The sequence below is a fragment of the Oncorhynchus gorbuscha genome, linkage group LG21, assembly GCF_021184085.1.
Source record: "Oncorhynchus gorbuscha isolate QuinsamMale2020 ecotype Even-year linkage group LG21, OgorEven_v1.0, whole genome shotgun sequence".
NCBI lineage: Eukaryota > Metazoa > Chordata > Actinopteri > Salmoniformes > Salmonidae > Oncorhynchus > Oncorhynchus gorbuscha.
In genome coordinates this window covers 59,408,758-59,552,936 of record NC_060193.1, presented here as the reverse complement: position 1 = coordinate 59,552,936, position 144,179 = coordinate 59,408,758, and the positions used below count along the sequence as shown (strand labels likewise).

At 43.1% G+C, this 144,179-nt stretch overlaps 3 protein-coding genes and 1 long non-coding RNA gene across 7 annotated transcripts; all 4 read right to left on the bottom strand.

The window, feature by feature from the left end:
- Window positions 1-27,658: 27,658 nt before the first annotated feature.
- Window positions 27,659-44,145, bottom strand: LOC124008699 (adhesion G-protein coupled receptor G7-like). Of its 2 annotated transcripts, XM_046320206.1 has the most exons (15): window positions 44,079-44,145; window positions 36,129-36,227; window positions 35,903-36,012; window positions 33,577-33,720; window positions 33,372-33,457; window positions 33,133-33,266; window positions 32,806-32,919; window positions 32,191-32,360; window positions 31,506-31,658; window positions 31,249-31,361; window positions 30,421-30,752; window positions 30,118-30,199; window positions 29,543-29,701; window positions 28,338-28,497; window positions 27,659-28,092 (listed from the first exon to the last, which is right to left on the bottom strand). In XM_046320206.1, the coding sequence occupies exons 1-15, from the start codon at window positions 44,113-44,115 to the stop codon at window positions 27,880-27,882; spliced, it is 2,106 nt and encodes a 701-aa protein (XP_046176162.1). In that variant the 5' UTR covers window positions 44,116-44,145; the 3' UTR covers window positions 27,659-27,879. The 2 variants fall into 2 exon arrangements, with proteins under 2 accessions (XP_046176162.1, XP_046176161.1); XM_046320205.1 differs by lacking the exon at window positions 44,079-44,145 and having other exon boundaries at window positions 36,129-36,539.
- Window positions 44,146-52,584: 8,439 nt separating this feature from the next.
- On the bottom strand, window positions 52,585-59,208 carry LOC124008707. The gene is made up of 7 exons (XR_006834138.1): window positions 59,196-59,208; window positions 58,090-58,194; window positions 57,864-57,973; window positions 57,246-57,389; window positions 57,041-57,126; window positions 56,350-56,508; window positions 52,585-52,643 (listed from the first exon to the last, which is right to left on the bottom strand). It is a non-coding gene; the product is annotated as an uncharacterized LOC124008707 (long non-coding RNA).
- Window positions 59,209-73,107: 13,899 nt separating this feature from the next.
- On the bottom strand, window positions 73,108-97,883 carry LOC124008696 (adhesion G-protein coupled receptor G7-like). Of its 3 annotated transcripts, XM_046320202.1 has the most exons (17): window positions 97,344-97,873; window positions 95,428-95,541; window positions 92,546-92,842; window positions 88,604-88,708; window positions 87,941-88,050; window positions 87,311-87,454; window positions 87,106-87,191; window positions 86,895-87,028; window positions 86,595-86,708; window positions 85,760-85,929; window positions 84,654-84,806; window positions 81,330-81,442; window positions 80,615-80,946; window positions 76,688-76,769; window positions 75,847-76,005; window positions 75,422-75,581; window positions 73,108-75,194 (listed from the first exon to the last, which is right to left on the bottom strand). In XM_046320202.1, exons 2-17 carry the CDS (start codon window positions 95,462-95,464, stop codon window positions 74,985-74,987), a joined length of 2,406 nt encoding a protein of 801 aa, XP_046176158.1. In that variant the 5' UTR covers window positions 95,465-95,541; window positions 97,344-97,873; the 3' UTR covers window positions 73,108-74,984. The 3 variants fall into 3 exon arrangements, 2 of the variants coding, with proteins under 2 accessions (XP_046176158.1, XP_046176159.1); XM_046320203.1 differs by lacking the exon at window positions 97,344-97,873 and having other exon boundaries at window positions 92,546-92,658; XR_006834137.1 differs by lacking the exons at window positions 73,108-75,194; window positions 75,422-75,581 and adding an exon at window positions 76,318-76,430 and having other exon boundaries at window positions 75,882-76,005; window positions 97,344-97,883.
- A 14,643-nt stretch (window positions 97,884-112,526) lies between these two features.
- LOC124008700 (adhesion G-protein coupled receptor G7-like) lies at window positions 112,527-135,606 on the bottom strand. Its single transcript, XM_046320207.1, has 15 exons — window positions 135,481-135,606; window positions 134,381-134,485; window positions 134,157-134,266; window positions 132,084-132,227; window positions 131,879-131,964; window positions 131,403-131,536; window positions 130,966-131,079; window positions 130,582-130,751; window positions 130,106-130,258; window positions 115,105-115,217; window positions 114,585-114,916; window positions 114,254-114,335; window positions 113,619-113,777; window positions 113,176-113,335; window positions 112,527-112,929 (listed from the first exon to the last, which is right to left on the bottom strand). The coding sequence occupies exons 3-15, from the start codon at window positions 134,214-134,216 to the stop codon at window positions 112,741-112,743; spliced, it is 1,896 nt and encodes a 631-aa protein (XP_046176163.1). The 5' UTR covers window positions 134,217-134,266; window positions 134,381-134,485; window positions 135,481-135,606; the 3' UTR covers window positions 112,527-112,740.
- Window positions 135,607-144,179: the final 8,573 nt, after the last annotated feature.

The following is a 144,179-nucleotide window of genomic DNA, read 5'->3' as shown; positions in this document are numbered from 1 at the left end:
AGTCGAATGAGAACAGAATGTTTTCATATGTCCGTCTTCATCTGAATGGAAGAATTGTCTCTGAAATGGGGAAGCTAAGAATTATACTGTATGACATATTTCCATCACATCTTGGCTTAAATGAGAATGTACTCAGTACAGTACAAGAACTTGTAATTGCTCAAATGTTCCACATAGGGGCCAATATAATAATGGTAACCAGTGACGTTCACCCATGGCAAAGCTCAAAAGCTTTTTGCAGGTTTTTTTTAATGTCATCATCAAAGAGAAGCAGGGGGACACAATGGTGACATAACGAGATCCCCCGTTCATCTAGCATTATAAAAACACAACATCAAATGTCAGTCAATTCTAAACCATATCAATAGCTGGCACCAGGGACTTACTAATAACAGACTCAAGTCATACTTTACCAGACAAAAGGCAACAAAAGTCTCCCAGTCAAACTATGTCCGTTTACAGTCCATACAACAGGCCCACAAAGTTTTAAATGCAGAGTACAATTAGTCACGCATCGTCTGCTCTGGCACAGAAACCATACCGTAGAAACAGACTGTAAACAACATCACATTTCACAGCACTTGTGGTTAAGGTTATGATCTGAAGACTCCGATACAGCTTGCCAGTTACAGCTACACTGTGGCTGCAGCTGACCTTAAGGTCAGGCCTACTGTACGCTCCACGTGTGACAGACACGTCCTGCTTCCAGCTGACATGACACATTTGGCTGGCGGTGGCGACGTTGTGTCATTGTCACTCAGGAAACCTCTGGCTGGGCTCAAATGACCTCGTCCACCTAATAAAATACATCTGTAAGTGCCGACATCATGTCAAGACTGGAGCAAAAATAAATGGCGAAATCAAGAGTGAAATATCACTGGAGTCAGCATGAGCTTTTTAAATCATCCCATGATTAGCAGCTGAAGACAGGCGGACAGTCTCTAACGGGTTAAGTTAATGTGTATGTAGGGTTGTGTTGGCTTCCACAAAAGCTACCTGTCACTATGGCCGGATTTATGTTCAGTGCACCTAAGTTACGCAATGCATGATTTAAACAAAAGTTCTTAGTTACAATATGCGCAGATCTGAAGTTTGGACGCTAATGGAATTATGATCATCTTTTGTAACGCAACCTGCTTTATCCACCTCCTAGTGGAAAGGTGTAGGAGTACCAATATCACATGGCAGACCTCGCCAGACCAATCCTCGCCAAAGATCAGTTTAGAGATCACGATCAATAAATCTCACCGCAGCCTAGAGCTGCAGGGCCAAACACCAGGGGGATCGATGTCTTCTGAACCTCTCCATTAGGAAATACTTGGATCTCTCTCCCTCTAAAATCAGTCATTCTCAGTCATGGATCTGGGTCAGTTTCCTTCACCCCGTGGATAGCATCTCCATTTCACCACCTCCTCTCTGTTTACCTGGCTGTTCATAACTGCTCTTACATAACCTGCACTTTAAGGTTATGAAAACATAACAGCTAAAAGAAGGCAGCGAAGTGCGTCATACTGTAAGTTCCACGTTTATAGACCCGTCATCACACTAGGGGCTCTGGACCGGGAAGTGCCGCCTGCGCGGAGGAGAGCTGGGGTGTTTTTCCACCTGAGGGGGATTGGGGTCTATTTTAAAAACACTAGTTTCCCCACACGGCTCTGTAAATGAAAGGTCATGTTCTGACCATAGTTCTTTTGTGTTTTCTTTGTTTTAGTGTTGGTCAGGACGTGAGCTGAGTGGGTATTCTATGTTAGTCAGGTGTTAGTCGTTGTCTCGGATTGGGAACCATATTTAGGTAGCCTGTTTTGTGTTGGGTTTTGTGGGTGGTTGTCTTTGTGTCTATGCACCAGATAGGACTGTTTTGGTTTTTCACTTTTTTGTTTTGGTACTTTGTATTGTTCACGTTTATGGTCTTTATTAAACATGTTGAACACTAACCACACTGCGCTTTGGTCCGATCCTTCGTCCACAGAAGAAAACTGTTACACCTTCTGGAAACAGAAGATACTCTACAGGAATGACGGAGTCCATCCAAATCATCTTGGCGCCTGGACTCTGTCCACACATTTCAAGGCTGCGTTGAAACAATGACTGGTAAATTCATCAAGACTAGCTCAGTTATTCCTTACCATTGTGACAATGAGTCGTCTTAATGCTGCATCAAATGTACATGATCTTAGGGGCATTGGCAAACACAATGTAAGTCATTTAATATATGTACCCCTAATTGCACCAAATACATCTGTTTATCCTACAGCTATTGTAAGCAGTAATCATGAGCTTATAAACCAGAGTTACACTGTTAGCACTGAGGCGGTGTGCAATAGTAGGAAGACAACGTGCAGGTCGCCTTGCACTACCAGCTCCAATGTAAATAACATCAGTACGTCTACCTCTGATAAGCTTCCCAGTAAAGCATTAAAAACAACTGCTATTGCTAACTACTTTAATTACTTTTTCATTGGCAAGATAAGCAAACTTAGAGATGACATGCCAGCAACAAACGCTGACACTACACATCAAAGTATATTGGACCAAATTATGAAAGACAAGAATTGTACATTTGAATTCCGAAAGTTAGTGTGGAAGAGGTGAAGAAATTATTGTTGCCTATCAACAATGACAAGCCACCGGGGTCCGGCAATCTGGATGGAAAATTACTGAGGATAATATCAGACAATATTTCCACATCTTCAATTTAAGCCTACTAGAGAGTGTGTGCCATCAGGCATAGAGGGAAGCTAAAGTCATTCTTCTACCCAAGAATAGTAAAGCCCCCTTTACTGACTCAAATAGCCAACCAATCAGCCTGTTACCAACCCTTAGTAAATTTCTGGAAAAAATTGTGTTTGACCACATACAATGCTATTTCACAGTAAACAAATTGACAACAGAATTTCAGCATGCTTATAGGGAAGGACACTCAACAAGCACTTACACAAATAACTGATGATAGGCTGAGAGAAAGTGATGATACAATTATTGTGGATTATAATGAATGGACATTTTTGTAGGGGTTGATATATTGTTGTAACAGAAAAAAAAGAAAAAAAAACAGGCATGAAATTTCAACGTGGAAATTACAAAATGTCAGAAACCTTTTTAAACCTCAAATAAACGACAAGTTCTCCGCCGAAAGCGTGATCAAATTAAGATCCTACATCTGTATAAAACAGTAGGCCCCAGACTACAGGTTGATGCCGGCTGCTGTAACCGTTGTGGACACACTTTGGTGAAATCACTGTTCCCAAACGATTTCAGTAGGACCAAACAGAGGGCAGAGAGAACTTTGCTGAGAATAGAAAAGGTCTGGCTTCTATCAGTCAACAAGTGAAAATACTTTATCGCTCAATTAACATCTCCTGGTTTATTCATTCACTCACTGAGCCAGGAACAGAATAGGCCTAAACAGCATCAAAGTAGTCACAACCTCCCTCTAATCTGATAGCCATTGATCAACATGAGGGGATTGTTACCCTTAGAAAAACCTTCACTGACCATCTGGCCCCTGATATTTTTCCTCAGAAAAGACCCAAGTCCTTCACCTGTCATCTGAAAGGCTCTGCATAGAGGGTGGTACATCTGTTCCAGAACCTTGACAGGATGCTCCATCATCTTGACTTGAAGTTCAGCATGTAAAGTAGTTACATGTACAGTGGGACATAAGAGAGACCGTACCAAGGTCTGCTTCTAGTTAAAGCTGAAATTTGTAACTTTTGGGGCTACCTGACCAAATTCACATAGAAATGTGAGTTATATATCTGTTATTCTCATTGAAAGCAAGTCTAAGAAGTGGTAGATCTGCTCTATGTGCGTTATTTATATTCTTCCCATTCTTAAGTTTAGTTTTTGCACTTTACTTTCAGCTGAAAATACTGAATATATTTTTGGTTATGGAAAATATATTTCACAGCAGTTTAGATAATCATTGTACCTACACTATACTTGCTTGTTTTGTCACATAAACTGAAGTTAGGCAAACTAATAGAATTTTATCAAACTGTAATTGGCAGAAAGAGATTTCTGCATAGTGCATCTTTAACATTTCAGAATATGGATTAATGATGAAAATAACTGATTGAATCAACGTTGTCATTTCAACCAAAAAAATGAAATGTGATGACGTTGACTCAACGTGGAAAATGATTGGATTTGAAAAAAGTAATTTCATATTTTTTTTCACCCAACTTTTAAATGACATGGTTAAATGTTTTGTTGATTTCACATTGAATTCACATTAGTTGACAACTCAACCAAATGTAAATCAAAATTAGACGTTGAACTGACGTTTGTGCCTAGTAGGAAAGGTTGCAATCATAAGTGAAAACATTTATTTGAAAGTACACACTGGTACGACATAATTTATTTAAATACCAGATAAAACTGTAAATAAAGTGTGGTAGCCCTAGCCATAATATAACCATTGTCTCATAACTGTCTGAAGATGACAACACACCAAGACAAATTCCCGCCCTCCCAGGAGTTCCTTGGCTAGGACAGTCCCTCCTCCGGGGTTAGGAGAGACAGACTCAGTCCTGGTGCCAAACCACAGGTTGCCGGCACACAGTCTTGCCAGAGAGCATGGTGATTGATCCTGGAAGGGATGAGCTAGCATTCTAATTGGTGGATAGTACCGCGCCAGGCCAGACAGCAGCAACGATGGGGGACGGACACACATGAAGTATTTAGGACCACACGGTGACAAACAGACTGGAAAGTAATAATGGTAGCAGCACAACACCTCGGTCTGCACTGGGCTGCATCTCCGTGGAAAGATGACTTCAGAGGGCTGAGTTCCACTAAGCCAGTCAGCACAGGAAACACAGCTAAGTACTTCTATATGAGGATAGCTCTCCCTGAAAAGTCATCAGGATTAAACCTCCAACTGGGTGTCATTGGCATAGTCTCTGCTACAGTTCTGCTCTCTCATCCTTAAGAAAATACTCTAGATCAGGCCTGGGCAATTATTAGAATATGTTTTGTGCCATCGCAGGACAGAATCATATTACAGGATTATACATCATGTGTATGACTGTGTTGACAGATATATCTTCTGTAAATCACATCCAGATATGCTACTTATTTTACTGTTTTAACATGCACAGAAATAAACCACGTCCATGTTCTCCTTTTGGTAGGTATTTTCATTATTTAACATGCAATGAACTACAGGGAGGGAAAAGTACACTGTGCAGTCAGCACCACGGACAGAACTCAACGGGTATGCACAAAAACACAAGAAAAGGGAGAGAGCTCAACATTACATTTAAATGACTCAAATCAGTGTGAGGAGTGAAGTCTCTGAGGGGCATTGACTAGAGCAGTGAAGCCAGGTGTCATGCAGGTGAAAGAGGACCCAAAAGCGACTTGGCGAAAACAGAGTCTTTAATCCAGTAAAGTGAATACAAACAAAAAAACACAACTTTCACTCGAAATGACGAGGACAAACTGGAGACTCGATCTTGAACAGCAGGTGAACAGCAGGTTCGGGAAGGCACTCGAACCAGACAGACTCAGACACCTGCTCACCACGCAGCATCTGAGGAAAACACGACACGACAGGGCGATACACAATCACAGCACGGTGAATTCTAAACAAGGAAGGACAGGAACGGAACACAAAGGAAGAAATAGGGACTCTAATCAGGGGAAAGGATCGGGAACAGGTGTGGGAAGACTAAATGATTGGGGAATAGGAACAGCTGGGAGCAGGAACGGAACGATAGAGAGAAGAGAGAGCGAGAGAGTGAGAGAGGGAGGGGGAGAGAGAGGGATAGAAAGAGGGAAAGAACCTAATAAGACCAGCAGAGGGAAACGAATAGAATGGGAAGCACAGGGACAAGACAAGATAATAAATGACAAAACATGACACCAGGTATAGTTTCTGACGTCGGTATATGCAGGATTGCTGAGAGGTGAGAGTCAGTAAGAGATGATCTGTGCCTTGACTTGTTATATTTCATCACTGAAAATGTCTGTTCACATACATAGGTTGACCCAAACAGGACAAGCATCTTCTGAACATGACTCCTAATCTTTGGAAAGTTTTGTTCATCGAGAGATGCATAGAACCTGGTCAGTGACATTGTTTTGAATGGTTCTCTAATCACTGCATCAGACTGAAGATGGATAAGCTCAAGTTGCAGGTCAGTGGGAGCGTTTTCCACATTGAAGGTGAAAGGAGAGGAAACCGAACAGCATGTCATTTTCCAACACTTTGAAATCCTCAAAACGATGAGAAAACTCACTGTTCAAAGCACGCAGCAGCAGCGATGTATACTTCTCCAGCTGGTCATCTGATAAGGAACAGACTAGTAGTGTCAGAAGGTGGGTCAGATTGTTGGCTTCTACTTGGTGGTTCAGGAAGAGTCATTTTCCCTTGAAGGCTTTGACAAGGCTGTACATCTGACGTGCAACAAGGCTCTTCCCTTGTAGTTTGGAATTCAGTTCATTCATGAGGGCCATGATGTCCACGTTGAAGGCACAAACAGCCAACAATTCTTTATCTTGCAGTTGAGGGAAATCCACATATTTTGCTTTAATTTGTAAAAACTCTCCAACTCCAGGTCCCACACCTTTTTAAGCACCTTCCCCAAACTCAGCCATCTCACGTTTGTGTGGTAGGGGAGATCTGCATGACCTGAATGTCTCTTCCAACAGTGAGACAAACTGGTTTAAAGATTTTGCTCTTATGAAGTGTACCACTTTAGTGACTGTATCCACAACATGGCTCATTTTCAGAACACATTGACAGAGTACCTCCTGATGAATAATGCAATGCAGGAAAATTATTTTCTGATCTGGGTTCAGCTCAGCTACTTGATCTAGTCTCCTTTTCAAAAGGGGGGCACCCGTCAGCAGTCGCACTGGATAACTTTCAAAACTCAGTCCCAGCTTTGCCACACACTTATTAACCTCCTCCAATAAATCTTTCCCTGTGGTTGTGCTCTTCACATGCATCACTGCTCTCATCCAGGGCCAAGGAGAAATAGGTGAAATCCTGTACCTTGTCTTTCAACTGTTGTTCCATATTTTCTGCGATGTCCTCAACATGGCGTGTCACTCTTCGTCTTGACAGGGAAACATTTTCAAACAGCTCTTTCTTGTCGGGGCAAAGTATTGCTGCAGTGTCAATTAAAAATTATTTAATGAATTCACCCTCAGCGTATGGGGTGAGTACATAGCAATTTAGCAATTTTGGGACAGTAAATAGCTAGCTCTTGCAATCTCGTCATTTGCTGAATGCAGTTTTGTGAAAAGTCCTTGCTGCTTTTGCAACTAAGAAAGCAACTCTTTCTCTGCCCAGAAGACATATTCCTATATTTCTCTGCATGCTTCATCTAGAGTGTCGGGACAAGTTGTAGTCTTTCAAGACAACAATGCTCTCTTTGCACACTAAGCACACAGCTTTCCCTGATACCTCAATAAAGACATATTTCAATGTCCACTCTCGCTGGAACACCCTACATTCATTGTCTACTTTCTTTTTCTTTGAAATCTTTGAAGAACTCATTTTTGCGCAATTTCTAGCTAGCTACTATTTGTAACTGTGACGTGTGTGTCCATCACTGTCTGTCCTCGTGCAGTTGTTATTTATACGTGCCTTCAAAATAAATGTCCCCCAAGTGGTGGGAGTTAAATCGTTACACAAAGGCGAGTATTCATTGGGCTTTTAATTTGTGTAACAAATACTTAAAAAAAAACTTTACTATCACAAAATCTTTATGTGATCTGAGCATGATTCTGCTGGCCGTATTGAATCAGGTCGAGGGCTCTTTGCTCAGGCCTGCTGTATATCATTACCGATTTCCACTCTGTCGCCAACGAGACTTAAATGCATTACAACAACACTGCATGGCAAACACTGCAGAAGTACCAGAGATAGCCCAAAATAGAAATGACAGAAAAAAATGACAGAAATATTCCTGTCATTGATAGGGTTGATAATTCTGCCTCAGACTGTAAACAAACCATTTGGACAACTCAACAGTATCTTCATTTGTGGGAAAAGGGACATTTGGTGTATTCTCTTCCCCTGTATGGTGAGTTCACCCATTTCACCGTCAGTAAGGGCTAACTGCCTCTACCACAAGGATGTCTGGCTTACCACAACAACCCATCTTTGGTATAACTGTAGCATAACATTGATGGGCCTCACCACTTCAATGTGTCTTTGGGATAACTGTAGCATAACATTGATGGGCCTCACCACATCAATGTGTCTTTGGGATAACTGTAGCATAACATTGATGGGCCTCACCACATCAATGTGTCTTTGGGATAACTGTAGCATAACATTGATGGGCCTCACCACATCAATGTGTATTTGGGATAACTGTAGCATAACATTGATGGGCCTCACTACATCAATGTGTCTTTGGGATAACTGTAGCATAACATTGATGGGCCTCACCACATCAATGTGTCTTTGGGATAACTGTAGCATAACATTGATGGGCCTCACCACATCAATGTGTCTTTGGGATAACTGTAGCATAACATTGATGGGCCTCACCACATCAATGTGTCTTTGGGATAACTGTAGCATAACATTGATGGGCCTCACCACATCAATGTGTCTTTGGGATAACTGTAGCATAACATTGATGGGCCTCACCACATCAATGTGTCTTTGGGATAACTGTAGCATAACATTGATGGGCCTCACCACATCAATGTGTCTTTGAGTGTATCAAACTCCAGTAGCAGAGCAGCTGAGGATCAACAAGATGAAAGACGGTACCACAGAATCACCACTGGAACATCCTAAAATGGCTCTGTGTCTGACAGAGACTACTGTGGCTGTGTTTGGGTTCGTGGTTGAGATGGGCGATGATCTAATGTTGTGAGCTCAGAGAGAGAGAGACTGGCATGAACTTACTGCTGTCTCAGCCTCCCTCCTCTGCTCTCTCCTCTGTCTCCTCTCAGTCACCTATTTCCTCTCCTCCCCTTGCAGTCTTCTCTGTCTTCTCTCCTCTCCGCTGTCCTTTCTCCTCTCCCTCCCTCCTTTCCTTTCCTCTCCCCTCTCTTCTCAGTCACCCTCAGTCTTCTCGCTCCTCTGTCTCCTCCTCTTCTCTTCTCCTCTCCGTCTCTTCTCCTGTCCTGTCCTCTGCTTTGCTCTCTTTACTTCTCCTCCTCTCCTCCCCTCAGTCGGCCTCTATAAAATTCCCTGCAGCCTCCCGTGAGGCCTACTCAAAGTCATCGGGAGAAGTTTGACAACCAGACCACGCTTTACAACCCAGCAGACAAAGGGAGGATGATGCTCCTGTTGCAATTGAGAAGTGAAATACCACCCTCTACAGCGAACGTCCTGATAAACGATCTGTCGACACACTGGGATCCTGGAAGCGTGCGGTGGACTGCTTGCCCGGGGGACTATTCCTAAAAACAAACGCATCCTTCCAGATCCCTCCACCGCCCTCGTAAAATAGGTCTCCTTCTTTCAGACACTCATTGATGGAGAGGTAACTAGGCCTGTTGCCAGGTAACAGGAAGCCAGTTGCCAGGTAACAGGAAGCCAGTTGCCAGGTAACAGGAAGCCAGTTTCCTGGTAAAGAGTACAAGTGTAACCCAAGAGCCATTGGGACCCCTGGCATAAAAATAAGATACTATACTATACTATAATGGAACCCGCTCGTAAATCTCCTGAACAGCCTGGAAAATGGCGCAGAACCTCACAGAGAAAGACCTGGAGCAGCGGGGGGAGAGAGTGGTTGAATCAATCCAAACCACCTGTAAACAAGTTCTCCAACCCTCGAGTCACAACAATGGACCGATCCGCTGCCAAACCAGATCTTAAATGAGCCACACAAAAACAAGAGTTATTAGCAAGAGCCTTGGGGAGGTAGAAACAGTGATTCCAAACAGTACTTAAATCATTAAGACTACTCTTGTTCCAAAAGGGTTCATTGGCTGACCCCATAGAAGAACCATTTTTGGTTCCAGGTAGAACTCTTTACACAGAGGGTTCTAGATGGAACCCAAAAGTGTTCTACCTGGAACCAAAAAGGGTTCTTCAAAGGGCTCTCTATGGGGACAGCCGAATAATACTTTTCCCCCTAAGAGTGTATATTAAACCTCTGAGACATGGTAGGGTCTGTAGTCCAAGTTCTGTAGTCCCAGGTCTGTAGACCTAGGTCTGTAGTCCAAGTTCTGTAGTCCCAGGTCTGTAGTCCCAGGTCTGTAGTCCAAGAGAGGAATACATACAGTACATTCCAGGAATTCTACTTATACAGTATATCTTAAAGGTTGAGTATATCCTGTGAATATTCCTCAAAGACCCTAAAGATCGATAAAGCTCAAGCTGTAAAACTTTAGAGACTCAATAGCTACTCTGCTCTGAGACTCCAATAAAAATGAATTTTGACATGACTGTCTTACACACTGATAAGAATATATATATATATATATAATTGTGAGTTGAAGCAATTCCTTGTGAGAGCATAACTTGGCTGGGGTTGAGGCCCCCGGAGGGCGCCAGGAAATTGAACACCATCACTTGTCAGAATGTTTCCTATTTCTTCAAGGAGAAGGAATCTTTTTCCACAGTCATGTGTGCTCAAGAGGGCTTAACTTCTTTGATATAGGGGGCTCTCTTTTAATTTATGGATTAAAAAAACGTTCCCGTTTTAAACCAGATATTTTGTCATGAAAAGATGCTTGACTATGCATATAATTGACAGCTTTGGATAGAAAACACTGACGTTTCCAAAACTGCAAAGATATTATCTGTGAGTGCCACAGAACTGATGCTACAGGCGAAACCAAGATGAAATTTCAAACAGGAAATGCCCCAGATTTTGAAAGCGCTGTGTTCCAATGTCTCCTTATATGGCTGTGAATGCGCAAGGAATGAGCTTACACTTTGTCGTTTCCCCAATGTGTCTGCAGCATTGTGACGTATTTGTAGGCATATCATTGGAAGATTGACCATAAGAGACTACATTTACCAGGTGCTCGCTTGGTGTCCTCCGTTGCAATTATTGCGTAATCTCCAGCTGCGTGTTTTTTTCCATTTGCATCAGAGGAGAAACCCAACTGCCACGAATGACTTATCATCGAATAGTTATGTGAAAAACACCTTGAGGATTGATTCTAAACAACGTTTGCCATGTTTCTGTCGATATTATGGAGTTAATTTGGAAAAAAGTTTGGCGTTGTAATGACTGAATTTTCGTTTTTTTTTCTTAGCCAAACGTGATGAACAAAACGGAGCGATTTCTCCTACACAAATAATATTTTTGAAAAACTGAACATTTGCTATCTAACTGAGAGTCTCATTGAAAACATCCGAAGTTCTTCAAAAGGTAAATTATTTTATTTGAATGCTTTTATTGTTTTTGTGAAAATGTTGCCTGCTGAATGCTAGGCTTAATGCTATGCTAGCTATCAATACTCTTACACAAATGCTTGTGTAGCTATGGTTGAAAAGCATATTTTGAAAATCTGAGATGACAGTGTTGTTAACAAAAGGCTAAGCTTGTGAGCCAATATATTTATTTCATTTCATTTGCGATTTTCATGAATAGTTAACTTTGAGTTATGGTAATGAGCTTGAGGCTATGATTACGCTCCCGGATACGGGATTGCTCGACGCAAGAAGTTAAGCTCAATGTGATGGACAATCATGGGAATGGCGCATTTCAGGAAACAAACCCACTCAAAGGTTTAATTCACCCAGAGTGAGTAGCAATAGTAAATTACTTAGCAGACACAGGAAGTCACCTAAGTGGAGCATCTGAACAAAAAAAAGTTAACTTAATTACTGCACACTAAGTGCAAGGATCGTAGCAAATTCTTAAATCCATATTTTTTTTAATGTTTGTTCAACTTCAATGGCAGTGATAGAGAGTATAATTGAGTGCAACACCTTTCAGTCTATCTGCTGTTTGTTCGAAAAATGAAAGTGTGGAAAACCCTTATCCCCTGTCAGCTAGATTGTTCCTTCCGAGCCGGATATCATACAAATAACAGCCTTGTTCAAATTTGATCATTGAGACACTCTGGACCCCTCATGTGTCTCGTCTGAACACAAGACCTAAACCAGTTCAGACAGAAAACCAAAGAGCAGAGCAGTAAATACAGAAACCAGACATAATCCAACCTGTGGTATAATTACAATGATTCTCTGAACACATCAGAGAGAGACGTCTGTCTGCCGTCATCATGTCACGATGCAGTAACCCCTCAACTATTTCAACCATCGCAGCTGTGAGCAATTATGAAAATTATATTTGATGTTTAGATTATTTCTACAGACAGAGCACTGCTAATCCTCTCCTGACTGTTCCAAGATCTGCTGCTCCAGTGGTCCGTCACAACCAAAACATGTTTGCTCCGAGAAAAGTCCCTCGACCTCTCGACTCCCACGCTAAACGGGTGTATAAACGAACCTCTGCGGACGGAGTAGCCTCCTGTTCAACCCAGCGGGGGAAGCACAGGCTGGTGCTGACCGCAGCTCCAAGAGGAAAAAGTGAAGAAAAGATACGGTGGGTCTTAGGTTGATAGAGTAGTAAATGAACAACTTGATTCCCACTGTCAACGAAGACCACCATCTGACATTTACAAGGCATCTGAAAGTCTTTACATGGTCTGAAAACAGAATTAGCAGCAGTAATTGCAGTGTTACAGTACCTCAAAACTAGTGTAATATCATTTTGCAGTTACCCCGATGTAACGGCTTTCTTCTGTGGACGAAGGAGAGGACCAAAGCGCAGCATGGTTAGTGTTCATCATGTTTAATATCGACGATAACCGTGAACACTACAAAATAGCAAATGTGGAAAAACCGAAACAGTTCTGTCTGGTGCAGACGCACGAAGACAGAAGACAACCACCCACAAAAACCCAACACAAAACAGGCTACCTAAATTTGGTTCCCAATTAGAGACAATGACTAACACCTGCCTCTGATTGAGAACCATATCAGGCCAAACATAGAAACGGGAAAACTAGACTCACAACATAGTATGCCCACTCAGCTCACATCCTGACCAACACTAAAACAAAGAAAACACAAAAGAACTATGGTCAGAACGTGACACCCGGAATAATGTCTATGTAATATGGTTGCATATCTATATGGTTGCATACGGTTCTATGTAATATGGTTGCATACCTTTGAACCCCAGTATCTCTACTTGCACATTCATCTTCTGCACATCTATCACTCCAGTGTTTAATTGCTATATTGTCATAATTTCACCACTACGGCCTATTTATTGCCGTACCTCCCTTATCTTACCTCATTTGCACTCACTGTATATAGATTTTACCTATTGTGTTATTGACTGTATGTTTGTTTATTCCATGTGTAACTCAGTGTTGTTGTTTGTGTGGAACTGCTTTGCTTTATCTTGGCCAGATCGCAAATTGTAAATGAGAACTTGTTCTCAACTGGCCTACCTGGTTAAATAAAGGTGAAATAAAAAATAGCATTAAAATAAATCTATGAGCGCTTGGCGTCTACATCACAACTATTATAGAGATCCTCTAAGACCAGATCAGCAGTATAATGGCTATAAAACAAGTCTCAATACCAGGCACCATAAACATGGTTATTGGAACCACCAGTGAAGTGTGGCAGAGACCTTACATATGGCTCATGGCTATTAAATGCATTATGCTCTTGATCATGAGTTTAAGGCATTAGACACACAGAGGATAAATAACTAGCAAAAAATGCCATAAAGAGTAATTCCACCTGTTGTCTGTCTTTTGGATGGTGGCCATCGACAGACGTTGTGCTTTCAGTGTACATGATCTAAAGCAACAGTTCTCAATGCCAGTCCTGAAGCGTCTGCAGGTTTTGTTGAAGAAATGCGTTCAAATCTGTAGTGCAACAACAATGCTTGTGACTTTGATGGCATCACCAGTAAACCTGGTTACTGTGCAACTGCATAGGCTTCCAGGCTGGATGGGTATTGTGTCAAGAAGCAGTGTGGCTTGGTTGGGCCTCTCCCGAGTCCGTACGGGAGTTGCAGCGATGAGACAAGACTGTAACTACCAATTGGATACCACGAAATTGGGTAGAAAAAATGGGGTAAACAAACATATTTAAAAAATCTGTATAGGACCCTAAAAAGTTGTCAACAGTGTATGTTTGTGATGACTCGCACCCCTAAAGGCCTTATCAATGTGTGTGTTTGTGATGATGTCATAGAAATATAGAATTCTGAGAATCAAAGGCATGGATAGTCAGTTCACACTCCCCTAATCACACATGATCACTGCCTTTTCATTCCTCTTCTCACAGTGAAACACTCTAGAGACTCGACACATCACCTGACATTCAGCTGTATTTAAGGAGAACAACGCTGAGGGAACCTCCCTCCCCACTCTAAACAAACACCATATGTGTCTGTGGTGCTCACTGCTTTATCCAGCTCTGTAGCATAATGCAGTACCACCACCTCTAACTCACTCACTCACTCACTCACTCACTCACTCACTCACTCACTCACTCACTCACTCACTCACTCACTCACTCACTCACTCACTCACTCACACAACCAGGCCTCTTAAAGAAAAAGTGTTTCATTTTCCAGAACAGGAAAACACATGTTTTGACATCAACACTGTGGTGTAGGGCTATGGTGTATTTTGGAGTGATATTTTGGTGACAACTTAATTATGAGGAATCAATCATCAATGTTCTCCTTAAAATCACACACACAACATTCTGTAAATGTAATCACTATTCCAGCTGTCTCACTTCAGAGATGATTTCTCTACTCTATTGAGGTGGCTGAAAAAGCTGTCGTGTGTCTGCCCCATGTTTGACTGACAGAAATCCTATACCAGGGGAGCATTCTCATAAAATCCTTTGAATACTAGAGTCCTATGAAACTTGATTACCTTAGACTCTGGAAAGAGAAACACTTCTATTTCAGTTTTATCAGAATGGAGAACTCACCTGTCCACTCAAGCTGTTCCAGCTCCACCACATTCACTAGCTAACTCAAGATATCCTCACTATAGCCCATGCCTTGCTGTAGGAGTGGTTATGTTGTTAGATCACGCACATACTGTATAGTTCAGACCATATCACAGGTCCACCAGTTGAGTGTTTATATGGCTCTGAGGTCAGCATGGGAGAGATGGTTGTAGCTGAAAAGGAAAGTCATTCAAGCACAAACCAGTTGTAGAGACCAGAAGTGGTTAACTAACTGAAATGAAGTGTGTCGACGAAACACAAAGATACTGTGTATAGTTTAATGCCGTAGTTCCCAGCCAGCTGATACAGAATGTATAGATCACAGGTGGCTGCTGAGGGGAGAACGGCTCATAATAATGACCGGAACAGAGCAAATGGAATGACATCAAACACATGGAAACCATGGAAACCATGTGTTTGATGTATTTGATACCATTCCACCATTCCACCCACAAGCCCATTCTCCCAATTAAGGTGCCCCACCATTATTATTCAAGCCCATTCTCCCAGTCATGCCGCATTGAGACTATATTGCCACCAACCTCCTGTAGGTTTATACTTTTGTGTTAGATTATACGGATTTGCTATGTGACAATTTAGCCTCAGATTGTTTACTCCGTAGAATGTATGATCTACTAAAATCGCTAAATGGCACTGCTATGTGACACACTGCTTGCCAACCTCCCGAATCAAAGGGAAGTCTTTTGCATTGCTGCTTTTGTTGACACATGCCTGAAGTGAAAACACAGGCAAGGAAAAATCAGACTGGCCAGGCAGTCATCCATCTTTGTGATTTAACGCTAGCTGCTTGTTCGCCAAATACCCAGGAATTCCTCTCTTTAAAAGACACAGAGAAGAGAGGAGACCAAATTCACGGGGAGAGAGCTAATTTACGAGTTGAGTCATCATCCGCACAATATCAATCACTTCACAAGGGCTTTTTCTTAAAGCCCAGTCAGCTCAGCTCAGCTCAGCTCAGCTCAGCTCAGCTCAGCTCAGCTCAGCTCAGCTCAGCATGAGTCCAGCATGAGTCCTGCAGGACAATAAAAGGGAGGAATCTTTTCAATTAGCCTCTTCACAGGTAGTTGATGTTGACAGAGTGGTGACCTGACACCACAGAGGGTGTGGATGAGAAGAGAACACCTTCCAGAAAGGTACTGCAGCAGAGTCAAATATCATTTCAGTCATTCAGCATATGCTCTTCTCCAGAGCAACATACAGTAGTGAGTGCATACATTTTCATACTTTTCTGTGTACTGGTCCCCTATGGGAATCGAACCCACAACCCTGGCACTGAAAGCACCACGCTCTACCAAGTGAGCTACACAGGAGGGCAGAGTGAGACGCAGTGAGACGCAGACCCTCACTGAGTGTTCCGATTCTTTACAAAGAGCCAGTGATGGGAGAGGAGGGGAGGTGGAGGAGGCATGTTTATGAGCTTCAGTTCCTCTGTGAGATTCCACAGGTCTGACTGCTGTTTCCGGGTCTCTCTCTCTCCCCTCAGCAGCATAGCGTGGTCGGGTAACAGGACAGGAGACAGCTTCAATATAGCAGTAAGGATCAGGGGCACATCATGGTCCTATTAGCCTGTGTCTGTGGTGAGCCCCGCACCACTTCCAACACAGCAGGGTCTTCATAGGGGAGAAATCTTATAGCACTCAGATGTATTAAAATGACTATGACCACTTTGATGGTAAACCCCAGTTCAGACTGAAAACAGGACATGCCTCCATATGGTCCATAACACCACAGGAATATTCTATCAGCCATTCCGCTGTTCTTTCACATGCTAACTAACACTCAAGTTCTTCCATGTTCACAAAGAACACACCAGACCAGACTATTCATGTGTCCTCTCCCTTCCCTTTTATTGCAAACTGGTGATGTTGTATGTTAATAAATGGTTGGAAATGGCTGTACACTTAAAAGTGTGCACAGGTGCTTGATGAAATATCAATGTATCTCTTGGTACAAACGAGATTTCCAAACCACAACAACAGCAATTAATAATGGCTTAGCTAACACTTAGAATTTTATTTCTTAGCATTTCTTCTTTATTTCTTCAATTTCATGAAACCATGTGTGATGTCATTTCTACTGCTCCTTTCCCAGTCCTTGGCATCTTCAGGTATGAACTGGGAAATGATTACTAATGCAGCACCCATCAATCCTCCTCAATGGCTCACAATTAAACCCCACAATGGCTTTAAATAAAAGCTGACATATGAAAACAGACAGAGGCCGGGATCCTCATCATCAGAAGCATTATTCTCTAATGTTTCCACCCTGGGCTGGTTTTAAATCATCACAGACCATTTTGTAATGGAGATGATTCTCTATATTGAGAAGGGCAAGAGCAGAACCCCTGTGGCTCTGTTCAGAGGAGTCACCTTTTCCATTAGAGAAAGAGATAGACGTTGCTGATGGGCAGTGGGTCTGGAGCTCAGTGAGATAGGAGGAGAGAGAAAGTGAGACAGGGAGAGAGACAGAGAGAGAAGCTACAAGCTCAGAACTACAATAAGAAACAAGTTGGCATGGTAGATATCACTAATCACATGATCTCTCTTTCTCTACCTTTAAAGCCAGTCATATTCTTCCACAGATGCTATCCGTCACTGGTCTTGGGATATGTCCAATAGGAACAAATTGACAAAGGCCTGCAACCTGGACTGAGGGGGAGATATAACATAGTAAATGAAAATCCTGGACACTCAAATTAGTATGATATGTTATGTTTGGTATGATATGTATTCATTTGTGGATGTCCATCATCCATTTTGTATGATATGTTACAAATTACAATTTTTATGCTGTTACAAATTGCAATTGGTTGTGATTAACGTTAGCTAGGTGGGGTTAGAATTAGGGGTTATATAATAGGGTTAAGGTTAAGAGTTAGGTTAAGAGTTAGGTTAAAGGTTTAAGGTTAGAGGAAGGGTTAGCTAACAAGCTATATAGCTGCAAAGTAGCTAAAAAGTAATAATTAGTTGCAAAGTCGCAAATTAGCTAAAATAAAGTTGTCTGTGATGAGATTCATACAGGTTTTTGCCATCCAGTCTTATGTAAACATACCAAACATAACATATATTTCTCATTTCTAATTTTTAGTCTAGTCTATGAAAACAGCCTGGACAACGGCATCCTCAGAACACAGGAGGGCATGTCCATCGAATCAGCCCTTAGGGAGTCCAATCTATCTATCTACCATTAGACAAAATGTTGTTGTTCATGGTACTGCTGTTGATGTGTTCTTAGTAGATGCCTGTGTGAATGTGAAATACAAACTGTGATATAGAAAGCTACGTGACACAAGTTCAAGCCTGTTCATTACTCATTGCCAATATAATGTAGGATGTGCACATTGGCACGGAGTGATTCTGCTGTCAGGTAAAAATGTTGTTTGAGATATAAGATATCTACACTAATGTTACACACTACACTAGATCACTCCACACATCCTGTTTCTCAGAGGAAGAGCAGACTGCAACCATCAGGAAGAGCCTTGGTCACTCCTTTCCTCCATGCTCACAACACCCCTCTCACCGAATGACACTGAACAGATACTATGGAGGGAGAAGAAGCATGAAGGAGCAAGAGTTGTCAGAATGCCGGCATGGCCGGGGAATCACTCTCTAATTTCCCTCCCGCCTTTTTTTGTGCTCGGGGGTATCCCGTGAAACAGTAGGGGGTGTGGATCCCAAAACCTTCGCCACACATGCCTTAGATCGGCAGGCCCACGTGAGGTCACAGCCCCCGGCATGTGGCGAGGTTCCTAGGCACAAACTAGCTTTGGGAAGATTCAGAGCTTGGATCAGGATAGGGGCTGGAGAATCTCGACATCCCCTGTCCACAAACTCTCACCCCCTTGTTGATGACCCTGGTTCCAGTCAGCTTCCAGCTGAGCCATTGCTGTGGTAACAGACTGTTGTGTTTTGAAGGCCTTGCGTTTTCCTACATCCAGAGTATGTATTTTTTATGATTGTGATTGTGTTCTCCCGCATGCCTCCCCTGTTGTTTCTGTTTAAATCAGATGGAGGGGGGCAGAGGGAGGCATCTGTCTGGCTTGAATGTGTTGTCATGTATACATGAATCTATAGAACAAGTCACATGTGAAAACATGATTTTCATGTGAAAACAAGTGTTTGTGGAACACTTCACATGTGAAATGAATGTGTTTGATTCAACGTTCCACATTTCAATTAACTTAAAACATAGAATGGTTTCTAGTTTCTAAACGACTCATGCTAAATAGAAGCATTCAGTCTGTCGCTATTTGCAGTCCAGCCAAGGTGCAGGTTCCTAATGAAGGCTCAAAGTCTGAACTGTTTTAAATAATTATAGTGGACAAAATGTATAGCAGTTCTCTAAGAATGTACCCCTAAATTAGCTTTATGAAACGAATGAACCTTGAATTACTAAAATTAGACATAAATAAGGGAAAGTGAATATGCTAAAAGGCTTTTCATAAACATCTCTATTTATCTGTACATTAATGAGGAAGTTTAGATGGACTGTTCCACTGCCATAATAAATCCCCCTTCAGAGTAAGTTTGGCGCCACCGCATGGCAGTTGAAGGTAGACACAGAGGCTCCATCAAAACAAAAATATAATTGCATTTGTCACATGCTTCGTAAACAACAGGTGTAGACTAACAGTGAAATGCTTACTTATCAGTATTGGTACGTGGGTAAAATCACTGGTGAAGCCAAGCCCCCCCCCCCAGCAAAAGAATGCCATATTTCAACATGTGTTGTGATAATTGCTAGTTTGCTCTATAACCTGTTAATTCATTGTCCTTGCGACCGTGATATATAAGCATAAGGCCGAGACAATAAGACAAAGTGGCAGAATAAATTCAACCACACCTTTGTTTTATCACAAAACCGTATAGCTCTGTCCAATGAAGTCCATAAAGCATATTGCGTGTACCACTAGAGATTCTGGGGTTCGAGTCCAGGCTCTGTTGCAGCTGGCTGTGGCGGAGCACAATTTGGCCGGCAGGGATGTCCTTGTGTGGCTGGCCGGGCGCAGTGCACGCTGACACGGTCGCCATATGTATAGTGTATCCTCCGACACATTGGTGTGGCTGGCTTCCGGGTTAAATGGGCATTGTGTCAAGAAGCAGTGTGGCTTGGCTGGGTTGTGTTTCGGAGGAGGCACCGGTCTCGACCTACGAGATAAGACTGTGACTACCACGTAATTGGGGCAAAAAAGGTCTAAAAATGTCAAACAGGAGCTGCCTCCACTATTCCAGCAAAACTTCAACATTTGAACATCATCAAATCACCTCTGCGGAGTCTAATACAGTGTCAACTAAAATATACCAAAACAACTTAATCCAATCAATGTAAACTAAATATGTTGTGGCTGCCAATGATTCTAATTTCTGTGTGAGTAGAAGTAGACAAACATGTCCACTCACCCTAATGGTTACTTGTAGAGAAATGCCAATTCCATCCTCCTCTCTTTCATGTTGAGAAAACTATCTATCACTCTGTCATACAGTACATGCTTTAATTTTATGTTGTCCTAGGCTACCTGGTTTCCATTCGTGGGCAACATTAGCGAGTTAAAACATTAGCCTTCTATGGCTAATTTAGGAAAGGGCATTTTTTTGTTAGCTAGCCACCGGGGGACAACAACACAACGAGAAGCAACAATTCAAGTTTTTCGTCAATGATGTATGCTCTCAATGGGACTTGATAGGAGTGAACCAAAATCCAATCTGGCCTTGCTTGACACTTTTTTTTGGTGGGCCAGGACCACTCATAGTTGAGCTCGCTTAGCTCAACGCTAATTGTTTTATACTTTTTTTGTCAAGGGAGGCCAGCGTGCTTCACTTGCCTTCAATGCTACGGGCAGCAACAATGTCGTACTCCTTTGGACCAGACAGAATGAGATAGATGGGCCTACACGTAGAGAGACAGAGGGCGCTCTTTTGCTAGCTAGGATGCTTTCTCCTTTGAGATAAATTATTTTTATTGTGGGGGAAGCCTGGCTTCTCTTGGCATCCATGAATACAAAATAGTGATAGAAGGAATACATTCATAGTGTCATGCATACTTAAATGATTTGAGACTTACTAATGGTGTGAATGTGCTACATCCCGGGGTACCAGTAAGGAGATATCCTAACTGTCATATATAGTGACAATATCATCCATTGCCTGTTGACAATATCATTAAATCCGGCCCAGATGCAAACCTTCGCAATGACCTATTCCAAAACAGACTATGGGAGGCGCACATTACTACATAGAGTCATGACTACACGGAATTCTATTCCACATCAGGTAACTGATTCAAGCAATAGAATAAGAAAACCAGATAAAAATAAACCTTATGGAACAGCTGGGACTGTACAGAGACACACACACACACAGGTACAGACAAATGGACACACACACACAAACTCTAACTCACGCACTCTACACACACGTACATTGTAATCTTGTTGTACGGTGGTATTATACATTTTGCATTGTAGATATGTAGTGGTGCAATAATGTTATATGATGTACTGTTTTATATTTTGTTTTATGTGTAATGTAAGTGTCTTAATGTGTTAGGATCTCAGGAAGAGGATAATGGGGATCCTTAATAAATACAAAATATATTTATTTTTATCTTCTGGAGAAAAAAAACGACATGGAAATGACTCAAACCAAATCTAAACTGTGTTGAAATGATAATGGACCTACATTTATAGTCTCTTCACTCGGTCCAGCTTGATAAAAGTCAAACAAGAGCTAGACAGTCAGGGAGCCTGGAATATTCAAAAAGCACTGGACAGAGGACTATTTCTAGCAAATGTTGACTACGAGGAAGTATAATATCTAAAATACAATGTGTGTCATCGCTGTCAGCTCACCTGACAGGTACTTTCCACCCTGAGTCTTCCGTGAGCCGGATGGTACCGCAATCGCTACTCCTTCAAGGGACTCAGAATCACCTTTATTCACCAAATACTTGGAATTTGACTGAGTGACATGGTGTTAATAAAACGAACAGAATATACAGACGGACAATAAACAAACATAATACATACGGACAATTTATATACAGTCTTGAAGGAGTTCCCTGTCACAACGTGGCCCTTTGGGGTGTATATCGTGGCTCCCCTCCCCTCTCACTCTCATCACAAACTTCATGTCTTTACAACAGGTCATCAATTCCTGTCAGAGAATCTCTCCCCCTATGGAAAAAATAGCTTCTCTTTGTTCAGCTTCTAATCCCCAAAATTGGACAACTAAACATTATTTCGATTTTTGAGAATGTGGGAATGGTCCGTGGGTATTTAAAGAAAAATCCTGTCACGATCGTCGTATTGAGGAGACCAAAGCGCAGCGTGGTGTGAATGCATACTTTAATGAATGGACGAAAAACACAAAGTACACTCAAACAAACAAACAAATAAACAAACAAACAAACAAACAAACAAACAAACAAACAAACAAACAAACAAACAAACAAACAAACAAACAAACAAACAAACAAACAAACAAACAGTGACTGCTAAAGAAACACTGTGCTAACAAGCAACATAACATAGACAATAACCCACGAACCACAATACAAAACAGGCTACCTAAATATGGTTCCCAATCAGAGACAACAACAAACACCTGCCACTGATTGAGAACCATATCAGGCCAAAACACATAGAAACAGACTAACTAGACACACAACATATAATGCCCACTCATATCACACCCCGACCAAGCAAAACATAGAAACAAACAACTCAAATAATGGTCAGTGTATCACAACATCAGGAAGTACAGTAGCACAGAATAAAGGTGGCTTTGGAAGTGTACATTTCTCAGTCTACCTGAATATTGTGTAAAATATATGATTGAATATGGAACTATTTGTGAGAAGATGTAATGTCATGTTGGCCTCCTAAACGAGATACTTGTTTAGTTATAAAGTTTTAACTAGTCAGTCAGTGGCCACACCCCTGTGAGCCCAGACATTACGTAGGCATCATAGAACCACCCCTTCTTCCACAGAGTATAAAACCAACTTCCTGCAAAATATACATTAAGTCAAAGAATGCCGGGACATAGTCCACGGAGACCATACAGCTGTAGTTTTGGCTACACGGCTGGAAATGGTTAAACTCTGAGACTATCAAATAAGAATTTGAATAATACAGAATAAGAACAAATCTTCTAGTCTGCGGCTAGAAATTCTGTAAGTCTAGTACGAGAATACAGACAACAACCGAAACATCTATTCTAAGAAAAAGCCTGACATATCCATTACAACAGACACTATCCAGAGATACAGAGAAAGCTACAACCACAAAGGACATTGTGACTTCTGGGGAAGTTAACCAGAGACTCTCTGATGAACTGACTCACCAGCAGACAGACAAGCGATTCCAACAGAGAAGACAACAATGACATACGGGCATTAATATATACATTGCAATTATTCTCGAATGAGCGGCCATTCATGTGCAAAGGATTAGCATTTCAATGAATATAATTATCAACTGTGTGTAGTGAATCCATTTAGTCTTTCCCGCTCTTTCTCAGTCCCCACCCCTTCTCTTTGTCTTTGAATCCGTCATATCGGCTTTGTCCACTAGGGACATGTTCTTTGTATAATGTGGTAACCCAAGTATCTACTGTTTGTTTGTTATGTAATTCGGTGTGATTATTTAGTTAGTTAGTGAATAAATAATTAAGCCAATTTGTATATCGCTGATTCATGATTTAGGCTAGAGTTTGTTCAGATATCCAAGCGTTTGCGACGTTCAGTAATGAGAACTGAGGAGGAAATAATAATTAATTGATAGACTGGAATTGATTAGATATTAAAATATCTGAAGAGTTGTATTCAGAAAATTACGACTGTAAATCTCAACATTTTCCGTGGTGCCCCGACTTCCTAGTTAATTAATGTTTACATTATTAGTTTAATCACGTAATAAATCAAATCAAATCAAATGTTATTTGTCACATACACATGGTTAGCAGATGTTAATGCTAGTGTAGCGAAATGCTTGTGCTTCTAGTTCCGACAATGCAGTAATAAACCAACTAAAAATCTAACCTAACAATTTCACAACAACTACCTTATACACACAAGTGTAAATGGATGAAGAATATGTACATAAAAATATATGAATGAGTGTGGTACAGAACGGCATAGGCAAGATGCAGTAGATGGTATCGAGTACAGTATATACATATGAGATGAGTAATGTAGGGTATGTAAACATTATATTAAGTGGCATTGTTTAAAGTGGCTAGTGATACATTTTTACATCAATTTTTCCATTATCAAAGTGGCTGGAGTTGAGTCAGTGTGTTGGCAGCAGCCACTCAATGTTGGTGGTGGCTGTTAAACAGTCTGATGGCCTTGCGATATAAGTTTTTCAGTCTCTCTGTCTCTGCTTTGATGCACCTGAACTGACCTCACCTTCTGGATGATAGTGGGGTGAACAGGCAGTGGCTCGGGTGGTTGTTGTCCTTGATGATCTTTATGGCCTTCCTGTGACATCGGGTGGTGTAGGTGTCCTGGAGGGCAGGTAGTTTGCCCCCGGTGATGCATTGTGCAGACCTCATTACCCTCTGGAGAGCCTTATGGTTGTGGGTGGAGCAGTTGCCGTATCAGGCGGTGATACAGGGTTTCTAGCTTGATGACGAGTTTGGAGGGTACTATGGTGTTAAATGCTGAGCTATCGTCGATGAACAGCATTCTCACATAGGTATTCCTCTTGTCCAGATGGGTTAGGGCAGTGTGCAGTGTGGTTGCGATTGCGTTGTCTGTGAACCTATTGGGGCGGTAAGCAAATTGGAGTGGGTCTAGGGTGTCAGGTAGGGTGGAGGTGATATGGTCCTTGAATAGTCTCTTAAAGCACTTCATGATGACGGAAGTGAGTTATACGGGGAGGTAGTCGTTTAGCTCAGTTACCTTAGCTTTCTTGGGAACAGGAACAATGGTGTCCCTCTTGAAGCATGTACTGACAGCAGACTGGGATAAGGATTGATTGAATATGTCCGTAAACACAACAGCCAGCTGGTCTGCGCATGCTCTGAGGACGCGGCTGGGGATGCTGTCTGGGCCTGCAGCCTTGCGAGGGTTAACACGTTTAAATGTTTTACTCACGTCGGCTGTAGTGAAGGAGAGTCCGCAGGTTTTGGTAGTGGGCCGTGTCAGTGGCACTGTATTGTCCTCAAAGCGAGCAAAGAAGTTGTTTAGTCTGTCTGGGATCAAGCCATCCTGGTCCGCGACGGGGCTGGTTTTCTTTTTGTAATCCATGATTGACTGACGACCCTGCAACATACCTCTTGTGTCTGAGTCATTGAATTGTGACTCTACTTTGTCTCTATACTTACACTTAGCTTGTTTGATTGCCTTGCGGAGGGAATAGCTACACAGTTTGTATTCGGTCATGTTTCAAGTCACCTTGCCCTGGTTAATTAAACCTAGAGAACTGATTTGATATAAATAATAGTCCAGACACGACATCCCACATATGCTGAGCACTTGTCGGTTGCTTTTCCTTCACTCTGCGGTCCAACTCATCCCAAATCATCTCAATCGGGTTGAGGTCGGGAGGCCAGATCATCTAATGCAGCACTCCATCACTCTCCTTAGTCAAATAGCCCTTACAAAGGCTGGAGGTGTGTTGCGTCATTGCCCTGTTGAAAAACAAATGATAATCCCACTAAGTGGGAATCAGATGGGATGATGGATAACTGTCTGATAGGTGAGAATTGTCTGTTAATTGAATGATTAGAATATTCCACCCTGAAACATTTAATTGTATGGAATTAATTAGAATGTATAAAATCATAATCAATAAATGTGTAGTCTGAGTCAGAATTAGGGTAAAACAATATGCCTTTATGGTATTTTAAACACAGACTGTCTGAGCTTGGTGCCGACCTGACTGGAGATTTGGGAGAGAACGTCTTGGGGAGTACGTCTTAAGGACAAAGTCACTATCTCTGTCGGCTGGGAAGTGAGACAGACAGTGTGTGCGTAGCAGGACATGTGTGTGCGTATGTTTGTGTGTGTGTGCGTATGTTTGTGTGTATGTGTGGGCGTGAGAAGTCAGTATAAAATGAATTGATTTCTATTCTTGACTTCAGAACTTTTTGACCATTTAGCTGGGCCCCCGTCTGTTTCATTCGACCAGGATCTTACAAATTCTGGTTTGCAGACTGAGAGTAAAATAATTAAATTGGGTGATGTACCTGGCGAACATAATTCTCTTATGAATTGAATTATAAGCAAATCACAGACAGTGTCACCAGAAAAGTACGCAAACACCATCACACCGTTCCCCCAACATGTACAGCATGTCCCCCAGCATGTCCCCCAGCATGTCCAGCATGTCCCCCAGCATGTCCAGCATGTCCAGCATGTCCCCCAGCATGTCCAGCATGTCCAGCATGTCCCCCAGCATGTCCAGCATGTCCCCCAGCATGTCCAGCATGTCCCCCAGCATGTCCAGCATGTCCAGCATGTCCCCCAGCATGTCCAGCATGTCCAGCTTGTCCCCCAGCATGTCCAGCATGTCCAGCTTGTCACCCAGCATGTCCAGCATGTCCCCCAGCATGTCCAGCATGTCCATCATGTCCCCCAGCATGTCCAGCATGTCCAGCTTGTCCCCCAGCATGTCCAGCATGTCCCCCAGTATGTCCAACATGTCCAGCATGTCCCCCAGCATGTCCAGCATGTCCCCCAGCATGTCCCCCAGCATGTCCAGAATGTCCCTCAGCATGTCCAGCATGTCCAGCATGTCCCCCAGCATGTCCAGCATGTCCCCCAGCATGTCCCCCAGCATGTCCAGCATGTCCCCGAGCATGTCCAGCATGTCCAGCATGTCCCCCAGCATGTCCAGAATGTCCCCCAGCATGTCCAGCATATCCCCCAGCATGTCCAGCATGTCCCCGAGCATGTCCAGCATGTCCCCCAACATGTCCCCCAGCATGTCCCCCAGCATGTCCAGCATGTCCCCCAGCATGTCCAGCATGTCCAGCATGTCCAGCATGTCCCCCAGCATGTCCAGCTGCTGTCAACCTTTCATTTTTGACAAGCCTGCTTTCTTCCTCGACCTCCCTCTGACATGCCTGCTTTCTTCCTCAACCTTTCATATCTCCCTCTGACAAGCCTGCTTTCTTCCTCAACCTTTCATACCTCCCTCTGACAAGCCTGCTTTCTTCCTCAGTCTTTCAGACCTTCCTCTGACATGCCTGCTTTCTTCCTCAGTGTTTCATACCTCCCTGTTTTCTTCCTCAGTGTTTCATACCTCCCTGTTTTCTTCCTCAGTATTTCATATCTCCCTCTGCACCACATCACTCCTTTGGATCTGCTTTCTTCCAGCTTGACCAGGTTGTGCATCCCAGAACCAGTCTATATTGGTTTGCTGTTCCTCCGCCTCCCTGAGTGCTCCGCTGGTTTATCACTTGCGACCACCGACCACAATCTCTGCCTGTCGAACCCTCTCATCCTTTCTGTCCCGCAGCATCATAGGCTGACATGCTTTTGTTGCCTTCTAGTCCTCTACCACAGATGTAACTGCCAGCTGCAGCTTGCTTCCTGTGCTGTACAGTCCCATCTGACCTCGGTAATGACCAAATGTGGCCTGAGGGGAACATTTGTTTGACACCCCTGGGCTACACTGTCTAAATCTATTTTCAGAGATATTGTGTAAAATTGTGTTTTTTCTCACTATGAATAACTACAAACATCCGCTTAAAAGAGAATGATTAAAGATTTAATTAAAACAGTAACATTTTATAAAGAACAAATGTTCAGGATATACGGTATTTATGCAAAAAATCATTGGACAACACAACTTCTGAGGGAATTCGCAGTGAATATACGTTGATACAAAATGTTGTGTGTATTATACTGTATATTATAGGAAAATAGTGGAGGTATATGAGATATTTTACAACAGAGGTTAAACTTACTGCCCATCAGCTAGATGTCTGTGTGGACCAAGGTGGAAATGACAGATCAGTGCCCTGCTGTGTGTATGATTCTACTTTATCACTGTGCTCGCCTCGCCATAGACTGAACTTCCTAGTGTGAAGAGGGATCCCAGCGCTTGAGACAGATTTCAAAGCACTTGACATCTTTTTCTTGAAAATTGCTGTTCTCGCTGTGAACAAAATGAAAATCTGCAAGCCCTGTGGAGACAAAGCAAAAACACAAAGATGTTATCAAGTAATTTCAGGAACACACAAGGGCAAACAAAAGGTAGCGTTTCCATAAAGACCAGCTCAATTTATTTATGTTTAGTAGGTGTCTAATTGTAATTCATGCCTGGATTCTGTGGTACAATAGACACTAGTATTTCTAGTTTACATTTGAGTCATTTAGGAGACGCTCTTATCCAGAGTGACTTACAGTAGTGAGTGCATACGTTTACTACCTGAGTGGTGGTGAGAACACAGAAGGAGATGTTGAGTATGGTGTACATGGTCTGGTTCTGTGGAATGAGCAACAGATAGCCCAGGATCCAGGAGAGACCGAGCACCACAGCCAGAGAGAAGCTACTGAGGAACTTCTTCTTCATCGATGTGTGTCTTGTACTGGGAAACATAACCAACATACTTAGATTGCTGTAATAGACTGTTGTAATAGACTGCTGAAATAGACTGCTGTAATAGACTGCTGAAATAGACTGTTGTAATAGACTGCTGAAATAGACTGTTGTAATAGACTGCTGAAATAGACTGTTGTAATAGACTGCTGAAATAGACTGTTGTAATAGATTGCTGAAATAGACTGCTGTAATAGACTGTTGTAATAGACTGCTGAAATAGACTGTTGTAATAGACTGCTGAAATAGACTGTTGTAATAGACTGCTGAAATAGACTGCTGTAATAGACTGCTGAAATAGATTGTTGTAATGTTGTGAAATAGACTGCTGAAATAGAAATAGACTGTAATAGACTGTTGTAATAGACTGCTGAAATAGACTGCTGAAATAGACTGTTGTAATAGACTGTTGTAATAGATTGCTGAAATAGACTGCTGTAATAGACTGCTGAAATAGATTGTTGTAATAGATTGCTGAAATAGACTGCTGAAATAGACTGTTGTAATAGATTGCTGTAATAGACTGTTGTAATAGATTGCTGAAATAGACTGCTGAAATAGACTGTTGTAATAGATTGCTGTAATAGACTGCTGAAATAGATTGTTGTAATAGATTGCTGAAATAGACTGCTGAAATAGACTGTTGTAATAGATTGCTGTAATAGACTGTTGTAATAGATTGCTGTAATAGACTGTTGTAATAGATTGCTGTAATAGACTGTTGTAATAGACTGCTGAAATAGACTGTTGTAATAGATTGCTGTAATAGACTGTTGTAATAGACTGCTGTAATAGACTGTTGTAATAGACTGCTGAAATAGACTGCTGAAATAGATTGCTGTAATGCTGTGGTAGAAGAACATGTGACTTCCAGTGTGTGAGAGCACAGTGCTAATTCAATTTGATGATTTGTTTACTATTGACTGAATTAATAATAGTAAAATACATTGGATTTATAACAAGCTTTTCATTAAAAGACAATTAACAATTAAGCTCATTAGTAAGCATTTAAAATCAAGACTGATTAATGTTACCTAGTTAAATGTGGGTTGGTCTTGCACGTTGTAACTGCAAAATATACCAACATCACTGTGTTGAACATAAGCATGAACGCCACAGGTATCAGGAACCCCCAAAACATTGGCAGCTTGAAGTCAAAGTTCCCCTTTGGATCGAGGGCAGCAAGCCAGCAACTGAGAGGTCAAATTAATGAGTTATTTGCAGAACGTGGTTTTAATCAAACCTGGTGGGTAGCATAAGTAAACAAGAAACTATGAAGAAAAATGATCATTCATAATATACTCTATCTATATTTTTTACTTTTAATATTGCCAATTATTCACATGCATAATAAACATGTATACAAAAACTGACAGGGATAATCAATTACCCCACTTTAATTCAAAATGAACCTATTATGTAATAACCACAGATAAAGAAATTTGCTGTACAGCACAAAGCAGTACTCAGGTATAGTTGTGATAGTATAGTACAGTACAGTGAAGTAATACAGAAGTAGTATAGTATAGTACAGTTCAGTATAGTATAATACAGTATAGGATGGTACAATCCAGTACAGAGAAGTAGTACAGTAGTAGTATTGACTCACAATTCCTCCTGCCTGTAACCCAGTGGATCATCCACTCTGTAACTAATTCCTAAGGTGAGGGCCACCACAACTGCAGGCAGTCCTAAAAGACAGAGAATGATGTTGTTTTTCCTGGTAGATTTGCATGCAGAAATATACACTACACATACATCCTCTATACAAGTTGTTTTTAAGTTCTATTTCAGGCTAACTAGAGCCTGAAAATATCACCTAGCATTAGTTTTGGTTCAAGGAGCCCAGGTATAATGTCAGCCAAAGCTTCTGAAACAACAAAATCATGTATTTTTCTCCATGCTGTCCTACCCCATCCGATGGCCATGGTATAGGCTGTGAAGTGTGATGGGCTGGTGGCCAGGCTGTTTCTGATCATCAGGAAGATATGTGTGGCGAACAGCGTGTTCCAGGTGAACGTCCCCAACAGGAAGTACTGCAGCAGGACTGCCACTGCAGTACAGGGCCCTCTGTCCTGCTCCGTGTGTGTGTCGGACGGGGGGAGAACGTTGTCCTCGAGTATTTCAGGTTTGTCCAGCTGTTTATGAAGGTTGTCCACTCCCAACATGAAGAGGAGGGTGAAGATCAGGAGACACACGCAGACGCTCACTAAGAGGACTGTTGGGTTGGTTTTGCGTGATTTCCTGGGGACAGGAGGCAGACAACACTATGTTAGGGAAGTTATATGTGTAGCTATGGGTGTGTTGGTTCATTGATAGTGGGTTTTATAATGGTTTCACCTATCAAGTCCTGTTGGATCAGACAAAGGGCTTCTTTACACTGTTGAGAAGCACCCAATATTTTGAATTGGTTCTGGAACCCTGTAGGATCTTATCGGGTCACGATCTGGAATGTTACTGTATATTTTGAATTGGTTCTGGAACCCTCTAGGATCTTACCTGGTCACCATCTGGAATGTTACTGTATATTTTGAATTGGTTCTGGAACCCTGTAGGATCTTACCTGGTCACCATCTGGAATGTTACTGTATATTTTGAATTGGTTCTGGAACCCTGTAGGATCTTACCTGGTCACCATCTGGAATGTTATTGTATATTTTGAATCTAGGATCTTACCTGGTCACCATCTGGAATGTTACTGTATATTTTGAATTGGTTCTGAAACCCTCTAGGATCTTACCTGGTGACCATCTGGAATGTTATTGTTAAACTCAACCCTATGATGGACATGGAGCATCCCAATATGGTGATCCAGTTTAGCGCTTCAGCGTATTTAAAATCCCTCCTGAACGACTGTAGAAAGAACATAAAAAAATATGTTTCTGTCACAGTCATATAGAAAGTCATTGCCCTCATGTGTCTGGATCCTGCTAATGATGTATAAGATATGTCAGAGTGTGGTTCGTAAAAGGGAGATGAAGGCAGCTAGCTACTCACCATCAGCACAGCAAAGTTAGTGGTGTGATTACAGAAACAACGCAGGCCGTCTTCTGAGTGGTTGACTTTGGAGCAGCCAAAGGTGCTCCAGTCTTTCAACGTGTAGTTCCATGACACACAGGCAAAGTCATGGAGGGAGGTGTTGGGAACAGCCTGAGAAGTGAGAACAGAAACAAACTCACTGTAAAGCCTTCAGAAAAACATATGCATTCACAGTATTCTTAATTTAAAAATAATAATCATAAAGGAAATTGTGAAGTATAACAGGTTATTAAGCACATGTGAGATTAAAAAAGATATTTTATTCATCATATTATATACAATACAACATGTGCTTCCTTGTTCACTGGCCAAAATATGCTTCCTTGTTCCTTATGGCTGATAAGCATCAATGGATATCTTAGATCAAGGGTAGGCAACCCTGGTCCTGGAGGGCCACAGGCACATCCTGTTTTGATTTAAACGACCTGGAAGACCAGGTGTGCTGACTTTAGGCAATCACTGAACTGAACAAATAGCTCAGTTGGTCAGATGAAGTGCCTAGTTGGAACAACATCCTGTAATACCTGCGGCACTCCAGGAACTGTGCTGCCTAACCCCTGACTTAGATAATGGATAACCTCCCATTATGTGTCCCAGAGAATTTGGACCACTATGTGTTTACTGATTCCAAGATAAATCTTACTGTGGGCTTGAAGAGCATCTCAACATGTAACCCAGACACTTGTCCCAGGTTAGCAGAGATGACCCTTCTGCTGGTGCCTGAAGAAGCTCTGAAAGCCTTGGACCTGAAGAACTGGTCGTTTTGGTAGAGCACAAAACCAATGGAGTAGTTTGTGTTTTTACTACGTAAAACTGAGTGGAGAGAGAGAGAGACATCGTTAAAACACTACATAACCATAATATTACATTTGAAATGTCTCTATTCCATTGAAACTTTTGTGAATGTAATGTTTACAGTTCATTTTTTCACCTTTGTTTATTATCTATTTCACTAGCTTTGGCAATGTGAATATATGTTTCCCATGCCAATAACACCCTTTGAATTTAATTGAGCGTGTTTGAGAGAGAGAGAATGTTTTTCACAGGACTTTATATACATGAGTAGCTTGACCTTACCTTGTAGGCTTATCGTGAAAGCCAAATTACTGATCATTAGTTTACTTATCCATATCTCATCTGACACTGCTTACCTGATTTCCACAACCACAAAGAGCAGTTAAGTTCTCTCAGTGAAACCTAAACAAGGAAATTGAAGCTTGAGTTTATACACTATGTTTGTATACCAACATTGGCTCACCTGGAGGGAATTTGATAACAATCTGGACATCGGTAGAACCTCCTTTGTCAGCTATCAGTTCAGAGGTATTGATGTTGAGATGAATTCTTTTGGCCACAAAATTGCCAGAACTTCCTGGAGAAGGAGATCTATTTGATTTAGCAATTTAAAGCAGAGCAATATATAGTGTTACTTCTGTATTTGTCTGTGATCCATACCAAACCTTACTGACCAACAGAGGAGAAACATTTGAATTGTTTTTTTGTTTGAACCAGTGTGGTATTTTAACACAGATACAAATTATCACTTTAAATTACAGTGTGCAGGTTCACTAGCAGTCTCACTCACCAGTCAGAGCAGTAAACTGGATCCCTACTGAGTCACTTGGTACTTGGACAGACTGGACTGCCAGGTTGGGCTGAACCACCAAGGACACATTATTGTGCTGGTCCAGGGAGAAAATCTCCAGGGTCTCTGTGAGGCTGGGAGAGAAACATAAAAACATTTGTTTACATGCACATGCAGACACGCAGAGGCAGACATACACACATAAAATCAAACGTATGCAGTAACACAAACACACATACCTCTGGACAGCGTCTCTCTCCTGTGTACTCTCCTCACTGGCATTCAGCAGCTGACTGATGGTAGTTATAGCTGCCACTGCGATGTCCTGCAACATGATCAAAACCAGGGGATGAACCTCAAGTGTTCAAATCACTGCAGTAGCAACCTCACGTTTCTCACCAGAACATGTCATAGTTCACGACTTGATTTCAAAACATGTTATACCTCTGTGATTTTTGCAGACTGAAGCAGTGTGTTAGCAATCTGAGCTGCTGTGGTGATGTTGTCAGCTGACAACTGATGTTTTTGGTAGGTCAGGATCTGAGTACTGAAGGCTAACTGTAGTAAATCACCTGAACTGCTAGAGATCTGAATAGGAACAGAGAAGGATTTTTATTCATTTGATTTTACTAGAGCAAGGCACTTTGCAATGCCAGGGTTGTGGGTTCAATTCCAAACGGGGGACAGTACAAAAAAGTACAAAAATATATGCAAATGCATGCAAATTCAATGTAATGTAAAACACAAGAAATAAAACAATTATGTTCATCAACAACTGTTAAGCAGAGTAAAAGAACAGAATACATGAGTTGAAGGTGAAAGCCAGGTGTTCAAACTGTAAGATGGACTCCTCATGATAATAACTGTAAATCAAATTTGATTTGTCACAGGGGCCAAATACAGCAGATGTAGACTTTACTGTGAAATGCTCACTTACAACCCAATAATGCAGAGGTAAAAAGTATCAAAATTAGCACCTGAGGAAAGAGTAACACAATAAAATAACAACAACGAAGCTGTATACAGGGAGTACGAGTATCGAGTCAATCCCTATCCCAGTCTGTTGTTCCCACATGCTTCAAGAGGGCCACCATTGTTCTTGTTCCCAAGAAAGTTAAGGTAACTGAGCTAAACGACTACCGCCCCGTAGCACTCACTTCCGTCATCATGAAGTGCTTTGAGAGACTAGTCAAGGACCATATCACCTCCACCCTACCTGACACCCTAGACCCACTCCAATTTGCTTACCGCCCAAATAGGTCCACAGACGATGCAATCTCAACCACACTGCACACTGTGCAACTGGGTACTGGACTTCCTGACGGGCCGCCCCCAGGTGGTGAGGGTAGGCAACAACATCTCCACCCTGCTGATCCTCAACACTGGGGTCCCACAAGGGTGCGTTCTGAGCCCTCTCCTGTAATCCCTGTTCACCCACGAATGCGTGGCCACGCACGCCTCCAACTCAATCATCAAGTTTGCGGACGACACAACAGTGGTAGGCTTGATTACCAACAACGACGAGACGGCCTACAGGGAGGACGTGAGGGCCCTCGGAGTGTGGTGTCAGGAAAATAACCTCACACTCAACGTCAACAAAACTAAGGAGATGATTGTGGACTTCAGGAAACAGCAGAGGGAACACCCCCCTATCCACATCGATGGAACAGTAGTGGAGAGGGTAGTAAGTTTTAAGTTCCTCGGCGTACACATCACAGACAAACTGAATTGGTCCACCCACACAGACAGCATCGTGAAGAAGGCGCAGCAGCGCCTCTTCAACCTCAAGAGGCTGAAGAAATTTGGCTTGTCACCAAAAGCACTCACAAACTTCTACAGATGCACAATCGAGAGCATCCTGTCGGGCTGTATCACCGCCTGGTACGGCAACTGCTCTCCAGAGGGTAGTGAGGTCTGCACAACGCATCACCGGGGGCAAACTACCTGCCCTCCAGGACACCTACACCACCCGATGTCACAGGAAGGCCATAAAGATCATAAAGGACAACAACCCCCCGAGCCACTGCCTGTTCACCCCGCTATCATCCAGAAAGCGAGGTCAGTACAGGTGCATCAAAGCTGGGACAGAGAGCCTGAAAAACAGCTTCTATCTCAAGGCCATCAGACTGTTAAACAGCCACCAATAACATTGAGTGGCTGCTGCCAACACACTGACTCAACTCCAGCCACTTTAATAATGGGAATTGATGGGAAATGATGTAAAATATATCACTAGCCACTTTAAACAATGCTACCTAATATAATGTTTACATACCCTACATTATTCATCTCATATGTATACGTATATACTGTACTCTATATCATCTACTGCATCCTTATGTAATACATGTATCACTAGCCACTTTAACTATGCCACTTTGTTTACATACTCATCTCATATGTATATACTGCACTCAATACCATCTACTGTATCTTGCCTATGCCGCTCTGTACCATCACTCATTCATATATCTTTATGTGCATATTCTTTATCCCCTTACACTTGTGTCTATAAGGTAGTAGTTTTGGAATTGTTAGCTAGATTACTTGTTGGTTATTACTGCATTGTCGGAACTAGAAGCACAAGCATTTCGCTACACTCGCACTAACATCTGCTAACCATGTGTATGTGACAAATAAAATTTGATTTGATTTGCATTGAGGTATGAGGTAGTTGAGTTGGTTTTAGGTAATTGACCCAAAGACAGAAGAACACTAAATCAAGACGGGTCATAAATCAGGATCATAAAAAATATGCCTATTGACTTACATTTCCTTGAATGTCACTGAGGGTTATTTCACACTGCAGAATGTGAAGAGGACCAAACATTGGAGAGCCGGTGTCATTCAAACATCTTGCTGAGGCTTTTGGTAAACCAGCTGGAGGAAACAAGACAAAAAGAGGGTCAAGGTTTTGTTTTACCTAATACAAGATTAATTAGGATTGTAACAAGATAATCAAATGGTTTCATTTTAGGTGAATAAAAGTAACATACTTGTCTTCTTATCACAAAACACGTTTGAATAAGCAAACCAGCCAACCGGTGTTCTTGGGAAGGAGAATCCACCCTTGATGATTGAATTGCAGAAATTCCCTATCGAATTAAAATAAATTTCAACATGCAAACATGAAATATACATTCTGAATGTGAGATCCAGGGTTAGGTATAGTAGTGTAGTGGTGTGTACTGTGAATGTACCATCTGAACAGGTCTCTCCAGTCCACTCATCAGGACAGATACAAACTTGACTCTGTAGCTTACCACCGTTGATACAGACCAGAGGAGGGGTGGTGGTCGAGGTGGTGGTGGGAGAGGTGGTGGGAGAGATGGTGGTGGGAGAGGTGATGGTGGTGGGAGAGGTGGTGGTGGGGACTGTAGGAGAGGTGGTGGTGGGGATTGTGGGAAATGTTGTGGTGGGAGAGGTGGTGGATGGGATTGTGGGAGAGGTGGTGGTAGGAGAGATGATGTTGAGGGTGGTGGTAGAGATGGTGGGAGAGTTGGTGGTAGGAATTGTGGGAGAGGTGGTGGTGGGAGAGGTGGTGGTGGAGGTGGTGGTAGAGGTGGTGGGAGAGTGTGTGGTAGAGGTGGTGGTGGGAGAGATGGTGGTGGGGGTGGTGGGAGAGATGGTGGTGGGAGAGGGTCTGGTGGGAGAGGTGATGGTGGGGGTGGTGGTAGAGGTTGTGGTGGGGGTGGGGGTGGTGGTAGAAGTTGTGGGAGATTTGGTGGTGGGAAAGCTGGTGGTGGGAGAGGTGATGGGGGGAGTGGTAATTGGTCCACACCAAGTATGTTCAGTAGTTAAAATGTTGGTAGTTGGAATGTCAGTTGTTGGCGTCTCGGTTGTTGGCATGTCAGTTGTTGGCGTGTCAGATATCGGTGTGCCGGTTGATAGCGTGCCGGTATTTGGAGTGTCGGTAGTTGTGAAGTCGGTTTTTGGACAGTCAGTAGTTGGACAGCCAGTAGTTGGAGTGTCAGTAGTTGGAGCGTCAGTAGTTGGAATGTCCGTTGCTGGAGTGTTGGTTGCTGGAGTGTTGGTAGCTATAGTGTCAGATGTTGACGTGTCGGTTGCTGGCGTGCCGGTTGATAGTGTGCCTGTTGTTGGAGTGTCGGTAATTGGAGAGTCGGTAATTGGAGTGTCAGTAGGTGGACAGCCAGTAGTTGGAGTGTCAGTAGTTGGAGCGTCGGTAGTTGGAATGTCCGTTGCTGGAGTGTTGGTTGCTGGAGTGTTGGTAGCTGTAGTGTTGGTAGCTGTGGTGTCAGATGTTGACGTGTCGTTTGTTGGTGTGCTGGCTGATAGTGTATCGGTTGTTGGAGTGTCGGTTGTTGGAGAGTCGGTAGTTGGAGAGTCGGTAGTTGGAGTATCGATAGTTGGAGTGTTGGTAGTTGGAAAGTCGGTAATTGGAGTGTCAGTAGTTGGACATTCGGTAGTTGGAGTGTTGGCAGTTGGCGTTTCGGTAGTTGGAGTGTCGGTTGCTTGTGTGTCGGTTGCTGGAGTGTCAGTTGTTGGAAAGTCGGTAGTTGGACAATCGGTAGTTGGACAGTTGGTAGTTATAGTGACTGTAGCTGGAGTGTCGGTAGTTGCAGAGTCGGTAATTGGAATGTCAGTAGGTGGACATTCAGTAGTTGGAGTGTCAGTTGTTGGCGTCTCGGTTGTTGGCATGTCGGTTGTTGGCGTGTCAGATGTCGGTGTGCCGGTTGATAGCGTGCCGGTATTTGGAGTGTCGGTAGTTGTGAAGTCGGTAGTTAGACAGTCAGTAGTTGGACAGCCAGTAGTTGGAGTGTCAGTAGTTGGAGAGTTGGTAGTTGGAATGTCCTTTGCTGGAGTGTTGGTTGCTGGAGTGTTGGTAGCTGTAGTGTCAGATGTTGACGTGTCGGTTGTTGGCGTGCCGGTTGATAGCGTGCCTGTTGTTGGAGTGTCGGTAATTGGAGTGTCGGTAGTTGGAGTGTCGGTATTTGGAGAGTTGATAGTTTTAGTGACTGTAGTTGGAGTATCAGTAGTTGGAGTGTGTGTTGCTGGAGTGTTGGTTGCTGGAGTGTTGGTAACTGTGGTGTCAGATGTTGACATGTCGTTTGTAGGCGTGCTGGTTGATGGTGCGTGTTCGTGTCGTTTGTTGGCATGCTGGTTGATAGCGTGTCGGTTGTTGGAGTGTCGGTTGTTGGAGAGTCGGTAGTTGGAGTGTTGGTAGTTGGAAAGTCGGTAATTGGAGTGTCAGTAGATGGACATTCGGTAGTTGGAGTGTTGGCAGTTGGCGTTTCGGTAGTTGGAGTGTCGGTTGCTTGTGTGTCGGTTGCTGGAGTGTCAGTTGTTGGAAAGTTGGTAGTTGGACAATCGGTAGTTGGACAGTTGGTAGTTTTAGTGACTGTAGCTGGAGTGTTGGTAGTTGGAGAGTCGGTAATTGGAGTGTCAGTAGGTGGACATTCAGTAGTTGGAGTGTCGATAGTTGGCGTTTCGGTAGTTGAAATGTTGGTAGTTGGAATGTCAGTTGTTGGCGTCTCGGTTGTTGGCATGTCGGTTGTTGGCGTGTCAGATGTCGGTGTGCAGGTTGATAGCGTGTCGGTATTTGGAGTGTCGGTAGATGGAGCGTCAGTAGTTGGAATGTCCGTTGCTGGAGTGTTGGTTGCTGGAGTGTTGGTAGCTATAGTGTCAGATGTTGACGTGTCGGTTGTTGGCGTGCCGGTTGATAGCGTGCCTGTTGTTGGAGTGTCGGTAATTGGAGTGTCGGTAGTTGGACAGCCAGTAGTTGGAGAGTTGATAGTTTTAGTGACTGTAGTTGGAGTGTCAGTAGTTGGAGTGTGTGTTGCTGGAGTGTTGGTTGCTGGAGTGTTGGTAGCTGTGGTGTCAGATGTTGACGTGTCGTTTGTTGGTGTGCTGGTTGATAGCATGTCGGTTGTTGGAGTGTCGGTTGTTGGAGAGTCAGTAGTTGGACAGTCAGTAGTTGGACAGCCAGTAGTTGGAGCGTCGGTAGTTGGAATGTCCGTTGCTGGAGTGTTGGTTGCTGGAGTGTTGGTAGCTATAGTGTCAGATGTTGACGTGTCGGTTGCTGGCATGCCGGTTGATAGCGTGCCTGTTGTTGGAGTGTCGGTAATTGGAGTGTCGGTAGTTGGACAGTCGGTAGCTGGAGAGTTGATAGTTTTAGTGACTGTAGTTGGAGTGTCAGTAGTTGGAGAGTGTGTTGCTGGAGTGTTGGTTGCTGGAGTGTTGGTAGCTGTGGTGTCAGATGTTGACGTGTCGTTTGTTGGCGTGCTGGTTGATAGCGTGTCGGTTGTTGGAGTGTTTGTTGTTGGAGCGTCGGTAGTTGGAGAGTGTGTTGCTGGAGTGTTGGTTGCTGGAGTGTTGGTAGCTGTGGTGTCAGATGTTGACGTGTCGTTTGTTGGCATGCTGGTTGATAGCGTGTCGGTTGTTGGAATGTCGGTTGTTGGAGAGTCGGTAGTTGGAGTGTTGGTAGTTGGAAAGTCGGTAATTGGAGTGTCAGTAGATGGACATTCGGTAGTTGGAGTGTTGGCAGTTGGTGTTTCGGTATTTGGAGTGTCGGATGCTTGTGTGTCGGTTGCTGGAGTGTCAGTTGTTGGAAAGTTGGTAGTTGGACAATCGGTAGCTGGACAGTTGGTAGTTTTAGTGACTGTAGCTGGAGTGTCGGTAGTTGGAGAGTCGGTAATTGGAGTGTCAGTAGGTGGACATTCAGTAGTTGGAGTGTCGATAGTTGGCGTTTCGGTAGTTGAAATGTTGGTAGTTGGAATGTCAGTTGTTGGCGTCTCGGTTGTTGGCATGTCGGTTGTTGGCGTGTCAGATGTCGGTGTGCCGGATGATAGCGTGCCGGTATTTGGAGTGTCGGTAGTTGGAGCGTCAGTAGTTGGAATGTCCGTTGCTGGAGTGTTGGTTGCTGGAGTGTTGGTAGCTATAGTGTCAGATGTTGACGTGTCAGTTGTTGGCTTGCCGGTTGATAGCGTGCCTGTTGTTGGAGTGTCGGTAATTGGAGTGTCGGTAGTTGGACAGCCAGTAGTTGGAGAGTTGATAGTTTTAGTGACTGTAGTTGGAGTGTCAGTAGTTGGAGTGTGTGTTGCTGGAGTGTTGGTTGCTGGAGTGTTGGTAGCTGTGGTGTCAGATGTTGACGTGTCGTTTGTTGGCGTGCTGGTTGATAGCGTGTCGGTTGTTGGAGTGTCGGTTGTTGGAGAGTCGGTAGTTGGAGTATCGATAGTTGGAGTGTTGGTAGTTGGAAAGTCGGTATTTGGAGTGTCGGTAGTTGTGAAGTCGGTAGTTGGACAGTCAGTAGTTGGACAGCCAGTAGTTGGAGCGTCGGTAGTTGGAATGTCCGTTGCTGGAATGTTGGTAGCTGTAGTGTCAGATGTTGACGTGTCGTTTGTTGGCGTGCCGGTTGATAGCGTGCCTGTTGTTGGAGTGTCGGTAATTGGAGTGTCGGTAGTTGGACAGCCAGTAGTTGGAGTGTCAGTAGGTGGACATTCAGTAGTTGGAGTGTCAATAGTTGGCGTTTCGGTAGTTGAGATGTTGGTAGTTGGAATGTCAGTTGTTGGCGTCTCGGTTGTTGGCATGACGGTTGTTGGCGTGTTGGTAGTCAGATGTCGGTGTGCCGGTTGATAGCGTGCCGGTATTTGGACTGTCGGTAGTTGGAAAGTCGGTAATTGGAGTGTCAGTAGGTGGACATTCAGTAGTTGGAGTGTCGATAGTTGGAATGTCCGTTGCTGGAATGTTGGTTGCTGGAGTGTTGGTAGCTATAGTGTCAGATGTTGACGTGTCGGTTGCTGGCGTGCCGGTTGATAGCGTGCCTGTTGTTGGAGTGTCGGTAATTGGAGTGTCGGTAGTTGGACAGTCGGTAGTTGGAGAGTTGATAGTTTTAGTGACTGTAGTTGGAGTGTCAGTAGTTGGAGAGTGTGTTGCTGGAGTGTTGGTTGCTGGAGTGTTGGTAGCTGTGGTGTCAGATGTTGACGTGTCGTTTGTTGGCGTGCTGGTTGATAGCGTGTCAGTTGTTGGAGTGTTTGTTGTTGGAGAGTCGGTAGTTGGAGAGTCGGTAGTTGGAGTATCGATAGTCGGAGTGTTGGTAGTTGGAAAGTTGGTAATTGGAGTGTCAGTAGTTGGACATTTGGTAGTTGGAGTGTTGGCAGTTGGCGTTTCGGTAGTTGGAGTGTCGGTTGCTTGTGTGTCGGTTTCTGGAGTGTCAGTTGTTGGAAAGTTAATAGTTGGGCAATCAGTAGTTGGACAGTTGGTAGTTTTAGTGACTGTAGCTGGAGTGTCGGTAGTTGGAGAGTCGGTAATTGGAGTGTCAGTAGGTGGACATTCAGTAGTTGGAGTGTCGATATTTGGCGTTTCGGTAGTTGAAATGTTGGTAGTTGGAATGTCAGTTGTTGGCGTCTCGGTTGTTGGCATGTCGGTTGTTGGCTTGTCAGATGTCGGTGTGCCGGTTGATAGCGTGCCGGTATTTGGAGTGTCAGTAGTGGTGAAGTCGGTAGTTGGACAGTCAGTAGTTGGACAGCCAGTAGTTGGAGTGTCAGTAGTTGGAATGTCCGTTGCTGGAGTGTTGGTTGCTGGAGTGTTGGTTGCTGTAGTGTCAGATGTTGACGTGCCGGTTGATAGCGTGCCTGTTGTTGGAGTGTCGGTAATTGGATTGTCGGTAGTTGGACAGTCCGTAGTTGGAGAGTTGATAGTTTTAGTGACTATAGTTGGAGGATCAGTAGTTTTAGTGTCGGTTGCTGGAGTTTCAGTAGCTGTAGTGTCAGATGTTGATGTGTAGGTTGTTGGACAGTTAGTAGTTGAACAGTCGGTAGTTGGACAGTTGGTAGTTGGACAGTCGGTAGTTTTAGTGACTGTAGCTTGAGTGTCGGTAGTTGGCATGCCGGTAGTTGGTGTGTCGGTTGTTGGAGAGTCGTTAGTTGGAGTATCGATAGTTGGAGTGTCGGTAGTTGGAAAGTCGGTAGTTGGAGTATCAGTAGTTGGACATTCGGTAGTTGAAGAGTCAGTAGTTGGAGGATCAGTAGTTGGATTCTCACTATTTGGAGGGTATGTAATTGGAGTGCCGGTTGCTGGACTGTCGGTTGCTGAATTGTCGGCTCCTGGAGTGTCGGTTGGAGAGTCAGTAGTTGGAGGGTCAGGTGTTAAAGGGGCAGCAGTAGTTGGAGTGTAAGTAGTTGGCGGGTCGGTAGTTGGAGTGTAGGTAGTTCGTGGGGGACTAGCTGGAGTGTCAGGGTTTAAAAGGACATCAGTAGTTGGGGTGTTGGTAGTTGGAAAGTTGGTAATTGGAGTGTCAGTAGTTGGACGTTCGGTAGTTGGAGTGTTGGCAGTTGGCATTTCGATAGTTGGAATGTCGGTTGCTTGTGTGTCGGTTGCTGGAGTGTCAGTTGTTGGAAAGTTGATAGTTGTACAATCGGTAGTTGGACAGTTGGTAGTTTTAGTGACTGTAGCTGGAGTGTCGGTAGTTGGAGAGTCGGTAATTGGAGTGTCAGTAGGTGGACATTCAGGAGTTGGAGTGTCGATAGTTGGCGTTTCGGCAGTTGGAGTGTCGGTTACTAGAGTGTTGATTGCTGGAGTGTCGGCTGCTGGAGTGTTGGTAGCTGTAGTATCGGAAGTTGGAAAGTCTGTTACTGGAAGGTCGTTTGCTTGTAGGTCTTTTGCTGGAGTGTCGGTTTCTGGAGTGTCCGTTGTCGGAAAGTCGGTAGTTGGATAGTGGGTAGTTGGTAAATTGGTATTTGGAGAGTACTTTAATGATATTTCGGAAGCTGGAGGGTCGGTAGCGAGAAGGTCAGTAGTTGGAGGGTTGGTAGTTGGAGGATCAGTAGTTTTAGAGTCGGTTGCTGGAGTTTCAGTAGCTGTAGTGTCAGATGTTGATGTGTAGGTTGTTGGACAGTTAGTAGTTGAACAGTCAGTAGTTGGACAGTTGGTAGTTGGACAGTCGGTAGTTTTAGTGACTGTAGCTTGAGTGTCGGTAGTTGGCATGCCGGTAGTTGGTGTGTCGGTTGTTGGAGAGTCGGTAGTTGGAAAGTCGGTAGTTGGAGTATCAGTAGTTGGACATTCGGTAGTTGAAGAGTCGGTAGTTGGAGGATCAGTAGTTGGATTCTCGCTATTTGGAGGGTATGTAATTGGAGTGCCGGTTGCTGGACTGTCGGTTGCTGAATTGTCGGCTCCTGGAGTGTCGGTTGGAGAGTCAGTAGTTGGAGGGTCAGGTGTTAAAGGGGCAGCAGTAGTTGGAGTGTAAGTAGTTGGCGTGTCGGTAGTTGGAGTGTAGGTAGTTTGTGGGGGACTAGCTGGAGTGTCAGGGTTTAAAAGGACATCAGTAGTTGGGGTAGTTATGTCAATGGTGGTTGGAATGACAGATGATATGGTGAGATTCCCCTGTGATAAAGAGACTTTAAAAAAGAGAATTAACTCAGTAAACCACATAAACAAGGGAACATAGTGTCAGTTCCTATAATCAGAGCAGATGATCCATGCTGTTCCAGTTTCATTGTGCCTTCAGCAGTGTAGAAATGATTCCTACTGTACTTTATGAGAGAAAGAAGTCATTATCACTGCCAATAAACGGTAGACAGTTGATAGCAAAGGCTACTCTGTTATCAACTGTATCTGAGACCTGACAGTAGTCTATCCACAGTCTGTAAACAATGGCGTAGCGATACATCTAAATAGTGTTTGGATAAAAATAAAGTCTGAAACAATGTCTTTATTGATGATATTGTATCCCTAGCAGCAAACAGACAAAACATCAATCAATCATTGATTATAAAACAAACTTTAACATTCATTAACCACAACGTTAAAACAGTAAGGTCATATATTGGTAGTATTCCATTGACAAGTTAAATGAATCATACATTTTTGAACATCTGGACAGTGACAGCAATTTTGTTACGCAATTCTCAATCATACAACAAACTTAACAGCATCATACATCTGAACATCTTAAATCACCCTGAATAAATCAAATATAGAGCAAGTCGTACCTGTAGCAAAGACAACCATAACCCATAGCTCCTTCATCTCTGCTGTTTCCAGTCATCCAGTGTCAGCAGACTGCACATTATTAGGACGTATGTTGGTCTTATGCTGCGCTCCACCTATTACAGAGTCCGCATTGACGTACAGGTACCAGTTAATTATTTAGTGTTGAAATTAAGGGGAAAGTACTGTACATTGGCTCCAACACAATCAATGTTGTCAACAGGATCAGTAAAGACAATGACACAAATTCTTTGAAAATAGATCAGACATGACTGGATAAATAAATGAGATAGACATGGATGGATACTGTGAGGACCAGTCAACCAATAGCATTACCCTTCTCTATGCAAAACATTCTTGGTTGCAGCTGGGAGGTAAAGTAAACATAACTTTTTTCCATTAGAGCAGGTGTAATTCGATCTCCTAATTAGAGTTGAAGAATAAAACAAAGTAATGGAAGTGTCTTGGAGGTCTGGATTATAATGTGAGGACATTAGAAGTTATACTTCTTTAGAACAGGGTTTCCCAAACTCAGTCCTGCCCCTCAGTTCTGGCTGGCTCCTCTCATTAGGCCACATCATGCCCTGACCTAGTCATGGGTATGTCCCAAAAATATCTCCTTCATCCTGAAGTGTACACTCGTTCACAATTTAATCCACAAATCTAAAATCATTGGATTCGCAGAGGCATTGTCCAACTCAGAGATGGGCAACTGCTGGCCCAGTGTAGACATTTAAAAAAGGAAAGAAAAAAATGTGGGTTTCAACTTACTTTTGAGAGTTAGAATAGTAGAAAACACAAAGTGCAATTTCAATATTTGGTTGTGCATCAGCAGTTTTTCTCTTGTTTATGTTAGTCTCTGATAGTCACTCAATTAGCCCATGTCAGCTAACACTTGTTTAGATTGGTAAGATAGTCTAGCCAGCGATCTAAACTTGTAGTAATCGTGGTCGCCACTCTCACTCAGATATCATTTTAAAAAACTGCAAACATTTCTCTCCATCCAATAGTAAAGCGTAAAATGTCAGGAAATTAGCTGGAAAACTGTACATTTCTCTCCGCCCCATGTCAAAATGTGTAGAACATCAGGGACACACACACAAAATTCCACTTAGGGCCCCAAAAGGCTAGGGCCGGCTCTGACTGCATGTGTGGGTATGGATGAGGTTACGTAGACCCGCGAGGCACTGCAGCCCCCTCTTGATGAGTTCAGATGTTTTGTGGTCCCCACCCCATCAATGCTGCATGTCCCTGGTCTAGTGGGACTTTCTACCATATTTATTATTCCAGTCATTTCCTTTCAAATCAGTGAACAAGTGTGTTCAGTAATTTTGTAATCAATGTTCATAAATTCCAATGATCTTTATCTGATACCCAGAGGTTGTAAAGTTCTTAGTAACGTGGCGGTACAGCTGCTGGACCACCGGGAACATCTCCATGCCCCCGTAGATGAGCGGTGCTATGCAGAAGAGGCCAACACTGATCATGGAGATCACCAGGTAGCTGATGTTGTTTTTGGGCAGGGCCATGAAGCTGAAGAGGGAGGGGATGATACTGAGCAGGTAGGGGTACTCCCACTGGTAGGGAGCAGCCACCACACTGTGGGACACTAGATTCAGCTGGTTCACCGTCACCTGGGCAGCTAAGAGGAGCCAGATCATGGGCACATAGAAAATGGCCGATGCGCCATGCCACTGTTACCAGTCAGTGTACATCCTAAGAACCCTCCGCTAATGCCAAACATGAGGGATGGTTTGCACACAGCAGCTCACTGAGATGTGATGACTTACTCTGACTCTAACCGACATGCAAAATAGAAGTATACAGTCTGTTGCTGTTTGCATTCCAACCAACTGTGCATGGCCCTAATGGAGGCTCAAAGGCTGAACTCATTGTTTTTAATAATAAAGAAACACTTTTTATTGAACTGTCACATTTGTCCCTAAAATAGTGGTCAAAATGTATAGTAGTTCTTATAGCAGTTCTACCTCTGGGTAGAATGTACCCCTAAATGAACCTTGTGAAACAAATGAACCTTGAATTATTGAAATGAGACATACATAAGTGACAGTGAATATGCTCAAATTGTTTTCATAAACATCTCTATTTATCTGCAAAATAATGAGAAGACTGGTGAACAGTTTGGATGGAACGTTCCACAGCCATTATAAATCCCCCTTTAGAAGAAGAGTTTGGCGCCACCACATGGCAGTTGAAGGTAGAAACAGAGTTGTTGGTGTCAAAATAAAATATAATGTTCAATTACCACATGCTTTGTAAACAACAGGTGTAGACTAACAGTGAAATGCTTACTTATGGGTCCTTCTCCAACAATGCAGAGTTAAAGACCAATAATATAAATAACGACAGATTGAATAAATACACAGTGACATGCATACTTCAATGCATTGAGACTTACTAACGGTGTGAATGTGCTACACCACTGGGTACCTAAGGAGTAGGGATGCAAAATTCTGGGAACTTTCAATAAATTCCCTGTTTTTCCAGATATCCTGGTTTGAGGATTCTGGATTTCCTGCTTATTCCTTCCTCATTCCTCCAACCAGGATTTCGAGAAAACAATGTAATTTATTGAAAGTTCCTGGGATTTTGCAACGCTACCAAGGAGATATCCTAACTGTCATATATAGTGACAATATCAGTGCCTGTTGAGGTAGAGAAAAACCAAATCATATATAAATAAGAATTACTGTAAACTGTACATCAGACTTTGTTGGAGGAGCACAACACAGATATACAGTACAGTTCGAGCATCATAATTCCTGGTGACATCAACATCACCCCTTTAGGTCACAGCTACATTACCATCAGCATCAACTCTCCATTATATAATACCACAGTCATCCTTTATGCAAAATATATTGAAATACATCTATTGTAATCTTATTTTTCCCTTGTCTAGTTTAGGCCAATATCGATTGGATACATCACGACCCAGTGAGCCCATTCAATCTGGCCCAGATACTCCACAATGCCACCAAAGGTCTCTTCATAATCACCTATTCCAAAACAGTCTATGGGAGGGATGCGCACAGTACTACATAGAGCCACGACTATGGAACTCGATTCCACAACAGGTAACTGATTGCCAGCTGTAGGGACCGACGCTGGAGGCGAGAAGCAGGAACGGGAGTTGACATTTAATTATGAACAGACAAAGAGCAAGACAAAAATACATTTAAAAAATCATCAGCACACGGATACACAATGACAAATAACAATCAATGCAGCAGTGGGGAACATAGATAGGGAACTGACAAAAATAGGGGAGGTAATAAACAGGTGATCGAGTCACGGTGAGTCCAATAATACGCTGATGTGCATGTCAGGGAAAGGCAGATGTGCGTACTGATGGTGGCAGGAGTGGGTATTGCTGGGGAGCCTGGTGCCTTCGAGCGCCAGTGAAGGGGAGTGGGAGCAGGCGTGACAGCAAGCAATAGAATAAGATTGAAAAAAACACATACAAATAAACCTTATGGAACAGCTGGGACTGTGCAGAGACACACACACAGGTACAGGCAAACGGGCACACACAAACTCTAGCTCACACACTCTACACACACAAGTATATTGTAATATTGTTGAATGGTGGTATTATACATTTTGCATTGTAGATATGTAGTGGTATAATAATGTTATATGATGTACTGTTTTATATGTTGTTTTATGTGTAATGTAAGTGTCTTAATGTGTTAGGATCTCAGGAAGAGGCTAATGGGGATCCTTAATAAATACAAAATAAATTTATTTTTATCTTCTGGAGAAAAACAACAACATTGAAATGACTCAAACCAAATCTAAACTGTGTTGAAATGATAATGGACCTACATTTATAGTCTCTTCACTTGGTCCAGCTTGATAAAAGTCAAACAAGAGCTAGACATTGAAAATTCCAAAAGTGCTGAACAGAAGGCCATTTTTAGCAAATGTTGACTGCAAGGAAGTATAATATCTAAAATACAATGGGGGTCATCACTGTCGGCTCACCTGACAGGTACTTTCCACCCTGAGTCTTCTGTGAGCCGGATGGCTGCGCAATCGCCACTCCTTCTTCCTCCTTCAAGGAACTCAGAATCATGTCAGGAACCTCAGAGTTGAAACGTATTTGGCTAAGGTGTATGTAAACTTCCGACCTCAACTGTATACAGACAATATATTTTAATCCTAGTAAAAATGCCATGTCTTAGGTCAGTTAGGATCACCACTTAATTTTAAGAATGTGAAATTTCAGAATAATATTAGAGCAAATGTTTTATTTCAGCTTTTATTTATTTCATCACCTTCCCAGTGTGCATACACTCAATAAGTATTTGGTAGCATTGCCTTTAAATTGTTTAACGTGGGTCAAACATTTCTGGTATCCTTCCACAAGGTTCTCACAATAAATTGGGTGAACTTTGGTCCATTCCTCCTGACAGAGCTGGTGTAACTGAGTCAGGTTTGTAGGCCTCCTTGCTTGCACACGCTTTTTCAGTTCTGCCCACAAATGTTCTATAGGATTGAGGTCAGGGCTTTGTGATGGCCACTCAAATACGTTGACTTTGTTGTCCTTAAGCCATTTTGCCACAAATTTGGAAGTATACTTGGGGTCATTGTCCTTTTGGAAGACCCATTTGTGACCATGCTTTAACTTCCTGAATGATGTCTTGAGATGTTGCTTCAATATATCCAAATAATTTTCCTGCCTCATTATGCCATTCATTTTGTGAAGTGCACCAGTCCTTCCTGCAGTAAAGCACCCCCACAACATGATGCTGCCACCCCCGTGCTTCACGGTTGGAATGGTGTTCTTTGGCTTGCAAGCCTCCCCCTTTTTCCTCTAAACATAACGATGGACATTATGGCCAAACAGTTCTATTTTTGTTTCATCAGACCAGAGGACATTTCTCCAAAAAGTACAATATTTGTCCCCATGTGCAGTTGCAAACCGTAGTCTGGCTTTTTAATGTAAGTTTTGGAGCAGTGAATTCTTCCTTGCTGAGAGGCCTTTCAGGTTATGTCGTTATAGGACTCGTTTTACTGTAGATAAAGATACTTTTGTACCGGTTTCCTCCAGCATCTTCACAAGGTCCTTTGCTGTTGTTCTGGGATTGATTTGCCCCTTTCGCACCAAAGTACGTTCATCTCTTGGAGACAGAATGCTTCTCCTTCCTGAGGGGATGTTTGTTTGTAGTTTGTAGTTTGTACAGATGAGCGTGGTACCTTCAGGCATTTGGAAATTGCTCCCAAGGATGAACCAGACTTGTGGAGGTCTCCATTTTTTTTCTCTGAGGTCTTCCTATTTCTTTTGATTTTCCCATAATGTCAAGCAAAGAGGTACTGAGTTTGAAGGTAGGCCTTGAATTGCATCCACAGGTACATCTCAAATAGACTAAAATTATGTCAATTAGCCTATCATAAGCTTCTGAAGTTGTGACATATTTTCTGGAATTTTCCAACTGTTTAAAGGCACAATCAACTTAGTGTATGTAAAATATGTGAAATATGAGTGAAATAATCTGTCTGAAAACAATTGTTGGAAAAATTACTTGTGTCAAGCACAAAGTAGATGTCCTAACAGACTTGCCAAAACTATAGTTTGTTAAAACTTCTTAAGGATAGGGGGCAGTATTTTGACGTCCGGATGAAAAGCGTGCCCAAAGTAAACTGCCTGTTACTTAGGCCCAGAAGCTAAGATATGCATATAATTAGTTGATTTCAATAGAAAACACTCTAAAGTTTGTTGGGGAATAATCAGAATTAGTTGGTAACATAGGTAAGATGTTTTATATTCATCATATGTTTGTAAGTTACTTCTCATCAGAATGTTTATACTGTGGCCGGGGTTGCAGTTATCTGTTCTATGTCAAGACTAAGTTACTTGGGCCGGAGAGAGGGGAGAGGTCAAGCGTGTATCTCTTGGCTCCACAATGTCTGTGTGCCATGTGTCTCTGTGATCTTGTCAAGATAGGATGGATTTGATATATGCCTGTTGATATGGAGGATTGGTTTATGCTTCTGAGTTTGAGAAAAGAACACAGTTTAGGAGACAAAGCTGAACAATAAATTATGCCGATGCTGTCTGGCTATTTGTGTCTTTGCTATAAAGGATCTCAGTTGCAATGTGTAAGGGACTCTCAGAGAATTAATTTATAGACACTGAATTGATCTGAAAGTCACAGGGTTGTGATGGAGCTCATATAATTAAAGATGGACTTTGTGATAACTAACTCTGACTTGTGTGTGGTTTGCTCTCATGATTTGGTAAATACAGGAAATTTCCATGACAAGTTTCTAAAACTGTTAAAATAAGTAGAATAAGTATAACACAACTGATTTGGCAGGTGAAACCCAGAGGACAAACCATCCAGGGGAAAAAAATTAGGTCATAGGATTTTCCAATGGATTTCTATGGGAAACCCTATTTATGGGAAACCCTATTTATTAGTAACCTGGTTGCAGTTCATATGGCTTCCACTAGATGTCAACAGACTTTAGAAATTGGTAGATGTTTTTCTTTTGAGAAATTAAGAAGTAGTGCTGTTCTTTGTACGTGTCACTCTGAAGGTCCCTAGTCTTTTGTTGCGCATGAACAGGAGCGCACTCCGTGTTATTTTTCTTTGGTATTGGAAACAGATTATCCCGTCTTAAATTTGATCAATTATTTAAATTTAGGATACCTGGGGTTGGATTAGGAAAGTTGTTTGAAATGTTTGGACCAAGTTTACAGGTAACTTATTAGATACTTTGTAGTCATGTTGGGCCAGTTGGAACCGGTGTATTTCTGAATCAAACCCGCCAAATAAATTGACATTTTGGGGATATAAAGACGGAATTTATCGAACAAAACGATCATTCATTGTGTCACTGAGACATTTGGGATTGCGAAAAATAGAAGATCTTCAAAGGTAAGGCATTTATTATATTGTTATTTCTGACCTTTGTGTCGCACCTGCCTGGTTGTTTGTATGCGGGGTGCTGTCCTCAGATAATCGTATGGTGTGCTTTCGCCGTAAAGCCTTTTTGAAATCTGACACAGTGGCTGGATTAACAAGAAGTTAAGCTTTGTTTTGATGTATTACACCTATATTTTCGTGAATGTTGAATATTGATATTTCTGTAGTTTCAATTTGGAGCTCTGCAATTTCATCGGATGTTGTCAAATCTATGCCGTTAACGGGATTGGCGCGTTAAGGAATCACTAAGAGTTTATTAACAAGAAATTTGTGGAGTGTTTGAAAAATGAGTTTTAATGACTCCAACCTAAGTGTATGTAAACTTCTGATTTCAACTGTATATACAGTACTCATTAAGTATTGTAACGTAACTCCTGATTTGAAATATAGTATATACAGCATCAGTGAAAAGTTTTCTACATTGTAGAATAATTGTGAAGACATCAGAATTATGAAACATATATTGGATCATGTAGTAACCAAAAAAAGTGTTAAACAAATATAAAATATATTTTAGATTTTAGATTCTTCAAAGTAGCCACCCTTTGCCTTGTTGACAGCTTTGCACACTCTTGGTCTTCTCTCAACCAGCTTCACCTGGAGTGCTTTTCCAACAGTCTTGAAGGAGTTCCCTGTCACAACGTGGCCCTTTGGGGTGTATATCGTGGCTCTCCCCCTCTCATCACAAATTGTATGACTTTACAACCGGCCATACATTCCTGGCAGAGTCGCTCTCCCCCTGGTCACGCAGAAATAGATGGGAAATAAACCTATGGAACAAAGAGCTTCTCCCAAAATTGGATTATTAAACAATATTTCTATATTTGAGAATGTGGGAATGGTCTATGGGTATTTAAAGAACATTCCTGTCAAAGTTGTTTTATTTTGTGACATCAGGAAGGACGGTAGCACAGAATAACAGTAGCTTTGGAAGTGTACATTTTTCAGTTATATGTTTTCTATCTGAACGTTGTATAAAATGTTTGATTGAATATGAAACTATTTGTGATAAGATGTAACATCATGTTGTCCTTCTAAACGAGATACTTGCTTAGTTATAACTGTTTAACTAGTCAGTAACCACACCCAAGTGAGCCCAGACATTACGTAGGCGTCAACAAATCAAATCAAATCAAATTTATGTATATAGCCCTTCGTACATCAGCTGATATCTCAAAGTGCTGTACAGAAACCCAGCCTAAAACCCCAAACAGCAAGCAATGCAGGTGTAGAAGCATGGTGGCTAGGAAAAACTCCCTAGAAAGGCCAAAACCTAGGAAGAAACCTGGAGAGGAACCAGGCTATGTGGGGTGGCCAGTCCTCTTCTGGCTGTGCCGGGTGGAGATTATAACAGAACATGCCCAAGATGTTGAAATGCTCATAAATGTCCAGCATGGTCGTATAATAATAAGGCAGAACAGTTGAAACTGGAGCAGCAGCACGGTCAGGTGGACTGGGGACAGCAAGGAGTCATCATGTCAGGTAGTCCTGGGGCATGGTCCTAGGGCTCAGGTCAGTTGAAACTGGAGCAGCAGCACGGCCAGGTGGACTGGGGACAGCAAGGAGTCATCATGTCAGGTAGTCCTGGGGCATGGTCCTAGGGCTCAGGTCCTCCGAGAGAGACAAAGAAAGAGAGGAGAGAATTAGAGAACACACACTTAGATTCACACAGGACACCGAATAGGACAGGAGAAGTACTCCAAATATAACAAACTGACCCTAGCCCCCCGACACATAAACTACTGCAGCATAAATACTGGAGTCTGAGACAGGAGGGGTCAGGAGACACTGTGGCCCCATCCGAGGACAACCCCGGACAGGGCCAAACAGGAAGGATATAACCCCACCCACTTTGCCAAAGCACAGCCCCCACACCACCCCACACCACCATCATAGAACCGCATCTTCTTCCACAGACTATAAATCCCACTTCCTACAAAATATACATTAAGTCAGAGAACGCCGGGACATAGTCCCCACGTTGGAATTGCTACAGTTCTATAGGCAATGGGGCCATACAGCTGTAGTTTTGGCTACACGGCTGGAAATGGTTAAACTCTGAAACTATTGATCACTACAGAATAAGAGCAAATCATAGACGTATAATTACTAGTCCGTAGCTAGAAATTCTGTAAATCTAGTTCGAGAATACCGACAACAACCGAAACATCTATTCTAAGAACAAGCCTGACACATCCATTACAACAGACACTATCCAGAGATACAGAGAAAGATACAACCACAAAGGACATTGTGACTTCTGGGGAAGTTAACCAGAGACTCTCTAATGAACTGACTCACCAGCAGACAGACAAGTGATTCCAACAGAGAAGACAACAACGACATACGGGCATTAAAATATACATTGCAATTATTCTCAAATGAGCGGCCATTCATGTGCAAAGGATTAGCATTTCAATGAATATAATTATCAACTGTGTGTAGTGAATTCATTTTGTCTTTCCTGCTCTCTCAGTCCCCACCCCTTTCCTTTGTCTTTGAAGCCGTCATATTGGCTTCGTCCACTAGGGACATGTTCTTTGTATCATATAATAACCCAAATATCTACTGGTTGTTATGTAATTCTGTGATTTTTTTAGTTAGTTAAAAAATGATTTAGGCTAGGGTTCATGCAGATATTCAAGGGTTTGCGACGTTCAGTAATGAGAACTGATGAGGTAATAATAATTATTTAACTTCTTAAGGTATAGGGGGCAGCATTTTCACTTTTGGATAAATAGCGTGCCCAATTTCAACTTCCTGTTACTCATGCCAAGAATATAAGATATGCATATTAGTAGTATATTTGAATAGAAAACACTCTGAAGTTTCTAAAACTGTTTGAATCATGTCTGTGAGTGTATCAGAACTTATGTAGCAGGCAAAACCCCGAGACTAACATTTCAGATTTCTTTTCTTTTTTTAGGTCTCTGTCTGTTCAGTGTGTTCTCATTGGGAAACAATATTTCTTAGGAACTTGTTTTCAGTTCCTTCCGCTTCCACTGGATGTCACCAGTCTTTGGAATTTTGTTGAGGTTATTAATTTGTGTAATGAAGAAGTACGGCCATCTAGGAACTGCATAACACTGTTGAGAGTTGCGCAAGACGTGAAATGTACCTTGGTTTGTTGTGTTCCTGTACTGAACACAGATAGACCCGTCTTCAATTTGATAAATTATTAACGTTTAAAAATACCTAAAGTTGTATTACAAAAGTAGTTTGAAATATTTTGGCAAAGTTTATAGGCAACTTTTGCAATATTTTGTAGTGACGTTGCGCATTCTGAAAGCTGTTTTGTTTTCTGGATCAAATGCGCCAAACAAAAGAAGCTTGTCAAAGGTAAGGCATGTTTTATATTTTATTTCTGCGTTTTGTGTAGCGCCTGCAGGGTTGAAATATGCTACACTCTTTGTTTACTGTTGTGCTATCATCAGATAATAGCTTCTTATGCTTTCGCCGAAAAATCCTTGACAAAATCTGACATGTTGGCTGGACGAGTGTAGCTTTAATTGAGTATCTTACATGTGTGATTTAATAAAAGTTAGATTTTTATATAATTTTTTGGAATTTGCCGCATTGCATTTACCCTGTTTTTTGCCCAAGAGGGACGCAACCGTCTCCTATACCATAAGAAGTTAAGAAGCCCTCCTGTTCTCCACTCATTACCTGTATTAACTGCACCTGTTTGAACTCGTTACCTGTATAAAAGACACCTGTCCACACACTCAATCAAACAGACTCCAACCTCTCCACAATGGCCAAGACCAGAGAACTATGTAAGGACATCAGGGATAAAATTGTAGACCTTTGCAAGGCTGGGATGGGCTACAGGACAATAGGCAAGCAGCTTGGTGAGAAGGCAACAACTGTTGGCGCAATTATTAGATAATGGAAGAAGTTCAAGATGACGGTCAATCACCCTTGGTCTGGGGCTCCATGCAAGATCTCACCTCGTGGGGCATCAATGATCATGAGGAAGGTGAGTGATCAGCCCAGAACTACACGGCAGGACCTGGTCAATGACCTGAAGAGAGCTGGAACCACAGTCTCAAAGAAAACCATTAGTAACACATTACACCGTCATGGATTAAAATCCTGCAGCGCGCACACTAGGTCCCCCTGCTCAAGCCAGCGCATGTCCAGGCCCGTTTTAAGTTTGCCAATGACCATCTGGATGATCCAGAGGAGGAATAGGAGAAGGTCATGTGGTCTGATGAGACAAAAATAGAGCTTTTTGGTCTAAACTCCACTTGCCGTGTTTGGAGAAAGAAGAAGGATGAGTACAACCCCAAGAACACCATCCCAACCGTGAAGCATGGAGGTGGAAACATCATTCTTTGGGGATGCTTTTCTGCAAAGGGGACAGGACGACTGCACCGTATTGAGGGGAGGATGGATGGGGCCATGTATCGCGAGATCTTGGCCAACAACCTCCTTCCCTCAGTAAGAGCATTGAAGATGGGTCGTGGCTGGGTCTTCCAGCATGACAACGACCCGAAACACACAGCCAGGGCAACTAAGGAGTGGCTCCGTAAGAAGCATCTCAAGGTCCTGGAGTGGCCTAGCCAGACTCCAGACCTAAACCCAATAGAAAATCTTTAGAGGGAGTTGAAAGTCCGTATTGCCAAGCGACAGCCCCGAAACCTGAAGGATCTGGAGAAGGTCTGTATGGAGGAGTAGGCCAAAATCCCTGCTGCAGTGTGTGCAAACCTGGTCAAGAACTACAGGAAACGTATGATCTCTGTAATTGCAAACAAAGGTTTCTGTACCAAATATTAAGTTCTGTTTTTCTGATGTATCAAATACTTATGTCATGCAATAAAATGCAAATTAATTACTTTAAAATCATACAATGTGATTTTCTGGATTTTTGTTTTACATTCCGTCTCTCACAGTTGAAGTGTACCTATGATAAAATGAAAGACCTCTACATGCTTTGTAAGTAGGAAAACCTGCAAAATTGGCAGTGTATGAAATACTTGTTCTCCACACTGTACAATACAACATGTGCTTCCTTGTTCACTGGACAAATATGCCAGCTTGTTCCCTATGGCTGATAAGAGTCAATGAATAACTTTGATCAGGGTCAGTCAACCCTGGTCATGGAGGGCCACAGGCACATCATGTTTTTGATTTAACCGACCAGGAAGTGACCTATTAGCAGATGAAGTGCCTAGTTGGAACAAAATCCTATAATACCTGCGGCACTCCAGGAACTGTGCTGCCTACCCCCTAACTAGATAATGGATAACCTCACATTGTGTTTCCCAGAGAATTTGGACCACTATGTGATTACTGATTCCAAGATAAATCTTACTGTGGGCTTGAAGAGCATCTCAACATGTAACCCAGACACTTGTCCCAGGTTAGCAGAGATGACCCTTCTGCTGGTCCCTGAAGAAGCTCTGAAAGCCCTGGACCTGAAGAACCCGTCGTTTTGGTAGAGCACAAAACCAAGTGTTTTTACTACGTAAAACTGAGTGTAGTGAAAGAGAAAGAGAGAAAGGAGAGGAAGAGAGAGAGACACATCGTTATAACACTGTACATAGCCATAATATGACATATGAAATGCCTCTATTCCTTTGAAACTTTGTGGGTGTAATGTTTACTGTTCATTTTTGGACAATCAATCCATTTTTGTCACTGCTGACCACGGAGACCACAAACAGCAGTTACGTTCTCTCAGTGAAAGCAGAACAGGGGATTTGAAGCTTGAGTTTATACACTATGTTTGCATACCAACATTGACTCACCTGGAGGGAATTTCATGACAATCTGGACATCGGTAGAACCTCCTTTGTCAGCTATCAGTTCAGAGGTACTGGTGTTGAGATTAATTCTGTTTGCCACAAAATTACCAGAAGGAGATTCATTTGATTTAGCAATATAAAGCAGAGCAGTGAGGCTGGGAGAGAAACAGATTTGCTTACATTCACCCATGAAAACATGCACAAAGATGCAATTACACACATAAACTCAAACGTATGCAGAAACACAAACACGCACACCTCGGGACAGCATCTCTCTCCTGTGTACTCTCCTCACTGGCATTCAGCAGCTGACTGATGGTAGTTATAGCTGCCACTGCGATGTCCTGCAACATAATCAAAACCAGGGGACGAACCTCAAGTGTTCAAATCACTGCAGTAGCAACCTCACGTTTCTCTCCAGAACATGTCATAGTTCACGACTTGATTTCAAAACATGTTGTACCTCTGTGATATTTGCAGACTGAAGCAGTGTGTTAGCGATCTGAGCTGCTATGGTGATGTTGTCAGCTGACAGCCGCTCTGGTTGGGAGGTCAGGATCTGAGTACTGAAGGCTAACTGTAGAAAATCACCTGAAATGCTGGAGATCTGAACAGGGAGAGACAAGGATTTTTATTTATTATATTTTAGTAATGTTTTTCAACAGAACATTGTATAAGTTGCAGCAACATGCTGAACTGGGAGTACATTTGGATATTAAATTGCCAGTATTAACTCAGTGGCTCAGTTGGTAGAGAACGGCACTTGCAACATCAGGGTTGTGGGTTTGATTCCCACAGGGCAACAGTATGAAAAGGTATGCACTCACTGTGGATAAGAGCATCTGCTGAATGACTCAATAAAAAGTCATGTAAAACACAAATAAAAAAAGAATGTTCCTCATCAACTGTTAATCAGAATAAAGGAACAGAATACATATGATCTGAAGGTAAAAGCCAGTTGTTACTGATCTTCAAACTGTAAGATCCACTCCTCATAATGATGACCTATGTAACTGACCTGAATAACACTAAATCAAGACGGGTCATAATCAGGATCATAAAAATATGCCTATTGACTTACATTTCCTTGAATGTCACTGAGGGTTATTTCACACTGCAGAATGTGAAGAGGACCAAACATTGGAGAGCCGGTGTCATTCAAACATCTTGCTGAGGCTTTTGGTAAACCGGCTGGAGGAAACAAGACAAAAAGAGAGTCAAGGTTTTGTTTTACCTAATACAACATTAATTAGGATTGTAACAGATGAATAAAATGGTTTCATTTTAGGTGAATAAAAGTAACATACCACTGGTTGTCTTCTCATCACATAACTCTTCTGAATAAGCAGACCAGCCAACCGTTGTTCTTGGGAAGGAGAATCGATCCTTGCTGGTGGAATTGCAGAAATTCCCTATTGACATAAAATGCATCTCAACATGCAAACATGAACTATACATTCTGAATGTGAGATCCAGGGTTAGGTATAGTAGTGTAGTGGTGTGTACTGTGAATGTGAGATCCAGGGTTAGGTATAGTAGTGTAGTGGTGTGTACTGTGAATGTGAGATCCAGGGTTAGGTATAGTATTGTAGTGGTGTGTACTGTGAATGTGAGATCCAGGGTTAGGTATAGTAGTGTAGTGGTGTGTACTGTGAATGTGAGATCCAGGGTTAGGTATAGTAGTGTAGTGGTGTGTACTGTGAATGTGAGATCCAGGGTTAGGTATAGTAGTGTAGTGGTGTGTACTGTGAATGTGAGATCCAGGGTTAGGTATAGTAGTGTAGTGGTGTGTACTGTGAATGTGAGATCCGGGGTTAGGTATAGTAGTGTAGTGGTGTGTACTGTGAATGTGAGATCCAGGGTTAGGTATAGTAGTGTAGTGGTGTGTACTGTGAATGTGAGATCAGGGTTAGGTATAGTAGTGTAGTGGTGTGTACTGTGAATGTGAGATGCAGGGTTAGGCATAGTAGTGTAGTGGTGTGTACTGTGAATGTGAGATCCAGGGTTAGGTATAGTAGTGTAGTGGTGTGTACTGTGAATGTAAGATCCAGGGTTAGGTATAGTATTGTAGTGGTGTGTACTGTGAATGTGAGATCCAGGGTTAGGTATAGTAGTGTAGTGGTGTGTATTGTGAGATGCAGGGTTAGGTATAGTAGTGTAGTGGTGTGTACTGTGAATGTGAGATCCAGGGTTATGTATAGTAGTGTAGTGGTGTGTACTGTGAGATCCAGGGTTAGTATAGTAGTGTAGAGGTGTGTACTGTGAATGTGAGATCCAGGGTTAGGTATAGTAGTGTAGTGGTGTGTACTGTGAATGTGAAATCCAGGGTTAGGTATAGTATTGTAGTGAAGTGTACTGTTAATGTGAGATCCAGGGTTAGTTATAGTGTAGATGGCGTGTGGTAGTTGGAAACCATTTGAACAGGTAGTTCCAGTCCACTCATGTTGGTAGTTGGACAGATAGAGACTGTTGGTCTTCAGCTCACCACCATTGATACAGACCAGAGAAGGGGTTGTGGTGGGAGAGGTGGTGGTGGAGGTGGTGGGAGTGGTAGAGGTGGTGGCAGAGGTGGTGGAAAAGGTGGTTGAAGGGTTGATGGTGGAAGTGATGGTGGGGAGAGGCAATAGTGTGGGTGGTGGGGAGTCTGGTACTGGTTCCACCCACTCTTGTGCTTGGAAGTGAAGGATGTGCAGGCAGTTGGAGTGTCAGTGGTTGGAGTGCAGGCAGTTGGAGTGCCGGTAATGGGAAAGTCGATAGATGGAGTGTTGGTAGTTGGAAAGTCGATAGATGGAGTGTTGGTAGTTGGAAAGTCGATAGATGGAGTGTTGGTAGTTGGAAAGTCGATAGATGGAGTGTTGGTAGTTGGAAAGTCGATAGATGGAGTGTTGGTAGTTGGAAAGTCGATAGATGGAGTGTTGGTAGTTGGAAAGTCGATAGATGGAGTGTTGGTAGTTGGAAAGTCGATAGATGGAGTGTTGGTAGTTGGAAAGTCGATAGATGGAGTGTTGGTAGTTGGAAAGTCGATAATTGGAAAGTCAATAATTGGAGGGTCGGTAGTTGGAGGGTTGGTAGTTGGAGTGCCGGTAGCTGGAGTGTCTGTTATTGGAGTGTCGATTGTTTGAGGGTCGATTGTTTGAGGGTCGGTAGTTATGTCAATGGTGATAAGAATGGCAGATGATGTGGTGAGATCCCCCTGTGATAAAGAGACTTTAAAAAGAGAATTAACTCAGTTAACCACATAAACAAGGGTACAGTTCCTATAAACATAGATGATCCATGCTGTTTCAGTTTCATTGTGTCTTCACCAGTGTAGACATGTTTTCTACTGTACTTTATGGGAGAAATAAGTCACTGCCGATAAACGGTTGATAGCAAAGGCTACTCTGTTATCAACTTTATCCGAGACCTGACAGTAGTCTATTCACAGCTTGTAAACCGCAGATTAACAAAAAATCTAAGTGTTTGGATAAAAAATAAAGTCTGAAACAATGTCTTCATTGATGCTATTTTATCCCTTGCAGAAAACAGACAAAACATCAATCAATCATTGAATATAAACTAAACTTTAAAACACATAAACCACACTGTAAAAACAGTACGGTTATATATGGGTAATAATTAATTAATAAGCATCATTCATTTTTGAACATCTGGAGAGTGACAGCAATTCTCTTTTTAAATGTAATGTTTACTTAACTAGGCAAGTCAGTTAAGAACAACATCTTATTTACAATGACGGCCTACCGGGGAACAGTAGGTTAACTGCCTTGCTCAGGGGCAGAACGACAGATTTTTACCTTGTTAGCTCTGGGATTCAATACAGCAACCTTTCAGTTACTGGCCCAATGCTCTAACCACTAGGCTAACTGCTGCCCCAATTCTTATGCAATTCTCAATCATAAAACAAACTTAACAGCATCATACATCTGAACATCTTAAATCACCCTGAATAAATCAAATATAGAGCAAGTCGTACCTGTAGCAAAGACAGCCATAACCCATAGCTCCTTCATCTCTGCTGTTTCCAGTCATCCAGTGTAAGCAGACTGCACATTATTGGAGGATTGGTAGTTCTAATGATGTGCTCTACCTATTACAGAGTCTGCATTGACGTGCAAGTATCAGTTAATGATTTACTATTGAAATTAGGGGAAGGTACTGTACATTGGCTCCTACACAGCCCACAAAAAGACACGAGCAACGAACCGCCCTTGCTGTTTCTGCCTGGCCGGTTCCCCTCCCTCTACTGGGATTCTCTGCCTCAAACCCTATTACAGGGGCTGAGTTACTGGCTGACTGGTGGTCTTTCATGCTGTCCGTAGGAGAGGTGCGTCTTGAGTGGGTTGAGTCACTGACGTGATCTTCCTGTCCGGGTTGGCACCCCCCCTTGAGTTCGTGCCGTGGGGGAAATCTTTGTGGGATATACTCGGCCTTGTCTCAGGAATGTCATTTGGTGGTTGAAGATATCCTTCTAGTGGTGTGGGGGCTGTGCTTTGGCAAAGTGGGTGGGGTTATATCCTGCCTGTTTGACACTGTCCGGGGGTATCGTCGGACGGGGTCAGAGAACGATATGTGGTCTAAAGCTTGTGCTGGCTATCTCTGGGAATCTGAGCTGCTTCTTGAGGTCTGCCTGCATCTCCCAGTCCCCTGCTGTGGTAAAGATCCCTTTGCTCCCTGTTCTCTTCACTCTCTCCTGACCTGAGGAAGTGGATGAAACAGGAGCCCTGGGTGAGATGTTTCAGCTTTCTCCTTGCATGCTCCAGTCCCGTGGCTAATTGAGTCAGTATTTGGCCATGCTACCACTTGAACAACTCTACACACCTGAAGAGGCTGCTGCGTTTATTGACTCTCTTGGGTAAATAACTTTAAGCTGCACCTCCACAGCATTGGATAACTGTTTATTTTTTTATTTGAATCTGATCATGAAACAGTGGTGAGTTCTCACGTACTCCGGTTCAGTAATATTCGTATCTTTATTATTTTTCTTGCTAAAGGAACTGCCGCTATAGCTCAGGCTGAAATATGTGTGAATCCATATTGGTGCCCAGGCTTGGTTTTAGGTGGAAGAGCCTCAATCTTCTTCTATTGATTTTCATTTCCATATATATAAAGGACGAGGCTATTGAGTGGCAATGCTGACTTAAGAGTCTACATTGGAAAGTTGAAATCCCCTGCATGTTAGCTTGGGAAAACCCCCTTTTGGATCTTTACATGTTTAATTTTGGGGTTTACATTTTACATTTACATTTAAGTCATTTAGCAGACGCTCTTATCCAGAGCGACTTACAAATTGGTGCATTCACCCTATGACATCCAGTGGAACAGTCACTTTACAATAGTGCATCTAAAACTTAAGGGGGGGGTGAGAGGGATTACTTATCCTATCCTAGGTATTCCTTAAAGAGGTGGGGTTTCAGGTGTCTCCGGAAGGTGGTGATTGACTCCGCTGTCCTGGCGTCGTGAGGAGTTTGTTCCACCATTGGGGGCCAGGGCAGCGAACAGTTTTGACTGGGCTGAGCGGGAGCTGTACTTCCTCAGTGGTAGGGAGGCGAGCAGGCCAGAGGTGGATGAACGCAGTGCCCTTGTTTGGGTGTAGGGCCTGATCAGAGCCTGGAGGTACTGAGGTGCCGTTCCCCTCACAGCTCCGTAGGCAAGCACCATGGTCTTGTAGCGGATGCGAGCTTCAACTGGAAGCCAGTGGAGAGAACGGAGGAGCGGGGTGACGTGAGAGAACTTGGGAAGGTTGAACACCAGACGGGCTGCGGCGTTCTGGATGAGTTGAAGGGTTTAATGGCACAGGCAGGAGCCCAGCCAACAGCGAGTTGCAGTAATCCAGACGGGAGATGACAAGTGCCTGGATTAGGACCTGCGCCGCTTCCTGTGTGAGGCAGGGTCGTACTCTGCGGATGTTGTAGAGCATGAACCTACAGGAACGGGCCACCGCCTTGATGTTGGTTGAGAACGACAGGGTGTTGTCCAGGATCACGCCAAGGTTCTTGGCGCTCTGGGAGGAGGACACAATGGAGTTGTCAACCGTGATGGCGAGATCATGGAACGGGCAGTCCTTCCCCGGGAGGAAGAGCAGCTCCGTCTTGCCGAGGTTCAGCTTGAGGTGGTGATCCGTCATCCACACTGATATGTCTGCCAGACATGCAGAGATGCGATTCGCCACCTGGTCATCAGAAGGGGAAAGGAGAAGATTAATTGTGTGTCGTCTGCATAGCAATGATAAGAGAGACCATGTGAGGTTATGACAGAGCCAAGTGACTTGGTGTATAGCGAGAATAGGAGAGGGCCAAGAACAGAGCCCTGGGGGACACCAGTGGTGAGAGCGCGTGGTGAGGAGACAGATTCTCGCCACGCCACCTGGTAGGAGCGACCTGTCAGGTAGGACGCAATCAAGCGTGGGCCGCGCCGGGAGAATGGTTCACAGTATCGAAGGCAGCCGATAGATCTAGAAGGATGAGAGCAGAGGAGAGAGAGTTAGCTTTAGCAGTGCGGAGCGCCTCCGTGATACAGAGGAGAGCAGTCTCAGTTGAATGACTGGTCTTGAAACCTGACTGATTTGGATCAAGAAGGTCATTCAGAGAGAGATAGCGGGAGAGCTGGCCAAGGACGGCACGTTCAAGAGTTTTGGAGAGAAAAGAAAGAAGGGATACTGGTCTGTAATTGTTGACATCGGAGGGATCGAGTGTAGGTTTTTTCAGAAGGGGTGCAACTCTCGCTCTCTTGAAGACGGAAGGGACCGGTCAGGGATGAGTTGATGAGCGAGTGAGGTGGGAGGAGAAGGTCTCCGGAAATGGTCTGGAGAAGAGAGGAGGGGATAGGGTCAAGCGGCAGGTTGTTGGGCGGCCGGCCGTCACAAGATGATTTCATCTGGAGAGAGAGGGGAGAAAGAGGTCAGAGCACAGGGTAGGGCAGTGTGAGCAGAACCAGCGGTGTCGTTTGACTTAGCAAACGAGGATCGGCTCGACCTTCTTTTCAAAATGGTTGACGAAGTCATCTGCAGAGAGGGAGGAGGGGGGAGGGGGAGGAGGATTCAGGAGGGAGGAGAAGGTGGCAAAGAGCTTCCTAGGGTTAGAGGCAGATGCTTGGAATTTAGCATGGTAGAAAGTAGCTTTAGCAGCAGAGACAGAGGAGGAAAATGTAGAGAGGAGGGAGTGAAAGGATGCCAGGTCCGCAGGGAGGCGAGTTTTCCTCCATTTCCACTCGGCTGCCCGGAGCCCTGTTCTGTGAGCTCGCAATGAGTCATCGAGCCACGGAGCGGGAGGGGAGGACCGAGCCGGCCTGGAGGATAGGGGACATAGAGAGTCAAGGGATGCAGAGAGGGAGGAGAGGAGGGTTGAGGAGGCAGAATCAGGAGATAGGTGGGAGAAGGTTTGAGCGGAAGAGATGATAGGATGGAAGAGGAGAGAGTAGCGGGGGATGGGACGGCGCGATACCATCCTAGGGGCATGTGTTGGATGAGAGCGAGAGGGAAAAGGATACAAGGTAGTGGTCGGAGACTTGGAGGGGAGTTGCAATGAGGTTAGTGGAAGAACAGCATCTAGTAAAGATGAGGTCGAGCGTATTGCCTGCCTTGTGAGTAGGGGGAAGGTGAGAGGGTGAGGTCAAAAGAGGAGAGGAGTGGAAAGAAGGAGGCAGAGAGGAATGAGTCAAAGGTAGACGTGGGGAGGTTTCGCCCAGAACTGTGAGAGAGGTGAGCCGTCCTCAGGAAAGGAGCTTATCAAGGCATCAAGCTCATTGATGAACTCTCCGAGGGAACCTGGAGGGCGATAAATGATAAGGATGTTAAGCTTGAAAGGGCTAGTAACTGTGACAGCATGGAATTCAAAGGAGGCGATAGACAGATGGGTAAGGGGAGAAAGAGAGAATGACCACTTGGGAGAGATGAGGATCCCGGTGCCACCACCCCGCTGACCAGACGCTCTCGGTGTGTGCGAGAACACGTGGGCGGACGAAGAGAGAGCAGTAGGAGTAGCAGTGTTGTCTGTGGTGATCCATGTTTCCGTCAGTGCCAAGAAGTCGAGGGACTGGAGGGAGGCATAGGCTGAGATGAACTCTGCCTTGTTGACTGCAGATTGGCAGTTCCAGAGGCTACCGGAGACCTGGAACTCCAGCGCTGGGACCACCATGGACGCGGCCACGCGGTGTGAGCGTTTGTATGGTCTGTGCAGAGAGGAGAGAACAGGGATAAACAGACACATAGTTGACAGGGAGAGGCTACGCTAATGCAAAGGAGATTGAATGACAAGTGGACTACACGTCTCGAATGTTCAGAAAGTTAAGCTACGTAGCAAGAATCTTATTGACTAAAATGATTAAAATGATACAGTACTGCTGAAGTAGGCCAGCTGGCAGTGGGTGCGTTGTTGACACTACACTAATCAAGTCGTTCCGTTGAGTGTAATACAGTGTTGCTATTCGGGGCTAGCTGGCATTACGTTACGTTGCGTTAAAAGAATCTGTAGCTGGCTAGCGAACCTAGAAAAGCTCTAGACTACACAATTATCTTTGAGGCTATGTAGCTAGCTATGTAGCTAGCTACGATCAAGCAAATCAAACCGTTGTACTGTAATGAAATGAAGTGAAAATGTGATACTACCTGTGAATGCGACCGGGTTGTGAGTCAATTTAGACGTTGGCTAGCTGTTGGCTAGCAGCAGAGTCTCCTACGTTAAGGACGACAAATAGCTGGCTAGCTAAACCTCGGTAAATTAAGATAATCACTCTAAGACTACACACTCTAAACCTAAACAACACAATTATCTTGGATACGATTACGAAGACAGCAAAGACAGCTATGTAGCTAGCTAACACTACACTAATCAATTCGTTCAGTTGAGTGTAATAGTTTCTCCTGCAGCTAATCAGTGGACGTTAGCTAGCTGGGTAGTGAAGACTACGTTAGGACGGCACTAATTACGCAATTATCTTTGATACAAAGACGGCTATGTAGTAGCTGAGAAGAAATTGCTAAGGGGTCTGAAATATAATGAAAAAGTTATACTACCTGCGGGAGCGAAGTGCAGATGCGACCACTCGCTCCAACCGGAACCGGAACCGGTTCGAGTTCAGGGTTCATATCGTTTGTTTATGCTGGGTGGTACCACCCCACTTTTACAGTAGGATTCAGTCTGATTACAACAGGGGGGGTTTGGTCAAGTGTTTTTCTCATAATTTACATCCAGAAGGAGAGGTGTAGCAATTCTTGTGTAAAATAACTTACCACTTAAGGACTTGAATTGTGTGAAAGATAAATTTGGTCGCTTTGTTATAATTAATGGTACTTTACAAGGGCAGAACATTTCCATTATGCATATTTACTTCCCCCCCTGCCCACCCCCCTGATTTCCTCACTAAGGTATTTCTAGACTTTTCTCAGAATAAAAATCAGACACTGTAGTGGATGGAGGAGATTTTAATTGTTTGTTGAACCCCCTTATTGATATGTTTCCCAGCGGTATAGCTTCACTCTCACTTAAAGCTATTTGTGATGATCTGGGGTATGCTGATGTTTGGAGAACTTTTCATCCCTCCAACAGAGAGTTCACTTTTTTCTCCGCACCTCATGGATGTCAGACTATAATAGATTACTTTTTTATGCCCAGGACATCTTTGCAGTCTGTTTTATCCGCTAGGATAGGAAGCATAGTCATATCTGATCATGCGGAGGTGATCCTGGACATAAAACTCAACGGGGCATTCAATCTGTCAAGACATTGGAGGTTGAACACAGCCATTCTTAAAGACCATACATTCACATCATATTTTATTACAGAGTTTAAAGCATTTTTCTCTATTAACTCTCAATCAACAGATAACCCCTCGCTCCTTTGGGAAACCTGTAAAGCGTATGTCAGGGGTCTGATTATGTCCTACACAGCCACTAAGAGACCTGTAAAGCGTATGTCAGGGGTCTGATTATGTCCTACACAGCCACTAAGAGACCTGTAAAGCGTATGTCAGGGGTCTGATTATGTCCTACACAGCCACTAAGAGACCTGTAAAGCGTATGTCAGGGGTCTGATTATGTCATACACAGCCACTAAGAGACCTGTAAAGCGTACGCCAGGGGTCTGATTATGTCATACACAGCCACTAAGAGACCTGTAAAGCGTATGTCATGGGTCTGATTATGTCCTACACAGCCACTAAGAGACCTGTAAAGCGTATGTCAGGGGTCTGATTATGTCCTACACAGCCACTAAGAGACCTGTAAAGCGTATGTCAGGGGTCTAATTATGTCCTACACAGCCACTAAGAGACCTGTAAAGCGTATGTCAGGGGTCTAATTATGTCCTACACAGCCACTAAGAGACCTGTAAAGCGTATGTCAGGGGTCTAATTATGTCCTACACAGCCACTAAGAGACCTGTAAAACGTATGTCAGGGGTCTAATTATGTCCTACACAGCCACTAAGAGACCTGTAAAACGTATGTCAGGGGTCTAATTATGTCCTACACAGCCACTAAGAGACCTGTAAAACGTATGTCAGGGGTCTAATTATGTCATACACAGCCACTAAGAGACCTGTAAAACGTATGTCAGGGGTCTAATTATGTCCTACACAGCCACTAAGAGACCTGTAAAGCGTATGTCAGGGGTCTAATTATGTCCTACACAGCCACTAAGAGACCTGTAAAACGTATGTCAGGGGTCTAATTATGTCATACACAGCCACTAAGAGACGGAAAAAGCGTGAAAAGCAAAAAACGTTAGATGGTGAATTAGAAACTAAAGAGAAGGACTACATTAAAACTCCCACTCCTGCCCTATTAAAGGAAATATCAGTCCTTAGATCAACGTTGGACTCTCTCCTAACACAGAACGCTGAAAGGCAAAAGCTATATGAACATGGCGATAAGCCAGGAAAGTACTTGGCATACCTAGCTAAAAAGAGAGCTGACTCTCAGTCAATTGCTACTATTACTGATTCTGATGGCAATCATTTATATGAAAATAAATTGATAAATGACTAATTTAAGAAATTTTATGCAAACCTTTACGCCTCAGAACTGCCAAATGATGCACCCAAATTAATGGAGAACTTATTTTCTAAGATTGAGCTCCCTACTATCTCCGAAGAACAGAGGTCCCTCCTTAATGCCCCCATTACCGAGGAAGATATAATGTTCGCAATTAAGAATCTGCAAAATGGTAAGGTCCCAGGATCAGACGGGGTTTGTAGTGAGTTCTATAAAGAGTTCCATGGCCTGATCCTTGAGCCATTGCATATGGTTAACCACTCATTTTCAAATGACCAGCCCCCTCAAACACTGAGAGAAGCCAACATATCACTGATTCTCAAAAAGGTAAATGTCCAGAGTCTTGTTCCTCATACAGACAAATTTCCCTTCTGAATGTGGATAGAAAATTTTATATGATGATCCTCAGGCTGCTGTCCTTACTAATGGGCTAAGGTCAAATAGCTCTATATACAGAGGTACCAGACAGGGCTGTCCTTTGTCCCCTCTCCTCTTTGCACTCGTTATGGAACCACTGGCCGAGGCCATCAAGGTAACGCCTGCGATACAGGGGCTGCTCATTGGTGATGTTCACCATAAAATAAGCTTGTATGCTGATGATGTCCTGATATTCATCTCTAGTCCCGAGACTTCAATTACATCTCTTATTAATATTATTGAATTATTCAGCGAATTCTCAGGTTACAGGACTAACTTAACTAAATCAGAGGCTATGCCACTTGGTAACCTTCACTCTGTACCTAATACTTCTCCCCCGTTCCCTTTTAAATGGTCTCCCTCATGTTTTATGTATCTGGGTATATTTGTAACTCCTAAATTCCAGCAAATGTACAAAGCCAACTTTGTTCCCTTGTTTGATACAATAAGACAGGATCTGGAGCGCTGGAACTCTCTCCCGATTTCTTGGTTGGGTAGAATATCCCTCTTGAAAATGAACATTTTACCTAGACTACTTTACCCAATCCAAATGATCCCAGTATTACTCTCCAATAAGGTAATAACGGATGTAAATGGATGGCTAAGTTCCTTTCCATGGAGTAAACGCAAGCCAAGACTTAAGATGGCAATATTGCAGCTGCCAAGTTCTATGGGTGGCTTGGATCTGCCCAATATCAGGTTCTATCAGTGGTGTGACCACCTATGTTATATTTCTGATTGGATCACAAACGATGACTCCTCTATTTGGTTAGACATTGAGACTTCTCTTTCAAAATACCCCTTACAGGATATTTTCTTTTTCAGAAGTTTCAAGTCTGTAGAAGATCACTGCAATAATCCCATTACACTTAACACACTCAAAGTATGGAGGTCAGTTCAACGCTTCCTGGGAAGGTCCAAACCAACCTCTGCACTTACCCCAATTCTTAACAACCCAGATTTTGGTCCAGGATTGCTGGATGCTGGCTTTAACTTTTGACTTAATAAGGGCATACGCAGACTAAATTACTTATTTGCTGTCATTTGAGCAGATGGTCGAGAAATATCAACTCCCAAAGCAGGACTTTTTCCGCTTCCTACAAGTAAGACATTATATTCTGAAGAGCACCACCTTAAATCGGTAACCCTGTCTGTAAGTCTGTTTTATGATGCTTTAAGGTCCTTTTCTGCTGTTAACACACAGGGTGAAACAAGTGTGGGAGAAAGAATTGTCTGTTACTATTGATGAAGAGATATGGGAGACAATTTGGAGATATGCAAAAACAATATCTATATGTAATCGTACTAGAGCAATCCAATTAAGAATAATACACAGATTGCATATATCCCCAAATCGCAAACATGCTTTTAGCCCAACTTCCTCTGCTCCTCAGTGTCTTAAATGCAAAACTGATACAGGCACCCAAACACATTGCTTATGGACATGTACCAAAATACAAAGATACTGGTCTGGTGTTCTGCAAGAAATTGAAAAGATCCTAGGGGTTGATCTAGAATTGGACCCAGTTTCTTTACTGTTGGGTCTCCATAGTAGGCATGTTACTTCTGTGGGTAAGAGGAGGCTTTACAACATCCTTATCTTAGCAGCGAGGAAAAACATCCTTTTACAGTGGATTAGTGATAAGGTTCCTTCTATTTAAAGGTTGGCATAAGATACTATTTGAATGGGTGCCTCTGGAATATCTGACATGTACATTGCATTCTAAAACAGATCAGTTCTACAAAGTATGGGAACCTTATCTAAATTACCTAGAACCTGAGGTATCAGCTTTTATGCTGCAAAGATTCTCTTAGAATGGTGGTGATCTATGTATTTCAGAAACACACTGTACGTTCCATGTGTGGAACCTAACTTCTTGGTTTAAACTGAGCTATTTTGTTTAATTTCTGTTTGTAAGTTTGTTTAAAATGTATGTATTGAGAGACGCAATGATGGGGATGGGGTGAGAGAAGCGGGAAGAGGAAAATGGTGTACGTATGGTGTACGTATGTATGGGTGTGTGTGTGTGTGTGTGTGTTTGTATATATATATATATATATATGCATAGGTATGTGTAAGTGAGTGCTGTTTTTTTTGCTTTGTCTCTGTTGTTGTATCTCTTAATATGGGTGGAAATTGTGAAATTCCAATAAAAATACTGTCACAAAAAACTGAAGACTGTTATTTTATCAAATCAATTCCCTGTAATTATTATTACGTAATTATTCTAAACATGTAAATGTAATTAATTAGGAAGTCGGGGCACCAAGGAAAATATTCAGATTACAAAGTTATAATTTTCCTAATATAACTGTCAGATATTTTAATATCTGATCAATTAGTCTTCTAATTAATTAATTATTCTTTACCTCACAGTTGTCTCATTCCAAACGTCGTAAATTGTTGGTTATCTGTACTAGAGGTCGACCCATTAATCGAAATGGATGATTAAATAGGGCCGATTTCAAGTTTTCATAACAATCGTAAATCGGTATTTTTGGGAGCTGATTTAAATATATATATATATTTATTTTTTATTTTTTTATTTTAATTTTAATTTTATACCTTTATTTAACTAGGCAAGTCAGTTAAGAACACATTCTTATTTTCAATGACGGCCAAGGAACGGTGGGTTAACTGCCTCATTCAGGGGTAGAACGACAGATTTTCACTTTGTCAGCTAGGGGGATCCAATCTTGCAACCTTACAGTTAACTAGTCGAACGCAATAACAACCTGCCTCTCTCTCCTTGCACTCCACAAGGATGCCTGTTACGCGAATGCAGTAAGCCAAGGTAAGTTGCTAGCTAGCATTAAACTTATCTTATAAAAAACAATCAATCATAATCACTAGTTAACTACACATGGTTGATGATATTACTAGATATTATCTAGTGTGTCCTGCGTTGCATATAATCTGACTGAGCATACAAGCATACAAGTACCTAAGCATCTGACTGAGCGCTGGTAGGCAGAAGCAGGCACGTAAACATTCATTCAAACAGCACTTTCGTGCATTTTGCCAGCAGCTTTTCATTGTGCGTCAAGCATTGCATTTATGACTTCAAGCCTATCAACTCCCGAGATGAGGCTGGTGTAACCGAAGTGAAATGGCTAGCTAGTTAGCGCACGCTAATAGCGTTTCAAACATCACTCGCTCTAAGCCTTCTAGTAGTTGTTCCCCTTGCTCTGCATGGGTAACGCTGCTTCGATGGTGGCTGTTGTCGTTGTGTTGCTGGTTCGAGCACAGGGAGGAGCGAGGTGAGGGACGGAAGCTAGACTGTTACACTGGCAATACTATAGTGCCTACATTTACATTTACATTTAAGTCATTTAGCAGACGCTCTTATCCAGAGCGACTTACAAATTGGTGCATTCACCTTATGACATCCAGTGGAACAACCACTTTACAATAGTGCATCTAAATATTTTAAGGGGGGGGGTGAGAAGGATTACTTTATCCTATCCTAGGTATTCCTTAAAGAGGTGGGGTTTCAGGTGTCTCCGGAAGGTGGTGATTGACTCCGCTGTCCTGGCGTCGTGAGGGAGTTTGTTCCACCATTGGGGAGCCAGAGCAGCGAACAGTTTTGACTGGGCTGAGCGGGAACTGTACTTCCTCAGTGGTAGGGAGGCGAGCAGGCCAGAGGTGGATGAACGCAGTGCCCTTATTTGGGTGTAGGGCCTGATCAGAGCCTGGAGGTACTGAGGTGCCGTTCCCTTCACAGCTCCGTAGGCAAGCACCATGGTCTTGTAGCGGATGCGAGCTTCAACTGGAAGCCAGTGGAGAGAGCGGAGGAGCGGGGTGACGTGAGAGAACTTGGGAAGGTTGAACACTAGACGGGCTGCGGCGTTCTGGATGAGTTGTAGGGGTTTAATGGCACAGGCAGAGAGCCCAGCCAACAGCGAGTTGCAGTAATCCAGATGGGAGATGACAAGTGCCTGGATTAGGACCTGCGCCGCTTCCTGTGTGAGGCAGGGTCGTACTCTGCGGATGTTGTAGAGCATGAACCTACAGGAACGGGCCACTGCCTTGATGTTAGTTGAGAACGACAGGGTGTTGTCCAGGATCACGCCAAGGTTCTTAGCGCTCTGGGAGGAGGACACAATGGAGTTGTCAACCGTGATGGCGAGATCATGGAACGGGCAGTCCTTCCCCGGGAGGAAGAGCAGCTCCGTCTTGCCGAAGTTCAGCTTGAGGTGGTGATCCGTCATCCACACTGATATGTCTGCCAGACATGCAGAGATGCGATTCGCCACCTGGTCATCAGAAGGGGGAAAGGAGAAGATTAATTGTGTGTCGTCTGCATAGCAATGATAGGAGAGACCATGTGAGGTTATGACAGAGCCAAGTGACTTGGTGTATAGCCTATAAGAACATCCAATAGTCAAAGGTTAATGAAACACAATTAGTATAGAGGGAAATAGTCCTATAATTCCTATAATAACTACAACCTAAAACGTCTTACCTGGGAATATTGAAGACACATGTTAAAAGGAACCACCAGCTTTCATATGTTCTCATGTTCTGAGCAAGGAACTGAAACGTTAGCTTTCTTACATAGCACATATTGCACTTTTACTTTCTTCTCCAACACTTTGTTTTTGCATTATTTAAACCAAAGTGAACATGTTTCATTATTTACTTGAGGCTAAATTGATTTTATTGATGTATTATATTAAGTTAAAATAAGTGTTCATTCAGTATTGTTGTGATTGTCATTATTACAAATTTTCAAAAATGTTTAAATCGGTCGATTAATCGGTATCGGCTTTTTTTTTTGGGGGGGGGGGGGTCCTCCAATAATCGGTATCGGCGTTGAAAAACCATAATCGGTCGACCTCTAATCTTTACGAACCCAGTCTTCACTAAGAATCATTCATACATCAATTGTCTCAATCATATATTTATTAACTAACTAAATAATCACAGAAATGCACACACAAACAAAGTAAATGTGGTTACAAGGAAATTATAGGGGCGGCAGGGTAGCCTAGTGGTTAGAGCGTTGGACTAGTAACCGGAAGGTTGCAAGTTCAAATCCCCGAGCTGACAAGGTACAAATCTGTCGTTCTCCCCCCTGAACAGGCAGTTAACCCATTGTTCCTAGGCCGTCATTGAAAACAAGAATTTGTTCTTAACTGACTAGGTTAAAAAAAAAAAATAGGGGCTGTGCCCTAGTGGGCTAAACTGGTATGGCGGTTTGGTAGACAAAGGGACTAAGAAGAGTGTGAAATTCAAAAGACACAGTTGATAATTCTAACAATTGAAATGCTAATCCTTTGAACATGAATGCTCACTCAATAATTGCAATCTATATATTTATGCTCAGTGTGTCGTTGTGATCTCTGTTGGAGAGTTTGTCCTCACTCTCTCTCTTCCGTGGTTAGAATGGACAGGTCAGAGTCCCATTCAGAAACTTTATAGAATATATGTTTCGGTGGTTGTCGGCCTTCGCATTCACGGGTACATCATTTCTAGCTGCAGACTAGTAATTTGTATCGGATGGATAGTCTCAGAGTTTAACCACATGCCATGGTTAAAAGATTCAGCAATCTACTCAAACCTTAGCTCCCTCTGTGATGGGGTACTGGTCTAGCCCTCCCGTGGTAATCGTGGTCACCTGGTCTGAAGGGAATTCCTCCAGGTGGGGGTTATATTCGTAACAGTAGAAAGGGGCTGTCCCATGGTGCCAGTTCAATGTCTGTGCTCATGGTGCAGGCCAATGATTTAGTTAAACTTTAAAAGGGAATTTGATTCTCTTTCATTAAACAGTTTAAAATGACATTACATAATTTCACAAATAGTTTAATCTTTCCTCATTAATTTTATACAACAATCAGATGCAAGACTTACAACGGAGACTCTTGTATAATCAGAGTTATGGGAATGTCGCTCCATTGTCTCTCATGAGTTTCACAAAATTATACAAAATGGACCAGTTCGTAGCTGGATTCTTCCCAGACCGTGTACACATTCTCCAAAACATGGACATTGTTCAGTTCTCAAGCTCTTTAATGTGGAAGGGGTTCCTTTGTTCTCCTGTGAACCTCACTCCCTCTATACTCTGGCCATGAGGAGAATCTCCTCTAGGAAGTTATAACCTGCCTAACAGAGCCTGGGTGTAGGGGGAAGAAAGAGAGGTGGTAAGAGAGAGAGAGTGGGATGGTGCTCGCTATACCCAAAGAGGTCCATGTCATGACACTGCCAATCCCCACGTGTGAAGGTTTGTTGATGTGGAAAAAACATTGCTCTGTAAACAATGCAGAAGCTTAATCCGCTGCCCTTCCATGACGCAGATGTCTTGCCAGGTGAGTGCCCTCGCTCTCAAACTGCCCCAGAATATCCAGATGCACTGTTTTTTCATGGTTATGACATGCCTGTTTTCTTCCTCATTCTATCATAACTGTAATTGTCAGCTGCAGCCTGTGCTGTACAGGCAGTTGGAGCAGAAGCTTCTTAATCAATTAAGTGCGTCCCATCTGACCTCGCTAATGACCAAATGTGGCCGAGGGGAAAATTTGTTTGACACCCCTGGGCTACACTGTCTTAAGCTATTTTCTGAGATTGTGTAAAATAGTGTTGTCTCACTATAAGAACATTTAAACAAACATTAGCTTAAAAGACAATCACATAATTATTGAACACTTTTATTCAAAAAAAAATCATTGGACAACTTCTGAGGGACTAGTCTTCACAGTAAATATACTCTACGTGGATACAAAATTGTGTGCAGTATATTGTATATTATAGTACAAGAGGAGAAGTTTTACAAACTAGGTTTGAACTTGCAGCCCATCAGTTAGATGTCTGTGAGGAACAAGTTGGAAATAACACAGTGCCCTGCTGTGTGTATGATTCTACTTTATCACTGTGCTCGCCTCGCCATAGACTGAACTTCCTAGTGTGAAGAGGGATCCCAGCACTAGAGACAGAATTCAAAGTACTTGACATCTTTTTCTTGACAATTGCTGTTCTTGCTGTGAACAGAATGAAAATCTGCAAGCCCTGTGGAGCAAAAACAAGGACATTAAGTATTTTCAGGAACACACAAGGACAAACAAAAGGTAGTGTTTCCATAAGGGGCAGCTCCATTTATTTATGTTTAGTAGGTGTCTAATTTTCAAATCATGTCTGGATTCTGTCGAATAATAGTATTCATAGTTTACATTTGAGTCATTTAGAGACGCTCTTATCCAGAGTGACTTACAGTAGTGAGTGCATACGTTTACTACCTGAGTGGTGGTGAGAACACAGAAGGAGATGTTGAGTATGGTGTACATGGTCTGGTTCTGTGGAATGAGCAACAGATAGCCCAGGATCCAGGAGAGACCGAGCACCACAGCCAGAGAGAAGCTACTGAGGAACTTCTTCTTCATCGATGTGTGTCTTGTACTGGGAAACATAACCAACATACTTAGATTGCTGTAATAGACTGTTGTAATAGACTGCTGTAATAGATTGCTGTAATGCTGTGGTAGAAGAACATGTGACTTCCAGTGTGTGAGAGCACAGTGCTAATTCAATTTGATGATTTGTTTACTATTGACTGAATTAATAATAGTAAAATACATTGGATTTATAACAAGCTTTTCATTGAAAGACAATTAACAATTAAGCTCGTTAGTAAGCATTTAAAATCAAGACTGATTAATGTTACCTAGTTAAATGTGGGTTGGTCTTGCACGTTGTAACTGCAAAATATACCAACATCACTGTGTTGAACATAAGCATGAATGCCACAGGTATCAGGAACCCCCAAAACATTGGCAGCTTGAAGTCAAAGTTCCCCTTTGGATCGAGGGCAGCAAGCCAGCAACTGAGAGGTCAAATGAATGAGTTTGAGAGTGGGACAGACAAAACAGGCAGTGATTTGTATAACGTGGTATAAAGTAAACATGGTGGGTGGCATAAGTAAACAAGAAACCTTTCAACACAATGGATCATTCTTTTAGTTTTTTACAACTTTTAAAATTGCTCTTTACCATCGTTAAAAGCATGTAATACGATCATTGATAGGGAAAAGCGTTTACAGTATTAGTTATATTGATAGTACAGTACAATACAGTTCACATGAGAACTTCAGTCAATCACTGTCCCCATGCACCCTACACTCTGCCAATACTCTGACCATGCATCCTGTGACTGGTCAGATGCTCCAAGCTAGCCCGTCAGGTCCATTGCATGCTCTCTCAAGTGTCAGTATTAGCAGATCCTGAACTGTGTTGTTTCCAGTATCAGAGCCTGGGTAAACATATACGTATGGGATGAGTGACTACAAAAAAATCATCCCCATGTACATCCCTATGTGCAACTTCTCCTGTGTGTGAATAAAGTTCCTGTGTGTGTTAACTCTTGGAGTCTCTAACCGGGGGCGGTGTCAGTGGGTCATAGACCAGTAAATACGTTGAGGCGGGTCGCTCTCAGTACAGTATAGAGAAGTAGTATAGTACAATTCAGTACAGTAGTAGTAGTAGTAGTATAGTACAGTAATGACTCACAATTCCTCCTGCCTGTAACCAAGTGGATCATCCACTCTGTAACTAATTCCTAAGGTGAGGGCCACCACAACCGCAGGCAGTCCTAAAGGACAGAGAATGTTATTTCCTGGTAGTTTTGCATGCAGCCATATATAGATCCTAAAAAGTATTCAGACCCCTTGACTTTTTCCACATTTTGTTACAGCCTTATTCTGAAATTGATTAAATAAATGTTGTTTTCCTCATCACTCTACACACAGTACCCCATAATGACATACCGAAAACAGATTGAGAAATTGTTGCAAATTTATTGAAAACAAAAAACAGAAATACCTTATACCTTAGCAAAAACCAAGCCATGAGGTTGAAATAATTGTCCGTAGCGCTCCGAGACAGGATTGTGTCGAGGCACAGCTCTTGGGAAGGGTACAAAAACAATGCAGCATTGAATGTCCAAGAACACAGTGGCCTCCACCATTCTTAAACGGAATAAGTTCGGAGCCACAAAGACTCTTCTTAGAGCTGGCCTCCTGGCCAAATTGAGCAATCGGTGGAGAAGGGCCTTGGTCAGGGAGGTGACCAAGAACCCGATGGTCACTGACAGAGCTCCAGAGTTCCTCTTTGGAGATGGGAGACAACGGTCTCTGCAGCACTCCAACAATCAGGCCTTTATAGTTGAGTGGCCAGACGTAAGTCACTCTTCAGTAAAAGGCACATTACAGCCCGCTTAGAGTTTGCCAAAATTAAACCAAGATTGAACTATTTGGCCTGAATGCCAAGTGTCACGTCTGGAGAAAACCTGGCACAATCTCTACAGTGAAGCATGGTGGTGGCAGCATCATGCTGTGGAGATGTTTTTCAGCGTTAGAGATTGGGAGACTAGTCAGTAACAAGGGAGAGAGGAACGGAGCAAAGAAGAGAGATGTTTGATGAAAACCTGCTCCAGAGCGCTCAGGATCCTTCCAACAGGACAACAACCCTAAGCACAGGAGTGGCTTGGGAACAATCTCTGAATGTCCTTGAGTAGCCCAGCCGGACTTGGAGAATAAACTGGACGAGCTCCGTTCAAGATTATCCTACCAATGATACCTTAAACTGTATTATTTTATGCTTCACCGAGTCGTGGCTGAACAAAGACATGGATAATATACAGTTGGCTGGTTTTTCCGTGCATCGGCAAGACAGAACAGCTGTCTACAGTAAGACAAGGGTGGTAGTCTGTCTAACAGCTGGTGTGAGAAATCAAATATTAAGGCAGTCTTGAGGTTTTGCCCCCCCCCCTGACATTGAGTATCTCATGATAAGCTGCAGACCACACTATTTACCTAGAGAATTTATCTAAAATTTTCGTAGCTGTCTATTTACACCACAAACCGATGCTGGCACTAAGACCGCACTCAATGAGCTGTATAAAGCCAATAAAGCCATAAGTAAACAAGAAATTGCCCTCCTAGTGGCCAGAGACCTTAATGCTGGGAAATTTCAAACCCGTTTACCTATTTTCTACCAGCATGCTACATGTGCAACCAGAGGAATGGGGAAAAAAAAAAAGACAACCTTTACTCCACACACAGAGATGCGTACAAAGCTCTCCCTCACCCTCCAGCCTACCACTGTAGTGTCGTCCTCAAACTTGATGATGATTGAGTTGGAGGTGTGCATGGCAACGCAGTCGTGGGTGAACAGGGAGTACAGGAGAGGGCTCAGAACGCACCCTTGTGGGGCCCCGGTGTTGAGGATAAGCGGGGTGGAGATGTTGTTACCTACCCTCATCACCTGGGGGCGGCCCGTCAGGAAGTCCAGTACCCAGTTGCACAGGGCGGGGTCGAAACCCAGGGTCTCGAGCTTGATAACGAGTTTGAAGGGTACTATGGTGAGCTGTAGTCGATGAACAGCATTCTCACATAGGTATTCCTCTTGTCCAGATGGTTTAGGGCAGTGTGGTTATGTCATCTGTGGACCTTTTGGGGCGGTAAGCAAATTGGAGTGAGTCTAGGGTGTCAGGTAGGGTGGTGATATGGTCCTTGACGAGTCTCTCAAAGCACTTCATGATGACGAAAGTAAGTGCTACGGGGCGGTAGTCGTTTAGCTCAGTTACCTTAGCTTCCTTGGGAACAGGAACAATGGTGGCCCTATTGAAGCATGTGGGGATAGTAGAATGGGATAAGGATTGATTTAATATGTCCGTAAACACACCAGCCAGCTGATCTGCGCATGCTCTGAGGACGCGGCTGGGGATGCTGTCTGGGCCTGCAGCCTTGCGAGGGTAAACACGTTTAAATATTTTACTCACGTCGGCTGTAGTGAAGGAGAGTCCACAGGTTTTGGTAGTGGGCCGTGTCAGTGGCACTGTATTGTCCTCAAAGCGAGCAAAGAAGTTGTTTAGTCTGTCTGGGAGCAAGACATCCTCGTCCGCGATGGGGCTGTATGTTGTTATGATCACACCACGCCTTGTTAATCATAAGACATACCCCCTCGCCCCTCTTCTTACCAGAAAGATGCTTGTTTCTGTTGGCACGATGCGTGAAGAAACCAGCTGGCTGCACCGACTCCGATAGCGTGTCTCGAGTGAGCCATGTTTCCGTGAAGCAAAGAACGTTACAGTCTCTGACGTCTCTCTGGAATGCTACCCTTGCTCGGATTTCATCAACCTTGTTGTCAAGAGACTGGACATTAGCGAGTAGTATGCTAAGGAGTGGTGGCGATGTGCCCGTCTCCAGAGCCTGACCAGAAGACCGCTTCGTTTGCCCCTTTTACAGCGACGATGTTTAGGTTCACCGGCTGGGATCCGATCCATTGTCCAGGGTGGTGGGAAAAACACAGGATCTGCTTCAGGAAAGTTATATTCCTGGTCGTAATAATGGTGAGTTGACGTTGCTCTTATATTCAGTAGTTCCTCCCGACTGTATGTTATGAAACCTAAGATTACCTGGGGTACCAATGTAAGAAATAACAACAAAATACTGCATAGTTTCCTAGGAACGCGAAGAGAGTCATTCTATTCTCCTGATTCCTACTTACAAGCATAAACTAAAGCAGGAAGTACCAGTGACTCACTCAATATGGAAGTGGTCAGATGACGCATATGCTAAGCTACAGGACTGTTTTGCTAGCACAGACTGGAATATGTTATGAGACTCATCCGATGGCATTAAGGAGTACACCACATCAGTCAACAGCTTTATCAATAAGTGCAATGAGGACGTTGTCCCCACAGTGACCGTATGTACATACCCCAACCAGAAGCCATGGATTACAGGCAACATCCGCACTGAGCTAAAGGCTAGAGCTGCCGCTTTCAAGGAGCGGGACACTAACCAGGACGTAAGAAATCCCGCTATAACCTCAGACTAACCATCGCACAGGCAAAGAGTAAATACAGGTCTAAGATTGAATCCTGCTACACCGGATTCGACGCTTGTCGGATGTGGCAGGGCTTGCAAACTATTACGGAATACAAAAGGAAACCCAGCCAGGAGCAGCCCAGTGACAGATATATTACCAGGACATATACTCCAAGCAGGCGCTGACCAACTGGCAAGTGCATTCACTGACATTTTCAACCTGTGTAAATGTGATAACTTTTATTTTTAATAAATGTTCCAAATAAAAATTGAAAAACTGTTTTTGCCTTGTCATTTTGGGGTAGTGTGTGTAGATTGAGGGGGGGGACAATTGAATCCATTTTAGAATAAGGCTGTAACGTAACAAAACGTTGAAAGGTCAAGGGGTCTGAATACTTTCCGAATACACTGTACAGAGTAATATACTACACATACATAATCTAAAGACATAACATCACTATACAAGTAGCTTTTATGTTATAGTTCAGGCTTATTAGAGCTGAAAATATCACCTAGCATTAGTTTTGGTTCAAGAGCCTAGGTATAATGCAAGCCAAAGCCTCTGAAACAACAAAATAGTTTATTTTTCTCCATGCTGTCCTACCCCATCCGATGGCCATGGTATAGGCTGTGAAGTGTGACGGGCTGGTGGCCAGGCTGCTTCTGATCATCAGGAAGACATTTGTGGCGTACAGCGTGTTCCAGGTGAACGTCCCCAACAGGAAGTACTGCAGCAGGACTGCCACTGCAGTACAGGGCCCTCTGTCCTGCGCCGTGTGTGTGTCGGACGGGGGGAGAACGTTGTCCTCAAGTATTTCAGGTTTGTCCAGCTGTTTATGAGGGTTGTCCACTCCCAACATGAACAGCAGGGTGAAGATCAGGAGACACACGCAGACGCTCACTAAGAGGACTGTTGGGTTGGTTTTGCGTGATTTCCTGGGGACAGGTGATAGACAACACTATGTTAGGGAAGTTATATGTGTAGCTATGGGTGTGTTGGTTCATTAATAGTGGGTTTTAAAATAGTTTCACCTATCAAGTCCTGTTGGATCAGACAAAGGGCTTCTTTACACTGTTGAGAAGCACCCAATATTTTGAATTGGTTCTGGAACCCTGTAGGATCTTACCTGGTTGTGATCTGAAATGTTACTGTATATTTTGAATTGGTTCTGGAACCCTGTAGGATCTTACCTGGTTGCGATCTGAAATGTTACTGTATATTTTGAATTGGTTCTGGAACCCTGTAGGATCTTACCTGGTTGCGATCTGGAATGTTACTGTATATTTTGAATTGGTTCTGGAACCCTGTAGGATCTTACCTGGTTGCGATCTGGAATGTTATTGTTAAACTCAACCCTATGATGGACATGGAGCATCCCAATATGGTGATCCAGTTTAGCGCTTCAGCGTATTTAAAATCCCTCCTGAACGACTGTAGAAAGAAAAGAAAAAGACATTTCAACACTAAGTTTCCGTCACAGTCATAGTGTAAAGTCATCACCCTCATCTGACCTGGATATGCTGTGGTAAACCATAGGTTCCCAAAATAGTGGTCACGACCCCATGGGGGGTCGACTGATATGAAAATGGGATCGCAGGAGAATTTCCTAAATCCTGCTAAAGATTTAAATAGTTTTATTATTAAGTTGTATAAAATATTATATTATAGTCTTTGTATCTCAAAATCATTGTAATGTGGTTAACCTTAAAAAAGCTAAATTAAAATTATTCAAATATAAAATTCAACCAGAAAGCACCCTTAGACAGTGGGAAAAGGTCGCACTTGACCGTTGCACTTGAATAATTTCCACTTAAGGTGACCACATTTAAAATACAAAAAATGCGGTACAACAGAAGGATTTACGGGACAGTGTTACCTACCCTGCACCTAACTTCTAAATAGGCCAATGCATCATCACTGTCAATTTGTGAACGATAATTGACATTTTGTTTTGCTGAATTATCTTTTTTTGTGCCTGTGCTACAAACGGCTATATCAGTCTGCTAATACAGGACTAGTAAAAACCCAAGGCACTACTTTTGTGAAAATATGAATTAATATTATTTTGTATTTCACATTTCTCAGGGGGTGCAACACCCTACTTCCCACTGCTATGCTTATCTTTCAGTCTAATATGGCTATTTACTTACTTTATTAGCTCTTCATCAGAAGCATGTTTTTTGTAAGTAGTAAGGAGGCCTGACGATCCTCTCCAAGTTTAGCAGAAATTTAGGCTGAAAGGATTTGAGAAGTATTTGTTGACGAAAGGCCTATGTCTCGTCTTGAGCTGCAAAAATATCAGATATCAATAACGATAGTCTCAATAGTCTCAATGTCAACAGTGAATAAGTGACTCCAGGATGCTGGCCTTCTAGGCAGAGTTGCAAAGAAAAAGCTGTATCTCTGTCCATTGTGTGTCCTTTTGTCAATCTTAATCTTCTCTTTTTATTGGCCAGTCTGACATATGGCCTTCTCTTTGCAGCATCCCGGAGTCACCTCTTCACTGTTGATATTGAGACTGGTGTTTTGTGGGTATCATTTAATGAAGCTGCCAGTTGAGGACGGGTGAGGCGTCTGTTTCTCAAACTAGACACTAATGTACTCTTGCTCAGTTGTCCAGTTTGCGCTGTTCAGTTTTCAGCTGTGCTAACATAATTGCAAAAGGGTTTTCTAATGATCAATTAGCCTTTTATAATGATTAGCTAACTCAATGTGCCATTGGAACACAGGAGTGATGGTTGCTGATAATGGGCCTCTGTATGCCTATGATCAATTTGATGATGTATTCATTGACAATAAAAGGTGCTTTTCTTTCAAAAACAAGGAAATTGGAAGTGACCCCAAACTTCTGAATGGTAGTGTATATTCTTACATAAGTGCAACATGACTGCAAGAGACAGGTTGGAATGCCTGACTGAAATACTGGACAAATCCCCCCAAAAATGCAAAAATGGATAAAATGCGGGACATGACTGTTTGATTACGGAGTAAAGGGCCAAAAATCAGGATTGTCCGGATAACATCCGGGACTTATGGTCACTCTATTCTCAGGTGAATGGCAAGGCCCACTACTGCATGAAACCACACACTATTTCAGATATATTACCGCAACAATAGATATGGTGAAAACAAGGTGTGGGGAGGCTGAGGCACAGAAACTCACATTAATACCTTTGTCAGGTAACACAGCAAAAATAAGAATTCATTGGCCTCCCGAGTGGCGTAGCGGTTAAAGACCCGGGTTCGATCCCAGGCTGTGTCGCAGTGGCCAGAGGCAGGAGACCCATGAGGCGGCGCACAATTGGCCCAGCGTCGTCTATGGGTTAGGGGATGGTTTGGCCGGCTGGGATGTCCTTGTCCCATCGTGCGGCCGGGTGCACGCACGCTGACTTTGGTCGCCAGCTGTACAGTGTTTCCTCCGACACATTGGTGCGGCTGGCTTCGGGTTAAGCGAGCAGTGTGTCAAGAAGCAGTAAGCAGTGCGGCTTGGCGGGGTCGTGTTTCAGGGGAGGCATTGCTCTTGACCTTCTCCTCTCCCGAGTCCGTACGGAAGTTGCAGCGATGGGACAAGACAGTAACTACCAATTGGGGAGAAAAAGGGGTAAAAAATACACAAAATAATAACAAAATCAAATTAAGCATTTATGCTATAGCTAGTGATCAATAGGAAACTGACTGAACCTCTCAAACTCCCCAGCTTTCAAAATGGGCGTTAGCAGTGAGGGCCAAGATGCCCATTAATTTACTTTTTTTGTTCGCTACATGTCGGGGATGTTATTCACGAAGACAAATTGTTCTGTCTCACAATTCTCGAGCATGAAACTGCACAAAGGATGCGCTGCGTGACTAGATTGACCAAAAACAGAATCCATGGGATCGAATAGCGTGCAAAAAAACAAAAACTTTGTTGACTTTCTTTGTAATGAAAAGAAAATACGTCTCGTTGCCTATGTAAATGATATATTTGGGAAACTGAATGAACTGAACGCAAGCATGCAGGGGAAATACAAAAACATTCTACAGATGAGTGACCGATTCAGTGGATTCAGAGAAAATATTTATTACTGGAGAGAAATCTGTTTGACTGTGATCCTGCCTCTGTTGACATGCCGGTAAGTGAAATCGAACACAGATCGTGCCGAATATCCTGCCGTCTCGCTCTGGGTATTAAAACTCATGGTAACTCTTGACAGCTCATCTCTGTGTGAGGCTGGATTTTGTGGATTTACTGCATTAAAACCAAATATCGATCCAGGTTGGAAGTGACAGCAGAGATGAGGTGAACACTGGCAACCACACCCCCTGACTTTGAGAACCACCGACACAACATGAATCCTGTCTCCTATCTCACTATCTCAGTAGTGGTGGTGAGATAGTAGCAAATTGGTCTGACATAATGTCCCCTGACTATCATAGCCCCACATTAAAATGATGTGATGGTGAGTTGAGAAGACAATCAATAGTACTGTTAGAATGTTTTGCAACTGACTGCCATAGCCCATCTTAATTACTACTCTACATGTTTGGGGTCACGATAATTATCAGATATCAAAATGGGGTCATGGGCCAAAAAAGTTTGGGAACCCCTCCATAGGTCAGAGTGTGGTCAGTAAAAGGGAGATGAGGGCAGCTAGCTACTCACCATCAGCACAGCAAAGTTAGTGGTGTGATTACAGAAACATCGCAGGCCATCTTCTGAGTGGTTGACTTTGGAGCAGCCAAAGGTGCTCCAGTCTTTCAACGTGTAGTTCCACCACACACAGGCAAAGTCATGGAGGGAGGCGTTGGGGACAGTCTGAGAAGTGAGAACAGAAACAAACTCACTGTAAATCCTTCAGAAAAACACATGCATTCACAGTATGCAAGTCAAATATGAAGCATAACAGGTCATTAAGTACATGTGGGAAAGAAGTAGTTACAATTATACAGTGGGGCAAAAAAGTATTTAGTCAGCCACCAATTGTGCAAGATCTCCCACTTAAAAAGATGAGAGGCCTGTAATTTTCATCATAGGTTCACTACAACTATGACAGACAAAATGAGGAGAAAAAGAGGAAAAAAAGAAAGAGAAAATCACATTGTAGGATTTTTTATGGATTTATTTGCTAATTATGGTGGAAAATAAGTATTTGGTCACCTACAAACAAGCAAGATTTCTGGCTCTCACAGGCCTGTAACTTCTTTAAGAGGCTTCTCTGTCCTCCACTCGTTACCTGTATTAATGGCACCTGTTTGAACTTGTTACCAGTATAAAAGACACGTGTCCACAACCTCAAACAGTCACACTCCAAACTCCACTATGGCCAAGACCAAAGAGCTGTCAAAGGACAGCAGAAACAAAATTGTAGACCTGCACCCAGCTGGTGCTAAATACTTTTTTGCCCCACTGTATATCATATTATATACCAATCATATTATATACCAAATACAACATATGCTTTCTTGTTCCTTGTGGCACATAAGAGTCAATGGATAACTTAGATTAGGAGTGTCAAACTCATTCCATGCAGGGCCTAGTGTCTGCTGGTTTTAGTTTTTTCCTTTCAAGACAATCAGATGAGGGGAGTTCCATACTAATCAGTGAACTTAATTATCAATCACATACATGGGAGAAACAAAAACCCACAGCCACTCGACCCTCCATGGAATGAGTTTGACACATTTGACTTAGATAATGAATAACTTCCCAACACGTTTCCCAGAGAATTTGGACCACTTTGTGTTTATTGATTCCAAGATAAATCTTACTGTGGGCTTGAAGAGCATCTCAACATGTAACCCAGACACATGTCCCAGGTTAGCAGAGATGACCGTTCTGCTGGTCCCTGAAGAAGCACTGAAAGCACTGGACCTGAAGAACCGGTCGTTTTGGTAGAGCACAAAACCAATGGAGTAGTTTGTGTTTTTACTATGCAAAACTGAGTGGAGTAAAATTGAAAGAGAGAGGAGAGGGAGAGCGAAGGGGTGAAGAGAAAGAGAGCGGGACGGAGAGAAAGCGAGAGAGAGATTGTTGTTCATATACGTGAGTAGCTTGACCTTACCTTGTAGGCTTATCGTGGAAGCCAAATTACTGATCATTAGTTTACTTATCCATATTGAATGGAATTTATTTTGGGTAACAGACGTACACCAAAATGTACAATGTGGACCCAGAGGATATTAATTGTATTAATTAAAAGGTTTGTTTCCAAAGTGGTCTTTCGATGGTAAAAACAATAACATGGGGCGGCAGGTAGCCTAATGGTTAGAGCGTTAAGTCAGTAACCGAAAGGTTGGTGGATCGAATCCCCGAGGTGTCGTTCTGCCCCTGAACAAGGCAGTTAACCCACTGTTCTGAGGCCATCATTGTAAATAAGAATGTTCTTAACTGACTTGCCTAGTTAAATAAAATAAATATAATGATTAAAAAGGCTAAACTAAATTACAAACAACCATGTAACTCAACTTAATTGAAATATCTACATTTAGTCACTGCTGACCTGATTTCTGAGACCACAAAGAGCAGGTAAGCTCTCTGTGATATCAATTTAAGGAAATTGATGCTTGAGTTCATACATTATGTTTGCATAATACATTGGCTCACCTGGTGGGAATTTGATAACAATCTGGACATCGGTAGAACCTCCTTTGTCAGCTATCAGTTCAGAGGTATTGATGTTGAGATTTATTCCGTTTGCCACAAAATTGCCAGAACTTCCTGGAGAAGGAGATTCATTTGATTTAGCAATTTAAAGCAGAGCAATATAGTGTTACTTCTGTATTTGTCTGTAATCCATACCAAACCTTACTGACCAACATTGAGAAGTTTTACCCAGTCTGTCAATACAGATATAAACCATCACTTTAAATGCCAGTGTGTAGGTTCACTAGCAGTCCTACCCACCAGTCAGAGCAGTAAACTGGATCCCCACTGAGTCACTTGGTACTTGGACAGACTGGACTGCCAGGTTGGGCTGAACCACCAAGGACACATTATTGTGCTGGTCCAGGGAAAACATCTCCAGGGTCTCTGTGAGGCTGGGAGAGAAACACAGAAAAACATTAGTGTACATGCACCCATACACACAAACACAGAGGCACACACACTCCAGTACTTTTGGACAGCGTCTCTCTCCTGTGTACTCTCCTCACTGGCATTGAGCAGCTGACTGATGGTAGTTACAGCTGCCACTGCGATGTCCTGCAACATAATCAAAACCAGGGGATGAACCTCAAGTGTTCAAATCACTGCAGGAGCAACCTCACGTTTCTCACCAGAACATGTCATAGTTCACGACTTGATTTCAAAACATGTTGTACCTCTGTGATATTTGCAGACTGAAGCAGTGTGTTAGCGATCTGAGCTGCTATGGTGATGTTGTCAGCTGACAGCTGCTCTGGTTGGGAGGTCAGGATCTGAGTACTGAAGGCCAACTGTAGTAAATCACCTGAACTGCTGGAGATCTGAATAGAGACAGAATTATTTGTATTAATTTTAGTTTTTCAACAGAACATTGTATAAGTGACAGCAACATGCTGAACTGGGAGTACAATTGGATATTAAATTGCCAGTATTAACTCAGTTGGTAGAGAACTCAGTTGGCTCAGTTGGTAGAGAACGGCACTTGCAACATCAGGGTTGTGGGTTTGATTCCCACAGGGCAACAGTATGAAAAGGTATGCACTCACTGTGGATAAGAGCATCTGCTGAATGACTCAATAAAAAGTCATGTAAAACACAAATAAAAAAGAATGTTCCTCATCAACTGTTAAGCAAAATAAAGGAACAGAATACATAATCTGAAGGTAAAGGCCAGTTGTTACTGATCTTCAAACTGTAAAATCCACTCCTCATAATGATGACCTAAGAAACTGACCTGAAGAAAGAAGAAAGCTAAGTTGAGACTGGTCTTAAATCAAGATAATTCAAAAATATACCTATTGACGTACATTTCCTTGAATGTCACTGAGGGTAAATTCACACTGCAGAATGTGAGGAGGACCAAACATTGGAGAGCCGGTGTCATTCAAACATCTTGCTGAGGCTTCTGGTAAACCGGCTGGAGGAAACAAGACAAAAAGGTCAAGAGTCAAGGGCCTCCAGAGTGGTGCAGTGGTCTAAGGCACTGCATCGCAGTGCTAGCTGTGCCACTAGTGATCCTGGTTTGAGTCCAGGCTCTGTCACTGCGACCGGGAGACCCATGGGGCAGCGCACAATTGGCCCAGCGTCGCCTGGGTTAGGGGAGGGTGTGCCCGGCAGGGAGGTTCTTGTCCCATCGCATACTGGCGGGCCGGGCACAGTGCGCGCTGGCACGGTGTTTCCTCCGACACATTGGTGTGGCTGGCTTCCGGGTTAAGAGGGCATTGTGTCAAGAAGCAGTGCGGCTTGGCTGAGTTGTGTTTCGGAGGACGCACGGCTCTCGAACTTCGCATCTCCCATACGGGAGTTGCAGCGGTATCCAACTACCAATTGGATAACACAAAATTGGATGAGAAAATAAATATGATTAAATAGAAAATATAATCAAGATTTGTGTTACCTAATACAGCATTCATTAGGATTGCAACAAATTTAAAAAATAGTTTCATTTTAGGTGAATAAAAGTAACATACTACTGGTTGTCTTCTCATCACACAACTCTTCTGAATAAGCAGACCAGCCAACCGTTGTTCTTGGGAAGGAGAATCCATCCTTGCTGGTGGAATTGCAGAAATTCTCTATCGAAATAAAATATATTTCAACATGGACCAAATGTGTGACTGCAAACATGAAATATACATTCTGAATGTGAGATCCAAGGAATAATGTTGGATCAGTGAACGTGAGATCCAGGGTTATGTAAAGTCGTGGCCAAAAGTTGAGAATGACACAAATATTCATTTTCACAAAGTCTGCTGCCTCAGTTTGTATCATGGCAATTTGCATATACTCCAGAATGTTATGAAGAGTGATCTGATCAGATGAATTGCGAAGTCCCTCTTTGCCATACAAATTAACGGAATTCCCCAAAAACATTTCCACTGCATTTCAGCCCTGCCACAAAAGGACAAGCTGACATGTCAGTGATTCTATCGTTAACACAGGTGTGAGTGTTGACGAGTACAAGGCTGGAGATCACTCTGTCATGCTGATAGAGTTTGAATAACAGACTGGAAGCTTCAAAAGAAGGGTGGTGCTTGGAATGATTGTTCTTCCTCTGTCAACCATGGATACTTGTAAGGAAACACATTCCGTTATCATTGCTTTGCACAAAACGGGCTTCACAGGCAAGGATATTGCTGCCAGTAAGATTGCACCTAAATCAAACATTTATCGGATCATCAAGAACTTCAAGGAGAGCGGTTCAATTGTTGTGAAGAAGGCTTCAGGGCGCCAAAGAAAAGTCCAGCAAGCGCCAGGACCGCCTCCTAAAGTTGATTCAGCTGAGGGATCGGGGCACCACCAGTACAGAGCTTGCTCAGGGATGGCAGCAGGCAGGTGTGAGTGTATCTGCATGCACAGTGAGGCTAAGACTTTTGGAAGATGGCCTGGTGTCAAGGGCAGCAAAGAAGCCACTTCTCTCCAGGAAAAACATCAGGGACAGACTGATATTCTGCAAAACGTACAGGGATTGGACTGCTGAGGACTGGGGTAAAGTCATTTTCTCTGATGAATCCCCTTTCCGATTGTTTGGGGCATCCGGAAAAGAACTTGTCCGGAGAAGACCAGGTGAGCGCTACCTTCAGTCCTGTGTCATGCCAACAGTAACGCATCCTGAGACCATTCATGTGTGGGGTTGTTTCTCAGTCAAGGGAGTGGGCTCACTCACAATTTTACCTAAGAACACAGCCATGAATAAAGAATGGTACCAACACATCCTCCAAGAGCAACTTCTCCCAACCATCCAGGAACAGTTTGCTGACGAACAATGCCTTTTCCAGCATGATGGAGCACCTTGCCATAAGGCAAAAATGATAACTAAGTGGCTCGGGGAACAAAACATTGATATTTTGGGTCCATGGCCAGGAAACTTTCCAGACCTTAATCCCATTGAGAACTTGTGGTCAACCCTCAAGAGGCTGGTGGACAAACAAAACCCCACAAATTCTGACAAACTCCAAGCATTGATTATGCAAGAATGGGATGCCATCAGTCAGGATGTGGCCCAGAAGTTAATTGACAGCATGCCAGTGCGGATTGCAGAAGTCTTGAAAAAGAAGGGTCGCCACTGCAAATATTGACTCTTTGCATCAACTGACTTATGAAATGCTTGTAATTATACTTCAGTATTCCATAGTAACATCTTTCAAAAATATCTAAAGACAATGAAGCAGCAAACTTTGTGGAAATTAATATTTGAGTCATTCTCAAAACTTTTAGCCATGACTGTATAGTAGTGTTGTGGTGTTGAGTGGAGTCAATGGTAGATCCAGGGTTAGGTATTAGAGGTCGTCCGATTATGATTTTTCAACGCCGATACCGATTATTGGAGGACCCAAAAAAAGCAGCTAACGATTAATTGGCCGAGTTTTTTATATATATATTTGGAATAATGACAATTATAACAATACTGAATGAACACTTATTTTAACTTAATATAATACATAAATCAATTTAGTCTCAAATAAATCATGAAACATGTTCAATTTGGTTTAAATAATGCAAAAACAAAGTGTTGGAGAAGAAAGTAAAAGTGCAATATTTGCCATGTAAGAAAGCTAACGTTTAAGTTCCTTGCTCAGAACATGAGAACATATGAAAGCTGGTGGTTCCTTTTAACAGGAGTCTTCAATATTTCCAAGTAAGACATTTTAGATTGTAGTTATTCTAGGAATTATAGGACTATTTCTCTCTATACCATTTGTATTTCAAATACCTTTGACTATTGGATGTTCTTATAGGCACTATAGTATTGCCAGCCTAATCTCAGGAGTTGATAGGCTTGAAGTCATAAACAGCGCAGTGCTTGAAGCACAGCGAAGACCTGCTGGCAAATGCAGGAAAGTGCTGTTTGAATGAATACTAACAAACCTGCTGCTGCCTGCCACCGTCCAGTCAGACTGCTCTATCAAATAATAGACTTAATTATAATATAATAAACACACAGGAATACGAGCCTTACGTCATTAATATGGTCAAATCCGTAAACTATCAATTCGAAAAAACAAAACATTTATTTTTTTCAGTGAAATACGGAACTGTTCCGTATTTTATCTAATGGGTGGCATCCCTAAGTCTAAAGATTGCTGTTACATTGCACAACCTTCAATGTTATGTCATAATTATGTACAATTCTGGCAAATTAATTACGGTCTTTGTTAGGAAGAAATGGTCTTCACACAGTTCACAACGATCCAGGCGGCGCAAACTGCTGCATATACCCTGACTCTGCTTGCACGGAACGCAAGAGCAGTGAGAAAATTACCATAGTTAAAAGAAATTCATGTTAGCAGGCAATATTAACAATATTCAGGTTAAAAAAATATATACTTGTGTTTTGATTTTAAGAAAGGCATTGATGTTTATGGCTAGGTACACATTGGTGCAACGACAGTGCTTTTTTTGCGAATGCGCTTGTTAAATCATCACCCATTTGGCGAAGTAGGCTGTGATTCAATGATGAATTAACAGGCACTGCATTGATTATATGCAACGCAGGACAAGCTAGATAGACTAATATCATTAACCATGTGTAGTTAACTAGTGATTATGTTGATTGATTGTTTTTTATAAGATAAGTTTAATGCTAACTAGCAACTTACCTTGGCTTCTTGCTGCACTTGCGTAACAGGTAGTCAGCCTGCCACGCAGTCTCCTTGTGGAATGCAATGTAATCGGCCATAATCGGAGTCCAAAAATGCCGATTACTGATTGTTATGAAAACTTGAAATCGGCCCTAATTAATTGGCCATTACGATTAATTGGTAGACCTCTATTCGGTATAGTAGTGTAGTATTGTGGAGGAGTCTGAATGGTAGATCCAGGGTTAGGTATAGTAGTATAGTATTGTGGAGTCTGAATGGTAGATCCAGGGTTAGGTATAGTAGTGTAGTATTGTGGAGGAGTCTGAATGGTAGAACCAGGGTTAGGTATAGTAGTGTAGTATTGTGGAGGAGTCTGAATGGTAGACCCAGGGTTAGGTATAGTATTGTGGAGGAGTCTGAATGGTAGATCCAGGGTTAGGTATAGTAGTGTAGTATTGTGGAGGAGTCTGAATGGTAGATCCAGGGTTAGGTATAGTAGTGTAGTATTGTGGAGGAGTCTGAATGGTAGACCCAGGGTTAGGTATAGTAGTGTAGTATTGTGGAGGAGTCTGAATGGTAGACCCAGGGTTAGGTATAGTAGTGTAGTATTGTGGAGGAGTCTGAATGGTAGATCCAGGGTTAGGTATAGTAGTGTAGTATTGTGGAGGAGTCTGAATGTGAGATCCAGGGTTAGGTATAGTAGTGTAGTATTGTGGAGGAGTCTGAATGGTAGACCCAGGGTTAGGTATAGTAGTATAGTATTGTGGAGGAGTCTGAATGGTAGACCCAGGGTTAGGTATAGTAGTGTAGTGGTGTGTACTGTGAATGTACCATCTGAACAGGTCTCTCCAGTCCACTCATCAGGACAGATACAGACTCCACTCTGCAGCTCACCACCGTTGATACAGTCCAGAGGGGTTGTGGTTGGAGAGGAGAGACTGATACTGGTAACAGGGATAGAGGTAGGGTAACCAGTAGTTGGAAGACCAGTAGTATTTAGGTAGCCAGTAATTGGAGTGTCAGTAGTTGGAGGGTCAGGGGTTAAAGGGGCAGTAGTAGTTGAGGTAGTTATGTCAATGGTGGTTGGAATGGCAGATGATTTGGTGAGATTCCCCTGTGGAAAAGAGACTTTAAAAAAGAGAATTAACTCAGTAAACCACATAAAAAAGGGAACATAGTGTCAGTTGCTATAAACATAGGAGATGATTCATGCTGTTCCAGTTTCATTGTGTCTGCATCAGTTTAGAAATGTTTTCTACTGTAGTTTATGAGAGAAAGAAGTCATTATCACTGCCAATAAACGGTTGACAGCAAAGGCTACTCTGTTATCAACTGAATCTAAGACCTGCCAGTAGTCGATTTACAGTCAGTGTCTGCATAAAAAAATACATCTGAAACAATTTCTTCATAGACACGAATACATTTGAAGTCGGAAGTTTACATACACTTAGGTTGGAGTCATTAAAAAAGTTGTTCTTCAACCACTCCACAAATTTCTTGTTAACAAACTATAGATTTGGCAAGTCGGTTAGGACATCTACTTTGTGCAATACACAGGTAATTTTCCCAACAATTATTTACAGACAGATTATTTCACTGTATCACAATTCCAGTGGGCCGGAAGTTTACATACACTAAGTTGACTGTGCCTTTAAACAGATTGGAAAATTCCAGAAAATTATTTCATGGCTTCAGAAGCTTCTGATAGGCTAAAACACATCATTTCAGTTCATTTGGAAGTGTTTCTGTGGATGAATTTCAAGGCCTACCTTCAAACGCAGTGCCTCTTTGCTTAAAATCATGAGAAAATCAAAAGAAATCAGCCAAGACCGCAGCAAAAAATTGTAGACCTCCAAGTCTGGTTTATCCCTGGGAGCAATTTCCAAACGCCTGAAGGTACCACGTTCATCTGTACAAACAATAGGATGCAAGTTTAAACACCATGGAAACACGCAGCAGTCTTACCGCTCAGGAAGGAGACTCATTCTGTCTCCTAGAAATGAACATACTTTTTTTTGCAAAAAGTACAAATCAATCCCAGAACAACAGCAAAGGACCTAGTGAAGATGCTGGAGGAAATGTGTACAAAAGTATCTATATCCACAGTAAAACGAGTCCTATAACGACATAACATGAAAGGCCGCTTAGCAAGGAAAAAGCCACCGCTCCAAAACCGCCATTAAAAAGCCAGACTATGGTTGGCAACTGCACATGGGGACAAAGATTGTACTTTTTGGAGAAATGTCCTCTGGTCTGATGAAACAAAAATAGAACTGTTTGCCCATAATGACCATCGTTATGTTAGGAGGAAAAAGGGGGACGCTTGCAAGCCGAAGAACAACATCCCAACTGTGAAGCACGGGAGTAGAAGAATCATGTTGTGGGGGCGCTTTGCTGCAGGAGGGACTGGTGCACTTCACAAAATAGATGGCATCATGAGGCAGGAAAATTATGTGGATATATTGAAGCAACATCTCAAGACATCAGTCAGGAAGTTAAAGGTTGGTCGCAAATGGGTCTTCCAAATGGACAATGACCACAACTATACTTCCAAAGTTGATGTAAAATGGCTTAAGAACAACAAATCAAGGTATTGGAGTGGCCATAACAAAGTCCTGACCTCAATCCCATAGAAAATTTGTGGGCAGAACTGAAAAAGTGTGTGCGAGCAAGGAGGCCCACTAACCGGACTCAGTTACACCAGCTCTGTCAGGAGGAATGGGCTAAAATTCACCTAATTTATTGTAGGAAGCTTGTGGAAGGCTACCCGAAACGTTTGACCCAAGTTAAACAATTTAAAGGCAATGCTACCAAATACTAATTGAGTGTATATAAACTTCTGACCCACTGGGAATGTGATGAAAGAAATAAAAGATGAAATAAATAATTCTCTACTATTATTCTAACATTTCACATTCTTAAAATAAAGTGGTGATCCTAACTGACCTAAGACAGGAAATATTTTCTAGGATTAAATGTCAGGAATTGTGAAAAACTGAGTTTAAATGTATTTGGCCAAGGTGTATGTAAACTTACGACTTCAACTGTATATCCTTCGGGTTATAATCAATTGATAAGTTAAATGTATCATACATCTTTGCACATCAGAAGGGAAAGCAACTTTCCAATACAGCTCTGCATCATACAAGAAACTTAACAACATCATCATCATACACTGAGTATACCAAACATTAGGAACACCCCCCCACCCCCTCTTAGCCCTCAGAATAGCCTCAGCTCATCAGGGCATGGACAATACAAGGTGTCAAAAGTATTCCACAAGGATGCTGGCCCATGTTGAGTCCAATGCTTCCCACAGTTGTGTCAAGTTGGCTGGACGTCCTTTGAGTGGTGGATCATTTCTGATACACACAGAAATAGTTGAGCGTGAAAAACACAGCAGCGTTGCAGTTCTTGACACAAACTGGTGCGCTTGGCACCTACTACCATACCCTGTTCAAAGGCACTTACATCTTTTGTCTTGCCCATTCACCCTCTAAACAGCACACAAACACAACCCATGTCTCAATTGTCTCAAGGGTTAAAGATCCTTCGTTAACCTGTCTCCTCCCCTTCATCTACACTGATTGGAGTAGAGTTAACAAGAGACATCAATAAGGGAAAAGAGCAGGTGTTCTTCATGTTTTGTACAGTCAGTGTAGTCTGAACATCTTAAATCACCCTGAATGAATCCAATACAGAGCAAGTCTTACCTGTAGCAAAGACAACCATAACCCATAGCTCCTTCATCTCTGCTGTTTCCAGTCATCCAGTGTCAGCAGACTGCACATTATTCGGACGTATGTTGGTCTTATGCTGCGCTCCACCTATTACAGAGTCCGCATTGACGTACAGGTACCAGTTAATGATTTAGAGTTGAAATTAAGGGAAAAGTACTGTACATTGGCTCCAACACAATCAATGTTGTCAACAGGATCAGTAAAGACAATGACACAAATTCTTTGAAAATAGATCAGACATGACTGGATAAATAAATGATAGACATGGATGGATACTGTGAGGACCATTCTCTATGCAAAACATCCTTAGTGGCAGCTGGGAAGGTACAGCACATGTTTTGGTAAACAGACCTTTTTTGAACTAGAGCATGTGTATAAGAAATGATGGAACTGTCTTGGAGGTCCGGATTAGAATGTCAGGACACTAGAACAGGGTTTCCCAAACTCGTTCCAGAAGAAAGAAGTGAGTTTCCCAAACTGGGTGGGGGTAGAAAATTCCACTTAAGGCCCCCAAAAGGTTAGGGCTGGCTCTGACTGCATGTGTGGGGGCCACTTCCCTCCTGAGTCAGATTTTTTGTTGTGGTCCCCACCCCCATCAAAGTTGTCCATCACTGTTCTAGTGTGAATTTCTACCATATTTATTATTCCAGTCATTTCCTTTCAAATCAGTGAACAAGTGCAAACTTGGAGGAAGGAGCGGTAATTAGAATGTATGTCTAAGACTGGAGGTACAGTAACTAGCGTACTATCCCTTGCCAGACAGATTATGGCAGCCAGCTCCATAGATCAGGATGAGATATAAGAGGATGGGTTTCTAAATGCAGCAGGACAGGTCAACATTAAGCCCTGGAGTTTCAGATAGACAACTCAAGTCTTAATCTGTCCACAGGCTCCAGAGCCAGGAGATGAGATAATGGAGGTGAGGGTTTACCAGGTAGATGACAGGACAGCCTATTGATCCTAATGGAGGCTCAAAGGCTGAACTCATTGTTTTTTTTAAACAACACTTTATTGAACTGTCACTTTTTTTCCCTAAAATTGTGGGCAAAATGTATAGCAGTTCTCTAAGAATGTACCCCTAAATGAACCTTATGAAACAAATGAACCTTGAAATTAGACATACATAAGTGACAGTGAATATGCTCAAAGTGTTTTCATAAACAGCTCTATTTATCTGCAAAATAATGAGAAGACTGGTGAACAGTTTGGATGGAACGTTCCACAGCCATTATAAATCCCCTTTAGAGGAAGAGTTTGGCGCCACCACATGGCAGTTGAAGGTAGAAACAGAGACTGCGTCAAAATCCAATTAAATTGTCCTTTGTCACATGCTTCGTAATCAACAGGTGTAGACTATCAGCAGCAGTGCCTGGGTAAAGCCAAGCCCCCAATAATAACAACAACAACAACAAAAAAGCCATATTACAACCTGTGTAGTGATAATTGTGCTATAACCTAATCCATATGCTTTACGACCGTGATATATAGGTCGAAAGGCCGAGACAATAAGAATAAATTCAACCACACCTTTGTTTTATCACAAAACCAGATAGCTCTGTCCAATGAAGTCCACAAAGCATATTGCGTGTACAGTAACATGACCTACAGCGTTGTCAAGTAAGTTAATGTTTCGACATTTTATGACCACTAAACGACTATTGAATAAGAACCAGTGTTACCGCAAGTCGCAAAGAAAACAGGAGCTGCTTCCACTAATTCCAGCACCATTTCAACTTCAACATTTGATCATTAAATCACATCTGCTTTGTCTAATACAGTCAAAACAAAAATATACCAAAAACAATAAAGGCTAATCAACGTACGCTAAATATGAGGTGGCTGTCCTGGTTCTGATTTCTGTGTGCAAGTAGAAAAACATGTTGACTCACCCTACTTGTAGAGAAACGCCAATGCCATCCTCCTCTTTCATGTTGAGGACACGGTCTTATCACTCTGTCATACAGCAGTCCACGCTTTTTATTTGTTTGTTTTCCTAGGCTACCTGGCTAAAATGCTTGTTCGCTAGCCTAACTTCAATTCGATGCAACATTAGCGAGTTAAAACATTAGCCTTCTACATCTAACGTTACTGTAGCTACATATTGGACTTCCATCCTCAGGCAAGAGGCACAGCAATGTATGGATTAATGGTTGGATCAGAATCGCCATGATCATTGGCCATTACGGAGGATAAATAAAACCACAAGTCCAAATCACTATCTCCAACCATGGCTAATTTAGGAAAGGGCATTTGTTTTGTTAGCTAGCCACCGGGGGACAACAACACAACGAGAAGCAACAATTCAAGTTAATATGTCAATTATGTATGCTCTCAATGAATTTTGAAAGGAGTGACGCCAAAATCCAAGTTTACTTTCCTTGACACTTTTTTTTGTGTGAGCCAGCATGGAGACAGATAGCTGCCAAAAGGTTTAACGTACACATCGTTACGCTTCGAACACACCGACTGTGCGTTTCGAAACACCAGAAGTACATTCATTTCCAATGGAACGCTGCATCAAGTTGTATGCGTAGACTTGACAGAAAGTAGCAAAATATGAATGTAGATTTTTTTTTGCACACATATTCAGTAAAAAAAAAGTGGGATTACATAATAAAAACAGTTTGACTGGAGAATTTCTTTACATGTGTTTATTAATTGATTTGCCAAGTATATTATTCATTCCATGACATCCACAAATTAATTGTGAGAGCCTATAATATCATTTCCCTCCAAATGCAGTTTTGGAAAGAAATGCAATAATAAATAGTCAAGATAGCAGAGTAGGCTATTTCAACAATGAGACCAACGTTGAGGAAGGTGGTCTTGATCGCACTGTTGGGCCGGGACCAGCCCCCCCGAAAACGCACGTCTGTGTGGTTCCAGAGATGGTTAAAGTCTCGAAAACAGGCAGGGGAGTTCCACCGTCTAATTCAACAGCTTCGAATGTGTGGAGAGGAATTCCGAAGTTACTTTCGTCTGGACCGAAGCCAGTTCGATCACCTGCTCCAGATGGTTGGAGCCAGGATCACCCGGATGGATACCAACTACCTGGAGTCCATCAGCCCAGTTGAACGCCTGGCGATTTGTAGCCGGTAAACTACATTCTAGTACATTTTTAAAGCCTTTGATACCATAATTGATTGATACATAGTTTTTATGTGCAACCTAGCGAGCTAAAGGGCTCTCTAGTTAATAGTCCCTATTTGATATCAGATGTACTTTTACAGAATGTTCATTAGGACTATAACTTTTCCCAAAGCTGGTTTATAATCCTTTTTTAATTATGCAATGTTAACAAATGAAAAGAAAGTTGAGGTGCCTTCTGCCCTGATGAAGGTAGGCTAGTCTTCTCCAGGACCCATTGTTGTTTAAGACAGTTACAGTCATTCATTACGTTCTTATTGGACTCACATACACTCTTAGAGAAAAAGGTTCCAAAAGTGTCCTTCTGCTTTCCCCATAGGATAACCATTTTTGGTTCCAGGTATAACCATTTGGGGAAAATGTTATACATGGAACCCAATAGGGTTCTACTTGGAACCAAAAGGGGTACTACCTGGAACCAAAAAGGGATCTCCTATGGGGATAGCCGGAGAACCGTTTTAAGTAGACAGTACTATTCTTTCTAAGAGTAGAGTTGGCCTGGGCTACAGTTTATTGATATAGTCATAGACTGAATTGTACTGTTTCAAGGCATTGTTAATGATGGTTGATGAGTATTACAATATAATTAGTAAAGCATAATAAACAGTAATGAGGTAGCTATATTAGTATATATAATATGTGGGTGGAATTCAAGTTATACACAATATTGATCATTATTTTGAATTATATTTTAGATTCTTGGCGACAGGGGACTCCTACAGGACCATTGGATTTAGCTTCCGAGTTGGACGGTCCATGATAGCAGGCATTGTCCCCTCTATGGCACAAGCCATTTGGGACTGTCTGGTTGGTGAATACATGCCTGTCCCCAAGGAGGAAGACTGGAGGGCCATCGTTGCCGAGTTCCTGGAGAGGTGGAATTTCCCCAACTGTCTTGGCTCCATTGACGGGAAACATGTAGTAATCTATTCCTGGCTACCGGGAGGCATCTAAAAGATCTCTCTTTACCTATTGACAGAAATGATTTTGCAGAGGGTTACACATTCTATGCTTTCAATTTATCACCGGATGATGACACCTCAGGAAATCTGTCTGTGGTGACCCAAGGTCACCTCAGGCAAGAAATGCATTTCCGTACAACTTTAGCTTGTACAGTAAGTATGATTGTTTATGCATTCTCTGATTCAATCTTGGAAGTGAATGTCTGAAGACAAGTCTTAGTGGATTATTATTAATATATTAAGGACCGTTGAGCAAAACATGAATTCCTAATAGCTAGAAGGTCAAATGAGCCGCTTGATTGTAAAAAAAAAAAGTGGAGTATGGGCTTGTGATAACTACCTATTGAGAAATGGAAGGAGCGACCGGCCATGTTTATTGTCAATACCCATCCTAAACACATGCCGGGTGAACATTGGCTAGCTGTGACATTAGAAGATGAAGGAGGATTTGATTTTTTATTGAAAAAAATAAACATATATTTTTTAAAGAAGATGAAGGAGGATGAAAATGTTTAAACTTTTTTTGATTCCTAAAGCTTTACCACAGATTTTCATATTTCCCCCCATCTATTAAAATGTTTTTGATCAAAAATGGATCAAATATCTACTACAGCATCAAAAAAGTACAAGATAACCTTTCCACTACATGTGGTCAACACTGTGTATTGTACCTATGCCAAAGAGCTCGTGGAGTTTCTTTTGAAGATGTTATTTCTCATTATAATGATGATTTAAGAAGTAATGATAGCACTGTAGTGTTTTGTTAGAAAATATAAAAAGTGTTCAAGTCTGTGTCCTTTAAGACCCTGTAATCAAGCTGTATGCTCACGTCAAATGTTTAAAGAATGTCACAAATGTTAAATTGTATTGTTTTTTCAAATAAAATTGATTTCATTTAATCAAAAGTCATTCAAAAGTCAAACCACCTTGAGAGATCAGTATTAGAAAAAGGTGCAGAGGCGTTCAGGGTTGAGGACTGAACCATAAATGAGTTATCATCACGTTCAAAAGGGGAGGGGTTGCTAGAAATCTTTAGGGGTGCTGTAGCTCTTTGAAGGGTTTTGTTTTAAAGTTTGAATCTGTTGACAAAGCTTATAGTTTGGTACACCCGAGAGTGGTATGTTGAGGACTGCCAGGGCTTTAAGAAACTGACGCCACCCAGGAGTGTAAGGATTTTCCTCCTCTTCGTCTGAATCGGACCAAGATGTGGAGTGGTAAGTGTCCATGGTTGTTTATTTAAAAACATAAACTGAACACTCAATGAATACAAAACAATAACCGTGAACAAAACCAAAACAGTACCGTGTGGCGAACAAACACAGACACGGAAACATTCACCCACAAAACAACAGCGAAACCCAGGCTACCTAAGTATGATTCTCAATCAGAGACAACTAATGACACCTGCCTCTGATTGAGAACCATACTAGGCCGAACACAGAAAACCAACCTAGAAACATAAAACATAGAATGCCCACCCAACTCACGTCCTGACCAACTAAAACAAACAAATAACACAAGAACTAGGGTCAGAACGTGACAAGGAGGTCTTCTGTCATCAGCAATCTTGTGGGCTGCTGTGGTACTTTTAAGCAAGTCCATCATATGAGAACCCTTGACAACATCCCCCTGAAAGATACACTCTCCTTTGTCATTCCAAGTAGCGGCCCCCTTTGAGTCTTTTATCTTGTTCATAATGTATCTAACATTTTCCTGTTACGTTCCGGAACATGTGTCAACATGTCATGCATAACCTTATCTCAACATGCATTTAATCTTCAACCGGTAAGATCACTGGTCTAGGCATTACAGGGGCATGGCTCTCTTTGTGCGCGTCATCTTTTAATCGGTTCGGTAGGGAAAGCGATAAATGGTTGGTCTCTCTCTCTCACCTTGTTTTACCAAGGCCAAATACCTTTGCAAGAGGTTTGTGTATTTTTGGACCATATCATAGAGATTCAATCCTTTTCTGTTCAAAAGATCCTTCATGGACATATCCAAATCATTTTCCGCTGTTTGTCTGATATTTTCAGGACCCTGTAATTGCTGTTTAAGTCTATACAACTCTTGTTGAGGCACCAAGTACATTTTATTTGCCATCACACACTGTGTTCAACCCCAACGTCTGGCAGCAATAAGGCTGGTAATGAAGCACATGGCTATACTTAGTAATGGTAGAAGAAACCCCCCAGACTGTTGTATGCTATGTCTTTTCTTTTGAAGACTGGCCCTTTTTTGAGTTTGATCGCGGTCTTTGTCTCTTTAATTTTCTCTTAATTTTTTTATATATTTTTTAATCGGGTCAGTGGAATGTGTCCTTAAAGTAGGATTTCCTTCCAGGGTACATGTGCTGAGCTAGAGTGTTTATTTCTAGTTTGTCTCTGGGGTTTTTGAACAATACCATGTAATTGGCGTTCAAACTAATGGTACGGCTATTTTTACCTTGGTGACACACATTTTGTACCAAGTAAAGCACGAACAGGTTTCGATGAGTATATTGTGTAAAAGTTTGTGCAAATTCAGGATGTTCGCTACCGGCAAATAGCATATCGTCCAAAACCAGCAGATTGTTTTTATGAGGTAAAAGTTCATCAGACAGGGATGCGGGTATTCCTTCAACTAAACCTGATTTTTATTTTCTTCAACTTATACAAAGGTTGATAACATGAATAACACCACACAATGTCAGGTTTCTGAGATAATACATGTTCAGAATTCTCTAAAATACTTTTTACAAAACAACTTTTACCGCTATTGGATGGGCCTGCGATTAAGGCCGATAATGGTAGTTGCAACCTGGGGTCAAAACCTTCTACAGCAGCCATTATATCTTAAGCTTTAAGACACACGGGGCTTGTAACATAAGTCAGTAACCTAGGATCAAAACCTTCTACAGCAGCCATTATATCTTAATCTTTAAGACACACGGGGCTTGTAACATAAGTCAGTAGCCGAAGGGCAAGGTGGTCCCGTCAGGTACAAGCAGTCTCTTGTCATAGACTTCCCGGAATCTTTTAGTAAGTGGGGCATTACGTAGATGGAACCCCTTTTTATCCCTAACAATCTTTTTTTGAGTTAAACATTTCCAATTCACTATTACGGTCGTTTATGAACCCCTCGACCAAGCGTGTGATTGATTCCAAGTTTACACGCAGGGTATTTTCATAGTTTTGAGTCACGTGTAACAGTACTCTTCTGGCGTTGTGTACAATCAGTCATTTTGAGTCACGTGTAACAGTACTCTTCTGGCGTTGTGTACAATCAGTCATCGACACGGAACTCCAATATGTAGCACCAGTCATGTAGCTTTATTCTGTTAGGAACGGCACAAAATTGCACGTCATGCAATGCACGTCTCACCATCCAACTCTGCATTCACGCACTGTACAAAATATATGACCACCCCCCCACCAGACACACTAAGTTGCTAGCTAGTACTGACGGGAAATCTTTACAACAAAATGCACAACAAATATTCTCCAAAAACCGCTGCATCTTGTGTGTGAACATTTACAAACAATTTGATATAAATTCTACATTTAAATCATCACTTGGGAGCATAAAAATCACTTTTGACGTACGGTGCTTTGCAACCAACAACTTACCGCTGGTTTGGTGCTTGTTCACTGGGACGATTCTAACTGGAACATCCCCCCTCGTAAGCAAGCTACGCAAACCAGCCAATAAGATGCCATGTTGAGTAGGTGAAGGCAAGATAAACTCAAACCAAAAACCCATTGGTTTAACAATAAAGTGGCAAGGGGAATCACCAATATAACCCTGTTACACACGCCTTTGGCTTTCAACACCACGTGATTGTCTTTAGTCCTAAAATCATAGCTTTTGGGACCACAGGATGACCACTCTATGATATGGTCACCATCTTCGAGTTCACTCGTTAAACCACCCAGATAGTTGCTAAGAGGGGGATTCCAATCACTTGGTTTGCTTAAAGAGTCTGTGTCATGATTACATAACTTGCCTCTGCAACTGTTCCATGAATGTGTACAGTTCAAGTCGACCATAGGCCATGGTAAATGCTGCAAGATTGTTTGTAAAACTTGTATAGTCAAATTAATCTATGATCGTATGCTAATCCATTTGTTGTTTGTATGCTGTTGTTTGTATGACATTTTAATATTTGATAATTAACCAATGATATTAGGCCACTCTTGGCCATGATTACAGACACCTGTGTCTTTTGACACTATATAAATAAGTCATCCCTCAGTGTTTGTGATTATACCATGATGAACGTTGTTATTACATTTTTGCATCTGAGCTCCTAGAGTGTGCGGCTCTCTTTTATTTTCAAGTTTCTATTCCGCTAGCCAGCACCTCGTCTTAATAGGTGTGCGTTTCTTGTTCTTCTAGATCGTTCTGTTACCCAGTAAACAGCACATGACTGTAAGTCCCACCGCTAAACATATATTATTATTATTATTATATTATTATATATTATATTTAAAAAAAACTCTTAAACGATGCCGAATGATAATTACTTTCCTGACACTGGTCATAGACCCATACAAGATTACTTTGAATATAGCCAAAGGGAGCGTGATAAGATCATTATTTCGGAGTCCCTTTTTGACATGCCGGGAGGTAATTCTGACCTCTCGAAAGAACTGTTACATGTATCTAAGCGCCAGACGAGAATGCATCTACATATAGTCACTCTTAGTGATTATGTGCGTCAAGACATTATTCCACGGGGACTCAGGTGGAAAAAAGAACCATCATTGGGACAGCGCACAGATGATTACTGTGAGCGCTGGTGTGCCATCCTGAACAAATGCTCTATTGATTTAATGACATTAATTGTTGACCAGTTGAAGAAGGATCTTATTGAAATGGATAGCACGATTAAAGACAAGCGCACAGCTCTACAAACAGTTGTTAATAATGATGGCATATTCAATGAACTGATAAACTAACCAAGCGTTCCAGGACAAATTGTCTACAGAAATAAAGGAATTTAAAATCAAGAAATTCAACCAAGACAAAAAAGACTAGGCCGATGGTAAAAGTCTACTTCTGGAGAAACCCTGACAAAAGAGGTCCCGCTCCCCTTCTCCATGACATACGCTGGAGGGATGCCGCTTACTTCTATCCACCCCCGTCTGACCAACGCTCTACAACCAGCGCCTCGTCGGCTTCCAGTGGTAGTTTTTTTATTCAACGAGAGACTGGATGGACGGAAGGGCGGAGGGGGCCGCAGGCACGCGCATCGACAAGATGTCGCACCCGACGGGGTAAGAAGAAACGACTATAAGAGGCAGAGGAGACCGTTCACACGGTACCAGAACCCACGGGACTGAGTGTTTTTAATTTATCAAGCAATATATTGAGCCCTGCCCATGTCTCTTTGCTTAATAAAGGGTTATCTTTTGTGCCTACAACCCAGTGCAACGATTTTGATGTTAAGGTTATTTTATACCTCCAACCAATCGCAATCACTCTATCAAGACATACTGCAGACTTGTGGGAAATGATGTTGGACTTCTCCTTAAGAATAAACAGGGATCCAAATCTTTCCATAATTTACCCAATAATGAAAAACAAGCTTTGCTTGATTTACAATCTGATACGTCAGTCCTTATTCGTCCCGCTGATAAGGGTGGGTCGGTTGTACTCATGGATAGGACAGTTTATGTACATGAGTGTCATAGACTGCTGGTTGACAACACCTTTTACAAGAAACTCAGAAGTGACCCCACTTCCCAATTTCAGAATATTATCTTGACTGTCCTAGATGGGTATTTAAGTTCTGGTAAGATGTATGTGGATGGGCTATTCAACACCCTAAAATTGCCACTTTCTATACTTTGCTGAAATTACACAAGAATGTTACACAACCTCCAGGGCACCCTATTGTAGCGGGCATTGATGCAGTAACGGCCCCTATTGTAGCGGGCATTGATGCAGTAACGGCCCCTATTGTAGCGGGCATTGATGCAGTAACGGCCCCTATTGTATCGGGCATTGATGCAGTAACGGCCCCTATTGTATCGGGCATTGATGCAGTAACGGCCCCTATTGTAGCGGGCATTGATGCAGTAACAGCCCCTATTGTAGCGGGCATTGATGCAGTAAAGGCCCCTATTGTAGCGGGCATTGATGCAGTAACGGACCCTATTGTAGCGGGCATTGATGCAGTAACGGCCCCTATTGTAGCGGGCATTGATGCAGTAACGGCCCCTCTAACTACTAGCAGAACAGCTCCCCTCCTTTGTAAAGAACACCAGCAGTATGATCCCTATCATTGAATCTCTTGATCCTTTCCCTGAGAACACCTGATTAGTTACGTTTGATGTTGAGTCATTATACACTAATATTCCACACGAGGGCGGTATTGAAGCTATGGAACATTTTCTTCTGCAACGTGACCCTAATGAACTACCTTTCAGTGCATGCATTGTAACATTGGCTGAAATAGTACTCATGCATAACTATTTCATGTTTCTAAATTATTTCTTTATTCAGACGAAAGGTACTGCTATGGGATCTCCCATGGCTCCAAACTATGCTAATTTGTAAGAGGGTTACATGGAGAAACAGTCTATTTTCAATCCTCTCAAAAATGTTTTCTTGCCTCACATCATTATTTGGAAACGGTATATTGATGATATTTTTGTTCTATGGAGGGGTGATGCAAAACAGCTCCAGGCATTCCATGCTTTTCTTAACTCCTGTTCTGAGCATCTGAGATTTACTATGTAATCTGATACATGTCAAATCAGTTTTGATCTTCTGATCTTGTGTGAAGATAATGTTCTATACACTGATCTTTACAGGAAGCCTACTGGTCGTAACAGTTTGTTGAGGGCTGATAGTTGTCACCGACTTCCATTGAAAAATAGTTTGCCCTACAGCCAATTCTGCCGAATCAAAATCATTTGCAAAAAACAATCCGATTTCGACAGAAATATGGCTGAGACGCAAAGAAAGTTCAAGGAGAGGGGCTACAAGAATGATCAGATTAGAGAAAATTCAAAACGAGACATGACCTTTTTCATGGTCAGTCTCGCAAAAAGACGCTTTCTTGCATTCTAACTTCCCGCTATTCAAAGTGCTCTGAACAAATTAAGGGAATTGTTCACAAACATTGGCACATCCTAAAATCCGATGATAGTCTCGGTAATGTGTTTTCGGACCTTCCCTTGGTCGTATTCTCGTGGGGCAGAAATCTCAGAGACCAATTGGTAAACTCTGATTTACCACCCCAAGATATTCCTGAACAACGTCTATTTGCGCCCCTGCTGGATGGAAATTACAAATGTAATGGCTGTGCTCAATGCAATGGCACTTATAAATGTAGATCCTTCAAACACCCCCAAACAGGGAAATCAATCCCAATAAAAGGTGTTATTACGTGCTCCACTAAGGCAGTTATTTATCTTATAACTTGTCCTTGTGGTAAAAATTATGTCGGTAAAACAAAGCGCGAATTAAAAGTACGTATCTCAGAGCATCGTAGCACCATTAGGTGTAAAAACTTTACTTATCCAGTTGCGGCCCACTTCTTTGAGGCAGGCCACTCGATTTCGTCTTAGCGTTATATTGGCATCGAACATGTCACCCTCCCTAAGAGAGGGGGTGACCTTGATAATGTATTGTTAAAACGAGAGGCTGCCTGGATCTTTAATTTAAAGACCCTTGTTACGTCTCCATTGCACCAGGGCAATGTCTTGACTCAAGAATGAAAAATGTAAAATTTCGTATTGGTCCGAAAAAACAAATTCCATAAATTCTTCAGGATCTTTAATGATCGATGTTGTTAGCATATTGCTTCTCTGGGATAGTTTACCCCAAAGCGAGTTTAAATACAATTTCAACAGATTTCGACAGGTTTTGTTGACCTCTATTCTGTCAGGGTCAAGACCTTGTCTGTCGCTCTCTTGATCTGTGACCGATGCAGGATAGCCTGAAGCCATTTGTCTTTGCTTTCTTGATCTGTGACCGATGCAGGATAGCCTGAAGCCATTTGCTTGCATCTCAAGAAGGTATTGATGTACTCTTTAAAAAGAGTGTCTGATTTCCTGGAAAAGTTCCACACTTCAAAGATTTTGGCCACACAATACCCCTTCTCTAGAGCCTTTGAGAATTAAATGGTGACCCATATACCTGTCAGGGCTCTTTCTTGATCACAAGGTTTTTCCTGGTTGCTGTTTTCACCTCTTTCCCAGAAGGCTTTCTCTGAGAAACACACACACACACACACCTCTTTCCCAGAAGGCTTTCTCTGAGACACACACACACCTCTTTCCCAAAAGGCTTTCTCTGAGACACACACACACCTCTTTCCCAAAAGGCTTTCTCACACACACACACCTCTTTCCCAGAAGGCTTTCTCTGAGACACACACACACACCTCTTTCCCAGAAGGCTGAGACACACACACACCTCTTTCCCAGAAGGCTTTCTCTGAGACACACACACACCTCTTTCCCAAAAGGCTTTCTCTGAGACACACACACACACCTCTTTCCCAAAAGGCTTTCTCTGAGACACACACACACACCTCTTTCCCAGAAGGCTTTCTCTGAGACACACACACACCTCTTTCCCAGAAGGCTTTCTCTGAGACACACACACACCTCTTTCCCAGAAGGCTTTCTCTGAGACACACACACACCTCTTTTCCCAGAAGGCTTTCTCTGAGACACACACACACACACACCTCTTTTCCCAGAAGGCTTTCTCTGAGACACACACACACACACACCTCTTTCCCAGAAGGCTTTCTCTGAGACACACACACACACACACACCTCTTTCCCAGAAGGCTTTCTCTGAGACACACACACACACACACCTCTTTCCCAGAAGGCTTTCTCTGAGACACACACACACACACACACCTCTTTCCCAGAAGGCTTTCTCTGAGACACACACACACACACCTCTTTCCCAGAAGGCTTTCTCTGAGACACACACACACACCTCTTTCCCAGAAGGCTTTCTCTGAGACACACACACACACCTCTTTCCCACTAGGCTTTCTCTGAGACACACACACATACCTTTTAACACGTACAGACCTTTTAAACATGTTATAATTAGTTAAACAATTTTACTATCCCTTTCTTATAGAAAAAGGTGAGGCTCTATGGTCAACCAGCACATCCATCCGTCTCTAAATCCAGATCTTCAGCGTCTAACCAGTTCAGACAATGTCTTTTCCCCGCACAATATCCCGCTCCAGCCAGGTTCCGTATGTTTTCTTTCCCTTTCCCTGGATAGTCTGAAACAATGTCTTCATTGATGCTATTTTATCCCTCGCAGCAAACAGAGAAAACATCAGTCAATCATTGATTATGAACCAAACTAAAAAAGTAAGGTCATATATTGTTAATAATCATTTGATAAGTTAAATGCATCATACATTTTTGCACATCTGAATTGAAAGCAATTTTCCAACATAATTCTCAATCACAGAAGACTCTTAACAACAGCATCATACACTGAGTTTACCAAACAGTAGGAACACCTTCCTGATGTTGAGTTGCACCTCCACACACTTCTGCCCTCAGAACAGCCTCAACTCGTCAGGGCATGGACTCTACAAGGTGTCGAAAGGAATGCTGGCCCATGTTGACTCCAATGCTTCCCACAGCTATGTCAAGTTGTCTGGATGTCCTTTGTGTGGTGAACCATTCTTTACCCACAGGAAACCGTTGAGCATGAAAAACCCAGCAGCATTGCAGTTCTCGCCTGGCACCTATTACCATACCCCGTTCAAATGTACAGCGGGGCAAAAAAAGTATTTAGTCAGCCACCAATTATGCAAGGTCTCCCACTTAAAAAGATGAGAGAGGCCTGTAATTTTCATCATAGGTACACTTCAACTATGACAGACAAAATGAGAAAAAAATCCAGAAAATCACATTGTAGGATTTTTAATGAATTTATTTGCAAATTATGGTGGAAAATATGTATTTGGTCAATAGCAAAAGTTTATCTCAATACTTTGTTATATACCCTTTGTTGGCAATGACAGAGGTCAAACATTTTCTGTAAGTCTTCACAAGGTTTTCACACACTGTTGCTGGTATTTTGGCCCATTCCTCCATGCAGATCTCCTCTAGAGCTGTGATGTTTTGGGGCTGTTGCTGGGCAACACAGACTTTCAACTCCCTCCAAAGATTGTCTATGGGGTTGAGATCTGGAGACTGGCTAGGCCACTCAAGGACCTTGAAATGCTTCTTACGAAGCCACTCCTTCGTTGCCCGGGCAGTGTGTTTGGGATCATTGTCATGCTGAAAGACCCAGCCACGTTTCATCTTCAATGCCCTTGCTGATGGAAGGAGGTTTTCACTCAATCTCACGATACATGGCCCCATTCATTCTTTCCTTTACACGGATCAGTCGTCCTGGTCCCTTTGCAGAAAAACAGCCCCAAAGCATGATTTTTCCACCCCCATGCTTCACAGTAGGTATGGTGTTCTTTGGATGCAACTCAGCATTCTTTGTCCTCCAAACACGACGAGGAGACCTGGATCAGATGTTTCAGCTTTCTCCTTGCTTGCTTCAGTCCCGTGGCCAGTTGTGTCAGTATTTGGTCATGCCGCCACCTGCATATGCTTCAGATCGGCTGGTTGTCCACATAGCGTGCAGCTGTCTGGGCTGTCTGCCAACCCCCACGTGTGAAGGTTTGTTGGTGTGGGAAAAACAGAAGCAGAAACTTAATCTGCTGCCTTTCCATGTTCCAGGTGAGTGACCACTCTCTCACGCTCCCTCAGCATGTTCAGCTGCTGTGTTTTTTTTATGGCTACAACCTTGACATGCCTGCTTTCTTCCTCAGCCTTTCATACCTCCCTCTGACATGCCTGCTTTCTTCCTCCGCCTTTCATACCTCCCTCTGACATGCCTGCTTTCTTCCTCAGCCTTTCATACCTCCCTCTGACATGCCTGCTTTCTTCCTCAGCCTTTCATACCTCCCTCTGACATGCCTGCTTTCTTCCTCCGCCTTTCATACCTCCCTCTGACACGCCTGCTTTCTCCCTCAGCCTTTCATACCTCCCTCTGACACGCCTGCTTTCTTCCTCAGCCTTTCATACCTCCCTCTGACACGCCTGCTTTCTTCCTCAGCCTTTCATACCTCCCTCTGACACGCCTGCTTTCTTCCTCAGCCTTTCATACCTCCCTCTGACACGCCTGCTTTCTTCCTCAGCCTTTTTCATAGCCTTTCCCTCTGACACGCCTGCTTTCTTCCTCAGCCTTTCATACCTGCCTCTGACACGCCTGCTTTCTTCCTCAGCCTTTCATACCTCCCTCTGACACGCCTGCTTTATTCCTCAGCCTTTCATACCTCCCTCTGACACGCCTGCTTTTTTCCTCAGCCTTTCATACCTCCCTCTGACACGCCTGCTTTTTTCCTCAGCCTTTCATACCTCCCTCTGACACGCCTGCTTTCTTCCTCAGCCTTTCATACCTCCCTCTGACACGCCTGCTTTCTTCCTCAGCCTTTCATACCTCCCTCTGACACGCCTGCTTTCTTCCTCAGCCTTTCATACCTCCCTCTGACACGCCTGCTTTCTTCCTCAGCCTTTCATACCTCCCTCTGACACGCTTGCTTTCCTCCTCAGTGTTTCATACCTCCCTCTGACACGTTTGCTTTCTTCTTAAGTGTTTCATACCTCCCTGTTTTCTTCCTCAGTATTTCATATCTCCCTCTGCACCACAGCACTCCTTTGGATCTGCTTTCTTCCAGCTTGACCAGGTTGTGCATCCCAGACTCAGCCTGTCTTGGTTTACCAACCCAACAATGTCAATTTACCAACATGTACATAGCCAAAACATTATTGGGCAATAACACTTTTGATATATATAAATGGTGTGTGTATTACTATAGGCAATAATGGAAGTCTATGAGACATTGACAAAGGTTGAACTTGCAGCCAATCAATCTGTGAGTAACAAGTTGGAAATGAACCCTTTAAGCGGCAGCTCAACTGAGTGGCTGACAACCAAATGTAAATTCAAATAAATAACTTTTGTTTACCATATTTTGTCATGCCATTTAGAAAAATGATCATGTGGTTTTCATTATTGGACTCCTCTATATTTTTACACAAACATTCAAAGATGGTTAAAAGACATGAACGTGAGCAAAACTGAACCTGATTAATCACACATTTCCAGTACTAATTGTGTATAAAATGGGATATATTGTCACGACTTCCGCCGAGGTCGGTCCCTCTCCTTGTTCGGGCGGCGTTCGTCGGTCGACGTCACTGGTCTTCTAGCCATCGCCAATCCACCTTTCATTTTCCATTTGTTTTGTCATGTTTTCCCGCACACCTGGTTTGCATTCCCTCATCACTCATATTGCATATAACCCTCTGTTTCCCCCCATGTCTGTGTGTGGAGTTGTTATATGTAAATGTATGTGTACTCCGGGCTGGTTTGTGCCGGGTTATTGTAAACCGTGTGTGCATAGTTTTCTGATTCCCGTGTTTTGTTTGCCTCAATAAAGGGCTCCGTTTGCTAACCATATGCTCTCCTGCGCCTGACTTCCCTGCAGCCAGTTACACACTCCTTTACATATTACGTGACTGTACAATGTTGTTGAACTCAAAAATATCATTTTTGGTATCGTAAAATTACTAATATTTGATGTTATTTATTAATTTGAGGAACTCTTGAAAAATATGCTCTACCAGGAGGTTGAGTTGCCCATTAAAGGAATGCTATTTAGACAATGCTAGCTATTATGGAGAATGGAGAAATATTGTTGTGGGATTTTTTTGTCTGTGCAAATATAAATATATTTTCATATTCATATCAGTATTTACAATCTGCCTGTTCAATTTGTTTCGCAAATGTTTTCAGGACATGTAATTTTCCAGGTATTATAAACATATAAACAGTAAATATGAATGTATATATATATTTGAATACTCATATTGACACAAATATATCACATTGTATTCATATTTGATATCAGTCATCCTTTATCTTGGCGTGTCTTCCATTATAAGTAACTGAAGCAGACATGACTTTAATTAATGTACCATTTTCAGATGATTTAAAAAGCATATGTAAAATCCAATACATAACTAGTTTAACCTAATTGGGCAACTGAACAGGATGGTTGAGATGTTAGCAATCAAAAACTATTATTTATGGCCTATATTAAGGCTAAATACACATATTTTCCAGAAGAAAAGGGTTAATGTGTTGATAGATCAGTGTCCAGCTGTGTGTATGATTCAACTTTTTCTCTGCGCTCGTCTCGCCATAGACTGAACCTCTTGGTGTGAAGTTGGATCTCAACACTAGAGGCAGATTTCAAAGCATCTGCCATCATTTTCTTGACAATTGATGTTCTTACTGTGAACAGAATGAAAATCTGCAAGCCCTGTGAAGCGAAAGCACAAACACAAAGACATTAACAAGTATTTTCAGGAACACACAAGGACAAACAAAAGGTAGTGTTTCCATAAGGAGCAGCTCAATATATTTATGTTTAGTTTGTGTCTAATTTTCAAATCATGCCTGGATTCTGTGGTACAATAGACACTAGTATTTCTAGTTTACATTTGAGTCATTTAGCAGACGCTCTTATCCAGAGTGACTTACAGTAGTGAGTGCATACGTTTACTACCTGAGTGGTGGTGAGAACACAGAAGGAGATGTTGAGTATGGTGTACATGGTCTGGTTCTGTGGAATGAGCAACAGATAGCCCAGGATCCAGGAGAGACCGAGCACCACAGCCAGAGAGAAGCTACTGAGGAACTTCTTCTTCATCGATGTGTGTCTTGTACTGGGAAACATAACCAACATACTTAGACTGCTGTAATAGACTCCTGTAATGCTGTGGTATTAGAACAGTATGCTTCCATTGACTGAGTGGGTTAGAGCCGTGGTGACCACTACAATTAATGATTTACTTACTAACGACAATTAAGAATAAAGAATAATAATACATTTGATTTATTACAAGCTTTTAATGGAAAGACAAAAAAACATCAATAGGCTCATTAGTAGGCATTTAAATCAAGACATCTTAATGAATACAACTTTTGTACTTTGTACTTTAATGTTACCTGGTTAAATGTGGGTTGGTCTTGCCTGTTGTAACTGCAAAACATATCAACACCACTGTGTTGAACATAAGCATGAACTCCACAGGTATCAGGAACCCCCAAAACATTGGTAGCTTGAAATCAAAGTTCCCCTTTGGATCGAGGGCAGCAAGCCAGCAACTGAGAGGTCAAATGAATGAGTTAGAGAGTGGGACAATGTGACAGACAAAACAGAACGCCTGTTATTTGAGTAACATGGTATAAAGTAAACACGAAACCTTTGAACGAAATAGAACATTCTTTTAATAACTTATGTTTGAACTTTTTATATTGCTATTGGCCAATTATTAGCATGCATTACAAACATGCATACGAATATTGAGAGGGATAACCTTTTACAGCAGGAGTTATAAAATGTTATAAAGCAATTGCCCCACTTTAATTTAAATTGAACCTATTATACAATAACCACTGAAGATGAAGTAAATTGCAGTACAGCACAGCACAGTACTCAGGTGTAATACTGGTAGTATAGTACAGTAAGGTATAGTATAGAACAGTACACAACAGTGCAGTATAATATAGTACAGCATAGTATAGTACAATACAGTACAGATAAGTAGTCCAGTAGTAGTACAGTAGTAGTATTGACTCACAATTCCTCCTGCCTGTAACCCAGTGGATCATCCACTCTGTAACTAATTCCTAAGGTGAGGGCCACCACAACTGCAGGCAGTCCTAAAGGAGAGAATGATGTTATTTCCTGGTAGATTTGCATGCAGCCATATACATAGTATATATATATACCACACATACATCCTCTAAAGACATAACATCACTATACAAGTTGCTTTTAAGTTCTATTCCAGGCATATTAGAGCCTGAAAATATCCCCTAGCATTAGTTTTGGTTCAAGGAGCCCATGTCTAATGTCAGCCAAAGCTTCTGAAACAACAAAATAATGTATTTTTCTCCATGCTGTCCTACCCCATCCGATGGCCACGGTATAGGCTGTGAAGTGTAACGGGCTGGTGGCCAGGCTGTTTCTGATCATCAGGAAGACATGTGTGGCGAACAGCGTGTTCCAGGTGAACGTCCCCAACAGGAAGTACTGCAGCAGGACCGCCACTGCAGTACAAGGCCCCCTGTCCCGCTCTGTGTGTGTGTCGGACGGGGGGAGAATGTTGTCCTCCTGTATTTCAGGTTTGTCCAGCTGTTTATGGGGGTTGTCCACTCCCAACATGAAGAGGAGTGTGAAGATCAGAAGACACATGCAGATGCTCACTAAGAGAACCGTTGGGTTGGTTTTGCGTGTTTTCCTGGGGACAGGAGGCAGACAACAATATGTTAGGGAAATTACAGTATATGTGGATGTGTTGGTTCATTAATAGTGGGTTTTATAATGGTTTCACCTATCAAGTCCTGTTGGATCAGACAAAGGGCTTCTTTACACTGTTGAGAAGCACCCAATATTTTGAATTGGTTCTGGAACCCTGTAGGATCTTACCTGGTTGCGATCTGGAATGTTATTGTTAAACTCAACCCTATGATGGACATGGAGCATCCCAATATGGTGATCCAGTTTAGCGCTTCAGCGTATTTAAAATCCCTCCTGAACGACTGTAGAAAGAAAATAAAAAATACATTTCAACACTAAGTTTCTGTCACAGTCATACTGTATAAAGTCATCACCCTCATCTGACCTGGATATGCTGTGGTAAACCATAGGTCAGCAGTTCCAACACTAGGGATCACAACCCCATGTGGGGTCGCCTAATATGAAAATGGGGTCACAGGAGAATAATATCCTGCAAAAAAATATATATATATATTTAAAAATGAGTGTCTTTGTTTCTCAAAATGACTGTCATGTGGATAACCTTAAAAATCAAAATGAAAATTATTCAAATCTAAAACATAAAATTCAACCAGAAAGCGCCCTTAGATCGCCCTTAGATCGCTGCACTTGAATCATTCCCACTTAAGGTGACCACATTTAAAATACAAAAATGCAGGCCAACAGGAGGATTTGCGGGACAGTGTTAGCTACCCTCTAACTAACTTCAAATGATCATTCTTCATGTTTTGCCAGTGAAATGTCCAAACTGTGTCTGATTGCCAATCGTTTGATATCAATCAGATTCATGAGAATATGCATTTAGATCTTATTGAGTTACTGTTTCATGCACAAATTAGAGCAGATGGTGTTAAACTATATAGCCTTCCTGAATTTTGTGTGCTGTCGAGGTTTGGCTGCATGATCATTTTGGGGGACTATTCAGCTAACCATCCTAAATCTCATGAGGTGGTGTTTTTAGTGTAACAGTAACGTTATACTATGCTATTATATTTGATTCTGTTATGTAGAACACAAAATAATATGTGATCTTCCAAGACATTGATTCAGCTTTTTTATACAATGGATGCTGATTGGTTAAAACTGCCTTCCAGTCGGTGTCTATTCCACAAGTTAATCACCAACTAAATCTATGACGTTAAAATGCCTATTTACTCTGTTCCATCTGACTGCGCAATCAACTATCTCATCAGCCCAGCCAGTCAATGTATTAACTTGATCTCCACTATAAAAAGCATCTAGATTTTATCTCACATTTCTTTTATGGTAACATTTTGTTTTGTACATTGTAGATTTAACAGGGAGGCGATGTTTCTCAGCCAGTTGAAATCATGAATCAGCTGACATCATTTTTTTGGATATATAGCAAGAAATGTCAATTGATAAAAGGTCAAACAAAACAAAGGGCAGCTAATTTGTAGTCTTTCCAGCTTCAGTTTGAAGTGATTGTGTTAGCTGTGTTGTTGTTTGCTAGCTCAACAGTGTCCTGACTAGTGTGCACATTTTCTATGCCAGGTGAAATTGCATCCAAATAAATATCACTAGAAAACAGCTTAAACAAATGCAAATGCAGCTACTTTTCTGTTGTTTTGGCTGCAATTGTCATGCAGGTGAATGAGGACCCAAAAGCGACTTGGCGAAAACAGAGTATTTAATCCAGAATAAACTTTACAAAACAAAAAGCATAATACTACACGTAAAGACAAGAACAGACTGGAGACTTGATCGAGAACTGCAGGTTGCCTCGGGAAGGCACTTGAACCTAGCAGACTCAGACACCTGCTCACCACGCAGCATCTGAGAGAAACAAGACACGACAGGGCAAAACATAGACACAGCACGGTGAATTATATATGAGGATCCGACAGGGCAGGTACGGGAAACAAGGAGTGAAATAGGGACTCTAATCAGGGAAAAGGATCGGGAACAGGTGTGGGAAGACTAAATGATGATTAGGGGAATAGGAACAGCTGGGAGCAGGAACGGAACGATAGAGAGAAGAGAGAGCGAGAGAGTGAGAGAGGGAGGGGGAGAGAGAGGGATAGAAAGAGGGAAAGAACCTAATAAGACCAGCAGAGGGAAACGAATAGAATGGGAAGCACAGGGACAAGACATGATAATAAATGACAAAACATGACAGTACCCCCCACTCACCGAGCGCCTCCTGGCGCACTCGAGGAGGAATCCTGGCGGCAACGGAGGAAATCATCAATGAGTGAACGGTCAGCACGTCCCGAGACGGAACCCAACTCCTCTCCTCAGGACCGTAACCCTCCCAATCCACTAAGTATTGGTGACCCCGTCCCGAGAACGCATGTCCATGATCTTATGTACCTTGTAAATAGGTGCGCTCTCGACAAGGACGGGAGGGGGAGGGAAGACGAACGGGGGTGCGAAGAAAAGGCTTAACACAGGAGACATGGAAGACAGGATGGACGCGACGAAGATGTCGCGGAAGAAGCAGTCGCACAGCGACAGGATTGACGACCTGGGAGACACGGAACGGACCAATGAACCGCGGAGTCAACTTACGAGAAGCTGTCGTAAGAGGAAGGTTGCGAGTGGAAAGCCACACTCTCTGGCCGCAACAATACCTAGGACTCTTAATCCTGCGTTTATTGGCGGCTCTCACAGTCTGTGCCCTGTAGCGGCAAAGTGCAGACCTCACCCTCCTCCAGGTGCGCTCACAACGTTGGACAAACGCTTGAGCGGAGGGAACGCTGGACTCGGCAAGCTGGGAAGAGAATAGAGGAGGCTGGTAACCCAGACTACTCTGAAACGGAGATAACCCGGTAGCAGACGAAGGAAGCGAGTTGTGAGCGTATTCTGCCCAGGGGAGCTGTTCTGCCCAAGACGCAGGGTTTCTGAAAGAAAGGCTGCGTAGTATGCGACCAATCGTCTGATTGGCCCTCTCTGCTTGACCGTTAGACTGGGGATGAAACCCGGAAGAGAGACTGACGGACGCACCAATCAAACGACAGAACTCCCTCCAAAACTGTGACGTGAATTGCGGGCCTCTGTCTGAAACGGCGTCTAACGGGAGGCCATGAATTCTGAACACATTCTCGATAATGATTTGTGCCGTCTCCTTAGCGGAAGGAAGTTTAGCGAGGGGAATGAAATGTGCCGCCTTAGAGAACCTATCGACAACCGTAAGAATCACAGTCTTCCCCGCAGACAAAGGCAGACCGGTAATGAAGTCTAGGGCGATGTGAGACCATGGTCGAGAAGGAATGGGGAGCGGTCTGAGACGACCGGCAGGAGGAGAGTTACCCGACTTAGTCTGCGCGCAGTCCGAACAAGCAGCCACGAAACGGCGCGTGTCACGCTCCTGAGTCGGCCACCAAAATCGCTGGCGAATAGACGCAAGAGTGCCTCGAACACCGGGATGACCAGCTAACTTGGCAGAGTGAGCCCACTGAAGAACAGCCAGACGAGTGGAAACAGGAACGAAAAGGAGGTTACTAGGACAAGCGCGCACGCAGTGTGCGTGAGTGCTTGCTTAACCTGTCTTTCAATTCCCCAGACTGTCAACCCGACAACACGCCCATAAGGAAGAATCCCCTCGGGATCAGTAGAAGCCACAGAAGAACTAAACAGACGGGATAAGGCATCAGGCTTGGTGTTCTTGCTACCCGGACGGTAAGAAATCACAAACTCGAAACGAGCGAAAAACAACGCCCAACGAGCTTGACGGGCATTAAGTCGTTTGGCAGAACGGATGTACTCAAGGTTCTTCTGGTCTGTCCAAACGACAAAAGGAACGGTCGCCCCCTCCAACCACTGTCGCCATTCGCCTAGGGCTAAGCGGATGGCGAGCAGTTCACGGTTACCCACATCATAGTTGCGCTCAGATGGCGACAGGCGATGAGAAAAATAAGCGCAAGGATGAACCTTATCGTCAGACTGGAAGCGCTGGGATAGAATGGCTCCCACGCCTACCTCTGAAGCGTCAACCTCGACAATGAATTGTCTAGTGACGTCAGGAGTAACGAGGATAGGAGCGGACGTAAAACGTTCTTTTAGAAGATCAAAAGCTCCCTGGGCGGAACCGGACCACTTAAAACACGTCTTGACAGAAGTAAGAGCTGTGAGAGGGGCAGCAACTTGACCGAAATTACGAATGAAACGCCGATAGAAATTAGCGAAACCTAAAAAGCGCTGCAACTCGACACGTGACCTTGGAACGGGCCAATCACTGACAGCTTGGACCTTAGCGGAATCCATCTGAATGCCTTCAGCGGAAATAACGGAACCGAGAAAAGTAACGGAGGAGACATGAAAAGAGCACTTCTCAGCCTTTACGTAGAGACAATTCTCTAAAAGGCGCTGTAGAACACGTCGAACGTGCTGAACATGAATCTCGAGTGACGGTGAAAAAATCAGGATATCGTCAAGATAGACAAAAACAAAGATGTTCAGCATGTCTCTCAGAACATCATTAACTAATGCCTGAAAAACAGCTGGCGCATTGGCGAGACCAAACGGCAGAACCCGGTACTCAAAATGCCCTAACGGAGTGTTAAACGCCGTTTTCCACTCGTCCCCCTCTCTGATGCGCACGAGATGGTAAGCGTTACGAAGGTCCAACTTAGTAAAGCACCTGGCTCCCTGCAGAATCTCGAAGGCTGATGACATAAGGGGAAGCGGATAACGATTCTTAACCGTTATGTCATTCAGCCCTCGATAATCCACGCAGGGGCGCAGAGTACCGTCCTTCTTCTTAACAAAAAGAACCCCGCCCCGGCCGGAGAGGAAGAAGGCACTATGGTACCGGCGTCAAGAGACACAGATAAATAATCCTCGAGAGCCTTACGTTCGGGAGCCGACAGAGAGTATAGTCTACCCCGAGGAGGAGTGGTCCCCGGAAGGAGATCAATACTACAATCATACGACCGGTGAGGAGGAAGGGAGTTGGCTCGGGACCGACTGAAGACCGTGCGCAGATCATGATATTCCTCCGGCACTCCTGTCAATTCGCCAGGTTCCTCCTGAGAAGTGGGGACAGAAGAAATGGGAGGGATGGCAGACATTAAGCACTTCACATGACAAGATACGTTCCAGGATAGGATAGAATTACAAGACCAATTAATAGAAGGATTATGACATACTAGCCAGGGATGACCCAAAACAACAGGTGTGAAAGGTGAACGAAAAATCAAAAAGAAATAGTCTCACTGTGGTTACCAGATACTGTGAGAGTTAAAGGTAGTGTCTCAAATCTGATACTGGGAAGATGACTACCATCTAAGGCAAACATGGGCGTAGGCTTGTCTAACTGTCTGAAAGGAATGTTATGTTTCCGAACCCATGCTTCGTCCATGAAACAACCCTCAGCCCCAGAGTCAATCAAGGCACTGCATGTAGCACCCGAACCGGTCCAGCGTAGATGGACCGACATAGTAGTACAAGATCTAGATGAAGAGACCTGAGTAGTAGCGCTCACCAGTAGCCCTCCGCTTACTGATGGGCTCTGGCCTCTTACTGGACATGAATTAACAAAATGTCCATCAAATCCGCAATAGAGGCACAGGCGGTTGGTGATCCTCCGTTCCCTCTCCTTAGTCGAGATGCGAATCCCTCCCAGCTGCATGGGCTCAGTCTCAGAGCCAGAGGAGGGAGATGGTTGCGATGCGGAGCAGGGAAACACCGTTGATGCGAGCTCTCTTCCACGAGCCTGGTGACGAAGATCTACCCGTCGTTCTATGCGGATGGCGAGAGCAATCAAAGAGTCCACACTGGAAGGAACCTCCCGAGAGAGAATCTCATCTTTGACCACTGTGTGGAGTCCCTCCAGAAAACGAGCGAGCAGCGCCGGCTCGTTCCAGTCACTAGAGGCAGCAAGAGTACGAAACTCTATTGAGTAATCCGTTATGGATCGATCACCTTGGCATAGGGAAGCCAGGACCCTAGAAGCCTCCCACCAAAAACTGAACGGTCAAAAACCCGAATCATCTCCTCTTTAAAGTTCTGGTAATTGTTAGAACAATCAGCCCTTGCCTCCCAGATAGCTGTGCCCCACTCTCGGGCCCGGCCAGTAAGGAGTGAAATGACGTAAGCAACCCGAGCTCTCTCTCTAGAGTATGTGTTGGGTTGAGAGAGAACACAATCTCACACTGGGTGAGAAAGGAGCAGCACTCAGTGGGCTGCCCGGAGTAGCAAGGTGGGTTATTAACCCTAGGTTCTGGAGACTCGGCAGGCCAGGAAGTAACAGGTGGCACGAGACGAAGACTCTGGAACTGTCCAGAGAGGTCGGAAACCTGAGCGGCCAGGCTCTCCACGGCATGGCGAGCAGCAGACAATTCCTGCTCGTGTCTGCCGAGCATGGCTCCTTGGATCTCGACGGCAGTGTTACGAGCGTCTGTAGTCGCTGGGTCCATTCCTCGGTCGGATCCTTCTGTCATGCAGGTGAATGAGGACCCAAAAGCGACTTGGCGAAAACAGAGTATTTAATCCAGAATAAACTTTACAAAACAAAAAGCATAATACTACACGTAAAGACAAGAACAGACTGGAGACTTGATCGAGAACTGCAGGTTGCCTCGGGAAGGCACTTGAACCTAGCAGACTCAGACACCTGCTCACCACGCAGCATCTGAGAGAAACAAGACACGACAGGGCAAAACATAGACACAGCACGGTGAATTATATATGAGGATCCGACAGGGCAGGTACGGGAAACAAGGAGTGAAATAGGGACTCTAATCAGGGAAAAGGATCGGGAACAGGTGTGGGAAGACTAAATGATGATTAGGGGAATAGGAACAGCTGGGAGCAGGAACGGAACGATAGAGAGAAGAGAGAGCGAGAGAGTGAGAGAGGGAGGGGGAGAGAGAGGGATAGAAAGAGGGAAAGAACCTAATAAGACCAGCAGAGGGAAACGAATAGAATGGGAAGCACAGGGACAAGACATGATAATAAATGACAAAACATGACAGCAATGTTTGACGTGACTGTAAGTTACTAATACAAGACTAGTAAAGGCCCAATGCACTATTGTTGTGAAAATATGTATTATTATTCTCTAATTTTTCAGCGGGGGTGCTGCACCCTCAGCACCCTACTTCCCACTGCTATGCTTATATCTATCAGTCTAATATGGCTATTTACTTACTTTTCTAGCTCTTCATCAGAAACTTTTTTGAAGTTGTTAAGAGGCCTAAATGTCCTCTCCAAGTTTGCTGGAATTTAGTCCAAAAGATTTTGAGAAATATTGGTTGATGATAGGCTAGGTCTCATCTTGTGCTGAGCAGATTATCAGATCTCAACACTGATTGGAGAAAAGTCTTTGACATCACCATGGCTGTAGGCTACCACATCCTTACGATATACAGGTATACACAGGTATACAGGCAACGGGACTGCAAGAGACAGGTTGGAATGTCTGACTGAAATACGGGACAAAGACGGGGGTTTTTCTAAATTGGTGGTGGTGTTTGAATTTGTTGATAAAATGTGGGACGTGATTGTTTGGTTGGTCCAAAATGCAGGATTGTTTGGTTGGTCCAAAATGCAGGACTGTCCCTCACAATCTGGGACATGTGGTCAACCTATTCCCATGGTGAATGGCAAGGCACACTACTGTATGAAACCATACACTATTTCAGATATATTACCGCAACAATAGATATGGTGAAAACAAGGTGTGGGGAGGCACAGAAACTCACATCAATACCTTTGTCAGATAACACTGTAAAACTAGGAATTGATGCTATAGCTCACAATCAATAGGAAACTGACTGAACCACTAAAAAACTCCTCAGCATTCCAAATGGAATGAGGGCCAAGGTGCCCATTAATTTACTTTTGTTTGCTACATGTCGGGGATGCTATTCACAAGGACATATTGTTCTGTCTTACAATTCTCAAACATGAAACAGCACAAAGGATGCTCAGCGTGCTGCGTGACTATACTGACGAAAACAGATTCCATTGGATTGAATGGTGGGCAGAAAAACAGACTTAGTTGACTTTCTGTGTAATGAAAATAAATGTGTCTCACTACCTATGTAACTGTCATATTAGGGAAACTGAACTAACTGAACGCAAGCATGCAGGAGAAATACAAAAACATTCTAACATTCTGCAGATGAGTGACCGGATCTGTAGATTCAGAGGAAACAATGTCTTACTGGAGAGAAATCCATTTGAGTGTGATTCTGACTTAGTTGACATGCCTGGAAGTGACATCGAAAAGCTGATCGAGCCGTCATATGACCGAATGCTGCAGAAAACACATTTTGGTTCCTGACCCAAAGGGAATAAATACCCAGCCGTCTCCCTCTGACTATTAAAACTCATGGTACCCCTTGACAGCTCATATTGTGTGAGGCTGGATTTAGTGCACTCCTCTGCATTAAAACCAAATATCGATCCAGGTTATAAGTGACAGCAGAGATGAGGTGAACACTGGCAACCACACCCCCTGACTTTGAGTAGCTCCAAAGCAACACGCATCAAGTATAGTATGTCTCTGATCTCATAGCCCCACATCAAATGTATGTGATGGTGAGTTGAGAAGACAAGCAGAAAGACTGTTAGAATGTTTTGCAATTGACTGCCATAGCTCCAAATAAAAAAGTCAACATTGGCTCTTACTTTTACTACAAAACATTAATGTGTTATGTTCTGCTAATTACTGATGTCCCCTTTAAGAACGGAGCACCCGTGGTCATGCGCAGTGTTGCTCTATGTTATTCTTGTAAATAAACTTCAGTTAGTGCTAAACACGGCTGCTAGAATCTTGACTAGAACCAAAAAATGTGCTTATATTACGGCAGCGCTAGCCTCTATACTGGCTTCCTGTTAATGCTAGGGCTGATTTCAAGGTTTTACTGCTAACCTACAAAGCATTACATGGGCTTGCTTGTCACGTCTGCTGATGTAAAAAGGGCTTTATATATAAATGTGATTGATACTTGTACTAACTAGCTTTAGTAAATGTGAAGCTCCAGTTCACTTCCTTGTTTTCAGAGTCTTTCTTATTATATTCATTAGTAATAAGAGCTAAGACACTACAATGGCGACAAGGATGACTACCTACATTGTGCATCACGAATGCAGATGGGGCTCGTAGAAAGAGAGGAACATTTTGACCCTGTAGAAAGAGAGGAACATTTTGACCCTGTAGCGCAGCAGCCAGCCAGTGATGACGAGGGGAGTGCTGACTATCATGAGGCTGCAGATCAAAGACCCGCAGAGCCGGAGGTAAAGGGAATAAATAGCATGGAGTTTGATGACACGCAAGAAAAGGAGGCAACTTACATTGAACGTCTGGAACAGTACTTCATTGCAAACAACATTGTACCAGTGCTGTTGAGTTTTATTGGCCCCAAAACATACAGTTTGCTAAGAGATCTGACTGCCTCTCTGAAGCCCTCCAACAAAACAATCATAGAGATTGTGGAGATATAGCTAAATCACTCCTGATCGCAGAACGTTTTCATTTCCTCAAGAGACACCCCAGAATGAGGAGAGTGTGTTAGTACATATGTTAGCAGAGTTGAAGAAACTGTCTGAGCATTGCCAGTTTGGAGAGAACCTAAATTACACATTACGGGAAAGATTTGTTTATGGACTGAAACAAGAAACACATTCAGAAACATTTGCTCACAGAATCAGATCTCACTTTTGCAAAGGCTGCTGAAATTGCTGTAGCTATGGAAATCGCGACCAAAGATGCAATTGAGTTGCATAAATACTGACCTCCTCTGTTGAACAATTCATTGGTACAATTGCAGTAGCGCAATATCGGTGACACCAGAAATCGAAGGCAAACCCCTCAAAATGGAGCTGGATACAGGATCTGCAGTGTCTATAATTTCCACAACTTGCTACAATGAACACTTCAAGGATATCAAGCTGAAGAAAACAAATGTGTTGTTGAAACCCTACTCAGGAGAGACATTGAGCCCAATGGGGGTGTTGCAGGACAGAGTGAATTATGGGGAGCAAACACAGCAGTTACAGCTGTATGTGGAGCCTGGAACTGACCCCCTATTTGTTCGCAGGGAACAGCTGTCTAAAATAAAGCTGAACTGGTGTGACTTGAATATGCTCCACACATCCCAGCCTAAAAATAAAGGCACAGACCAAACACTGGAACACTTGCTGAAGAAATACGTCACCATTTTCAGTGATCAGATGGGAACAGGAAAAGGCTTCACAGCCAAACTCGTACTGAGGGATGACCTACTGAGGGATGACGCAACCCAAAATTCTGCAAAGCCAGATCTGTTCCATACTCCCTGAGACCAAAGGTGGAAGCGGAAATGGAACTCTTGAAAGATACAGGAATCCTGACAAAAGTGGACAGAAGCGAATGGGCCACACCCATTGTTCCTGTATTGTAGTAGGACGCACAGACTACGAGCACCTGGCTAAACTGGAAGAGGTCCTGAGAAGACAAACTTACAGAAGTGTGAGTTCTTCAAAGACAAGATTGTCTTCTGTCGACATGAAATTGACCGCAATGGATTGCACAACACACAGGACAAATATCAATGCAGTGGTACAGGCACCACGACCGCAAAATGTGACTGAAGTGACATCTTTCACTGGACTGATCAATTACTACAGAAGATTCCTCACAAACCTTTCAGCAGTACTCCAGACCCTCTCAATCAGCTCCTGGAAAATAATAGGACATGTCAGTGGACAGCAGTGTGAAAATGTGTTTAAAACGGCTCATCACAGCTGAACATGTCCAGATGCATTGCGACCCCAAACTGCCAGTGAAGTTGGTTTGTGATGCGTCCCCTTATGGCTTAGTGGCCATCCTTCACACACACTGAAAGATGGGTCAGAGAGGCTAGTGGCCTTTGCGTCATGAATGTTGAATGATGCAGAGAAAAACTACTCACAAATCGACAAAGAAGCACTGTCGATAGTGTGGGGCGTCAAGAAATTCCACTCCTATATGGCAAGCGTTTCACACTGGTTACAGATCACCAGCCGTTGATTTTCAGTCAAAAGAAAGGCATTCCGGCAATGACAGCATCCAGATTAGAGCGATCCGCCTTGTTCCTTGCCGGTCATATGTAATGTCACTGAGTTTATGCAGTCATCCCTCCACACAAATGTAGATGGATTACACAGACCGTGCTGTACAAGAGAAAGACACAGGAGTGTGGATGCAGTGAACATTTTTCATACCTCTCAGCTTGAGGCAGTACCTGTCAAATCAAATCAAATTGTATTTGTTGCATGCGGCAAATACAACAGCTTGGGGGTAGAAGCTGTTAAGGAGCCTTTTGGTCCTAGACATGGCGCTCCGGCACCGCTTGCCATGCGGTAGCAGAGAGAATAGTCTATGACTTGGTGACTGGAGGCTTTGACATTTTTAGGGCCTTCCTCTAACACAGCCTAGTATATAGGTCCTGGATATCAGGAAGCTTGGCCCCAGTGATGTACCCGGGCCGGATTTACAGATATACCTCCGTGAACAACTGTGTCATGGCTGGGGTCCGCCCCTATATATAGACCCCAAGGCTGTGACACACGTTCTCTTTCATTTTTTCGGCGGATGTCCGTATGGTTTGAGGTACAACCTTTATGAAGTTCACTTGGTAAGTCACTGGTTAGTGTACTGTAATATCTTGCATTGAAGTGTACTCATTGGCTGTTTGCAGCCTGGAGCAGCTGTGGCCAGCCTCTCCTCATAAGTGCTCCACTTGCTGCGCGCCCATGGTTTGTCGTACTTGCTTGTGTTTCGTTAGCGTTACACTACGACTCCGTATGCATCCATTAGTGTGGTGGCTCTTGCCAAAAACTGTAATTTACCTTACACAACTTGTCGACTGGCTTGTTCTATGTGTGTGTTGTGAATTGCTTTAACACGCTGCTCCAATACCTGCAGTCTCGCTTAGATGAGGGCTTGGCAGCCTCTACACTGAGAGGATATTTGGCTGCCATATCTGCCTGCCATGTTGGGTGGATGGACAGGCCAGTGGGGCGCCATCCCTTGGTCTCCAGGTTTATGAAGAAGGTTCGTCGCCTGCATCTAGCTAGGACCCACTCAATGGCGAGCTGGGATCTGGATGTAGTCTTGGCAGCTTTGACAAAGCCACCATTCAAACTGTTGGAGTTTTCCTCCCTGAAACACCTCTCTATGAAGGTGGCTTTCTTGGTAGCTATTACTTCCATGAAGAGGGTGGGTGAGCACCATGCTCTTTCGGTAAGATCTAAGTGCTACCGGATGGACCTCGGTGGGGTCTCCCCCAACCCTTCATTCCTCCCGAAGGTTCTGTCAGACAGGCATGCGAACATCCCTTTTTTCCTGACTGCTTACAACCCCCCGGCAGTGAGGGGAAGTCTGGGCCTCCCTCCGGGCATGCTGTGCCCTGTGAGGGCACTGGCTGCCTATGTCGAGCAGACACAGTCAGTGAGAACAACAGACCAGCTCTTTTTCTGCTATGGTGAGAGAGTCCTGAGTGCTGAGCTATCAAAGCAGAGGCTCTCTCACTGGATCATGGACACGACTAAGACAGCATACCTGCCTGGCTGGCAGGCCAGTGCTGGGATCTGTGGGGGCACATTCAACACGAGGTGTGGCTGCGCCCTGGGCTCTACTGAGAGACGACTGGCACGGCCCCTCACTGATATCTGTGCTGCGACTTCCTAGGCTTCCTCTTGCTCCTTTGCTAGATACTATCGGATAAATGTGGCACCTCCCTCTGCGGTTGGTTCAGCGGCCCTTGGCATCGCTGGGACCCCTTCCTCATTGACGGACCCAGCATCTCGGTCCCGCGCTGGGACTTCTCTACGGTGCTAGAGGCTCCTCAAAAATTATGTAGAGAACGTGTGTCACGGCCATGGGGTCTATACATAGGGGCAGACCCCCGCCGTGACAGGTGTACACGGGAGTAAATCTGTAAATCCTCACCTCGGATGTGTCCCTCTGCCACGGAGTGACACCAATATATTGAGTGAACCATATAGCTCACATAACTGTGGTTTCATATGTAACTTTCTATGTTTGATGTGGGGATTGAGAGTCAACATACCCCAGAAATACAAATATCAGCTTTTGCAGAAACTACATGAAAGGCATGTTGTAATTGTCCAAATAAATCTGCTCACGAGGAGCCACTTCTGGTGGCCCAGGCTGGATCGACAGATAGAAAACATGGCAAAGAACTGTAGCGGATGTTTGGAAACCTTTCACATGCCTGCTCCTACCCCAGTCCACTTATGGGAATGGCCCATTGCAGAGAATTCATGTGGATGCCGGCCCCTTTGAAAAGCACATGTTTCTGGTTATAGTTGATGCCAATTCAAATGGACGGAGGTGTTTTGCACTGACTCCTCCACCTCAGCTCAGACTATAGTGTCTCAGAACAACTTTTACACCCTTCGGATTGACTCTGCAGCTAGTAAACTACAAAGCGCAAGCTTTTGTAAGTGATGAGTTTTCAAGATTCATGTCGGCTGGGAGCTCCATCTCCGAATAGTACAGGAAGTGATGGTGCGAGATTACAGGAGAAGGAAATGTACACGCACAAATGGGATCCAGAACTTACCAGGTTCAAGTGAGCCCAGACATAATTTGGCGGCATCACATTAACCAAATGCATTCCACAGAAAACAGCACAACAATCGAGAGAGAACTGGCACATAGAGCACCTGGGAGAGACACACAGGAAACTGTAGAGGACGGTGGGACAGTACAGACACCCCAGGTTGAAAGAAGGGAACGTGTGAATGAAGGTGCTGCTATAGCAGAAACTATTATGGACCAAGCACACACTGCGGATGTGCAGGAGCCTCCAGACAATCCAAGGCGCTACCCAGAACGAAGGCACCAGACAATCCAAGGCACTACCCAGAACGAAGGCACCAGACAATCCAAGGCGCTACCCAGAACGAAGGCACCAGACAATCCAAGGCGCTACCCAGAAGGAAGGCACCAGACAATCCAAGGCGCTACCCAGAACGAAGGCACCAGACAATCCAAGGCGCTACCCAGAAGGCACCAGACAATCCAAGGCGCTACCCAGAAGGAAGGCACCAGACAATCCAAGGCACTACCCAGAACGAAGGCACCAGACAATCCAAGGCGCTACCCAGAAGGAAGGCACCAGACAATCCAAGGCGCTACCCAGAAGGAAGGCACCAGACAATCCAAGGCGCTACCCAGAAGGAAGGCACCAGACAATCCAAGGCGCTACCCAGAAGGAAGGCACCAGACAATCCAAGGCACTACCCAGAACGAAGGCACCAGACAATCCAAGGCGCTACCCAGAAGGAAGGCACCAGACAATCCAAGGCGCTACCCAGAACGAAGGCACCAGACAAATACCCAGAAGGAAGGCACCAGACAATCCAAGGCGCTACCCAGAAGGAAGGCACCAGACAATCCAAGGCACTACCCAGAACGAAGGACAATCCAAGGCGCTACCCAGAAGGAAGGCACCAGACAATCCAAGGCGCTACCCAGAAGGAAGGCACCAGACAATCCAAGGCGCTACCCAGAAGGAAGGCACCAGACAATCCAAGGCGCTACCCAGAACGAAGGCACCAGACAATCCAAGGCGCTACCCAGAAGGAAGGCACCAGACAATCCAAGGCGCTACCCAGAAGGAAGGCACCAGACAATCCAAGGCGCTACCCAGAAGGAAGGCACCAGACAATCCAAGGCGCTACCCAGAAGGAAGGCACCAGACAATGCAAGGCGCTACCCAGAAGGAAGGCACCAGACAATCCAAGGCGCTACCCAGAACGAAGACACCAGACAGACTGGACTTATAAACAAACAAACACAAACACAAATGAACTTTTCAAGTTCAAATGAAAAGATACAAAATAACTACAACAAGTTCTGGGAAATGTTTCAATTGTGGTTTGGTAGAAGTAACTCTGATTGTATAAGAGAAGGAATGTCATGTTCTGTTAATTACTGATGTCTCCTTTAAGAACGGACCACCGTACTTGTACTAACTAGCTTTAGCAAATGTGAAGCTCCAGTTCACTTCCTTGTATTGAAGACTTTCTTATTATATCCATTAGTAATAAGAGGTAAGACACTACAAAATGGTTGGGTCACAAGAATCTTCAGTTATCAAAATGGGGTCATGTTTCAAAAAAGTCTAGGAACCACAGATAGGTCAGAGTGTGGTCAGTAAAAGGGAGATGAAGGCAGCTAGCTACTCACCATCAGCACAGCAAAGTTAGTGGTGTGATTACAGAAACATCGCAGGCCGTCTTCTGAGTGGTTGACTTTGGAGCAGCCAAAGGTGCTCCAGTCTTTCAACGTGTAGTTCCACCACACACAGGCAAAGTCATAGAGGGAGGTGTTGGGAACAGCCTGAGAAGTAAGAACAGAAACAAACTCACTGAAAATCCTTCAGCAAAAGACATGCATTCACAGTACTCATCTTTTATTTATTTTTTATCTAAGTCAATTGAGAAGACTAACAGGTTTAAGTAAATGTGGGAAAGAAGAAATACCAATTATAATAGATTGTATTATGTACAAGACAACATATGTTCCCTGTAGCGGATAAGCATCAATGGAGAACTTCGATCAGGGGTGTAAAAACATGTGACTTAGATCATGAATAACTTCCCAATACGTTTCCCAGAGAATTTGGACCACTTTGTGTTTATTGATTCCAAGATAAATCTTACTGTGGGTTTGAAGAGCATCTCAACATGTAACCCAGACACTTGTCCCAGGTTAGCAGAGATGACCCTTCTTCTGGTTCCTGAAGAAGCTCTGAAAGCCCTGGACCTGAAGAACCGGTCGTTTTGGTAGAGCACAAAACCAATGGAGTAGTTTGTGTTTTTACTACGTAAAACTGAGTGGAGTGAGAAAGAGGGGAGATTGTTGTTCATATCAGGACTTCATATACATGAGTAGCTTGACCTTGCCTTGAGGGCTTATCTCGATAGTGACTCTAAATCTAAACATTTGGAGACCACAAACAGCAGTTAAGTTCTCTCAGTGAAAGCAGTACAAGGAAATTGAAGCTTGAGTTTATACACTATGTTTGCATACCAACATTGGCTCACCTGGTGGGAATTTCATGACAATCTGGACATCGGTAGAACCTCCTTTGTCAGCTATCAGTTCAGAGGTATTGGTGTTGAGATGAATTATGTTGGCCACAAAATTACCAGATCTTCCTGGAGAAGGATATTACATTTAAAGCAGAACAATATGGTGTTACTTCTGTACCACAGTAGGTGGGTGGCACATTAATTTGGGAGGACGGGCTCATGGTAACGGCTGAAGCAGAATAAGTGGAATTGTATCAAATACATCCATGTGTTTTATGCCATTCCATTCGCTCCGTTCCAGCCATTAATACAACAAATCAAATCCATACCAAACCTTATTGACCATCAGAGGAAAAACATTTGAAAATTGAGAAGTTTTACCCAGTCAACAGAGATTTAAACGATCACTTTAAATGCCAGTGTGTAGGTTCACTAGCAGTCCTACCCACCAGTCAGAGCAGTAAATTGGATCCCTACTGAGTCACTTGGTACTTGGACAGACTGGACTGCCAGGTTGGGCTGAACCACCAAGGACACATTATTGTGCTGGTCCAGGGAAAACATCTCCAGGGTCTCTGTGAGGCTGGGAGAGAAACACAGAAAAACATTAGTTTACATGCACATGCAGACACATACAGAGGCACACGTACACACATTCAGTGGGGCAAAAAAGTATTTAGTCAGCCACCAATTGTGCAAGTTCACCCACTTAAAAAGATGAGAGAGGCCTGTAAATCTAATTTTGTCTGTCATAGTTGAAGTGTACCTATGATGAAAATTACAGGCCTCTCTCATCTTTTTAAGTGGGAGAACTTGCACAATTGGTGGCTGACTAAATACTTTTTTGTCGCACTGTATACTCCAACATATGTAGAAATACACACCGCTCACACACACACACAGACAAACACACACACTCCAGTACTTTTGGACAGTGTCTCTCTCCTGTGTACTCTCCTCACTGGCATTGAGCAGCTGACTGATGGTAGTTACAGCTGCCACTGCGATGTCCTGCAACATAATCAAAACCAGGGGATGACCCTCAAGTGTTCAAATCACTGCAGTAGCAACCTCACGTTTCTCTCCAGAACATGTCATAGTTCACGACTTGATTTCAAAACATGTTGTACCTCTGTGATATTTGCAGACTGAAGCAGTGTGTTAGCGATCTGAGCTGCTATGGTGATGTTGTCAGCTGACAGCCGCTCTGGTTGGGAGGTCAGGATCTGAGTACTGAAGGCTAACTGTAGTAAATCACCTGAACTGCTGGAGATCTGAACAGGGAGAGACAAGGATTTTTATTTATTATATTTTAGTAATGTTTTTCAACAGAACATTGTATAAGTTGCAGCAACATGCTGAACTGTGAGTACATTTGGATATTAAATTGCCAGTACTAAATAAACTCAGCAAAAAAAGAAACATCCTCTCACTGTCAACTGCGTTTATTTTCAGTAAACTTAACATGTGTAAATATTTGTATGAACATAACAAGATTAATCAACTGAGACATGTGACTAACAGAAATTGAATAATGTGTCCCTAGACAAAGGGGATGTCAAAATCAAAAGCAACAGTCAGTATCTGGTGTGGCAACCAGCTGCATTAAGTATTGAAGTGCATCTCCTCCTCATGGACTTGCTGTGAGATGTTTCCCCAGTCTTCCACCAAGGCACCTGCAATTTCCCGAACATTTCTGGGGGGAATGAACCTAGCCCTCACCCTCCAATCTAAGTCCCAGACGTGCTCAATGGGATTGAGATCCGAGCTCTTCGCTGGTCATGGCAGAACACTGACATTCCTTTCTTGCAGGAAATCCCTCACAGAACGAGCAGTATGGCTGGTGGCATTGTCATGCTGGAGAGTCATGTCAGGATGAGATTGCAGGAAGGGTACCACATGAGGGAGGAGGAGGTCTTCCCTGTAACGCACAGCATTGAGATTGCCTGCAATGACAACAAGCTCTGTCCGATGATACTGTGACACACCGCCCCAGACCATGATGGACCCTCCACCTCCAAATCGATCCCACTCCAGAGTACAGGCCTTGGTGTAACGCTCATTCCTTCGACGATAAACGCAAATCCCACCATCACCCCTGGTGAGACAAAAACGCGACTCGTCAGTGAAGAACACTTTTTGCCAGTCCTGTATGGTCCAGCGATGGTGGGATTGTGCCTATAGGCGACGTTGTTGCCGGTGATGCCTTACAACAGGCCTACAAGCCCTCAGTCCAGCCTCTCTCAGCCTATTACGGACAGTCTGAGCACTGTTGGAGGGATTGTGCATTCCTGGTGTAACTCGGGCAGTTGTTGTTGACATCCTGTACCTGTCCCGCAGGTGTGATGTTCGGATATACCGATCCTGTGCAGGTGTTGTTACACGTGGTCTGCCATTGCGAGGACGATCAGCTGTCCATCCTGTCTCCCTGTAGCGCTGTCTTAGGTGTCTCACAGTACAGACATTGCAATTTATTGCCCTGGCCACATCTGCAGTTCTCATGCCTCCTTGCAGCATGCCTAAGGCACGTTCACGCAGATGAGCAGGGACCCTGGGCATCTTTCTTTTGTTTTGTTTTCAGAATTAGTAGAAAGGCCTCTTTAGTGTCCTAAGTTTTTATAACTGTGACCTTAATTTCCTACTGTCTGTAAGCTGTTAGTGTCTTAACGACCGTTCCACAGGTGCGTGTTCATTAATTGTTTATGGTTCACTGAACAAGCATGGGAAATAGTGTTTTAAACCCTTTACAATGAAGATCTGTGAAGTTATTTGGATTTTCACAAATTATCTTTGGAAGACAGGATCCTGAAAAAGGGACGTTTCTTTTTTTGCTGAGTTCATGTGGCTCAGTTGGTAGAGAATGGCACTTGCAACGACAGGGTTGTGGGTTCGATTCCCACAGGGGGCAAGTATGAAAATGTAAGCACTCACTACTATAAGTCACTCTGGATAAGAGTGTCTACTAAATGTAAAAATAAAATGTTACGTAAAACACAAGAAATAAAAAAAATGGAATGTTCCTCATCAACTGTTAAGCAGAATAAAGGAACAGAATACATGATCTGAAGGTAAAAGCCAGTTGTTACTGATCTTCAAACTGTAAGATCCACTCCTCATAATGATGACTGTAACTGATACAAAGAAAGAATAACGCTAAATCAAGACTTCAATCAGGATAATAAAAAATATGCATATTGGCCTACATTTCCTTGAATGTCACTGAGGGTAAATTCACACTGCAGCTCGTGAGAAGGACCAAACATCGGATTGCCAGTGTCATTCAAACATCTTGCTGAGGCTCTTGGTAAACCGGCTGGAGGAACCAAGACAAAAAGATACTCAAGGTTTTGTGTTACCTAATACAACATTAATTAGGACTGTAACAGACGAATACATTTTTCAAATTTTAGGTGAATAAAGGTAATACCACTGGTTGTATTCTCATCACACAACTCTTCTGAATAAGCAGACCAGCCAACCGTTGTTCTTGGGTAGGAGAAATCACCAATGATGGTGGAATTGCAGAAATTCCCTATAGAAGGAAAATGCATTTCAACATGGAGCAAATGTAAACATGAAATATACATTGTAGTGGTGTGTACTGTGAATGTGAGATCCAGGGTTAGGTATAGTAGTGTAGTGGTGTGTACTGTGAATGTGAGATCCAGGGTTAGGTATAGTATTGTAGTGGTGTGTACTGTGAATGGTAGATCCAGGGTTAGGTATAGTATTGTAGTGGTGTGTACTGTGAATGTGAGATCCAGGGTTAGGTATAGTATTGTAGTGGTGTGTATTGTGAATGTGAGATCCAGGGTTAGGTATAGTAGTGTAGTGGTGTGTACTGTGAATGTGAGATCCAGGGTTAGGTATAGTATTGTAGTGGTGTGTACTGTGAATGTGAGATCCAGGGTTAGGTATAGTAGTGTAGTGGTGTGTACTGTGAATGTGAGATCCAGGGTTAGGTATAGTATTGTAGTGGTGTGTACTGTGAATGGTAGATCCAGGGTTAGGTATAGTATTGTAGTGGTGTGTACTGTGAATGTGAGATCCAGGGTTAGGTATAGTATTGTAGTGGTGTGTATTGTGAATGTGAGATCCAGGGTTAGGTATAGTAGTGTAGTGGTGTGTACTGTGAATGTGAGATCCAGGGTTAGGTATAGTAGTGTAGTGGTGTGTACTGTGAATGTGAGATCCAGGGTTAGGTATAGTATTGTAGTGGTGTGTACTTTGAATGTGATATCCAGGGTTATGTATAGTATTGTAATGGTGTGTACTGTGAATGTGAGACCCAGGGTTAGGTATAGTAGTGTAGTATTGTGGAGGAGTCTGAATGGTAGACCCAGGGTTAGGTATAGTAGTGTAGTATTGTGGAGGAGTCTGAATGATAGATCCAGGGTTAGGTATAGTAGTGTAGTATTGTGGAGGAGTCTGGATGGTAGATCCAGGGTTAGGTATAGTAGTGTAGTATTGTGGAGGAGTCTGAATGGTAGACCCAGGGTTAGGTATAGTGTACGTGTGTGGATGTACCCTCTGAACAGGTCTCTCCAGTCCACTCATCAGGACAGATACAGACTCCACTCTGCAGCTCACCACTGTTGAAACAGTCCAGATGAGGGATTGTGGTGGTAGAGGTGATGGTGGAGACGGGGGTGGTAGAGGTGGTAGGAAAGATGGTGGTGGTAGAGGTGGTGTTAGACATGGTGGTGGAGGTGGTGGTGGAGGTGGTGTTAGACGTGGTGGTGGGAGAGGTGGTTGTGGAGGTGGTGTTAGACGTGGTGGGAGAGGTGGTGTTAGACATGGTGGGAGAGGTGGTGGTGGAGGTGGTGTTAGACGTGGTGGGAGAGGTGGTGGTGGTGTTAGAGATGGTAGGATAGGTGTTGGTAAAGGTTGTGGAAAAGGTGTTGGTGGAGTTGGTAGAGATGGTGGGGAGACTGATACTGGTGATAGGGATAGAGGTAGGGTAACCAGTAGTATTTATGTAACCAGTAGCTGGAGGATCAGTAGTAGTTAGGTAACCAGTAGTTGGATGACCAGTAGTAGCTGCAGAGTATTCAGTAGTTGGACTGTCGGTAGTTGGAGTGTCAGTAGTTGGAGTGTCGGTAGTTGGAGTGTCAGTAGTTAGATTATCAGTAGTTGGACTGTCGGTAGTTGGAGTGTCAGTAGTTGGAGTGTCGGTAGTTGGAGTGTCAGTAGTTAGATTATCAGTAGTTGGACTGTCGGTAGTTGGAGTGTCAGTAGTTGGAGTTTCAGTAGTTGCAAGGTCAGTAGTTGGTGTATCAGTAGTTGGAATGTCATTAGTTGGAGGGGCACTAGCTGGAGAGTCAGGCGTTAAAGGGGCAGTAGTAGTTGGAGGGTCAGAGGTTATAGGAGCAGTAGTAGTTGGAGGGTCAGAGGTTATAGGAGCAGTAGTAGTTGGAGGGTCAGAGGTTATAGGAGCAGTAGTAGTTGGAGGGTCAGAGGTTATAGGAGCAGTAGTAGTTGGAGGGTCAGAGGTTATAGGAGCAGTGGTAGTTGGAGAGTCAGAGGTTATAGGAGCAGTAGTAGTTGGAGGGTCAGAGGTTATAGGAGCAGTAGTAGTTGGAGGGTCAGAGGTTATAGGAGCAGTAGTAGTTGGAGTGTCAGAGGTTATAGGAGCAGTAGTAGTTGAGGTAGTTATGTCAATGGTGGTTGGAATGTCAGATGATGTGGTGAGATCCCCCTGTGATAAAGACACTTAAAAAAGAGAATTAACTCAGTAAACCACATAAACAAGGGAACATAATGCCAGTTGCTATAAACAGAGGAGATGATCCATGCTGTTCCAGTTTCATTGTGTCTGCATCAGTGTAGAATAAACGGTCTGCATCACTGCCAATAAACGGTTGATAGCAAAGGCTACTCTGTTATCAACTGTATCTGAGACCTGACAGTAGTCTATTCACAGTATGTAAACAATGTCTTAACAGTAAAATCTGAAACAATGTCTTCACTGATGTTACTGTATCCCTTGCAGCAAACAGAGAAAACATCAATCAATCATTGCCTATAAATCAAACTTTAAAATGAAATAAACCTCACTGTAAAAACAGTAAGGTTATATATGGGTAATAATCAATTGCTAAGTTAAATGCATCATACATTTTTGCACATCTTCATTGAAAGCAATTTTCCAACATAATTCTCAATCACAGAAGACTCTTAACAACAGCATCATACACTGAGTTTACCAAACATTAGGAACACCTTCCTGATGTTGAGTTGCATCTCATCAAATCAAATCAAATCAAATTTTATTTGTCACATACACATGGTTAGCAGATGTTAATGCGAGTGTAGCGAAATGCTTGTGCTTCTAGTTCCGACAATGCAGTGATAACCAACAAGTAATCTAACTAACAATTCCAAAACTACTGTCTTATACACAGTGTAAGGGGATAAGGAACATGTACATAAGGATATATGAATGAGTGATGGTACAGAGCAGCATACAGTAGATGGTATCGAGTACAGTATATACATATGAGATGAGTGTGTAGACAAAGTAAACAAAGTGGCATAGTTAAAGTGGCTAGTGATACATGTGTTACATAAGGATGCAGTCGATGTTGTAGAGTACAGTATATACATATGCATATGAGATGAATAATGTAGGGTAAGTAACATTATATAAGGTAGCATTGTTTAAAGTGGCTAGTGATATATTTACATCATTTCCATCAATTCCCATTATTAAAATGGCTGGATTTGGGTCAGTGTCAATGACAGTGTGTTGGCAGCAGCCACTCAATGTTAGTGGTGGCTATTTAACAGTCTGATGGCCTTGAGATAGAAGCTGTTTTTCAGTCTCTCGGTCCCAGCTTTGATGCACCTGTACTGACCTCGCCTTCTGGATGATAGCGGGGTGAACAGGCAGTGGTTCGGGTGGTTGATGTCCTTGATGATCTTTATGGCCTTCCTGTAACAACGGGTGGTGTAGGTGTCCTGGAGGGCAGGTAGTTTGCCCCCGGTGATGCGTTGTGCAGTCCTCACTACCCTCTGGAGAGCCTTACGGTTGAGGGCGGAGCAGTTGCCGTACCAGGCGGTGATACAGCCCGCCAGGATGCTCTCGATTGTGCATCTGTAGAAGTTTGTGAGTGCTTTTGGTGACAAGCCGAATTTTTTCAGCCTCCTGAGGTTGAATAGGCGCTGCTGCGCCTTCTTCACGACGCTGTCAGTGTGAGTGGACCAATTCAGTTTGTCTGTGATGTGTATGCCGAGGAACTTAAAACTAGCTACCCTCTCCACTACTGTTCCATCGATGTGGATAGGGGGTGTTCCCTCTGCTGTTTCCTGAAGTCCACAATCATCTCCTTAGTTTTGTTGACGTTGAGTGTGAGGTTATTTTCCTGACACCACACTCCAAGGGCCCCTCACCTCCTCCCTGTAGGCCGTCTCATCGTTGTTGGTAATCAAGCCTACCACTGTTGTGTCGTCCGCAAACTTGATGATTGAGTTGGAGGCGTGCGTGGCCACGCAGTCGTGGGTGAACAGGGAGTACAGGAGAGGGCTCAGAACGCACCCTTGTGGGGCCCCCGTGTTGAGGATCAGCGGGGAGGAGATGTTGTTGCCTACCCTCACCACCTGGGGGCGGCCCGTCAGGAAGTCCAGTACCCAGTTGCACAGGGCGGGGTCGAGACCCAGGGTCTCGAGCTTGATGACGAGCTTGGAGGGTACTATGGTGTTGAATGCCGAGCTGTAGTCGATGAACAGCATTCTCACATAGGTATTCCTCTTGTCCAGGTGGGTCTCCACACACTTCTGCCCTCAGAACAGCCTCAACTCGTCAGGGCATGGACTCTACAAGGTATCGAAAGGGATGCTGTCCCATTTTGACTCCAATGCTTCCCACAGCTATGTCAAGTTGTCTAGATGTCCTTTGGGTGGTGAACCATTCTTGATACACACAAGAAACTGTTGAGCATGAAAAACCTAGCAGCGTTGCAGTTCTTGAACAAAAACGGTGGGCCAGGCACCTATTCCCATACCTGTTCAAAGGCACTTAAATCTTTTGTCTTGCCCATTTACCCACTGAATGGAACACATACACAATCCATTTCTCAATTATCTCAAAGCTTAAAAATCCTTCTTTAAACTGTCCCCCCCTTCATCTACATTGATTTAAATACATTTAACAAGTGACATTAATAAAGCATCATAGCTTTCACCTGGAATCACCTGGCCAGTCTATGTCATGGAAAGAGCAGGTGTTCTTAATGTTTTGTACAGTCAGTGTATGTCTGAACATCTTAAATCACCCTGAATGAATCCAATACAGAGCACGTCTTACCTGTAGCAAAGACAACCATAACCCATAGCTCCTTCATCTCTGCTGTTTCCAGTCATCCAGTGTCAGCAGACTGCACATTATTAGGACGTATGTTGGTCTTATGCTGCGGGCTCTCCACCTGTCACAGAGACTGTAGTAACGTTCAGGTACCAATTAATGATTTACTATTGAAATTAAGGGGGCAGTACTGTACAGGATCAGTAAAGACACACACAAATAAGTCAGCTATGTTACAGGACGAATAAAATGCCCCAGTCAACCAATAGCATTACCCTTCTCTATGCAAAACATTCTTGGTTGCAGCAGGGAAGGTACAGTTCATGTTTTGGTAAACAGAACAACTTTTTTTTCCACTAGAGCAGGTGTAATTAGATCTCCAGATTAGAGTTGAAGAATTAAACAAAGTAATGGAAGTGTCTTGGAGGTCTGGATTAGAATGTGAGGACACTTGAAGGTATACTTCTTTAGAACAGGGTTTCCCAAACTCAGTCCTGGGGCCCTCCTGGGTACAGGTTTTGTTTTTCGCCCTAGCACTACACAGTAAATTAAATTAACCAACTCAAGATTTGATTATTTGAATCAAACAGCATTGAAATGACTTAAACCACATCAAAACTGTGTTGAAATTATAATGGACCTACAAGTATAGTCTACAAATACCTAGGTGTCTGGCTAGACTGTAAACTCTCCTTCCAGACTCACATTAAGCATCTCTAATCAAAAATTAAATCTAGAATTGGCTTCCTTTTTCGCAAAACAAAGCTTCCTTCACTTATGCTGCCAAACATACCATCGTAAAACTGACCATCCTACCAATCCTTGACTTCGGGCGATGTCAACTATAAAATAGCCTCCAACACTCTACTCAGCAAACTGCATGTAGTCTATCACAGTGCCATCCATTTTGCCACCAAAGCCCCATACACTACTCACCACTGCGACCTAGTTTGGACTAGTTTGAGCAAATGTTGACTGCGAGGAAGTCTCTAAATGGGGGTCATCGCTGTTGGGGTCACCTGGCAGGTACTTTCCACCCTGAGTATTCTGGGAGCTGGATGGTACCGCAATCGCTACTCCTTCTTCCTCCATCAAGGAACCCAGAATCAGAATCACCTTTATTCACCAAATACATTTGCAGGTACAGGAATTTGACTCTGAAATGGTGCGGCCACAATAAACAGAATATACAGACAGACAATAAACAAACAGATTATATACGGACAATACATACAGTGGGGCAAAAAAGTATTTAGTCAGCCACCAATTGTGCAAGTTCTCCCACTTAAAAAGATGAGAGAGGCCTGTAATTTTCATCATAGGTACTAGGTACCACACGGAGGTACCTAGTGAATGACCTGCAGAGAGCTGGGACCAAAGTAACAATGCCTACCATCAGTAACACACTACGCCGCCAGGGACTCAAATCCTGCAGTGCCAGACGTGTCCCCCTGCTTAAGCCAGTACATGTCCAGGCCCGTCTGAAGTTTGCTAGAGAGCATTTGGATGATCCAGAAGAAGATTGGGAGAATGTCATATGGTCAGATGAAACCAAAATATAACTTTTTGGTTAAAACTCAACTCGTCGTGTTTGGAGGACAAAGAATGCTGAGTTATATCCAAAGAACACCATACCTACTGTGAAGCATGGGGGTGGAAACATCATGCTTTGGGGCTGTTTTTCTGCAAAGGGACCAGGACGACTGATCCGTGTAAAGGAAAGAATGAATGGGGCCATGTATCGTGAGATTTTGAGTGAAAACCTCCTTCCATCAGCAAGGGCATTGAAGATGAAACGTGGCTGGGTCTTTCAGCATGACAATGATCCCAAACACACCGCCCGGGCAACGAAGGAGTGGCTTCGTAAGAAGCATTTCAAGGTCCTGGAGTGGCCTAGCCAGTCTCCAGATCTCAACCCCATAGAACATCTTTGGAGGTAGTTGAAAGTCCTTGTTGCCCAGCAACAGCCCCAAAACATCACCGCTCTAGAGGAGATCTGCATGGAGGAATGGGCCAAAATAACAGCAACAGTGTGTGAAAACCTCGTGAAGACTAACAGAAAACGTTTGACCTCTGTCATTGCCATCAAAGGGTATATAAGATAAACTTATATTGAGATAAACTTTTGTTATTGACCAAATACTTATTTTCCACCATAATTTGCAAATAAATTCATTAAAAATCCTACAATGTGATTTTCTGGGTTTTTTTTTTCATTTTGTCTGTCATAGTTGAAGTGTACCTATGATGAACATTATAGACCTCTCTCATCTTTTTAAGTGGGAGAACTTGCACAATTGGTGGTTGACTAAATACTTTTTTGCCTCACTGTATATACATATACACACAGTACCAGTCAAATAAACATATATACTGTATATAGACACATAATTAATTTAGCCTATAGACCAGGCTAAAAAACTACAAACTACACTATGAACACCAGGCTAAAAACTACAGACTACACTATAAACACCAAGCAAAAAACTACAGACTGCACTATAAACACCAGGCTAAAAACTACAGACTACACTATAAACACTAGGCTAAAAACTATAGACGGCACTATAAACACCAGGCTAAAAACTACAGACTACACTATAAACACCAAGATAAAAAGTACAGACTGCACTATAAACTAAGACTAAGGAGATGATTGTGGACTACAGGAAAAGGAGGACCTGAGCATGCCCCCATTTTCATCGACAGAGCTGTAATGGAGCAGGTTGAGAGCTTAAAGTTCCTTGGTGTCCACATCACCAACAAACTAACATGGTCCAAACACACCAAGACAGTGGTGAAGAGGGCACGACAAAGCCTATTCCCCCTCAGGAAGCTAAAAAGATTTGGCATGGGTTCTGAGATCCTCAAAAGGTTCTACAGCTGCAACATTGAGAGCATCCTGACTGGTTGCATCACTGCCTGGTACGGCAATTGCTCGGCCTCCGACCACAAGGCACTACAGAGTGTAATGCGTACGGCCCAGTACATCACTGGGGAATAAGCTGCCTGCCATCCTGGACCTCTACAACAGGCGGTGTCAGAAGAAGGCCCTAAAAATTGTCAAAGGCCCCAGCCACCCCAGTCATAGACTGTTCTCTCTACTACCGCATGGCAAGCGGTACCGGAGTGCCAAGTCTAGGACAAAAAGGCTTCTCAACAGTTTTACCCCCAAGCCATAAGACTCCAGAACAGGTTAACAAATGGCTCCTCTGACTATTTGCATTGTGTGTCCCCCTCTTTTACGCTGCTGCTACTCTCTGTTTATCATATATGCATAGTCACTTTAACTATACATTCATGTACATACTACCTCAATTGGTAGTATGTTTTTTTCCTGTTGTTTTATGTCTTTACTTACCTATTGTTCACCTAATACCTTTTTTTGCACTATTGGATAGAGCCTGTAAGGAAGCATTTCACTGTGAAGTACACCTGTTGTATTTGGCACACATGACGTATAAACTTTGATTTGATTTGAAACACCAGGCTGGCAGCAAGCACGCAACTGAGAGGTCAAATGAATGAGTTAGAGAGTGGGACTATGTGACAGACAAAACAGGATGCCATTGATTTGAATTCTGTGGTATAAAGTAAACATGGTAGGTGGCATAAGTAAACAAGAAACCTTTCAACACAATGGATCATTCTTTTCGTTTTTTACAACTTTTAAAATTGCTCTTTGCCAAGCATGCAATACAAATAGATAGGGAAAAGCTTTTACAGTATTAGTTATAACATTTCATACAGCAATTGCCACACATTGATACTGGTAATACAGTACAGTTCATGTGAGAGATATCATCAGCTCCAGCTCATGGCTTAAGCCAATCAGATTGTCCACATGCACCCCACACTCTGCCCATGCACTGACCATGCATCCTGTGATTGGTGAGATGCTCTTAGCTAGCCCAACACTGGCCAGTCAGTTCCGTTGCATGCTCTCTCAAGTGTATCAGTATTAACTGCAAGATAACACGCACAGACTCTATAAAAGCAAATTAGATGTTTATGCAAATATGTTTCTAGTACAAGAGGGTTCTAATATAAAACATAGGAAGTGGAATAAGAATATATAATTTACTTAAATATTGTTCATCCGTCGTGCTGTCCTAATGAAGCGGGTGTGTCCTGTCCTAATGCAGTGGGTGTATTCTGTCCTGATGTGGTGGGTGTGTTCTGTCCTGATGGGATGGGTGTGTTCTGTCCTGATGGTACATGTGTGTTCTGTCCTGATGGTACAGGTGTGTTCTGTCCTGATGGTACAGGTGTATTCTGTCCTGATGGTACAGGTGTATTCTGTCCTGATGGTACAGGTGTGTTCTGTCCTGATGGTACAAGTGTGTTCTGTCCTGATGGGATGGGTGTGTTCTGTCCTGATGGTACAGGTGTGTTCTGTCCTGATGGTACAAGTGTGTTCTGTCCTGATGGTACAGGTGTGTTCTGTCCTGATGGTACAGGTGTGTTCTGTCCTGATGGTACAGGTGTGTTCTGTCCTGATGGGATGGGTGTGTTCTGTCCTGATGGGATGGGTGTGTTCTGTCCTGATGGTACAGGTGTGTTCTGTCCTGATGGTACAGGTGTGTTCTGTCCTGATGGTACAGGTGTATTCTGTCCTGATGGGGTGGGTGTGTTCTGTCCTGATGGTACAAGTGTATTCTGTCCTGATGGTACAGGTGTATCCTGTCCTAATGCAGTGGGCGTATTCTGTCCTGATGGGGAAGGTGTGTTCTGTCCTGATGGTACAGGTGTGTCCTGTCCTAATGCAGTGGGTGTATTCTGTCCTGATGGGGTGGGTGTGTTCTGTCCTGTTGGTACAAGTGTATTCTGTCCTGATGGTACAGGTGTATTCTGTCCTGATGGTACTGGTGTGTTCTGTCCTGATGGTACAGGTGTATTCTGTCCTGATGGGGAAGGTGTGTTC

Excerpts from the sequence above, each read along its gene's own strand:
- LOC124008696 (XM_046320202.1), bottom strand. The coding sequence starts at position 95,464 with ATGAAGGAGCTATGGGTTATGGTTGTCTTTGCTACAG. Across the intron at positions 92,843-95,427 it reads TATGGTTGTCTTTGCTACAG|TCTCTTTTCCACAGGGGAAT; the intron begins GTAAGACTTGCT and ends TCTTTTTTAAAG. Across the intron at positions 87,192-87,310 it reads AGTCTGCAAATATCACAGAG|GACATCGCAGTGGCAGCTGT; the intron begins GTACAACATGTT and ends ATTATGTTGCAG.
- LOC124008700 (XM_046320207.1), bottom strand. The coding sequence starts at position 134,216 with ATGTTTGGTCCTTCTCACGAGCTGCAGTGTGAATTTACCCTCAGTGAC. Across the intron at positions 131,965-132,083 it reads AGTCTGCAAATATCACAGAG|GACATCGCAGTGGCAGCTGT; the intron begins GTACAACATGTT and ends ATTATGTTGCAG. Across the intron at positions 130,752-130,965 it reads TGTCATGAAATTCCCACCAG|TTTTACGTAGTAAAAACACA; the intron begins GTGAGCCAATGT and ends CACTCCACTCAG.
- LOC124008699 (XM_046320205.1), bottom strand. The coding sequence starts at position 36,273 with ATGTATATTTCATGTTTGCATGTTGAAATTTATTTTAATTCGATAGGG. Across the intron at positions 31,659-32,190 it reads AGATGCTCTTCAAGCCCACA|GCTGTTCCCAACACCTCCCT; the intron begins GTAAGATTTATC and ends CTCACTTCTCAG. Across the intron at positions 28,498-29,542 it reads ACCAACCCACATTTAACTAG|TACAAGACACACATCGATGA; the intron begins GTAACATTAATC and ends TATGTTTCCCAG.